This window comes from Enhydra lutris, unplaced genomic scaffold (assembly GCF_002288905.1).
Source record: "Enhydra lutris kenyoni isolate GAN:26980312 unplaced genomic scaffold, ASM228890v2 scaffoldscaffold31, whole genome shotgun sequence".
NCBI lineage: Eukaryota > Metazoa > Chordata > Mammalia > Carnivora > Mustelidae > Enhydra > Enhydra lutris.
Window position 1 is genome coordinate 12,076,038 of NW_019154115.1, and position 144,179 is coordinate 12,220,216.

The 144,179-nt window shown below is 37.2% G+C and overlaps 2 protein-coding genes across 7 annotated transcripts in view; one reads left to right on the forward strand and one right to left on the reverse strand.

Annotated features, from left to right (window-relative positions):
- Window positions 1-9,424: 9,424 nt before the first annotated feature.
- On the forward strand, window positions 9,425-83,838 carry LOC111153356 (MINDY lysine 48 deubiquitinase 2). 2 transcript variants are annotated; one of them, XM_022512341.1, is made up of 10 exons: window positions 9,425-10,304; window positions 25,261-25,318; window positions 39,732-39,796; window positions 44,899-45,057; window positions 54,587-54,689; window positions 60,931-61,073; window positions 75,029-75,202; window positions 77,787-77,991; window positions 78,338-78,356; window positions 81,606-83,838. In XM_022512341.1, exons 1-10 carry the CDS (start codon window positions 9,441-9,443, stop codon window positions 81,724-81,726), a joined length of 1,911 nt encoding a protein of 636 aa, XP_022368049.1. In that variant the 5' UTR covers window positions 9,425-9,440; the 3' UTR covers window positions 81,727-83,838. The 2 variants fall into 2 exon arrangements, with proteins under 2 accessions (XP_022368049.1, XP_022368047.1); XM_022512339.1 differs by lacking the exon at window positions 78,338-78,356 and having other exon boundaries at window positions 77,787-77,981; window positions 81,601-83,838.
- A 36,357-nt stretch (window positions 83,839-120,195) lies between these two features.
- Window positions 120,196-144,179, reverse strand: part of LOC111153149 (SAFB like transcription modulator) — a 45,447-nt gene continuing 21,463 nt past the window's right edge. For 2 of the 5 annotated variants that reach the window (XM_022511950.1, XM_022511953.1), the window contains 16 exons: window positions 140,713-140,740; window positions 138,900-139,314; window positions 138,228-138,277; window positions 135,961-136,079; window positions 133,937-134,086; window positions 133,620-133,723; window positions 133,361-133,527; window positions 132,779-132,864; window positions 132,387-132,550; window positions 129,793-129,973; window positions 128,951-129,075; window positions 127,975-128,145; window positions 126,379-126,693; window positions 126,122-126,266; window positions 123,257-123,417; window positions 120,196-121,269 (listed from right to left, as the gene is read on the reverse strand). In XM_022511950.1, the coding sequence (XP_022367658.1) occupies window positions 121,161-121,269; window positions 123,257-123,417; window positions 126,122-126,266; window positions 126,379-126,693; window positions 127,975-128,145; window positions 128,951-129,075; window positions 129,793-129,973; window positions 132,387-132,550; window positions 132,779-132,864; window positions 133,361-133,527; window positions 133,620-133,723; window positions 133,937-134,086; window positions 135,961-136,079; window positions 138,228-138,277; window positions 138,900-139,314; window positions 140,713-140,740 (2,490 nt within the window). In that variant the 3' untranslated portion in view covers window positions 120,196-121,160. Of the gene's footprint in view, window positions 121,270-123,256; window positions 123,418-126,121; window positions 126,267-126,378; window positions 126,694-127,974; window positions 128,146-128,950; window positions 129,076-129,792; window positions 129,974-132,386; window positions 132,551-132,778; window positions 132,865-133,360; window positions 133,528-133,619; window positions 133,724-133,936; window positions 134,087-135,960; window positions 136,080-138,227; window positions 138,278-138,899; window positions 139,369-140,712; window positions 140,741-144,179 lie in introns of all 5 variants that reach the window. The other 3 variants (XM_022511949.1, XM_022511952.1, XM_022511951.1) reach the window with 2 other exon arrangements.

Consider the following 144,179-nt stretch of genomic DNA (forward strand, 5'->3'; position numbering starts at 1 on the left):
GCTGCAGAAGCAGTTAATTAAATGATTTTACTGGCTAGTTTATCCAACTATGCAATTTGCTATGCCACATTAGAAACTGTCAAGGGACCAGACAGGTATCAGGCCATCCAGCTGTTCGGGTGACTGCTACCCTAGATGGTGATTGAAGCACACGATGTCAAACCCTTATATTTTGGAATATTTTCTAAGTCTCTGATCCATTTTATACTGATTTGGTTATTTCATTCTCATCTTTCTGGGAAGCAATTCATAGTAGGCCTCCTATACTACTGTGTAGTCATATTTTTATTTCACTCATAGATGCTTATGTCTTTTCTTCCTAACCAGATCATAACCAATTTGAGGGCAGTGATGATAATATATTTGAAGAGTTTTGCTCTATGTTCCCATTTTATTCACAAAGCCACATAGCAAAGTCATCCACGTTAATATTTTTCCCTACATTTTTTTTCTTTTACAAAAGGTGAAATCTCATATTAAGAGAAGTAAATTGATTTACTCAAGCTTGTAAAATTAGTCAGTGCAGGACCAGGTTTTGGTCCTGGGTCTTGTGGTCTCCATTCATCACAATTGAAACGCTAAGCTGCTTCTGCGTGACCATGCTTAATATTCCCTTTTGTGCCCCAAAGCACCATGTTGTAGTTAGTCAATAAATATTTACAGAGGTTTATTACTGTAATTAGAAGCCAAATGAGTCATAATTCCTACTATATGCATATAAACAATTACCAACTATACATCTCAACAGTGCAAGTGGTTATTATCTGATTATTACTCTAAATGAGTATTTCTCAATGTATGGCCTGGGGAACACCTGCATCAAAGTCACTTAGGATGCCTGTCAAAACTGCAGATTTCCAGGCACCTGAGTGGCTCATTGGGCTAAGCCTCTGCCTTCTGATCATGGTCTCAGGGCCCTGGGATGGGCCTGCGTCCGGCTCTCTGCTCAGCCGGGAGCCTGCTCCCTTCTCCCTCTCTGCCTGACTCTCTGCCTACTTGTGATCTCTCTCTTTCTCTCTGTCAAATAAATAAATAAAATCTAAAAAAACCCCAACAACAAAACTGCAGATTCCCGGGCTTTTCTCCAATTCTATTGAGTTGAATTCCTGGGCTTGGAGCCCAGAAACAGGCATTTTTTTTTTAATGTATTTATTTATTTAAGGGGGTAGGCAGCAGTAGAGGGAGAGAGAGAATCCCGAGTGGATTCCCCAGTGAGGGCTGAGCCGGCCTGTGGGGCTTGGTCTGACGACTGAGATCATGACCTGAGCCCAAATCGAGTCAGACACTTAACCAACTGAGACACCCAGGTGCCCCCAGAAACATGCCTTTCTTTAAAAAAAAAAAAAAAAAAGATTTTATTTTTTTATTTGACAGAGAGAGAGCACAAGTAGGCAGAGAGGCAGGCAGAGAGAGAGGGGGAAGCAGGCTTCCTGCTGAGCAGAGAGCCCGATGCGGAGCTTGATCCCAGGACCCTGAGATCATGACCTGAGCTGAAGGCAGAAGCTTAACCCACTGAGTTACCCAGGCACCCCAGAAACATACCTTTTAACAGGTTTCTCATGTAAGTGTTAATCACACTGAAGTTTGACAATCACTGATCTAAAAAACATGAGGGATAGAGTGAACATAAAAGACCAGGTTCTCTTGGGAAGTCAATGTCAACATATAAAAATAATAGAGCAGAAGATATATTTCCTTGATTCTCAGATACCCTCAATTGTAAAGTTTGCCATTGGTTTAATAACAGCTTTTGAAGAGAAGAAGAGAAGAGCATTAAATGTTCACAAAATGTTTAATACCTGGGTGTCTGGGTGGCTCACTCAGTTAAGTGTCTGACTTGAGCTCAGGTCATGATCTCAGGGTCCTGGGACCAAGTCCCATATTGGGCTCCATGCTTAGAGGGAACTGCTTCTTCCTCTCCCTCTCTCTCTACCCCTCATCCCCACTTGTGCGCTCGTTCTCTCTCAAATAAATAAAATCCTTTTTAAAATGCTTAACTCTGAATCTAGAAAATTTCAAATATTAAGATAGTGAAACTTAGACCCGAGGAAATGCAGTAATTGTATTTTTTTAATAATTGTATTTTAAATGGTATAGTTAAAAGAGGGGATTTTAAAGTTGGAAGTTGGACATAATTTGAGTAGACTTTAAAAGCTAAACTGGAATTAAGAGAAAAAAGGAAAAGACATTTTGAATTAGGGAAACAAAATGAGCCAATAATTTGCATAGGTATAATGAGTTCAGTGAGTGAGCAAAACCAAATCTTCTAGAAAGAGGGTTATTATTACATTTTAGTAGTGGATAAGGCTGTTAGATAGAATGAGGATTAAGAAAAGCTTTGAATGCTAGACCAACTCATGACATTTGGTGTTAAAGAAGTGTTTAAGAAAGAAGTGTTTCTAAGTGTTTTCAGTGATAGATGGAAATATTGAATGCATTGTTTAGTCTGGCAATATACACAATGTACTCCAAAGAAAATAAACTATAGAGAAGTCAGTTAGCAGGTTTACTCCAGCATACTCACTGACCTAGGACAGCACCGGAGAGAATGGAAGGCAAGCCTTAGGTAAAATATTGAAGGAAGAGTCAAATCCTGATCGGACCCAAACATTTGGAAATCTATTAAAGAAAGAGATTCAGTTACAAGGACATTGATTGTAGTGAAGTTCATAATAGTTAAACAATTGAAATGCCCAAGAAGCAGGGATTGGTTCAGCCATACAATGGAATATTATTAATTCACTAAGAATGTTGTAGGTGAATGTATATTAATGCATAAAGATGTCACTATATATGTATATATTTTTTTAAGATTTTATTTTTTTGTAAGTAAGCTCACACCCAACGTGGGACTTGAACTCTCAATTCCGAGGTCAAGAATTGCAGCTGTGCTGACTAAGTCAGCTATACCCTAAGATCCTTGAAAATTTGAGAGGGACATACATACAGTGAAGTATCACTAGTATTGTCTCTAATATTTCATTCCACATATTATGATGAAGAGTAGTTTTTCCTTTCTTTTTTTGCTTATATGTGTTTGCTAATTTTTCTAAAATGAAAATCTTTTGTATTAAGAAAGCACAATTAAGGGACGCCTGGGTGGCTCAGTTGGTTGAGCATCTGCCTTCGGCCCAGGTCATGATCCCAGCGTCCTGGGATCAAGTCCCACGTCAGACTCCTTGCTTGGCAGGGAGCCTGCTTCTCCCTCTGCCTCTGCCTGCCATTCTGTCTGCCTGTGCTCGCTCTTTCTCCCTCTCTCGCTCTGACAAATAAATAAATAAAATCTTTAAAAAAAAAAAAAGAAAGCACAATTAAATATTTACTCACATTAAACATTTTAAATTAAAAAACAGGACTTGTTGACCATGAGGAAACTAAACAAAAGTACTTGAATGTTTTAAGCCTGGATGCCAGAGACTGATATTAAGGTAGAAAAATGTGGGCAAGACAAGAGCAAAGAAGCATTTTGAGATCAGAATAGCAAAATATGGTTTTCAACATGATTTTGAATGTATACATAAAACACACAAGCGCACATGTGCGCACACACACCCACAAACATATACACCCCCTGTCAAGGGAGAATATATGGAAAAAATGGCCAAGAAACTACTTCAGATAGTTCTGGGTGTGTAATGAAAAAATTGGCTATAGAAGGTGAATTTAGAAGCTTTCTGATCTTGCTAAGTTTATTTATTTGCCATTGGGGTGGGGAAGAGAGGTTTCCCCTAGTGCTAGAATAGTAATTCTCAAACTTTACTGTGAATCAGAAACACCTAAAGGTCTTGTCAAGGCACAGGCCTCTGTATTGCTGGGCTACACACAGAGTTCCTGCTTCTGTAGATCTGGGGTGGGCTTAGAGAATTTTCATTTTTAGTAAGTTCCCAGGTGATGTTAATACTACTAATCCAAAAACCACACTTCGAGCATAACTGTACTAAAATTGAGAGAAATCTAGCAAACTGGTAGGAGTGTTTTTGAGGAGATGTGTCCTAAGGCATGGTATATTTGATCCAAAAACAAAACCTTAACCATTGTCATAAGACCAGCAGGATAGGGATTTTGAGATGAAGGTGATGGGATATAATCCTTGAATTCATTCCTGATCAGCCTATCTAGACCCAAATTTAGGTCCCACTCTTAAAAAGAACACATAAGTAAAATTTAAAAAAAAACTATTTCACCAATACTTAGCATAGTAGAGCTACAATGAAGGGAAAAGAAGGTCATTTTCCTCCATTCACCATCATGCATCTTTAATACCACCAGGACAGACTAGCATCTGGTGAAGCAGCATGGAATAGAAGCAGCACCTGGCAGAATATCATAGGATTGGATTTGTTTCTGAACAGGTGTGGGACTCCTCATGGGGGCTCTCAGAAATAATTAAATAGGGGATGTACTTTGCAGGAGGCTGGAATTTCTGCATAAGCAGTTGGGGGCCACAGCCAGCACAATTTGAGTTACATGGAAACACTTGATTTTAACTCACAATTTTACCACCATATCTTGAGCAGGGAGCAAGAAAAAAGAAGAAAAGGCATATATGCCCCATACCTGTGTGATCTGCTCTGACCCAATTTTGGTTCAGCTAATGATAAAGAATCTTCAAATTATTTTTAGTAGAACCATAAAAGGGTCAAATAGTTTATATAAAAACAAAGTAGTTCTCGGCCCTATCCCTTCACACTTCTGAGTGCTATTCTTTAGAACCAGTCCCATTCAACTCCTAGATATTCCTTAGTTCTTTACCTCCCATTTCTGAGTAACATGATAACACTCTGATTTCTTCATTTAAAAACTGTAGATAAGTGTTTACTGATTTATTCCTATGGGAGATAAGGATTTAGGAAGAAAAAAAACATAGGCCAGGGAATAATTAGAATGTTGATACACACTAGTAGAAAGATGATAAAGACTCAGCAAGGGGGGGAGGCTATAGGTGAATGAAATAGAAAAGGAGTGTATAATGTCAGGAAGACTTGATGGATGAGATAATAATCAGTAAATAAACTAGGGTAAAAGTCAAAGATAGTACCAACTTTTTGTCATGGTAGCTAAAAAAGCCATGATCCAACTTAAAAAAACAGAGTACTTTAAAAGAATAATCATGTTGAGAGAGATTTTTCTTTTTTTCTTTTTTTTTGGTTTCTTAAGCCTGAGGTAACAATTGGCCTGTGATTTTAATTAGGATAATGTAGCTTAATTCCTCAATTATCTAAGACTAAAAGATTTTTCTCATCTGAATTTTTATGTTATTGCTTGTACCATTCAGTATTTTTTTTTTTTTAAGTAGGCTCCACACCCAGTTTGGAGCCCAACATGGGGATCGAACTTAAAACTGTCAGATCAAGACCTGAGCTGAGATCAAGAGTTAGACACTTAACTGACCCAGGCAGGTGCCCACCACTCACTTAGTATTAATTATTAACTGAAATATTCTCAACATTTCATGTGAATATATCTTATTTCCCAAAACAGATTTTGCCCTTCCAAAAAGTAAAATCGATGTTTTACACTTGTTATCTCCCATATCTCATTCTCTGGCACAGTCAGTAACTCCATACTAAGGATACTTTTTATAGCATATTGTTCAGACATCATTTGAAAAATGGTAAAGGATACATTAAAATCTGTGATCAATATTCTAAGAGATGAAAGGTCAGGTGCCTTTAAGCAAGAAAAAGGAACTAGAAAGAATTCTTGGAAATTAAATATACAATAGTACCAGTAAACAATGCATTAAAAAGAATTTAAAAAAAAGATAAAGTCTGAGAAAAATCTCTCAGAAAGTAAAACAAAAAGATAACTAAAATAAAAGAATAAATAAGAATTATTAAAGAAATGAAAAAAGAAAATTTTCCAGAACTGAAGAACTTAAGTTTCTACATTGAATGTGATCACCAAGTATGCATCCCCATGAATAAAGCAAACCCACCCAAAAGTATATCAGATACTGAAATATCAGAACACCCAGAAGAAAGAGACTATCGAATAAACTTCAGAGAGAAGACGTAAGTTACATACAAAAGTTCTGGAGTAATCAAACTATTATAATAATCTGGAAGCTAAGAGATGATGATCGATGACTTTAAAATGAAGGAAAACTATTTCCAACATTGAATTTTATATCTAGCCAAACTGTAAATATAAAGGTAAAATAGAGGTCTTTTTTCAGACACACAAAGTCTACAAAAATGTGTTTCCTATGCCCTCTTTCTCAGGAACCTAAATAAGAATATGTTCCAAAAAATCAAAGAAAGAAGAAGACAGGAAACCCAAGAAAGAAAGCAATCAACATGGAAATGAGGAGGAAGGAACTCTAAGACAATAGTGAAGAGAAGTCCCAGGATGGTAGCTGTGCAGCAGCCCTGTAAAACAGTAAATTTAGATCAGAGTAAGAGAAGTGTTTGAGGAGGGATATACCCAAGATTAAAATGGATCTGAAAGGTAACCTCATAGGTTTGACTGGTAAGTCTTTGGTTGAGTTAGTGGTAGGTGAACAGTTAAGCAAAAAAGGAAACAATGAGGTAATTGTTAATTCCAGGAAAAACAAAAACTTTAACAAAACAAATGTAATCACAGTCAGAGTAAAATACTCAAATGGTCAGTAATAATCACATAACTCTGATCGTTTAAGCTTTGAGTACCTTATTTAATCAAAATTTTTTAAGTAATTGGGAGGTTGGAACAAGAGGAGGAAGGAAGGTATGAGAGAAAGGAATAAATCCTCATCTCCCATAAGAATAAATCAATAAACAAAATCTACAATTTTTAAATGAAGAAATCAGAGTATAATTATGTTATTCAAAAGTTCAGGTATAAGGAGCTAATGAATACCTAGGAGTAAAATGTAGAGGAATGGAGCAGGGAACTGCTTTGTTCTTAAATAAACTATTTGACTTTAAGACTGTTATATCTATCTGCTTTGTTCTTAAATAAACTATTTGACTTTAAGACTGTTATATCTATAACTTGGAGAATAATTTTAAAATTTCGGGTAGTAACTATTGTATTTTAAAATGGTATATTTGACCTTACATTTAAGTGAAGATATATATAAGCAGAAAAGAATGAGACATTTTCAGCATGTTGTCTTCTGGAATTTCTCCCTAGGTGACACTCCCCACCTCCTTAGAAAAATAGCTATGTACATTTTTGCAAACTTAAACCACTTTTCACCACTGTTCATGTTGGCTTATGTAATTCCTGACAACATATAAAAAGAAAAATTGGTTCTGTTTCTTTCTATTAATAAAATTATTAAATTATGCATGCGAGCATTTGAAACATATGAAACATTTAAAACAGTAAAAACTACCAGAGCAAGTACCAGAGCAAGTACATTTAAAACAGTGAAAACTACCAGAGCAAGTACAGGTTTAAAAAAAAAAAAAAATAGTGACAGGCTATTATTTAAGACATGTGTGTCATACTTCTTGGCTCTGTGGTTTCTGGCCTGTAAATGACCCCATCATTCAATTTATTCATATAATATACTTTCACTTATTTATTTATATTATTTTTTTAAGTAGGCTCAATGCTCAATGTGGAATTTGAATTTACCACCCTGAGATTGAGTTACATGCTCTACTGACTGAGCCAGTCAGGTACTCCTATAATATACTTTGCTATCTATTTATATTCAAGGCATCATGCTAAATTCTGAATTAACTGAAATCTCTGATATTCTCATTTGCACTTAACGGCCCTAAATACCATAAAACGCTTCATCCATCATCCAGCAGCATATATCTTATAAACTCTACAGGCAAAGCAACCCTGGAACCCCAAGATCAAGAGCCATATGCTCTGTGGACTGAGCCAGCCAGCGGCCCCCAGCAGCATGTATCTTAATCTGTTAACATTTGCAGCCTTTATTCAGGGCAAAATCCTGATTTGAACACTAGTATTTATTGCTTATAAATTGATATGGAGACCAAAAACACATAAAACTTCCAAATTCAACATTCTGAAGATGCTATTATCTTTTTTAAATTTTCCTCTTTTCCAAGAGTTGGATAAATATCACAATATTGTGTTATGCAAAAAGGTGGAAGAAGCTCCATCTTCTGTATTTTCAGGAAACCATACTTCTCAAGCAAGTATTAAAAATAGTGCAATAAGAAAAAAAATTACTAGACAGTAAAACCAACGAAGATATAAACCCTTTGTCTTAATCACCTTAGCATCCCCAGTGCCACAGTATCCAGCAATGTACTTGGTCCTGAAATGTGTTACATGAGTGAATGAAACTAGTTTGTAATTCTGTCTACCTTCTCTAAAAGAGATAGATACCATTCCATTAGGTGTCAGGTGATAAGCCTAACTACGAAGTAGGACTTGTCTTGTCAACTGTCCTATCTCTTGAGCCTAAAAAATAATGATGAAAGACTAAAAAAATAGGCGGCGGGGTGAGGGGGGGGCGCTCCTTGTCGAGAACAGGTCAGAATAAGATCCGAATCCCATTTTGTCACCAAAAAAACATCAGGCTACTCCGTCGTCTCTGAAAATTGTGTGGCTTTAAGACGACTCAATTCTAATTAGAAAACTCTTTCGAGAACAGGCACTTCCCACTGTATCCAAAGTGATAGGCCAAGTTAACAAAACCGCAAAGACTTGGCTAATTCAGGCACAAGCTAATTTATTATTACTGGCCCAAATCACCTACTTTTTTTTTTTTTTTCCTTGCTGTGCAGGCCAATATCCACAACCGCACTGACGCCTCGAGTAGGGCGAACGGTTTCACCAGTAGCTGGTGGGGAGCCCAGTTTTTCTCAGCCAAAACCCTGGGAGACTGGGATTTATGCGGTGTAGTAATCCAAACACTTCGAGTAGATTCCAGCCTTTAAAAATCTGCATCTCGTAAAAAAATTCCTTCAATTTTCCCTATTACAAGCCGAGGAAACAAATCTCCTGAGCTCTTCGGGGACGAGCTCTTTTCCAAATAACACAGACACCGCCAACTCCCCACGCTTGAGCCCTAACTGGGCAACATACAACCCAGGTATGAAGGGTCAGAACAAACTGGACGCCGTCCGCCTCGCTTTTACAGAAGCCGCGCGCGGTCGGGATGCCCCACAGTTCAACTTCCGGCCACAAAGTGAGAGGATGTTTTCCTTCTGGTCACGCCCTCCTAGCCACGCCCGCCACGCCCCCCGCCTTCCCAGCCCGAGCTCCCGCAGGCGGGCGCGCAGGAGGGGCGGAGCCCCGTGAGGGCCTCTACGCCGTTCGGCTTCACCCGGCCGCACGCAGGCCCGCCCCGAGACAGCGGATTGTGCGGTGGCGCGCGCGTGCGCGCGCGGTGCCCTCCCCGTGACGTGCCTGGCCGAGGCCGCGCAAGGGCGCTGTTGCTGCCAGTGCCGCTGTCATGGCGTCCGAGGCGCTGGCTGAAGAGAACCCGCCGCGGTCTCCTTAGAGCAAGGGGCTGGCGGCTGGGTATGGAGAGCGGCCCCGGGAGCCTGCAGCCGCTAGAACACAGGGTGGCCGCCGAGCCAGCGCTAGGGACAGGTTCTCCGCAGGAAGGGCAACCGGAGACCAGGCTCGCCGCTGGGGATGGTCCTGGAGTATGGGCGACGGAGAACAGCGGCGGGAATGGGCAGGGGGCGGCGGCCGCCGGGAGGAGCCTTTTGGACTCCGTTTCTCCTGCCAGCTCTCCTCAGGTTCCCGGACCCTGCAGCTCTTGCCCGGGCTTGGACTTAAAGGAGAGTGATTTGGAGAATCCTGCTGCCCAGAAGACGCCTCCGAGAGGGCAGTACAAGGTGACCGCCTCCCCGGAGACAGCCGAGGCCGGAGCGGACCATGGATCGGGTCCGGCTGGAGATGCCGGCCCCCGCCCAGATCCCGCCGGCACCTGCGGGGCAGAGTTGGCGGCCGCCGGGTCCGAGGAGCCCAGCAGCGCCGGCGGCCTCAGCAGCAGTTGCAGCGACCCGAGCCCTCCTGGGGAATCGCCGAGCCTGGACTCCCTGGAGTCGTTCTCTAACCTGCATTCTTTCCCCAGCAGCTCTGAGTTTAATAGTGAGGAGGGAGCTGAGAACAGGGTCCCCGGGGAGGAGGAGGAGGAGGAGGGCGCCGGCGCGGGCGCGGCGGTGTTGCCTGGGGCAGTGCCTCTGTGCCGCGAAGAGGAGGAGGAGGGGGAGGAAGCTCAGGTACTGGCGGCCTCCAAGGAACGCTTCCCGGGACAGTCTGTCTATCACATCAAGTGGATCCAGTGGAAGGAAGAGAACACACCCATCATCACTCAGAATGAGAACGGACCCTGCCCTTTGCTGGCTATTCTCAATGTTTTGCTTCTGGCCTGGAAGGTACATTCTGCAGCTTTCTTATTTCCTACCGCTTTTGGGGAGGGGGAAACGGGGTGAAGAATCTGCTGCATGTCAGCTGACAGCTTCCTCTTTTCTTTTCTCATTCACCAGTATTCTGTTCCCTTGAAATTCATTATGGGACTCCTTTGTCCGAAGAATATTCTTATATGTTATTTCGTAAAGATTGCCAGCAACCCCAGGTCTCTCTAGTGTTTAAATAAGAGCCTGATGTACTTAAGAACGACTAGGACTTACAACATCCTAAATCCTAGGATTATTTTTTTAACTATATTTTTCTACGTTTCCTTCTTACTGACCTTGTCCAATTTGCAAAAGAGTGAAGAACTGGGGAAAATTATCTTCAGAAGTTACCATCAGTTCGTGTTATCAAGAAGGAAGTTTTGATGGTTATGTTTAGTCGATTTTCTAACTAATACTTGTGACATTTCGTTGTAGATACTAAGGAAATGGTGACAGGGAAGATGTGGCCCCTTTGACAAATTCCATTTAAGGGAAAGCATTGGTCTGAGCCCAATTACCATAACTTCTTGGTTTTCAAAGATTGTTTTCATTTTATGCTTGATTTTTACTTTGGCTCTGCTTAAGTAGTTTGGCATTATTACTAGTAACCTCGCATCAGAATATGTTAAGGGGACTAAAACTATAATGAGTAAAATAAGGAAAGACATATTCAAGGTAAAGGAACAAAAAAAAAAAAAAGGAAGGGCTCTTCAAAACTTAATTATATCAAGGACTCAATGAGTTATGTATAATTGAAATGTCTTACCCAAGCTTGCAGTTTTAGGGTGCTGAGAAGAAGCGTCTGATAGCACCCATTTTATTTCCAAATTGGTAATTATATCTGTTGATAAGACGTTTCCTAGAAGAAGAAAAAAACCTGGATTATTCTGACCGGTTAGGAAGAAAATCAAGTAAAGGGAATAGTATTTATTATGTGCCTTCATTTTCCTGTTCCTAGCAAGGGCTGATGCAAAAGAAGTAAGATTAGAAACCTTAGAAGTATCCGGTATGTAAGGGCACTCAAGTGTTTGTTGGAGGCTCTGCCTGTTTTTGAAGAGCTGTTAAGCCATTTGGGGTTGCATCATTGACTTACTTGAAATTATTAAAGGACAGTGCAAGACAAAACACTGTAAGTACATAGAAATATAAATATGTTTATATAAATACAAATTTTTAGGTTATAGAAAACAGATGGAAATGTACTAGATATTCCAAAAGGGGAAATTTTTCTTTGTTTTGGCATAGTCCCAGAGAGCTTCATGGAATTTGTGGTCTTGAACCAAGCTTTTAAGGAAAAGTAGAATTTAAAAGAATAGGGAAATGGAATCCTGGGAGAGGGAAGGTTGTAAACAAAAGGGATGAAAATAGAATGGATAGAGTGTGTGTGTGTGTGTGTGTGTGTGTGTGTGTGTGTGTTTGGATGACAGAAGTGGTAAATTCATACTGGTGAATAATAAAAAAATAAGATTAAAAAGGTGAAGAGCCACTTGATGAAGGCCCCTTAGGGTCAGAGTCTGGAGTTAGACTTGATATATGGGCCAAAAGCCCCAGGTTTTTTTTTTTTTTTTTTTGGAAGGAATAACAGTTTCCTTTGGGCTTTTCTCTTCTCTTAGTTTCCATACAGTACTGCAGAAGTTCGGAGGAGCTCCTTCCCCTGGTCTGGAATTTTGGGAGATAGATGAGCATTTAATTGTCTCTTTCAAAGACGTGGCCTGATGGAATAATCAAACATTTGAGTTCCCATTATGGGTGAGGTACTAGAAATACAAAAACAAGATGTAAGTCTGCCCTTCTGTAGCTCACTATTAGTAGGGAGACAGACGTATAAATAATTACAATGCAATGTGATAAGTTCTAACTGTGCTTTGGAATTACAGAGAAAAGAGTAACGGGATGGAATGTGTCAAGGGAAAGCTTTATAGAAGAGGTAACCTAGGAACTGGGTCTAAAGGATGAGTGAGAAGGCCTTTCAGGCAGAGGGAATAGTGTCTTCAAAGATGGTGAAGCAGAAAAAGATTTGTTCTCTTTCCTGATTCCAACCTTCATGGGGAATGCAGAGGAAGAGGGGAAGGAAATGGCAGTGGCAGAACATAAAATTGATTCGTTGGGTTAGACTGTTAAAGAGCAGGCATGCTAATTAATTTAGAGGATATTTTATAAATCTGTGGCTTTTAGCCTTCTTTCTGCCTCCAGGCTATGGCTACACACAAATGTTACTCATCCGTAAGCATCAATAGGGAGACAGATAAAGAGATGCAAGGTCTGATAAAGTGGTGTTCTCTAAGTGAGCCGGGGGGCTAGATGTCAGATCTGTTTTCATATAATACTAAGATGTTATTTGTCTTTTCATTCTCATTCTTTCACAAGTGTCAGTGGAGTTTTCCAGGTTCTGTGATGTGTGGTGACATCATTCCTCTGACAGGAATGTGTGCTTATGTATTCTTCGGTTTAAAAATTTTCTCCTTTTTCATTTCTAGTATGGTAAGTATGAGTAGATAGAACCAACATAGACAAAAGCTCTTTGGAGGACTGTAATTTTTAGGCTGTAATGGTCCTGACACTAGAAGGTCTGAGAAATACTACAGTAAAGAAAAATAATAAATACATTATAAAAGTAGCTGTCAGATTTCAGAAGACCCATTGCTGGTGCTGTTTACACTTTATATTTAGCTGATAATAGGGAACTATTAAAAATTACTGGACAGAGGAATAAGGTGATAAAAGTGGTCTTGTTTGAGATTAGACTAGGGGTAAGATTGTAACAGGAAGAATGGATAAGGATAACCTTTTTGGATGGGGAATTTTCTGCCCCTTCTCTTTGATAAAGATAATGTTGCAGCCTAAATGATGAACTGATCACTAACCGGACATAGGAAATGAAGGAGACAACCCCACCTTTTCTAATCTGGGTAATAGAGATTAATTGGGTAATTCAAAAGATAGAGAATATGTTTTAGGTGGGAGATGTCAAAGTTTGGTTGTGTCAAGTTGGAAATGTCTGATAGGGGACATGATAATATAAATATCCTCTTGCCTCTGAAAGCATGGAGTAGTTCTCCGGGAAGAGGTCAAATTATAGAGGAAAACTGAATAGGGGAATTATTGCATAGATGTAAGTATGGTAGCTTACTTGCCATAAGTATGAGAATAAATGAATACTCCTTAAGGAGAGGTGAACAATAATTCTCAACTTTTTTCCACCCCAATATATGTGGTGAACTACAAATAGCCAGCTTAATTCCTTCCTGTAATTCCACCCTGTAATTCCCCATGCCCTATTCAGTAGATATAGAAAAAACAGAGGAACAAAGATTAAACTTGGTGCGGTAAAGGGCATGCTAAGCATTAAGGGTGAGAGAGTGTAAAAGAAACTAGTATAGGCATAATTTAAGATATGATGGAGAACTGGAAGTAGGACAGTGTCGTGATAGTAGTCTTGGAGAAGAGAGACTGTAATAAAGCAGTCATTTATCATTGTCAAGTGCAAAAGCATCAAGGGGCTATTGGAATAGGAAAGATTTTTGCCCAAAAAGGACAGGTGTGAGGACAAGGTTGATGAAAGTTAGAATAAAATGACTCCTTACAAGTTCTCTTCAGAGGGAAGGAATAGCAATCTCATTTTCTGAAGTAATGGAAGGAATGGGACAAAAAGGATAGAAAAGGTCATGTTAAGAGAAGTAGGGGGACCTGAGTGGCTCAATCAGTTGAGCTGCTGACCCTTGGTTTTGGTCATGATTTTAGGGTACTGTGATTGAGGGCCTGCATTTTTGAGCTCCACCCTTAGCAGAGAGTCTGCCTGTGGATTCTCTCTCTCCCTCTCCCTTTGCCCTTTGCTCCTTGCTCAGGCACACTCTCTATAAAATAAATGAATTTAAATTTATTCATTAAATTTAATTCAAGCTCAAATTTCTAATTCTGTTTCACTGACAACAGGGAAATTTACCTAAATTTATGCTGTGGAATAAATTTCATTTTGCTTCTTTAGTTTACACTATACTTGTTTTTTTTAATAATGTTTCTTTAGTCTTTTATTTTATCTATTGAAAACAATGCCATCTATAGGTATATTTGAGGTTGTGATCCATTTATTTAGAAGTGTTTAAGGGTGCCTGACTGGCTCAGTCGGTAGGTAATGCAACTCTTGATCTTGGGGTTGTGAGTTCAAGCCCCACATAAGGTATAGAGATCACTTAAAAATAAAATCTTAAGGGGCACCCGGGTGGCTCAGATGGTTAAGCGTCTGCCTTTGGCTCAGGTCATCCTGGGATCAAGCGCTGCCCCTCCTCCATGGGGCTCCCTGCTCAGTGGGGAGTCTTCTTCTCTTTCTCCCTCTGACCCTCCCCACTGCTTGTGATCCCACTTGTGTACTCTCTCAAATGAATAAAGAAAAAACCTCAAAAATCTCTAAATAAATACATAAAAATTTTTAAAGAAAAGTAGTACTTTTTTTAAAATGGTTTTTTCTTTATTCATTTGAGAGAGAAAGAGAGCAAGCAGGGGTAGGGCAGGGGGAGAGGGAGAGAGAATCCCAAGCAGACTCCCAATTGAACAGGGAACCTGGAGCAGGGCTCAGTCCTAGGACACTGAGGGATCATGACTTGAGCCAAAACCAAGAGTCAAACGCTCACCAGACTGAGCCACCTAGGCACCCCATATTACTTTAGTAATAGAGGGAATCCCTACTTTATCATACTTTTTTCTTTTTCTTTTAATGATTTTATTTATTTATTTGAAAGGGAGAGCAGAGCAAGGGAGAGAGCACACAAGTGGAGGGGAGAGGCAGAGAGAGGGAGAAGCAGGCTCTCTCCTTAAGCAGGGAACCTGATGTGGGGCTCTAGCCCAGGACCCTAGGATCATGACCTGAGCTAAAGGCAGATGCTTAACCAACTGAGCCATCCAGGAGCCCATACATATGTTTTCTTTTAGAAAGAATGTTATAGGTTCTGAGGCTCAAACACTGAAAAGTACTTAAGTAAACTTAAATACATTGTGACTGAGGACAGATAGTTTTGTAATAACTAATGATTATGTATCTAATCACTATGTAGCATTTTAGTAGAAGAATGAATGTACTGTTCTGAATCAGGATGCTGGAAGCACATCTCCATAGCCATTTTGGGTAGGCAGTTCTTCTTCCAGTTTTTCTTTGCTTAATAGAGACCATCTCCTACTCCCAAGTCAAGGGAGGAATGCCAGGATTCTGAAGCAAGATTTTTTTTTTTTTTTATATTAAGCTGGTTTCTCCAGACATTAAACCTAGAAAATGAAAAATAAGGATCGATATATTTGATGCTATAAAAAATGAAAAAGCTGAGGGGCATCTGGGTGGCTCAGTCAGTTGAGCTCTAACTCTTGACTTCAGCTCAAGTCATGAACTTGGAGTCATGAGATCAAGCCCAGCGCTGAGTGTGGAGTCTGCTTAAGATTCTCTTCCTCTCTTTCTGCACCACAGCCCCCATGCATGTTCTTCTAAAAAAAATAATAATAATAATAAAAGCTGAAGGTTAAAAAAAAAATAACAAAATTACTCCTCCTTTCCCCCCAAAAAAACCCCACCAGGAACTAAACCAAAACACGCTATAGGCTGAGGGAACTATTTACCAGATTATGTGTCCATTTGTTAATTTCTTCATTTATAAAGAGCCCTTATAAATTAGAAGAGATGAGCAACCCAGTAGCAAAATGAGCAAAAGCCATTACCAGAAAATTCAGAGAAGTACAAATGGACATCATCTCTCTCATTACCACTTGCCGAGTAAGGCACCATGGAGGTAAATGTCTTGCCTAGCAATGAGTTTTTACTCTAGTTCTCCCTCCTTCCTTGACAGCTTTTCTCATACCCTTTTCAGATACCTATCCTTGCTTCGGACTTGGTTTTACTTTCTTTTCTTTTAATTTTTTTTTTTTTAAGATTTTATTTATTTGACATAGAGGAAGAGAGAGTGCAAGCACAAGTAGGGGAAGTGCAGAGGGAGAAGGAGAAGCAGACTCCCCACTGAGCAGGGATCCTGTAGTGGGGCTTGATCTCAGGACTCTGGGATCATGACCTGAGCTGAAGGCAGGTATTTAACCGACTAAGCCACCCAGGCCTCAGGTTTCTTTTTTCTTAAATTTCCTGACTTGTAAGAACATTGCAATCACTCAATTTTCTCTCATTTCCCTTTTCTTTATGTAGGCACAAAGCTCTTTCGAGGCTTTCCAAGTGTGTTTATTCCTTGTAAAAGTGGAAGAACAGATGGTGAGCCAAAGATTCCACTTTAGCCTCTGCCCACTTTTTTTTTTTTTTAATATAGCTCTTGTAAGAAGAGAATAATAACTTCACACAGAGGTGTTTTGTTTACACAATAGATGCAAGTAACACTTATGAGGCTTTCATTTTCAATCTCTCAAGCATTAGGATTGGATTAGTATGTCTGGATTTGTGAGATAAAGTGAATGGATACAGGCTGATGACAGTATGAATAATGCTGGTGGCTCTAGAAGGTTTGTTCTGTAGGTAATAGCTTGTCCTATTAATGTTGGGTTCATGGGGCGCCTGGGTGGCTCAGTTGTTAAGTGTCTGCCTTCTGCTCAGGTCATGATCCCAGGGTCCTGGGATTGAGCCCCTCATTGGGCTTTCTGTTCCACGGGAAGACTGCTTCCCCCTCTCCCACTCCCTCTGCTTGTGTTCCCTCTCTCGCTGTATCTCTCTCTGTCAAATAAATAAATTTAAAAAGAAATCTTTAATGTTGGGTTCATTTTCTCCTCTTTCCTTGGTCTGAGTGGTAACTTTCCCATTGTCTTGTCTATGTTGAGTCCCAGATAATGAACATTTGAGCATAGATGGGACCAACAATCACAGAGCTTTGAAAACTAATAGTACACAGTTATTTTTATGACATGCATTATATACGCATTTCTTTTTAATTTTCTCAATCCCATCATGAAAATCCTTAGGTAAATATAGTTCCTATTTTACATATATACAAAACTGAGGTGCATAAAGTTTAAATAACTTGCCCAACTTAAGATTATCACCCACTCCAGAACTTAAGCTATTACTTGGGATATTTAGAAGTTAAAATTCAAGATGCCAGCACATCTGTTGGACAATAGGTCTGGAACAAAACAGGTTGGAAGAACCAGTGATAAAGTCAGAAAAGCAGAAATAGCCTTCTTGATTCCTTAGAACAAATCCTGAGGATCTGGTAACAGTTGCTCTTTATACAGACTCTGTCCATTTTTAGCTCCCTATACTTTATCCCATGTCCTCTGAATTATCTGACACTTCCAGCTTCTGGATGTGAATGAGCTGGAGTGGATGAGCTTGCATTTCCAGTCATAGTTTATTAAATACATTCTTTGATATTTTCATTAATTAGTAACTTCTATCTCTACTACCATTACTCTAGTTCAAGCTACCTTCCTCTCATCTGGATTACTTCAGTAGCCTTCACATTGGTCTCTTGCCTCACGCTGTTCCCACCACCTTTTCAAGCAACTAATGCACAAGTTTTGTTGTCAGTTATTCTTGGGGTAGATTTTTCAGTAGCTAGGCTTTCTGAACTTCTTAAATATAAGTCCACTGTAACATTCTTCATTGCTCTGAAACTCTTGAATTGCATGTAAAATAGGACATCCTTGAAAATCTAATATATGTGAATGTTTCTGCAGTTTCTGATGGTTTTAAATAGTTTTATTTATTTTTTTAGAGGGGGAGAGGCAGAGTGAGAGGGAGAGAATCTTTTTTTTTTTTTTTAAAGATTTTATTTCTTTATTTGGCAGACAGAGATCACAAGTAGGCAGAGAGGCAGGCAGAGAGAGAGGAAGGGAAGTAGGCTCCCTGTGAGCAGAGAGCCCAATGCGGGGCTCAGTCCCAGGACCCTGAAACCATGACCTGAGCCGAAGGCAGAGGCTTTAACCCACTGAGCCACCCAGGCGCCCTGATTTTAAATAGTTTTAAATACGCCTTGGTATTACTCTGAGGGTAGGGTCTAAATTAATGGTAAAGATTGATGGTGAATGTGATTCAAATTGACTTTTCTAAGTTGAAGATTATCTCTTATAAATTTTTCCTGACTTCGAATACTGGTAAGAAGCAGGGAGATTTACTAAAAAATCTGAATTTTGGTATTTTTAAGTATATTATTCTTAATTAATAATAAATAAATTATTTTTAATAAATCAATTAAAAAAGAATTATTAATAATAAATGATAAATAATAAATGAATGATACATATAAAAAGTTAGAATATGAAGATGATGTGTAATTTGCTGGAGCCAGAATTAAGGCATGTTGAAAGGATCCTTAAGTTTTTTAGTCTTTATTTGAAAGAGGTTATATTTCTTCCCTTTGATTCCCATTAATACTTCTAATGTTTTAAAAAATAATTTTTTTACAATTTTGACTTAAAAAATCATGAATGCTATATGATTTAGTGTATATTTAAAATTAGAAGAGCACCTGGCTAGCTCAGTCCATAAAGCGTGTGACTCTTGATCTTGGGGTCAAGAGTTTGAGCCCCATGTTTGGGTGTAGAGATTACTTAAAATAAATTTTTTTATAATTAGTGAAATTTAAACTAAGAGGAAATTGTATTATGTAGTTGTTCCACTTTACCATAAGGAATGCAGAAATAGATTGTAACACAAGAATCAAATAATTCATATACCAATTAAAAATGGTTGCCTCCTGAGTTTCAACTCAACTTTGTTTTAATGTCAAACTAAACCTCATAGTTCTGAAGCAGACATCATTTCCTTCTACAAACTTAACTTCCCTTACCAAATTTCTCATTTATATGTATTATATGAATTTTAGTTTTTAGAATCTCCTGAGTCTTAGAGTCAACCTCAGTTATTCTTTCCCCATTTTCCTCCACTTTTCTTTCTTTCTTATTCTTTTTTTTTTAAGATTTATTTATTTATTCATGAGAGAGAGAGAATCTTCAAGCAGACTCCTCCCTGAACACGGATCCCATCACACTTGATCTCATGACCCATGAGATCATGACCTGAGCCAAAATCAGGAGTTGGATGACACTTAACCTACTGAGCCACCCAGGCACCCCTCATCCTCCACTTTTCATTGGTCACAAAGTTGTGTCAGTTCCTCATTTAAAATATATTTCAGATGATATTTTAAATAAGACTTGTGTTGAAAGTGTTTTGCTATAAAATCTGTAAATACTGACATAATGGAGAGGGTAATTGGCTTTGGAGTTCAATCTCAGTTCACATCATAGCTTTGCTACTTTGGGCAAATTAACTTTTTAGTGCATTAGTTTATTCTTTGAATGAAGGTTATGAAATCTCCATAGGATTGTTGTGGATTAAGGGTAACATGCAAACTGGATAACAGTTAGTTCAATATATTAAAAATTTTTTTCTGGGCACCTGGGTGGCTCAGTGGGTTAAGCCGCTGCCTTCGGCTCAGGTCATGATCTCAGGATCCTGGGATCGAGCCCCACATCGGGCTCTCTGCTTAGCGGGAAGCCTGCTTCCTCCTCTCTCTCTCTCTCTGCCTGCCTCTCCGTCTACTTGTGATCTCTCTCTGTCGAATAAATAAATAAAATCTTAAAAAAAAAAAAAAATTTTTTTTTCTGACTTTCCTAAAGAGCAAAGATTGGCAAACACTTGATTTTTTATCTTCTCAAGTAACTCTCCAACTTATAGAGGTGTTATAATTCTAACTGTGTATTTCTGACTTTTTATTGGTATTCAGTTAAATATTTAATAATATTCTTTGGTCATTTTTGTACTTAGCATCACCTATATAAACTGCTTATTTCTTAGTTATTACCGGGTCTCCTGCATTTCTCTACCCCTCTCAGAATATCAAAATCATAAGTATCAAAATCTTGGCATATCACTTTTAAGATGTTTTGCATTCTTGTTTAAGATTTTATTAATACTTTACATGGAAGATTTTTTAAAATTTATTTTTAATTTTTTAATTTTTAATTTTTTAAAAGATTTTATATATTCATGAGAAAGAGAGAAAGAGAGAGAGAGGCAGAAGGAGAAGCAGACTTCTCAAGGAGCAGGGAGCCCAGACGTGGGACTCGATCCCAGGACCCCAGGACCCCAGGATCACGACCTGAGCTGAAGGCATATGCTTAACCATCTGAGCTACCCAGGCACCCTATTTTTAATTTTTTTAAATTAAAAAAAATTTTGATCTTGCTTGAGTCTATTCTCAAATACACTTCACTCTTCACGTGACTAAGAATTACAGAATAATTTGGCTGAATTAATGAGGTTTTACCCTATAGTTGAATATTTGGAGTTGGAGTAGCTATTTCCTTTTGTTAATTTAAATATTCTTGCTGTGCTTATGTTACTAATTTGCTCAGGAAAGCCAGTTAATTCAGTAAAATCTTTAGTTCTAGGAGAAGAAATAATTTATTTTCCTAGACTCTATTTGGACTCTTAATTTGGAGCTATGTGTTACTATATACTGAGAAGCTTTGCTCATATTTTAGGAAGAATATTTAAACTACTTATGAGAGTATCTTTCAACTACTTTTATATTCATTAAGGTATTCATGTACTTAAGAACAATATGTTTTAGATTATTACTAAAAGAAGACCACCTAAGAACCTAGGTCATACTTCATTTGATATTTTTTTCATTTTAAAATTTAAAATTGAGATTCAGACAAAATACCATACTTGTTAATTCTGTATTCTTAGGTAGCTATTCCCTAACCTGTTTTTTCTTTTATAAAATCTAAAGAGACAAAGGAGTGAAAGTCATAGGCTCATTAACAAAACCTTTGATGCTTGCTTTTGAGGTGATGGTGCTAGAGGAAAGCAAAAAGAAAATCAAGCTTTCAGGAAGATCATTTTGTGGTTTAAAAAAAAAAAAAAGATCTGTTGACAGCTCCACAGTATTATTGAGAAGTAGGCGTTCCTTCTCAATTTTGTTTGTTTGTCCTTAGTTTTAATGACTATCCGGAATATGTTATTGGCTAGGATTCAGGAAGTGAGTATTTCACTGAGTGTGCTTGTGAATAAGTCAGTTAAAATATTTGTGTTTTTTTTTGTTTTTTTTTTTTTTTGTTTTTTTAAAGATTTTATTTATTTATTTGACAGAGAGAGATCACAAGTAGGCAGAGAGGCAGGCAGAGAGAGAGGGAAGCAGGCTCCTCACAGAGCAGAGAGCCCAATGCGGGGCTCGATCCCAGGACCCTGAGATCATGACCTGAGCCGAAGGCAGAGGCTTTAACCCACTGAGCCACCCAGGCGCCCCAGTTAAAATATTTGTATACTTGTTGTCCCACTTCTTAATTAGTATAGAGATACCATTTTCTTTTTCAAGTGTTTGAAGCAGTACATTGTAGGCAGTTGTTATTTGGAAATTTCAAGGCTACACCCTGAAATCATGTTTGTGGAAATCTAGGATTATAGTATGTTTTCCCCAAGTACCTATACTTGTTAGTGCCTTTGTTATTTTGACAGAAATGCCACATTTGACAATTCTGTTAATTCTTATTTTGACAATTTTATAGTAGGATTGTTACTTTAACCAGAGTAGAGGTAAAGCTATCTGTGGAATTTACTGTTGAATATATTCTGACTGTACCTGTCTGGAATAAAAGGATATATAGTTTTGTTTTGTTTTTTTAAGATTTTACTTTATTTTATTTATTTGGAGACAGAGATCACAAGTAGGCGGAGAGGCAGGCAGAGAGAGAGGAGGAAGCAGGCTCCCCAAAGAGCAGAGAGCCCGATGCAGGGCTCGATCCCAGGACCCTGGGATCATGACCTGAGCCAAAGGCAGAGGCTTAACCTACTGAGCCACCCAGGCACCCTGGATATATAGTTCTTATTTAAGAAACATTGTTAGGTATAAATGGGACTTTCTTTTTTTTTTTTTTTTAAGCTTTTATTTATTTGACAGAGATCACAAGTGGGCAGAGAGGCAGTGGGGGGAGGGGAGAAGCAGGCTCCCTGCTGAGCAGAGATCCTGGGATCATGACCTGAGCTGAAGGCAGAGCTTAACCCACTGAGCCACCCAGGTGCCCCTAAATGGGACTTTCAGATTGTTCTGACAATTATTCAGAATATGAACACTTACAGTGAACATAAACTGCTGGTTTAAATAACAGACTTTAGTGCTACTGAAATAGCTTGATTAAATATTCTATAGTAACAGTTAAAATCATCTAAAGCAGGGATCAGCAAACTTTTCCTATAAAGGATCACATAGTAAGTAAATATTTTAGGCCTTGTGGGCTCTATGATTTCTCTTGTAAAGATTCAACTCTGTTATAGTTGTGCAAAAACAGCCAAAACTATACATAACCAATGAGAGCGACTGTTCCAATAAAACTTTATTTAGAAAAACAGGCAGGAGACCATAATATGCCAATGAATTTCAATTTAAAAATATACCCTATATTGGGGTGCCTGGGTGGCTCTGTGGGTTAAGCCTCTGCCTTTGGCTCAGGTCATGATCTCAGGGTCCTGGGATCAAGGCTGGAATTGGGAACTCTGCTCAGCAGGGAACCTGTTGCCCCTTTCTCTCTCTCTGCCTGCATCTCTGCCTACTTGTGATCTCTGTCTGTGAAATAAATTTTAAAATCTTTATACATATATATATATATATATATATATATATATATATATATCTTATATGGAAACTCTCTACTTTCTGCTGTAAACCTAAAGCTTCTTTAAAAAAATTCTGTTAAAATTTTTTGAAAAACATGACACAGGAAAAAAAATGACTTAGAATCAAATAATGTTCAAAACCTCCATGGCATCTCTTTGTTTTCACTGAGTGATAAATCTCTTGGATGACAAAATCATAAGCATTAATTGTCAGGTATGCTCTCAAAGGGTATCAGAATGTTCTGTTTTACAGAGATCTGTTTTAGAACTTATTTTATTCATTGATTAAAACAAAATATTGTGACATGCTATTACCACATTTGCTAACATAAACACCCAGAGCACCTTTTTCAACCCTTGGAGGAATTGTTGGAAAAGTTGATGATTTAAATGATTTCCTTGGTTGAATAGAAGATAATTCCGAAAAATAACCCCCGGAGAATTTTAATTTTCTTTTTTAGGATTTTATTTATTTTATTTTTTTTTAAGATTTTATTTATTTATTTGACAGAGATCACAAGCAGGCAGAGAGGGAAGCGGGGGCAGGGGAAGTAGGCTCCCCGCTGAGCAGAGAGCCCGATGGGGATCGATCCCAGAACCCTGGGATCATGACCTGAGCTGAAGGCAAAGGCTTTAACCCACTGAGCCACCCAGGTACCCCTAAGATTTCATTTATTTATTGACAGAGAGAGAGAGAGAGTGAGAGAGGGAATACAAGCAAAAGGCGTGGGAGAGGGAGAAGTAGACCTCCTGCTCTAGCAGGGAGCCTGATGGGAGACTCAATCCCAGGAACCTGGGATCGTGACCTGAGCAGAAGGCAGACACCCAATGACTGAGCCACCAATGTACCCCCTGGAGAATTTTAAATTCTGTTATTGTCCTCCTGTCATTGATATTTAATTACTTTGTTTGAGTTTCCATCCTATAGTATTTATTTTTCTTCTATCCTATGAATATACCACAGAGTATGCTTTTGAATAAGTAAGTTAAAATATTTATAACCATTAGCTGTAATATTTGTGTAACTCATCTGGCAATTCAATTGAAATGTTAATGTAAACTAATGTATTACAGCTCAATTAACTTTAGAAACTTAAATATGATTGTAATTATGTATCTAGTTTTAACCTTTTTATTGTGAACTATAACACACAGATTACATAAAACAAAGATGTATAGTTTGACAAGTTATTATAAAGTAAATGTCAGTGAAACTACCATGCAAGTCAAGAAATAGAGCATTGCTAGCATCCTTTTTTTTTTTTTTTAAAGATTTATTTATTTGAGAGAGAAAGAGAGGCAGAGTGAGCAAGTGAGCACAGTGGGGCAGTAGAGGAGAAGAGAGAATCTCAGGCTGAGCACAGAGCCTGACGCGGGGTCCGATCCCACAACCCTGAAATGACGACCTTAGCTGAAACTAAGAGTCAGACACTCCAACCAACTGAGCCCCTTGGTGCCCCACAGAAGGCTCTTATATGTCTCTTTCCAACTATAACTCCTTCCCTTACCCCTAGGGCTAACCATATTCTGATTTTTATAGTATCCATTTCCTTACTTTTCTTTATAATTTTATCACCATGTGTAACATGTGTAACATCTGTAAACAATATAGTTCAATTTTGCCTGCTTTTAAACTTTGCAAGTGGAATCATACACTGAATTCTTCAGTATATGACTAATACTTTTTTTTTTTTTTTTAAGATTTTATTTATTTGAGAGAGAGCATGAACAGGGATGGGGCAGAGGGGGAGGGAGAAGCAGACTCCCCACTAAGAGGGAGCCCAAAGTGGGGCTCAGTTCCAGGATTCTGGGATCATGACCGGAGCCAAGAGCAGATGCTTAACATCTGAGCCACACAGGTGCTCCTGACTAATACTTTAATACTGTATTCATTATAGTCATTCAATAAAAATGGCCAAGGTAAACTGAAGTAATGAGATATTGAGCCATGTTCAAACCTGTCTTCGATAAAACTACTCCATGGGTGACCTGTCACATGTTTGTTGACTCTTCCTGCCCTTCAACTGCTCTGTCATGTAGGACATTGTTGGAGGTGCCTAGTGACAATTGTAGTGGGTGATGAAAGGGGTAGCACTTGGTTTTGAAAACAGATTTCTCATTGTCTCTGTGAGATCTTACATCATCCTGTAAATTTTATGGTGATAAGATTGACTTTGTCATATTTTATAAAGATTAGTTGTAAAGATTTAATAACAAATATTAATGTATATGCATAATAGATACGTATGTACACATACATACTTATGTTTCTGACTGAAGAAACACTTTAATTACCTAAAACATTTGATTTTATAGAAAAAATACTTTGTTTTTCAGGTGAAACTTCCACCGATGATGGAAATCATAACTGCTGAACAGCTGATGGAATATTTAGGTTAGTGTTGCAAAGTGGATGATTTTCTCTCTCTTTGAAAATGAAGTCTCCAAAGCACTATCTTACCAAATTGCATTTTCCTGAAGTGCTATTATATAATCTAGTTTAAAATTATAATTTTGAATCTCGTAATTAAAAATTTGTGTCAGCATGTTACTGTTCTTGGGTGTTAAACCTTTCTGAAGACTTTTTCTAACCAGTGTTAAAATTCTGTAATATAAATAAGGAGACTGGTAACTTCCAGAAAAGAACAAGATACATATTAATTCCTAATAAATTGCAGAATGGGAAGTGGTACAGAAATTCTGACATTGCATGTGGAGAGTGTTAAAAAAATACTGAGTAGACTTGAATTAAAGACCCAGGAGGTGACTTAGAACATCACTATCCAGTATGATTCATGGACCCATACCAGTTGATGAAGTGTTAGTTACCAATCTGCAGTGATATAGAAGTTTGTGCCAAAATGTAAGACATTTACATAAGCACACTGGTTAGTTCATCTGAAGTTTTTCATAGCAAAGTTTTCTTGATGAAGGAGGCAGTGTCTTAAGTTGCAGTTTGTTTGCAGACCAACTGCTTTCAGTAGAACTTGTTTATAGAACAGGTAGCTGTATATCACACTGAAGTCTCTAATAGTTTAGCAAATAAGAATTTACATATTTATACTGTTACCAAATAGGAAATCTTAATCCACATTCTTAGTTTTTTTAGTAATTAAATGTTTATTTTAAGAAAAATTTAGGGGCGCCTGGGTGGCTCAGTGGGTTAAGCCGCTGCCTTCGGCTCAGGTCATGATCTCGGGGTCCTGGGATCAAGCCCCACATCGGGCTCTCTGCTCGGCGGGGAGCCTGCTTCCTCCTCTCTCTCTGCCTGCCTCTCTGCCTGCTTGTGATCTCTCTGTCAAATAAATAAATAAAAATCTTAAAAAAAAAAAAAAATTAAAAAAAAATTTTTGGTTGGCTGATTAGTTTGTCTATGCCATTCCAGACTATAAGCTAGCTGATTTTTAATGAAATATAGTCTTAGTGAAGTAATGGAGATTGTAGCTTTTGGAAGCCCCTTTTCTTTATGTAATTACTATCATTTAAATCCTATTCACTGGTTAGGGAAATCTCATAGTGAAGGGTAGATTACTTTGAATACCCATATATCTGGAAATAGAATTTCTATTTATACCTGTTTTAGTCTAGCTTAGTGATTCTTAAACTTTGTGAGTTCTAAATTATGTTTCATAATTGGGATCATAATTGGGAATTATGTTTCATGGGGAAAGCTAAAATATGCTTGGTGCTTTTGATGAATAGCCAGTATGACTTCCAAGAAGTGTGCAAAGGAGATCACATTTGAGAGGTAATGGGGTCAAGTCATATATGGCCCTGTAGGCTTTTTTTTTTTTTTTAAGATTTTTATTTATTTGTTTGACAGACAAAGATCACAAGTAGGCAGGGAGGCGGGCAGAGAGAGAGGGGGAAGCAGGCTCCCTGCTGAGCAGAGAGCCTGATGCAGGGCTTGATCCCAGGACCCTGGGATCATGACCTGAGCTGAAGGCAGAGGCTTTACCCTAATGAGTCACCCAGGTGCCCCGGCCCTGTAGGCTGTTATAGCAACTTGTCACGTTTGCTGTGAGTGAGATTGGAAGCCATTAGAGGATTTTGAATAGAAGACTGATGTGATCTGATTTTGAGTGTAACAAGAATTCTCTGGCTGAAACTAGAATTTAGGTAGGAAAGGACAAGCAGGGATATCAGGAAGCTATTACAACAAAAGATGCTATTATAACCGGCAAAAGAGGGTGGTGGCTTCAAACGAAGTAGTAGAAGTGGAGATTGTAAAATGTGGTTAGATTCTGGATATAGAGCTGACAGAATTTGCTGATCAGTTGAATGTAGAGTGAGAGTGGTTCACTCCATGGTTTTTGGCTTGCACAACTGGAAGGACGGTGTGTTAACATCAGCTGAAACAGGAAAAAAAATTGGAAGGAACATGTTTAGGGACAAATAACAGGATTTTGGTTTTGGGATGTTTATTGACATCCAAGTGGAAATTTAAGGGTGGCAGTTGGATATATAAATCTGGAGTTCAGAGGAGAGGTCTGTATCAGTGCTATAGAATATAAATTTCTGTGATGATAGAAATGTTCAGTATCTCTGCTATCTAGTTTGGTAGCTACCAGCCACATGTGGCTGTTGAACTCTTAACATATAGCTAATGTGCCTGGGGACCTGAATACTAAATTTAATTTTTTTTAAGATTTTTTTTTTTTTTTAAAGATTTTATTTATTTATTTGTCAGAGAGAGAGAGAGAGGGAGAGAGAGCAAGCACAGGCAGACAGAGCAAGAATGGCAGGCAGAGGCAGAGGGAGAAGCAGGCTCCCTGCTGAGCAAGGAGCCCGATGTGGGACTCGATCCCAGGACACTGGGATCATGACCCGAGCCGAAGGCAGCTGCTTAACCAACTGAGCCACCCAGGCGTCCCTAAGATTTTTTTTTTTTTAATTTATTTGACAGACAGAGATCATAAGCAGACAGAGAGGCAGGCAGAGAAGGAAGCAGGCTTTCTGCTCAGCAGAGAGCCTGATGCGGGGCTCAATCCCAGGACCCTGGGATCATGACCTGAGCCAAAGGCAGAGGCTTTAACCCACTGAGCCACCCAGGCGCCCCACTAAATTTAGTTTTAATTAATTAAAATTATGTAGCCATATGTTGCTATTGGATAATGTATTGTGCAGTGCAGATCTAACCTACAAATATACATTTGGGAGCAGACAACATATATAAATGGTAGACTGAGTGAAATCACAATGAAAATGAATGTAGACAGAGAATGTAAGAGATCAGTGGACTGAGTATGAGACATGCCAATGATTAGAAGTTGTGGAAGAAGGAAGAACAGGTGTGTTCAAGCCAGGTAGAAGAAAAAACAGGAAACTGATTTCCCAGAATCCAAATGAAGTTTCAATGAAAAGTAAAAGATTAACTGAATCAAATGCTGCAAATAGGTTGAACAGTGTGAAGACTAAAAATTGACTATTGATTGAACCATAAGGAGGTCACTGGTAACCACAAGTGCATGGGAGGAAACCAGCCGGGGTGGGTACAAGAGAACATTGGAAACCTTTATACATTGCCAATAGCAATGTAACATAACACAGCCACTTTGGGAAACAGTTAGTTAGTTCCTTAAAAAGTTAAACTTAGAATTACTGAATGACCCATCATTTTATGGGTCATTTAAAACATACATCTATATAGAAACTTGTACAGGAGTGTTCATGACAGCATTATTCTTTTTTTTTTTTTTTAAGATTTTATTTAGTTATTTGACAGAGAGAGAGAGAGATCACAAGTAGGCAGAGGAGCGGGGGGGGGGGGGGGGAGTAGGCTCCCTGCTGAGCAGAGAGCCCAATGCAGGGCTCGATCCCAGGACCCTTGATCCCTGAGCCGAAGGCAGAGGCTTTAACCCACTGAGCCACCCAGGCACCCCTCCATGCGTGAGTTTTAAAACTGAGGAGTTTTAGGGAAGAGGGGGGAGATAATGACAATATGACAATAAGGACATATGACTATGACAATAAGGAGAGAATGACAATATGACAACAATGACTGCTCCACCTCCAGGTTTACTTGTAAAGAAGCATGAGAAAGAACTATCACTTGAGAAGGCTGCAGTATCAGTAAGGCAGAGCCAAATTTCATTCAGGCACAAATGTGAAGGAAACTAAGAGAAGAAAGTACCTGGAAGATTTTGCTGAGGAGGGTCCATGAGTTCCAGAGGACACAAAAATTCAAGATAACAATTTAGGAGTCATCAGTATAAAAATGGCATTTAGGTCTGTGGAAATTGATGAGAGCATTAAGAGAGAGCATAAAGAGAGAAGGGAAGAGGGTCAGAATTGTCCCATTAAGTTTCCCAGCATGGAGAGATGGGGTAGAGCAGTGTTTCTCAATCTTCTTTTAATTATTGCCCCCTAAGGAGCCTTTGTAGACATTTTGTCCTAATCACTCACCCACTCCAGGAAATTTTATCTTTTATCTTTTTTTTTTTTAATTCAGTATTCTTTTTTTTTTTTTTTAAGATTTTATTTATTTATTTGACAGAGAGAGACACAGTGAGAGAGGGAACACAAGCACGGGGTGTGGGAGAGGGAGAAGCAGGCTTCCCACTGGCAGGGAGCCATATGGTGCTCGATCCCAGGACCCTGGGATCATGACCTGAGCTGAAGGCAGACAGTTAATGACTGAGCCACCCAGGTGCCACCCCGCTCCCCAGGAAAATTTAATACCACAGACATACTGTATGTTTTTTCATGTACTGGGCCCTTTGAAGGCCACAAACCATTATACTAGCTAAAATATTTTTGGCCTCTCCCCCAGGGAATCAGTTTTTGTCCTTCTGGGGGCAACATGGCTTCTGCTGAAATGCATGGGGTATATAGAGAAGAGAAGAAGTAGCCTGTAAGGTAGGAAAGAGCCAGGAGAGGGTGGTATAATGAAGCCAAGAGAAGGAGAGGGTATAGAATACTGGAGAGTCCTCTCCACGTAATTTAGCGACATGGAGGCTATTATGATCTTTACAGAAACAATGTCAGTACAGTGATGGGATGGAAATGGAGTGGTGAATTGAAGAGCATTTTAAGGGGTGACTAAGTGGAGACCTCAGGGGCAGATAACTTTGAGAAATTTGGCAGCAATGGGTGTAAGAAGTAGGTGAGAACTAGGAAAAGGTTTAATAGAGAACATATGACTTGTACTGGGTTTTAAGTGTAGTTAAAATCTAACCCCTTGTAAAGAAGAAAAACAATGTTACAAGGTTAGGTGGAAACTATTTTAAATTCAAGCTAGAGGTGAAAATATATAAAGCATATTTGGAGGAGTGGTGAATGAGTACAATTTGATCGTATCATTAGGATGGAGATTGGATTAGGTGGGGTTACAACTAAAACTGTGGAGTCTTGGGAGCCAGGTTGAGGAGTTTGGGTTTACTATCATAGGCCATTTAATCTATTTTAGTTTCTTAAGTGCAGTAAATAACATGTTAAGCATAGTTTTTAAGATGGTATCATGAGTTGTACTGTTGAAATTACAATATTTTTAATATACTGGGCTAAATAAATTACTTAAATTAATTTCACCTATTTTTAGTTTTTTCAGTGTGGCTACTCAAAATTTAAAGTTACTTATGGGCTTCTATTTGTGGCTTGCATTGTATTTCTCTTGGACAGTGTTAACCTAAACTATACTGCTATTCCATAGTTTCTAACTTCATTCTGGCTCTGCTCTCTGTACTGTCATAGGTTGATGCCATTTACCTAACCTCCTCCCTGAAAGACTCGTATACTCAAAAGTATCCTCCTTCCCCTTTACCTCTGAAAAGTATTTTTTATATAATATTTGGAATTCCCACTACTTGTCTTTTTCTCTTTTATTTTTCTTATCCAGCAAATATTGACTGAGCACATACGGTGGGCAAGTTATTTGGAGGTATGAACAATGCAGTGAATGTGGCCGCATAAGTGTGTTCTACTATGAAAGTGGTTTTTTTTTGTTGTTTTTTTTTTTGTTTTTTTTTAAGGATTTTCTTTCTTTATTTGTCAGAGCGAGAGAGCACAAGCAGGCAGAGCAGCAGAGGGAGAGGGAGAAGCAGGCTCCCCACTGAGCAGGGAGCCCAATGCGGGGCTCAATCCCAGGACCCTGGGATCATGACCTGAGCTGAAGACAGTCGCTTAACCAACTGAGCCACCCAGGTGCTCTTCTACTATGAAAGTTTTAACATGGTGGTTTCCTTGGGAGAAAATAATTAGCATGTCTTTGTATAATTTGTAGCTAGCAAAGCCACGAGGAAGCAGGACATTGATTAGAGAATTTTAATAGGGAAAAAGAAAAACTGAGGAAGAAATACCTAAATCTGGGGTACCTAAGAGGTTCGGCAGTCCTGGGTTAGGGGGATTCAACTACTAGGGGCAGCATGAAAGTAATTATGATCCTAATGGGAGGTGGGGCAGAAGTAAGCAAGAATGAGGTGAGAAAAGGGATTCTGAAGACCCTGCCTTGCCAAAAGTGAACTTTATTCGAGACCAACCCTGCCAGAACAAATTGTTTAATTTTCTAAGCTATTTGGATTTTCTCCTCTTGAGATTACTTCAGTTCTCTCGAGGAACCAGAGATGCTTTTGAATTAATAAGCAAATGCTAGTAGAAAGATTGTAAGACAAATCATTATTTGCTTTCCTAGCACCTGGCTTAGAGGCCACAGGGAATGGGAATTTTGATTGGCAAAGGTTATAGGAGGAGAAAATTTTAATTTGAAAATTTCTGTTACTAGAGTATTAGAGCAGGGCCAAACATGGACATGGCCTGTTGGAGGGCTTTGGCATTGAGAAAGGAACTTTTGCAAGCTGGGATCCATGGGAAGTTTAATAAAATAAGGTGGGGAATAAGTATAGGTGGAAGGCAGAATGTGGGTGGGAAGATAATGTAAAGAAGCACAACACAAGCGGGAATTATACTATGACTTTAACTATCCAAAATAGTTTGTATGATGATGACTAAGGAAAATAGTTGTTCAGATGGTGGTATTGTCTGACTTTTATTTATTTATTTTTTTAAAAAGATTTTATTTATTTATTTGACAGACAGAGATCACAAGTAGGCAGAGAGGCAGGCGGAGAGAGGGGGATGGGAAGCAGGCTCCCTGCTGAGCAGAGAGCCCGATTCGGGGCTCGATCCCAGGACCCTGGGATCATGACCTGAGCCGAAAGCAGAGGCTTTAACCCACTGGGCGACTCAGGCGCCTTGTTGTCTGACTTTTAAAAAGATAATTTATTTTATCTTTATATACAAATACTATATAGGGAGGTCACTGTTGAAGCATTTTAATTTTGCCCAGAGTTGACCTGTCTTCTCTTTTCCTAATGCTCACTTGGGATAAGCTAACGACTACCAAACCCTCTCTTCGAGTTTTTGGCCTAGTGTAACTGTCAGATGTTTCTTGATATCTATTTTTCTGGAATGTCCCATTAGTAGCAAAGTCTTATGGGTTCTTTTTCTGAAATTCTTTCCTCTCTCTGTATACTTCAAAATGTGAATTTATTGCAAATTCTGTTGTTTCCTCTCCCCTTCAAATTGGCCTACATAACAGTGTTATTTTCCTAAAGCATCAATTTCACACTTCACTTATCTACTTATAAAGGTAAAGATCCCTTATGATCTTTGACAAGCAGCTAGCCTTATCAACATACTATTTATGATTTTCTACTATCTGATCCAGTTTACTTGTCCAGTCATATTTCCCACCACTCTATGACATAAATCTTTTCTTTTTTAATAAATAACATCATCTCTGCCTTTCTTTTCTCTTTTTTAAAATTTTAAAGGTTTTTTTCTTTTCCTTTTTTTAAGATTTATTTATTTTAGAGAGACAGTGTGTGTGCACATTGGTGGGAGGGGCAAAGGAAGAGAGGGAGAGAGAGAAAATCCTCAAGCAGATTCCCTGCTGAGTGTGGAGCTGAACAATGCTTGATCCCAGGACCCTGGGATCTTGACCTAAGCCAAAGTCCAGAGTCAGTTGCTAAACCAACTGACCCACCCAGGTACCCCTACAACATAAATTTTATGTATAAACTTTCTTATGAGCTATCCATATGGCACGGCGTTTCTTTCTTTTCCTTTCGTTCTTCCTTTTCTTTTTCTTCCTTCCTTCCTTTCTTTCTTTCTTTCAAGATTTTATTTATTTACTTGTCAGAGAGAGAGTGCACAGGCAGGCAGAGGGAGAGGGAGAAGCAGGCTCCCTGCTGAGCAAGGAGCCCGATGTGGGACTCAGTCCCAGGACCCCAGGATCATGACTTGAGCTGAAGGCAGATGCTTAACTGACTGAGCCACCCAGGCGTTCCTCTTTTTTTCTTCCTTCCTTCCTTCCTTTCTATTTTTCATCTGTCTTTCTTTTAAGATTTTATTTATTTTTTTTAAGTAAATTAAATTTTTTTTTTAGATTTTGTTTTTAAGTAACCTTTATACCCAACGTGGGCCAGAACTCACAACCCCGAGATCAAGAGTTTTTATGCTCTACTGACTGAGCTAGCCAGGCACCCCATGGCATGTTTCTTTTGTGTTTTTCTGTCACTCTTTCTCCTTCAAAGAATGCTTTTTTGCCTCACTTCCTTTCCAAGTTCTGCCCCTTTTTTGTGAATCCAGTTTAGACATGACCCCCTCCAAAGGATATTTCTAGGTACTATAGGCTTTATCAATATCTCTCTCTTTTTTTTTTTTTTATTCATTTGACAGAGATCACAAGTAGACAGAGGCAGGCAGAGAGAGAGAGGAGGAAGCAGGCTCCCTGCCGAGCAGAAAGCCCGATGCGGGGCTCGATCCCAGGACCCTGGGATCATGACCTGAGCCGAAGGCAGAGGCCCCAACCCACTGAGCCACCCAGGCACCCCATCAATATCTCTTTTCACAAAATCAATTGGTACTTCAGACATTTATCACATGTTTTACTCTATTATACTTTACACCATGTCATTCTGTTTCTTGTATATTCTTTTCCCAACCAAATTATTAGTTTTTAAAGAGAAACATGTATTTCCTAATATTTGTTTTAGCCTATTATTAAATATTCATAATGGACTCTCTAGACTCTCAATAAATACTTTTTGATTGTAATGGTATTGTTTTCATTTGTTTTGTTTTTGTTTTTGTTTTTGTTTTTAGAGGGAGAGAGAGAATCTTAAGCAGGCTCCATGCCTAGTGCAGAGCACAACATGGGGGTATATCTCATAACCCTAAGATCATGACCTGAGCCAAAATCAAGAGTCAGATGCTTAACTAACTGAGCCCCTGAAATAGTATTGTTGACTAAATTCAGATATAAAAGTTAGATAAGCTAGATAAAACAACACTCTTAAGAGATGATTTATTTACTTTAAAAAAAGAGAGAGAGATTATTTAGATAAATCTCCTTTAGAAACTTTAGGGATGCCTGGCTGGCTCAGTCAGTTGAGCATCTGCCTTCAGCTCAGGTCATGATCCCAGGGTCCTGGGATCAAGTCCTATATTGGCTCCTTGCTCAGTGGGGAGCCTGCTTCTCCATCTGCCTGCCACTCCCCCTGTCTATGCTCCCTCTCTGACAAATAAAATCTTCACAAAAAAGAAAATAGAGACTCAAACCTAGTCTTCTAAAAATACAGGTATCTATTGCTGTATAACACATCACCCCAAAATTTACTGGTTTAATAATGAACATTTATTATCTAATGGTGTCTGTACATCAGGAATCTAGGCATGGCTAGACTAAGTGACTGGTCAAGGTCTCTCATGAGACTGCAGTCAGGGTGTCAGCTGGGACTGCAGTCTCATGCCCAGGCCCAACTCAGGAGGATCTCCTTTAAGGTTATTCAAATGGTTGTTGGCAGGATTGAGTTCCTCATAAGTTGTTGGACTGAGTCCTCAGTTCCTCACTAACTGTAGCCAAAGTCCTTTAGTTCTGTGTGATGCAGGCCTCTCCATAAGGCAGTTTATAACATGGCACCTGGCCTTCCTCAGAGAAAGTACGTGGGAGAGCATCATTACAAAAGCCACAATATTCTGTATTCTAATTTCAGAAGTGATATTTCATTATTTATGCCTTTTTTTTTTTTTTTGGGGTATTCACCAGAAGTGAATTAATAAGTCCAATTCATACTCAAGGGAAGGGGATTATACAACGATGTGAATACCACAAGACAGGAATTCTTGAGGTCCATCTAAAAGTAAGCTCCAGGGGCGCCTGGGTGGCTCAGTGGGTTAAAGCCTCTGCCTTCGGCTCAGGTCATGATCCCAGGGTCCTGGGATCGAGCCCCGCATCGGGCTCTCTGCTTGGCCAGGAGCCTGCTTCCTCCTCTCTCTCTGCCTGCCTCTGCCTACTTGTGATCTCTGTCTGTCAAATAAATAAATAAAATTTAAAAAAAAAAAAAAAAAAAAGTAAGCTCCACACCCAGTATGGAGCCCCATGTGGGGCTTGAACTCATGACGCTGAGATCAAGATCTGAGCTGAGATCAAGAGATGGACACCTAACCAACTGAGCCACCCAGGTGTCCCTCTTGAGGTCCATCTAAGAAGCTGCCTACCTAAGCCAGGCTATTCTCTTGTGCAGAAATCTTTTCTGGGCTCAGGAAAAGAGGAGTTGTGTGTTTGAGTCTTTCATAATAATTATTCTACTCTTAGCATTTAAGTTTTATCTATGGTAGCATATTCAGGGTCATTTAATATTGAATTCTAGAATGTTCTGCATCTTGACTTCACTAAGGTTTTAGTGAGGAGAGCAAATACAGTCTTTTATCATGGTAAATACAGAACCTAAATATAAGATAAAAGTATAGTAATTATGTCCTCAGTTATTTGCATAAATGGTGTATAGAATTTACTTAAAGCATAGTTTTTAGTTAAATGCTATATGAAAGCTTCAACATACTAATATACAATGTGTTGTATATGGAGAGGACTCAAAAATGTTAAGTAGACTTGCTTATACATTTTTATGTATTAGTTTATTGCTTTGGGATATGGAATAAAATTATTACTGGTTAGATTTTGATATCTTAAAGTTCTAATTAAGAGCATACACAGGGGGCACCTGGGTGGCTCAGTCAGTTGGGTGTCTGCCTTTGGCTCAGGTCATGACCCCAGGGTCCTGGGATCAAGCCCCACCTCAGACTCCTGGCTCAGTGGGGGCTGTGCTGCTCCTTTTCCCTTTGTGCTGCCCCACTCATGCTCCTCTTAAATAAATAAATAAAATCTTAAAAAAAAAAAAGCACACACACAAAACACAAGTAGTAATATATTGATATTCATAGGAAACTTTTGTTATCAGAGATTCTTGATGTTATGGGAAAGCTCTTGTCGAAAAGCTTAAGAGAATACTTGATGCAGTCTTTAGAGGTTTATTTTAAATTAGAAAAATAATACTTGTATTAAAAACAATTTTGGGTGCCTGGCTGGCTCAGTCCACAGAGGATGCAACTCTTGATCTCTGGGTTGTGAGTTCATGCCCCACACTGAATGTAGAGATTATTTAAAAATAAAATCTTCAAAAAAAAAAAAAAAACACATACAGTTTTATCAACTTAGTGATTTGGGAGGCTAGGTAGAAGTTGGTTCCATATATCACTATTTATATCAAAATAAGTTCCAGATAAATAAGATTTAAACATTAAAAAAGGTAAACATAAAATTCCATGAAGAAAGCACACGTGAATATTTGTATATGCTTAAGGGGTAAAGCTCTTTTAAACATGACATCCTACCAGAAGTTATTAATAGAAGAATTTTACTTTATTAAAACTAAATATTTCTGGGGCACCTGGGTGGCTCAGTGGGTTGAGCCGCTGCCTTCGGCTCAGGTCATGATCTCAGGGTCCTGGGATCGAGCCCCGCATCGGGCTCTCTGCACAGCAGGGAGCCTGCTTCCCTTCCTCTCTCTCTGCCTGCCTCTCTGCCTACTTGTGATCTCTCTGTCAAATAAATAAATAAAATCTTTAAAAAAAAAAAAAACTAAATATTTCTGGGGCACCTGGGTGGCTTAGTTGGTTAAGCGTCTGCCTTCAGCTCAGGACATGATCCCAGAGTCCTGGGATTGAGCCCCTCATAGGGCTGGCTCCCTGCTCAGTGGGGAGTCTGCTTCTCCCTCTGCCTCCACCCTCCCTTACTTGTGCTATGGCACACTGTCACTCGCTCACTCGTAAATAAATAAAATCTTTCAAAAATTAAATATTTCTCTGTGTTAAAAAAATAGACATAAAGCATCACCATAAAGTCAGAATACAAAATAGGGAAAAAAATATTTACCACACAATATAACAGGAAGTGTTCTAATTCTTCTAACTGAAGAAGAGTTTTACAGAAATAGACCCATAAATATAGAGAAAAAACTGGTAGTTGCCAGAGGGGAAGTGCATGAGGAGATGGGCAAAATGGGTGAAGGGGAGTAGGAAGGTATAGGCTTCCAGTTATGGAATAAATAAGTCATGGGGATGAAAGTTACAGCATAGGAAATATAGTCAATGCTGTTGTAATAGTGCTGTATGATGACAGATGGTAGCTACACTTGTGAGCATAGCATAACATATAGGGTTGTTGAGTCACTATCTTATATACCTGAAACTAATATAACATTGTGTATCAACCATACTTCCATTAAGGAGCGCCTGGGTGGCTCAGTCGTTAAGCGTCTGTCTTCGGCTCAGGTCATTATCCCAGGATCCTGAGATTGAGCCCTGCATCAGTCTCCCTGCTCTGAAGGAGGCCTGCTTCTCCCTCTCCCTCTCTGTCTGCTTGTGTTCCCTTTCTCGTTATCTCTCTGTCAAATAAATACTTTTTTTTTTTTAAGATTTTATTTATTTATTTGGCACAGAGAGAGGGATCACAAGTAGGCAGAGAGGCAGGCAGAGACAGAGGGGGAAGCAGAGCAGAGAGGCTGATGCGGGGCTCGACTCCAGAACCCTGAGATCATGACCTGAGCTGAAGGCAGAGGCTTAACCCACTGAGCCACCCAGGTGCCCCAAATAAATAAATTCTTTAAAGAAAACATTTTTTTTTTTTAAAAAGGAATTTTAAAAATCTTTTTTTTTTTTTAAAGATTTTTATTTATTTATTTGAGAGAGAGAGTGAGAGAGCATGAGAAGGGAGAAGGTCAGAGGGAGAAGCAGACTCCCCGATGTGGGGACAGCCCGATGCGGGACTCCGGGATCATGACCTGAGCCGAAGGCAGTCGCCCAACCAACTGAGACACCCAGGCGCCCAGGAATTTTAAAAATCTTAAAGGCACCTAGGTAGCTCAGTCATAAACTGTCTGCCTTCAGCTCAGGTCATGATCCCAGGGTCCTGGAATTGAGTCCCACATAGGGCTCCCTGCTCAGCCCTGCTTCTCCCACTCTCTCTGCCCCTCCTCCTACCTGTGCTCGCTCTCTCTGTTTCTCTCTCCCTCTCAAATAAATGAGTAAAAATCTTTAATAAAAAAAGACCTTTTTTAAAAAAGTGGTGTGGGGTGCCTGGCTGGCTCAGTGAGTGGAGTGTGCAACTCTTGGTCTCTGGGTTCTGAGTTTGAGCCCCACGTTGGGTGTAGAGCTTACTTAAAAATAAAATCTTTTAGAAAGTCATTTTACTAAAAAAACTTTTATAGTTAAATAAGAAAAAATGATACTTGTATAGGCAGGCAATTAAAAGAAAAGTGTAGACTCTGTTGGTTAAGTGTCAGACTCTTGGTTTATGCTCAGATACTGATTTCACGGGTTGTGAAATCGAGCCCACCCACCTCGGGCTTCCTGCTCAGGTTTGCTTGAAAATTCTCTTCCTCTGCCCCTCCTCCTACTTGCTGGCTCTCTCTTTCAAATAAATAAATAAATAAATCTAAAAAAAAAAAAAAGGAAAGTATAGTTAATATATAATTAAAAAGGCAAAACATAGGGGCGCCCAGGTGGCTCAGTCAGTTTTTAGCATCTGACTCTTGGTTTTGGCTCAGGTCATGATCTCATGGGTGTGAGATCAAGTCCCATGTTGGGCTTCATGCTTAGTGCAGAGTCTGCTTGAGATTCTTTCCTCCACTCTCCCTCTCTGTTCCTTTCCCTGCTTTCATGAGCTCTTTCTCTCTCTAAAATAATCAATAAGATCTTTTAAAGTATAAAAAAGTAAAAAGCCAAAACATAGATTAAAAAGTTACAGCATATATTAAAATGGTATTACATAGATTAAAAAGGTACCACATATACTGAAAGTCATACATATATTAAAAAGATGATGAGAGGAAGGGTGATAACAAAAATACATATATTAAATACATATAAATACATATATACCAATTTTTCAAGTACAAAAAATATTTGTGTACTTCTTAGAATGGCAAGCATTTAAAACGCTGATAACACCCATTCTATTTTTTTTTTTTTTTTTTTATTTGACAGGGCACAAGTGGGGAAGCAGCAGGCAGAGGGAGAGGGAGAAGCAGGCTTCCCTGTGGTGGAGGGAGCCTGATGCAGGGCTCAATCCCAGGACCCTGGGATCATGACTTGAGCCAAAGGCAGTTGTGTAACCAATTGAGCCACCCAGGTTACTCGATAACACACATGTTCTTGAAAAAGTAATGAGGTAGCAGTTTATATTGTTGATAGCAATGAGACTTGGTACAGTCTTTCAGAGCTTTATTGTGACGTGGAAAATGCTCAAATATATTGTAAAGCGGAAGAAATAAGTTCAAAAGCATTTTAGTATGTACATTAAAAAAAAATACTTGAGACTATAGCAAGTAGTTAACACCAAGTTTTCTCTGAGTAGAACTGGGGGTCAGTTTTGTGTCACTTATTTCTACAGTTTGTAATTAAAATCATTACCTTTGTAATGAAAAAGTAATATTTTAAAAAGGCAACTTTACACTTTCTTTTTACAGGAGATTACATGCTTGATGCAAAGCCAAAAGAAATTTCAGAAATTCAACGTTTAAACTATGAGCAGGTAATAGACACAATTTTTGTTATATTAAAATGTGTAATTTTTAACTTATAGATGTATTCATTGGTCTCTGTCAGTGGCTTTGTAGGCATATTCATTTTCTTATTTTACAACCTGTTAAAAATATAAAAACCATTCTTAGCTTTAGCCAGTTTTGGCCCACAGGCCATACTTTTCTGATCTCTGTTTTATATGAGCATATATACTATATGGAATGAAACATAGGTATCATTCTACAAATCTGTGAAGAATGATAACCTAGTATTTTTCTTGAAAAATTGACTTTCAGGTGAATTTGTCATTGATTCATCTTTCCTTGTTTCCTTTATATTTTATAATTAAGTTATATTTGAGAGGAAGTTGAGTAAATGATGTCTGTTGTATGTCATTAGGACAAAATCTGTTCTTTTGTAGTTTCAATGTGTCCACATTTCTTGCATGTTTTTTTAGAGATTCTGTTTTGTAAAATAGGAGAAGCTCAAAACTATTGGACCTGGAAGAAAACAAGGGGAACTTCATTTTCTTCAGTATTCTTCTGTTTAACAGTAAAAGGCAGGAAGGAATCAGGTTCTTATAGTAGAAGGAAGTATCAGGGAAGAAATAGACATCTTTGGAACCTTTATATTTACTTTTAAAGCAACCTTTTTTACATGCTTTTACCAGTATCAAATTGGCAAAAAGGAAGCAAAACTCATTTCAGTATTACAAAGTTTCTTGAATTTGAATGATGAGATAATCTAGTCCTAATAGAATTGAAAAGCCAAATGTAATGCATTGCTTCACTCTGTAAGGTAGGAAATCTTTAGCTAAAGCCAAATTGGTATGCTAAGTCATTTAAATTCTATTAGAGTTTGTAGCTTAAAGCAGTAATTCCAAATATTTTTCCCATTAGAAAATCTTTTCAATTGAAATCTCATGCTAAGCTCTAATATAGAGAAGCAGTAAATGGTATTTTATAAGTATAAAGTGTAAGATTCAATTGACATTATTTATTTATGAAATTTATATCCTCTCTTATTGAAATTAGTGAGGCTGGGGCACCTGGGTGGCTCGGTGGGTTAAGCATCTGCCTTCAGCTCAGTTCGTGATCCCAGGGACCTGGGATTGAGCCCCGCATCGAGCTCCCTTCTCCACCGGGAAGCCTGCTTCTCCCTCTCCCACTCCCCCTGCTTGTGTTCCCTCTCTTGCTGTGTCTCTCTCTGTCAGATAAATAAAATCTTAAAAAAGAGAGAAAAGAAATTAGTGAGGCTGTTTTGCTTAATACAAAAACTTGAAATTAGGACTTATAGGTGATAGTTGCGGTTTCATATCACCCTCAACATTTGTTTATTTTTGTTGCACAGTCTTCAGAAAATCTTGATTGATGAGTGTTTGCCAATGATATCAGCATTTTGTATGTTTTTTCAAGTCCATCTTGCAGTCTCAGGAAATACTTCCATTAAGGTGACCTAGACTCTTAGAAAATGATTGGAAATAAAGTTTTGTTTCAAGTTGAAACAATATCTAACAACCACTTACATTTCTTAAGAGAAATACATGTCAGATGAAAAATATCCTGAATTTAAAATACACTCTTAAACTGTTTGTAAGCTATTATGATTACATTACCATTAGTTGTAAGAATAGGATGTACCAAGCTGATAAGGCTGAGTTTAAGCTGGTGTTTAATGTTCTACAGGTGTGATTAATAATGTTCTTTTTTGTATAATTATATGTGAACAGAAATTTTTAAGCCTAAGTTTGAGAAAGACCATTGTAGAGCTGACATCTTCCTCCTTAAAACTTCTTTGCTAGAAGTAGTAATATAAACAAAAAGCATAATTTTTTCCCAGTTTTGTTTAATGATAGATATCCTGAAAACACCAGAAAGCACTGTGTGTGTGTGTAAGACAGGTTTTTAAATGACTGCAAATGTATTTTTAAAGTATATTATATATTTAAATTAAAAATATTTTACCATGTCAGAAGTACCTTTGTGAAAAATTCCAAAAAACAGTTTAACTACTGGCTTAAAGGAATCAATAGTAATCCTTTGTTGTGATGTAAGCAACCATTCCAAGGATTTATATTTGATATTATTAACATCATAATTTGGGTTTAGGAACAAAATGGCAAAATACTTATCCTTTAGTTCTCTGTTTACAAGTGTTCATTTTTTATAAGTGTTATTAATATTTATGGAGATTATCAAATGGTGTCAATGTAGATCTCTTAATACTACATAATTTTAAAGAAATATAGAAGATATATAAAAGTATAAGCATGAGCCCAGGAGCTGTTAGAAATTATACCTACCCTAAAGGAAATTGGGTGACTGGCAATGAAGAATTTAATAAATGTAGAAGAAAAATCAGTAGCAGAACTATAATCCTTCAATAGCCCACTGTTACTATTTTTTCAGATTCATCATTCCTATGGCTTAGGAAAAGTTTTACAACACTGAAGGGAAAAAAATGTAAGCTGATTATTTTCAAGGGTTCAACTTTTGGGAAAATTGAAAAAATATATTGTTTTGGGGAATATAGTTATTTGGAAGAGGTGAAACTGATGAAAGCCAGACTATATAACAATGTTATCCTATTATAAATTCTTCTTTGATAAATTTAAAAGATTTGAGTAATTTCTACTTTCAGTCTGTATAGTCTCTTTGGAGTTTTATATTATTTGGTAAAACAGAATTTTGTTCTTATGACCTAAGTTTGTCTTCTTCAGATTTCAGAGTCTCTAGTTTTATTATAAAAGGATTTATTTCAGGTTCACCCTTTGTACACTAAGGCCCTCAGTAGGCTATAGTTCCCTCCTATTTTCTACCTTTAGTATGTAGCACAGTGTCTGATTAACAGTAGGGATTAAATAAAAATTATATTAAATTTTATATATTGGAGTCTTTTGTTTAATCAAACATATCCTCTGTAAGTATGACCATATTTAATGTATTAAAAATGTTAAGAAAAACATGCTTTAAAATAGTATTCATTACAGATTTATGTTACCATGTTTACAGAGAAAACAGATGTGGTCAGAATGACTTCTTAATTTGGGCGACAAGTCTTTGTATCTGTCTTTTTCTGTCTTCCTCTGACTTCATCTCCTACCACTTTCTGCTTAATTTTGTTCTAACCATTCAGGACTCCTTGCTGTTCCATGGACATAGTATGGAATCATTTCTGCCTCAGAGTTTTTGTGTGGAGTGCTTTTTGTCCCAGAACTTCACAAGACTCAGTATTTTGCTTTTGTTGATATTTAAGTGCCATCTTTAAAGAGCTCCCTCCGCCTATTTAAAGCAGTTTACAGCAGAACTGAGTGGAAAGAACAGAGTTGCCATATACCTCCTGTCCCTCCCCGTCTCCCCATCCCACACAAATGGATGTTCCCCTACTATCAATATTTATCTATCGATACATTTGTTATAATTGATGAATCTATACTGACTCATAATTATATCACCCAGAGTCCATAGTTCACATTAGAGTTTACTCTTGTTAAACATTCTGTGGGTTTTGAAAATGTATGATGACAAATGTCAACCACCGTAGTACCATACAGAATAGTTTCATTGCCTTAAAAAATTCTCTGTGTTCTGCCTATACATCTCTCCCTCCTCCTAATCCCTGGCAGCCCCTGATCTTTCTACTGCCTCCATTGTTTTGCCTTTCCCAGAATATCATTTGGATTCTTATAGTATGTAGCCTTTTCAGGTTGGCTTCTTTCACTTAGCAATGTACATTTAAATTTCTTTTATGTCTTTTCAAGCTTCGTAGCTCGTTTCTTTTTCTTTTTAAATTGTGATTTAAAAAAATATAAAATGTAGGGGCGCCTGGGTGGCTCAGTTGGTTAGGCATCTGCCTTTGGCTTAAGTCATGATCCCAATGCCCTAGAATCGATTGCCTGAGGTGGGCTCCCAGCTCAGTGGAGAGTCTGCTTCTTCCTCTCTCTCTGCCCTCCCCTGCTCATGCACTCTTCTCTCTCTATTGCTCTCTCAAATAAATAAAATTTTTAAAAATATATAAAATTTAATCCCTTAACATTTTTAAGTGTATAGTTCAATAGTGTTAACTATATTCACATTGATAACAGATCTCTAGAACATTTTCATCTTGTAAAACTGTGTAATTCTAAACCCATTGAACAGTTCTGCAGCTTTTCCTTTGTCCATCCCCTGACAACCACCATTTACTTTGTTTCCAGGATTTTGACTACTCTAGATATTTCATGTAAGTGGAATCACATAGTATTTGTCCTTTTGTGATAACTTATTTCACTCAGCACAATGTCCTCAAGTTTCATCCATATTGTAGCATGTAATAGAATTTCCTTTTCTTTTTTTAAGGCTGAATAATATTCCATTGTATGTATATACCACAGTGTCTCTATCCATTTATCTGTCAGTGGACATTTGGGCTGTTTCCACTTCTTGACTATTATGAATAATGCTACAATGAACATGGGTGTGCAAGTATCTCTTTAAGGTGTTATTTTCAATTCTTTTGGATATATGCCCAAAAGTGGGAGAGGTAATAACTCTTTGATTAGAAACTTTGTCTTTGGTCTTTCCAGTCTAAAAGAGGTCCCTCATCCCTGTCAGTCTGTATGTCATTATCCTGTTCAATATTTCTTTTTTTTTTTTTTTTTAAGATTTTATTTATTTATTTGACAGAGAGAGATCACAAGCAGGCAGAGAGGCAGGCAGAGAGAGAGGAGGAAGCAGGCTCCCCGCTGAGCAGAGAGCCCGATGCGGGGCTCGATCCCAGGACCCTGAGATCACGACCCTAGCCGAAGGCAGCGGCCCAACCCACTGAGCCACCCAGGCACCCCCTGTTCAATATTTCTTAAATACTTGACATTATATTGTATATATATTTGTCTCTCAAAATAGAATATTAGTTACATGAGACCAGGAACTTTATTTTACTCACTGTTATCTCTTTAGAACTCAGATTAATGCCTAGTACATAGTAGACACTAATAAAAATTGGTTGAAGGGACAAATAAATTGGATAAAATGGAAAGTTAGAAGTAAATATGCCTGCATTCAAGTATCTTTGCTGTTGTTGTCATTGTCGTTTGATTTTTCTCATCTTTACCTTTCTCCTTTCTATTTTCAGAATATGAGTGATGCTATGGCAATCTTGCACAAACTACAGACAGGCTTGGATGTAAATGTAAAATTCACTGGTGTTCGAGTATTTGAATATACACCGGAATGCATTGTATTTGATCTTCTTGATATTCCTTTATACCATGGGTGGTTAGTGGATCCACAGGTAAGTAGAAAATTTAAAATTATATAAACGCAAATGTAGCAAAATTTTATTCATTTGGAAATTTAATCTAGATTTATATTTTCTGATTGTTATTTATTTATCATTTATTTCTTTATTTCTTTATGGGGAGAGACAATGTGTGAGCTGAAATCAAGAGCTGGACACTTAACCAACTGAACCACACAGGCGTCCCTGTGATTGTTATATTTTTGTGCTTTTACCTGAAATTAGTCAAATTGTGAGGTTCAGGGGACTGTCCTCCAGACTGCTCAATTTGTCCAAGACTTCTGACTATAACTTCAAGGAGTTAAGAGTCACCTACAAAGTTGAGTCCCCATTCTCACCAATACTTGTTATTAGATATTATTTGGAATATAGCCATACTAATAGGTATAAAATTGTATCTCATTGTGGATTTGTTTGTATTTCTTAGGAGAAATGTCTGCAGATTCTTTCCCCATTTTTAATTGGGCTATTTGTCTTTTTCTTACAGAGTTGCAAGAGTTCTTTATATATTCCAGGTGTAAGTCTCTTACTAGATATATGGTTTTTAAGTATTTTTCTACCATTCTGTGGATAGTCTTTACTTTCTTGATGGTGTTCTTGAAGCCCAAAAGTTTTTAATTTTGATGACGTCCAATTGATCTTTTTTTTTTCTTTTGTTGCTTCTACTTTTGGTGTCCTAAGAAGGCTTTGCCTAACTCAAAGTCACAAAGATTTACTCCTGTATCTTCTAACAGTTTTATAAAGTTTTAGTGCTTATATTTAGGAGTGTGATCAATCATTTTTTAGTTAATCTTTGTATATAGTTTGATGAGGGATCCAATTTTATTCTTTTGTATGTGGATATCTAGTTGTCCTAGTAGTATTTGTTATAGTCTTTGTACAAGATTATTCTTTCCCCTCATTGAATTGTCTTGGCACTCATACTGATCTTTGTAAAATAACCCTCCCCTTGATTCCTTTGCCCCCCTTCTTCTCTTAAAAACCTCCACTATAACTTCAATACGATACAAAATCTTTGTTATGATACGCAGCATGACCTAGACTCTGCCTGTCTGTCTAACTTCACCTCTTATAATTCTCCCTTTTTTTTCTTTTCTTTTTTTTAACTACTCTCTAGTAAAGTTAACTGCTCGCCTGTTCTTCAGACATGTCAAATTCATTTCTTTTTTTTTTTTAAAGATTTATTTATTTATTTGACAGAGATCACAAGTAGGCAGAGAGGCAGGCAGAGAGAGAGGGGGAAGCAGGCTCCCCGCTGTGCAGAGAGCCCGATGCGGGGCTCGATCCCAGGACCCTGAGACCATGACCTGAGCCGAAGGCAGAGGCTTTAACCCACTGAGCCACCCAGGCGCCCCTCAAATTCATTTCTATTTCAGATTTTTCTGCTGGCTGATTGCCTACTGTGGAACATTGTCTTACTACCCTAATACATTGTTCTCCCAGATCTTCATGTTTCTGGTACCTCATTTTTCAGATCTCAGGTCAAATATCACCTTGTTAGACCCTTTCCGACAACTTGTTGAAGTTAGCCTCTTTTCCCCAGCCATTTCCTCCCCCATGACCGTATTTGATTTTCTTTACCACTTACCATTATTTGGAATGATTATTTATTTCTTTACTTGATTGACTCTCATCTCCCAGTAGAATTTTTTTTTTAAGATTTTATTTATTCATTTGACAGACAGAGATCACAAGTAGGCAGAGAGGCAGGCAGAGAGAGAGGGGGAAGCAGGCTCCCTGCCGAGCAGAGAGCCGGATGCGGGACTCGATCCTAGGACCCTGACATCATGATCTGAGCCGAAGGCAGCAGCTTAACCCACTGAGCCACCCAGGTGCCCCTCCCAGTAGAATGTTTTATGAAAGCTGGGCTCTGATATCTCATTGTTTAGAACAGTGGTTGGCACATAGTAGGTTCTTAGTAAATATTGATCAATGGCATGAATCATGTATACATGTCTCCATGTGTTAACTATAAGGACAGAGAGATCATAATAGCAATAGTTTCTTCATCCCTGTCTGTTGGTAAAAGCAACTGGTAGTCTGGGCAAGGAAAGCATGGCTTACTGTAAACAGGGCATCTGTATCTTTATTGGCATTCTGTCTCTGACAGTATCACTGAAAAGTGTAACCATGTCCAGCATTTTACAAATCCAGGGTGAGCGATATCAGATCCTGGCGGATGACAATGCCAGGTTGTCTAGGAGAATGAGCTGACAGCCTGAGGAACCTAAGCCTGAGTTCTTAAAAATTGTACTCAGATCATCTCTCTGATTGTCTGTGTAGAGCTATATATTGTCCAGTAAATAGTTGAATTCATATGCTTAAAGAAAAACATATTCAAATGCAGAACTGAAATTGTTTGTCAGACTTTTCTGGCATACACAGTGGGTTTTCACACTCTTGGAAGGGGTGAGGGCAGTGCTTTTTATCTATTTTACTTACTTATTTTGTGACAGAATGATTCTGCTGATGAGAAAGGAAAAAAAAAACAAGGCAAAGTTTGAAATCTATAGGTGTATATGAACTACCTCTCAGAACTGGTTAGTATTCTGATGATGTATTCTGCAAATGATTATCTTGCAAATAAATTTCAGCTGTTCTTTTGATGGCAGGCACCAGAATTCAGCCACTGAGAGGATATTTCTCCATTATTAATTGATAATAACTCTTTAAAAGCAACATTGGAAGCCAGATAATGGTGGAAATGATATATTGAATGTACTGAAAGAAGACAAATGCTAACCTGTAATCCTGTTCCCAGAAAAATTATATTTCATGAATGGAACAAAATCATTTTTGTAGATTAATTAAATTAAGATTGCTTCCTTGGGGTGCCTGGCTGGCTCAGTCAGTAGAGCATATGACTTTTGATCTCAGGGTTGTAAGTTTGAGCCCCACACTGGGTGTAGAGATTACTTAAACATTTTTTTAACTCTAGAAAATTAAAAAAAAAAAAAAACTTCCTGGCAATAGACCAACATTAATGGAAATTCTAAACAAGATTTTAAAAGGAAGCAAAATAATCTCAGATGGAGGGATAAGTGAATGAAGAGAAAAATAACATGATAAATATACATGTAGACTGTATCAAATATAACACTGTCTTGGGATTTTAAAAAAGAACATTAGCAAATACAAAAATAATAACATAAGTTGGGAGGAAGGTAAAGTATTCTAAGGGTCTAGAATTAATTGTTCAAGAAGAGAGTATCAACTTCTGACTTTGTGTGGGGGGTAGATGTTATAGTTTCTATAACTTCTTTGTCCAATGTGGTAGCCAAGTGTTGCTATTTAAATTTAATTAAAAATTTAGTTTCTGAGTTGCACTAGGTACATTCCAATTGTTCAGTAGCCACATGTGGCTAGTGGGTATCTTATTGAACAACACAGATTTGGAATATTTCCATTATTACTGAATGTGCTGTCAGATAATGCTCTTTAAGAGTAACTGTGAAAAGAATAGAAAACATAGTGCGTAACTTCTAGATTAGTAGAAAAGAGAAAAACTAATCTAAAAAAAGGAAGAAGAGGTAAAGGAATGTTGAACCGATGAGACAAAGAGAATAGATTTAATAAATTTAAGTATATAAATAATTATAGTAAGGGTAAATAGGACTAAATGCTCTAGTTAAAAGTGGTTCTGAGGCTGGATTTAAATATCTATATTTATTTTTCACAAGAGATAGAAAAAACAAAGATTACAAATAAAGAGAGGGAAAAAAAGATGCCATACAACTGCTTAATATTTAATTTGCCAAGGAGATATAATTATGTTAAATTTGTATGTGCCTGGAGATACCTAGAAAGTAAATACCTGACTGATTGCTCATTCTCTGAACCCATGGGAACTGTCACAAAGAATAAAGGTCAGTTTTTTACTACAAAAAAAACAAAATTTGTATGCATCTAATCCTATAATCTCCAAGTACATAAAGCAAAATTTAACAGAATTATAAAAAGAAATACATTACCGCGCTGGAATATGTTGTATCTTTCTCTGTAACTGATAGGAGCAGAAAACAAAACCTACTGAATGTTATGTTTTTTTTTTTTTAAATTAATAAACTTGTTTTAATAATTTCAGATTTACGGGAAATTTGCAAAGATGTTAATAGAGAGTTCCTGCGTACTTTTCACCCCATTTCTTTTAATCTTATATGACCTTGGTACACATATCAAAACTTAATATTGGTACATTACTATTAGCTATATTAGAGTCTTCACTCATACTTCACCAATTCATTTTTTAAGTTTTTATGTAAATTCCAGTTAACATACAGTATAATATTAATTTCAGGTGTATAATGTATTAATTGAACACTTCCACACATCACCTGGTGCTCATCATGACATGTGTACTCTAAAATCCCCATCACCTTTCTCACCCATTTTCCACCCACCTCTCTCTGGTAACCATCAGTTTGTTCTCTACAGTTAAGAGTCTGTGTCTTGGTTTGCTTCCTCCCTTTTTTTTTTCCCCTTTGCTTATTTGTTTAATTTTTTAAATTCCACATGAGTGAAATCATATGGTATTTGTCTTTCTCTGACTGGCTTATTTCACTTAGCATAATACACTGTAGCTCTATCTCTGTCATTGCAAATGCCAAGGTTTCCTTCTTTTTTGTGGCTGAGTAATATTCCTGTGTGTGTGTGTGTGTGTGTGTGTGTACCACATCTTCTTTATCTATTCATCAGTTGATGGACATTTGGGCCTTTCCATAATTTGGCTATTGTAGATAATGCTGCTATCGACATTGGGGTGTGTGTATCCCTTTGAATTAGTATTTTTGTATTCTTTGGGTGAATACCTAGTAGTGCTTTGGCTGGAGCATAGGATAGTTCTGTTTTTGTTTTTTGTTTTTTTAAGATTTTATTTACTTATTTGACAGAGAGAAATCACAAGTAGGCAGAGAGGCAGGCAGAGAGAGAGGGAGAAGCAGGCTCCCCGCTGAGCAGAGATCCCAGGACCATGAGATCATGACCTGAGCTGAAGGCAGAGACTTAACCCACTGAGCTACCCAGGCACCCCGATAGTTCTGTTTTTAAGTTCTGCAGGAACCTCCATACTGTTTTCCAGAGCAACTGCACCAGTTTGCATTCCCACCAACAGTGCAAGAGGATTCCTCTTTCTCCGCATCCTTGCCAACTCCTGTTATTTTTTGTGTTGTTGATTTTAGCCACTCTGGCAGGTGTGAGATGATATCTAATTGTACTTTTGATTTGTATTTTTCTGATAATGAGTGATATTGAGTACCTTTTCATGTGTCTGTTAGCCATATGTCTTCTTTGGAAAAATGTCTGTTCACATCTTCTCCCCATTTTTTAATTGGACTATTTGGGGGTTTTTTGGGTGTTGAGTTTTATAAGTTCTTTATATTTTGGATACTAACCCTTTATCAGATATGTCATTTGCAAATATCTTCTCCCATTCCATGGGTCACCTTTTAGTTTTGTTAATTATTTTCCTTTGCTCTGCAGAAGCCTTTTATTTTGATGTAGTTTCACTAGTTTGTTTCTGCTTTTATTTCCCTTGCCTCAGGAGACATATCTAGAAAGAAGTTGCTACAGCTGCTATCAAAGAAGTTATTGCCTGTATTCCCCTCTAGTATTTTTATGGTTTCAGTTCTCACACATTTCACCAATTTTTCCACTAATTTTTGTTGTTGTTGTTGTTCCATAATCTAATCTAGAATAACACATTGCATTTAATCATCCTATCTTCCTTGTCTCCTCCTGTCCATGACATTTTCTCTTTTTTTTTCTTGAACCTGACAATTCATTCTTTTTATACATTCATGAAATTTACAAAAACTGACCTACTATAGGGCCATAAAGCAAGTTTCACCAAATTTCTAAGGATTTAAATCACATAGAATATAGAATATCCTTTGACCACAGTGCGATTGAGCTAGAGAAATCAGTAGAAAAACAACAGACATTGTTTGCACCAAAAATTGATAATGAAAGTTAGAGTATATTTTTACCTGCACAATAACTAAGTCCATATCAAAACTTGCGAGTAGAGGGATTTTTAAAACCCTAAATTCATTCATTAATGAGTAAGAAAAGATTAAAAGCCAATAAACTATATACCTTTTAAATAGCAGAAAGTGCTAAAAAAAAATCAGAAAGTATTTTTTAAAAAAGCAAAGAGTATTAAAATAGTAAATATATAATAATGAAGATTAACAAAGCTAAAATCTTCAAAATTCTTGAAGTAAACCTTCTTCAAAGAGAATTTTAAAATGAGAAACAGAAGGGGCACCTGGCTGGCTCATTTGGTAGAGTACACAACTCTTGATCTCAGCGTTGTGAGTTTGATCCCCGCACTGGGTATAGAGATTACTTAAAAACAAAATCTTTTTAATAAATAAATAAAATGTCAGAAAATGAAATTTTAAAAATATGTCATTTACATAGCATAAGTTCTTAGGAATAAAGCTAACAAAAAGATGCACAAGATCTCTGCATGAACAATTTTAAATTTGAGAGAAATTAGAGACCTATGTAAATGTAAGTCTCTATTCTTAGATTTTAGATTTTAAGACAATTTATACAGATGTCTATTCTCTCTAAAGTAAGTTATAGTTTCAGTATGACCCCAAACAAAATCCTAACAGATTTATGGGGAGTAGTTGTGGAATGAGACAAGTGGATTCTGCAATTTATGTGGAAATGCAAAGGGCTGGGAATAGAAGCTATGATATACTTGAAGCAGAACAAGCAGGGAGGGCTTGCTCTTCCAGATAGGAAATACCTTAAATATTATAATTAAGAATTGGACAAATGATAGAGAATAGAGAAGCCAAAAGACCATGCATACATAGACAGAAAGAGGGCACTGTAGAGCAACAGGGAGTCCTTATAATAAAAGGTGCTAAGGCAATAAGGTAGCCATTACAAATTTAATTAGATAGCCAGTTAGATAGCCAGTTCAGATTTCTAATTCGATAGTCAATTAAAAAGAATGAAATCATTTCCTCCAACTCAGAGCATAAAATTCTGTTCCATATGCATTGATGTTTAACTGTAAAAGCTAAAACTAAATAAGTTTGAGAGTATGTTTCTGACCTTAATGATAGGAAAGGATTTTTAAACAAATACATTAACCATAGAGAGCTTTGGTAAACATGACTACATTAAAATTGAGAACTTGTATTTATTTAAAGAAATGCTGAAGAAAATGTAAAAGCAAGCCCCTGGGAGGATTACAAGTTATATAATGAATAAAGAGCTACTACAAATATATATATATATGTGTGTTTTAAGATAAACAACCTCATTAAAAAAAGGAAGCAAATTATTTGAACAGGCATTTTATAAAAATGGATATCCAAACAACTAGTGAACATATGAACTAGTCATTAGGGAAATGGAAATAAAAACCAAAATGAGTTATCACTATATACCCATTAGAACATAGAACAATTAATATTTAAAAGTCTGACAGTACTAAATGTCGGAGAAGATGTGCAATGTAGAGAATTCTCATTTCGCGCTGATGAGGAAATAAATTGGCTTTCTGCTTTGGAAAGCAGTTTGGAGTTCTAAAGTAAAGTTGATGATAAGCATACCTTAAGACTTAGCAATTTGACAAAACATATTTCCTAGAGAAACTCTTTGTGTGTAGAATTGGATAAATGTATAAGGCTATTCATGGCGATATTTTTTGTCATATCCCAAAACTGCAAGCAACTTAGCCATCAAAAAATGAGTGAAAAAAAATATATTATGCTATACCATACTATGGAATACTATACAGTGAAAATGAACAAAAAACAGCTGTACACCACTACATCTAACTACCTAGCATATATTTGCTCATTTGGTTTGTTGTTTGTCTTTACTCTAGAATGTAACCTTTATGAAAGCACAGACCATCTCTTTTGTTCACTGCTGAGCCTGCAGTCTCTAACAGCAACTGATACGCAGCAGTGCATAAAAGGCTCCCAAATGAATTCATTTACTGAAATGCTAATGTAGTGATTTGGCCTATGAAATCTCTGTATTGAAATCTTCATATTGTTTATTGCTGGTCTATAGAAGTGCAGTTGATTTTTGTGTATTGATCTTGATTTGTATTTTGTGGATTCCTTAGGATTAAAAATTCATACCTTTTGGAAAGACTTAATGAAGTTGAGTCACTAAAGAAAATTGCTATAAAGAGTAAAAGTGTTAAGAAAAATAATGAAAATCTAAAGTTGCTGTGCCCTCAGATTGCTTCTTAAGGGTCTAAGTTTTCACTTTAAATAAAAACTGGAAGCCATACTCTTATGTTGTTTACATAGAATTTAAGATTCTGCTTTCAAAGAAAAAGTTATTTGGCTCTACATCAAAAGACACAAGTGAATACATTGTGTATTTTAACATGAAATGTTCAAGGTGTATATATAAAATTTTTTCCCAACTCCTTGCTTTGACTTTTTTTCAATTAACTGCTCTTCTCAATAGTTGGTCCCACAATGGTTCAGAGGCTTTTTCTATCCTAGAATTTTGCAGGAACAAAATAATTGTAGCCTAGGGCAGTTTTCCCTAAACTTTGCTATGCAACAGTGGAATGAAAATTTAGACAACTGAGAAGCAACTTGAGCCTGGAATTCTTTTAGATCTTTTTTACAAGCTCTTCTCCAGTTTGAGAACTATTGTCCAGAGTATTATTTGTACAGATACTATGTGAAGAATTGTATTCAAAGTATAAGTGTTCAAGAAGATCATTTGGATGTGGAAAGAAAACATTGGCCCTCTTATGTTATATCATTATATTAATTTGTATTTGTTTAATCAATACAGTAGTACATGTAAATAGATTATAAGTAAATATATGTTACAGATGGGATGGCAATCAAAACAAGTTGTTTAGACACCAGAAACCTATTTTTCTTCAATAGTCAAAGCAAAGTATAATGGAAGGAGAGTAGAGATGCCCAATTTCATTTTCCTACAGCTTAAGACATTGCGTTTACTTTTCTACTCTACTGCCAAGGACAAAGATTAAATAAATCTCATGAGGCAAATTCTATCCCTGATTAATATATATTAACTTTTCTTCAGGAAAATGATATGGTTACGTCTACTTGCATCTCCACTCTACTTTCCTAAGGACTAAATAAATAAAATGGGAGAAATTTGTTAATCCCATAAATTATCTTTAGATTTGCCTTGCTCTAAATACAGAATATTTGTTTTTTAGAAAAAAATGAAATGTTCTTATTTTTCCCCCTGAAATAGTTTAGTTTTTATTTTAATCACTTAAATGCATCTTTACAACCTTAAGAAATAAAGTTGCATGTTATAATCCCATTTCATCATTTTTTGCCTAATTGAAATACAGCTAAGCAATATTTTTCATAATATGTTACAATGAGCTGTAAACAAAATTAGGAACTGTTGGATGTTGATTTTCTTTTTCATAAGTAATATTTTTACATTTAATATTAGAATAAAACCCTAAAAAGTGATACGGGTTTCTTTGTTATTGTTTTTAATCTTATCGTGATTAGTGAGACAGTCATTTGTTTTCTAGATTGATGACATTGTAAAAGCTGTTGGTAACTGCAGCTACAACCAACTAGTGGAGAAGATCATCTCTTGTAAGCAGTCAGACAATAGTGAGCTCGTTAGTGAAGGTGGGTGAGTGCTCCTAATACCTGATTTATTCTTGGCAAAATAATTTGTGTTATAATTTTTTAGTAGCTTTTAAGTGTCACAAGTAAGACTTCTAAAGAATCCAAGTGATGCTACTTGTAGGAATTATAAAAGAAGTAATTATTCATAAAGATACCAGTGAAAGGTTTTTTATCTAGAATGCTTTTCACTTGACTTCTAAAATCAGGCCTGGATTCTACTAAAAGTCTTTGGAATCACTTTTTAGCTTTGATATGGTCAATTGCCCAGGAGTTATTGATAATTACCTTTTTTACAAAAGGATTATTATTTGGGAGTACTGAGTGAACTTTACAATTCCTCCTCTAATTGATTGAAATGAGTATTATGTACTCAAGTGTTTATTTTAATAGAGTTCTGCCTTATGTTTCGGTACAATATAGTGTATCAGAGAACCATTCTAAATGAAAGTATACCTCAGATCATCAGATTTCCTAATCCCTAACTAATTAAAATTGTTAAATTTATCATTATAGAAGCAGTTTCATGTTTTTTTCATCTGTGTTCTGGTCAATGAAGGGAAAAGTACATTTGAAACCAGAGTGCTTTTGGGATCCATAGTATTTGGATATACCTTTCCTACAGCCCACTTCACTTATAAATGTGCATGAGTACTTGCGCTAGGCTCCTGTTCTCCTCCGTTTGAAGGATAAACGAGAGAGGAAATGATGAGAATAGGGAATGGGCTTCGTCATCATCATCCTCTCAGACACAGGTCTTTTACATGAGGTATAATAAAAGTTGATTATAATCACCACATTAAAAATATACCTAAGTGACTACAAGAGTATATAAGAACATATGAGAAGCTATTTACATGTATCACATGCTACATTAATCAAGTAATTATTCAATTACCCATAAATTTAAATGTTTATTCAAGAAGCAGGTAGCAAGAAAAGAGAGTATTTTAGTGGAGACTTATCCTAGGTTTTTGGTGTGGTTTTTTTTTTGTAATCATCCTAGGTTTTTACTTTCAATAAATACATAAATATACAGGGATACCAATCACTGATTTGTATAACAGCTCTTTCACTGCAACCCAAGGCAACAAAATTTTAATTTTAGGGGACAGAGGAGCAACAAAAGCTGTTAAAAATACTTTCAATTAACAAAATTCCATTCACTAGAACTTTTCCTTTCTTACCCAAACTTTCATTACTATATATTCCTGAACAAATAGACTATAAAAAAAATTTCCATGTGTAGATGCCTGCTCTCTGTAATTTCTGATATGCTATTCAGTAGTAATTGAGGGGACGTAGGATTCAGCAAGTGTTAATAAAAAGGAATGATAGCTGTAAAAATGATGTTTGGGTGAACAGGCTTATAGGATGGGAAGCTATGGGGAATACTTGATAACAGCATTTTTCCTAAGCTAGGCTGTAATGTAACAAGTAATGTAATGTACTTAGGCAATATGCTAATTAACAAAGTGAACGACAACAAAAATCCAGCCCCTTCATCACTTCTCCTTTCTCTCTACCTGATGTTACAATTATTGTTACTATTTCTCTAACATAAACTGTAACTAATTTATATAGTATTGATACCTTGAGAAGAACTCCTTGATTAAAGCAAGAAAGGAATCACCCTCTTTAGTGCTATAGAATTTTGGGGCAATATGTACCAGAATTGATTAATTTCTTGGTATATAAATTTTATATGGTAGAATTCTGCATGTCAGATTTTTATAGCAAGGAATAATTTTATACAGATTTCAGTATACTACAAATGTATAGTCTGTTTGAAATAATTATTCAGTTACAGTAGTTTATTTGTATAGGCACTAAGAAATGGTATAGGAAAGAAAAGACCACAATGGACATTTTTACTTACAATATAGCAATTTGGCTTCCTCGCATTGTTTTCTTCCTCATATTTTCTTGGGTATAGTGTTCAGCTGAAGGAGTCTGCTTCCTTTTTCTCTTTGGCCCACAACTGTAACTTTCCTTCTGAATCAATAAAATATCCCAAAGGCGGTTTATTTCTAAACCTTCTTTATTAAAAAGTATTAAGCTTTAATCTCAGGTGGTAACTACTTATTTTTTTTTAATTCAAATATTTCATCTCTGTAAGGTGTAGGATACAAGATATATTTTTACTATCATTCTTTTTGATGAAAAAGCAATGTTATTTAGCTAAATAGAGTTAGATAGTCTTTTACCTTCTTTCAGATAACATTTTTTTTTCTTTTGATGGCAATACCTTGTAAGTAAAAGTATAGAACTTTTACATGTACTTAGAGAGTATGTATTATTTGCTACATCTTTTGGGTGACAGTACTTTTTTGAATCTAGTTATAATGATGGTTATGGCATGGCAGCAAAAATCAGTAAGGAAAAAAAAAAAAAAACGCACAGTACCAGCTGCCGGACTTTACTTGAGCTGGTCATTTAATTCCAGTTGCTTTATTAGGAATAATTTCTTCTTTAACAGTTATTCCTAAGTTAAAAAAAAAGCTCAAATAATTCCAGGATATTCATTTATTTAAATATTTATTGAGCTTTTATCATATGCCATCAACAGTGAAGATTATAGTTTGAATTCATGTTCTTTCTGATTAAATGATACTGATTTACTCTTCTTTTTCTTTATTTTGAAAACTCAGACTCATGAAAAAATTGGAATAGTACAATGATTATAATCCACTTTGCCTGAATTCACCAATTATTAACATATTGAAGTTTTGCTTTCTTTCTCTGTAGACACACACACACACACACACACACACACACACATACTTTCCTAAATCATGTGAGAATTAATTGCAAGTATCATAGAACTTTATCCATTAATGCTTCAACAGTTGTCTCCTAAAAACAAGAGTTCTATGTAGTCATAATACAATTATCTCAGGAAATTTAGCATCAATGCAAGTGATGTTACTTGTAGCAAATACAGTATATTTATATAATAGTACTGTTCATATTCTCAATTTTCCAATTGTCCCAATAATGCCCCTTTTAGCTTTGAAGATTTTTCAGTGTAGGCTCCAATCAAGAATCATTTAATTGTCATTTCAATTGAGCTTCCTGTAATCTAGAACAGATCCCAAATCTTTTTTCTCTTCTTTTTTTTCTTTTTGGTCTTTTCTGATACTGACTTTTCTTAATTAGTCCAGTTCTTAATTTGTAGAATAGTCCTCAATTTGGATTCATTTGATTGTTTCGTCATGAGTAGAATAGGTCATATATTTTTGGTGGGAATACTACATAGGTGCTGGATACCGTGTCTTTCCCAGCACATCACATTCAGGTGGTACAAGATGTCTGATTATCCCATTATTGGTGATGTTGAAATATGATTAAGGCAGTATCTGCCAGATTTCTTTGTTGTAAAGATGCCCTTGCCTTTTGTAATTAATTAGTAATCTCTGGTATTGTGCTTTGAAACTGTGTGAATACCCTGTTCCCTAATAATCTTTTAGCTAGTACAATTGGCATTCACTGGTTCTTGTCTGAATCAACCCCTACTATGGTGATTATGATATTTCTCTTATTCCTTCTATGTTTATTAGTTGGCAGTCTTCTGTAAAATAAAAAGTGTTTTCTCCTCCTCCATTAAGCTTTTGAATATTCCATGAAAATCACAGGGCTCATTTTAAGAGTTGGCAAAAGAATTAGGAAACATTGTTCTCTATAAGTCTAAATTAGAATATGTTTTATGGCTTGGGAGAAATACAATTCAGTTTGCATTTATAATAATCAGCACTAAATTTTTAAACTTAATAACAGTAATTCTCCTGGGCTCCAGTCTTCACTTTGCTGTAACTAGTTTTATGTCCTTGAGCAAGTCATGTATTCTCTTTTTTTTTTTTCCCATGTATTCTCTCTTGAGCTGATATCCTGTTCTCTAAAAAGTAGTAGCTGAGAAAGACCTTTCTAGTGTAGCATTTTTGAATTTCACACACATGAAATAATGTTGTGAATTCAGTAATCTCCACTCATATTTTTTTTTTTTAATTTTTTAAAATTTATTTGACAGAGAGCGACACAGCGAGATTGGGAACAGAAGTAGGGGGCACGGGAGAGAGAAAAGCAGGCTTCCCGCCAAGCAGGGAGCCCGATGCGGTGCTTGATCCCAGGACCCTGGGATCACGACCTGAGCCAAAGGCAGACGCCCAACGACTGAGCCACCCATGCACCCCTCCACTCAGTTGTTTTTTTTTTTTTATCTTTTTGAAAGGAATTTTTAGAGAGGATATTGTGTGAGATGTGGGAGGGGTATTTAGAAACATCTTTCTGAAGGAAGCATTTAGTAACATGGATATTACATAGAGCAGTGCTACTTCTCAGCATAGGTATAGTGCTTAAGACTTACTGTTATATACAGCAAGTGCTTTAGTATATAACTGATATATTGTCCTCAGTAACTTAGTACTTTGCAAAGTAATGGTAATAATTGAATCAGGGAGCTCTTCTAAATATATAAATGCAGGAAGTTGCAAATGAGCTATAAATTTCCTTTGGCAGGGACCTTCTATATAACTTTTTTGCACTTCCCCTCCAGCCTTAACCAATTTCTTGGAATAGTGTGATACATTGGTAGCTTTTTACAACCACTTTGCAGCTTGAAGTGCTTTAGCTTGACACTAAGGGTGAGGGATAGAGAGGGAGTGGAATAAACCTATGTCATCCAGCTGCCTCTGGCCCTACCAAGTTTATTTTCAATTTCTTGTTGAGGTGTCAGTTTCTTAATGGAGGTTTCTCTTTTCTCCCTGTAACTGCGCCTCTCTGCCCACTTATAAAACTTTTTAGAGCTTTCTGTTCCACCCTACCCCACCCCCACCCTCACCCCCATTGCTACTGAGACATTCCTTATTAAAGGAAGGGAGCATAAGGATGAAGGAAGAAAAAAGAAGGAAAGAAGAATAATACAGGTTTTCAAGTTATTTACACAGATTCTCATTATTCCTGGTAGTTACATTCTGTAAAGTTGCTGTGAACATTCAATTCATGAATACTGAGCCACTGCTCCTAGGGGAAACACAAGAGTAGGTTCCTATGAGCCTCTGGTCACAAGATTTTCATCAGCTGATCAATATATAACCTTGTTTTATTTGTGTTTCTGTTTAGAGACATTTATTTATTTAGACATTTATTTAATACATATTGTTGATTCATTAACATCAAACACGTGGCCAACAGCACTATAACTCATGTCTGAATGAATCTGCAAAAATGTGTTTTCTCTATAGGGCACATCACAGCTTTTGACTCCCCAGCACTTCAGCAGTATGCTTGAGGGCTATTTTACACACCCCGAAGGGCATACCTAATAGACTGTGAAAAGTCTGTTTATAGTAAGAAAGCTGAAATAAGAAGGCAGAACATTGCCTTGCTTGACCTCAGTGGGGAATGTGTGCATTGAGTGACTCAAAAATTTTGCCACTTTGCCCAGATCCAAGATTTACCCTGAAGCACAGCAAGTATTGATTTTTGGATTTATAAATAAATTTTAGTTACTAGGCAAGTTTGCAGGTATGAAAGTACACAAATAATGAGGATCAACTGTACATACATCTTTTAAATTAAACCCCAGTAAACTTTATATTTCACTGTGTTTGAAAAGAAAAGAGATCATTTCTGTCTCTGAACTTGATATATCTACATAATGAGTGGTATATGTGGGAGGACATTAGGATAAAAGTGGCATCAGTTATCCCAATTTTTTCTACTTAGTCTCACACCTACTTTAAGTTTTTAGTCTTTTATTCAGCAAAAACTGAACAGTTTGTGAATTGAGAATTATCTAGGGTCTTTGTTAACATCTTAAAACAACTGAAGTTGTTAAACACCTTTCCACTGGGAAAGTCACTGTTGACATACATCTTTAATTCCTACTTTTTAAATTGCTAACTCATGCCTTCTTATTTGTTTTAATAGGCTTTAGTGTTATTTTGTCTGTATCTTCTATTGGTAGTTGCCTAAAATCCTTTTTGGAAGTAGGTGGAGTATAAGCAAATACATTTATTGTTAAAAAGAAGCTCACGTAACTGTTTCTTTAGGATGAAGAATGTCTATAGACACATCTTCCATAGCAGAATTACAAAGAAAAATCTTCAATTTGGAGTCATCATGTTATAGTAGTTAAATCTTATTTTGATTGGCCTTTCTTCATACTTGGACCACAATATAAATAGAAAAAACTTTTTAATTCTGAAATTATTCTTCTATCTAATATTATGCATTGGTTCCATAGGCTTTGTAGCTGAGCAGTTTCTAAATAACACAGCCACTCAACTGACATACCATGGATTATGTGAACTAACTTCAACGGTTCAGGAAGGAGAACTTTGTGTGTTCTTTCGGAATAATCATTTTAGCACCATGACCAAATACAAGGTATGATATAGAAATAGCTATTTAATTGTTATTCTAAATTAAAGGAGCTGGATTTAGAGGTGTCTTATGATCTACTTCAAAATAAAAAAAAAATTCAGCATAATATTCTTTATTCATCGGATTTATAAAGGTAATTATTAAATATTTAGGATGCAGTGGATTCACAATTTAAGTGTTACTTCAAATCAGCTTTTTGTTTTAATTCTCAACTCCTTTTTCACAGATTACTGTGTTAAAAAATATTATTTCCTTTCTAAGAAAAAAAGATAAAGAGATAGAACTATGATCGCTAAAGATGGATGTATATCTTTGAGGGGAAGTTAGAAGAAAGAATGAGGATTTGTCTTTATGATAGTGTTTATTATTACTAAAGCTATCAGTGTGACTTTAAATTCTTCTTATGCCATTTATGGCTCTGCAAAAAAATCTTACTGATTAATCCTCTTTGTCATTTCTTCACCCATATCTCTTCCATTTTGACAGCTGCTGCCTATTTGAGCAGTTCCGCAACTTAAGGGGGCCTTCCGTGGTAGAATACTACTCTGATCGTGTCAGTAATATAGGAAAAATGCTCAGTAGCACTCAGTGCTTAGAAGATAAAAATGCAAGGTGTTTTCTGCTATCGTCCTGTGCCAACACTGTACTCAGCCATATAGTCTGCCTACTCATTAATAATCATCTGTCTTCGTACACACTTAACGCTTTACCATTTCTGCACTTTTTCCATCATTTCTTACTCCTTAATTCCTATTTGAAAAGATCCTCACTCCTCTTAGCTTATCCACATTTCACCTAGCTTTTAAGAAGCCTTTCAAATACTAACTCTCCAGTACAGCTACTCCTTTTCTCCTAAAACCAGTAGTTCTCAACCAGGTTGTATGCTAGAACTACCTGGAAGCTTTTTAAAAAATACCAATGCCCAGACCTCACGACAAACTCAGTTCAATCAGAATGTATAAAGGTAGGACCTAAGCATCTGTATTTGTTAAATGCTCCCCAGGTGATTTAAATGTGCAGCTGATGCTGAGGATCACTACTTTACCCAACCTCCTCTAGCTGCTGTGAGCCATGTCATTCTTATTTCCCTTATGGATGAGTACCTAGTTACCAGTTTTCTTTTCGTGTAAATGTGCCTTCTTTCTCTAAATGAAAGTAAGTGGATTGAAGTTAGAAATGGGGTCTTCATATTTGCTTCAACACTTTAATCAATGAATTGCACAAAGCAGTGTAAAATAGTGATTTGTTTGCTTACATATGAATGCCCTAAGTACTGAGCAGTATGTGGAATTGTTGAATCACTATATTGTACACCTGAAACTAATAACACTGTATGTTAATTACACTGGAATTTAAATTTTAAAAAATTAATTTAAGGGGCACCTGGGTGGCTCAGTAGGTTAAGGCCTCTGCCTTCGGCTCAGGTCATGATCCCAGGGTCCTGGGATCAAGCCCCACATCGGGCTCTCTGCTTCACGAGGAGCCTGCTTTCTCCTCTCTCTCTCTGCCTGCCTCTCTGCCTACTTGTGATCTCTGTCAAGTAAATAAATAAAATCTAAAAAAAAAAAAAAAAAAATTTAAAAAATACTCTAAAGCCTTAGATCTCCTGTTGTATTAGTTAGAGCAGGGGTTCATTTGTATTGTTCCCACATTTGAGGTAGTTGTGTGCTAGGTGCTAGTCCAGAGTCACCCATACTTTTCAGAAATTTAAGGCTCCAAAACCTTAGAATCAGAATTACTGCCATATAGTGTATATTGCTAAGTCATCTTGCTTGACCAGATCTCTTCAAGTCCATACCTCAGTCATTTAACAAATACTATTAAGCATGATTGTGTCTGGGTGCTCAGCCAAGTGTTGCAGCCTGAGCATGGCAGCTTTGGTTCCTACCATTTAAGGACCCCTGAGTTTGGCAAGAAACATATGTTAAATAATTGTACAAATAGTTATTATTTCTATTGGGATACACTTTAAGGGGTCCATAAACATGCTGTGAGTGCTGTTATCAGGACTTATAACCTAGCTAGGTATGTCAGGAAAGATTTCTTGGGAAGGGAACATTTAAACTGAGACTTGGGGGCGCCTGGGTGGCTCAGTCGTTAAAGCGTTTGCCTTCGCCTGGGGTCAGGATCTCAGTGTCCTGGGATCAGCCCCCTGCATCAGGCTCCTTGCCTGATTCTCCCTCCCTCTGCCTGCTGCTCCCCCTGCTTGTGCTCTCTCGCTCTCTCAAATAAATAAATAAAATCTTTTTTAAAAATTAAAAAAAAATAAACTAAGACTTGAAGAATGAATCTTGTAAGGAGTTTAATCAGTTAGCAAAAAAAGGATTAACTAAGCAGATAGAGCATGTGTGTGCAAAAGCCTGGAGAAGGGAAAGAACTTAATTCCTTAAGGAATGAAAAGAAGGCCTGTGTGGTTAAAGCATAGAAATTAAGAGGCATGATGTAAGACTAAAAAGATAAACAGAGTCTTGAGTTAAGAGGAGAAACACACCTTGGTCTCCTGATGGCCTAGTGGTTCTTTTTGTTTTGGGGCTTTTTTTGGGGGGGTGGGGGCTCAGCAGGGGTGAGATAGTTCAATGGGAAAACAAGATCTCTGCCTGTCATTGATGGTGGTTAGGCAACCTCCCCAAACTAAACTGTAGGCGTTCTCTTTTCTGTCAAGGCTATGTCTCTGAACAGAAATCCTTTACTAGTCACCTAGGTATTCCCAATGTTTCTATGTGGTTGGGGAAGGGGGGTACCTCTCTTCAAGCACTTTCTACCAGGTATCTGTTTCTGGACAAAGTATACATTTCTGTGAGATAATGATAACTCAGAGAACGGGTGCATTCTGCTCTTTCTCTCCTTTCACATTTTTCTCAGTAAACCTTATTCTCTGGCTAAACAGTGTATCTGAGGTGTTGTGTTATCTTCGTGTCCCCTTTGTACAATATTAAGGTGCTTTGGACTTTTGGGTAAATGTGGATGTGGACTTAGACTATTGCAGGGGCCAAGTAAGATGTTACAGTGACTTGGACTAGGATGGTAAAGAAATGGAGAGTAGAAAGATTCCATAGAAATTTAGGAGGTACAATCTACCAGATTTGGTGATTAGGATGTAAAAACTAAGAAAGAATGTTTTCTGGGCTCTGAGCATGCAGAACTGGATAAAATGGCAGTGCCCTTCATTGACACCGAGAACACTGAAAAAAAGACAACAAATAGCACGAATCAGCCTTGGAACTGTTAGAGGTGCTTCTGAGGCATATCTCCAAGTGGAAATGTTGGGCAAATGTTTCAAGACTGGAATAATTTTTGTGTATAAATAGTAATTTTGGGAGAGGATGAGATTTACAAGGAAAATAAAGAATGGGGAGAAAAGAGAAGACTTAGGGCCGAGATTTAAGGAGAGCCAGTATTTAAGAATCAACTAAAGGAGTATGAACTGGCAAAGGAGACTGAGAAAGAAAAGAAGAAAAGGAAAATCTAAGGAGTATGGTATCATGTAAGACAACAGGGAGAGAGTATTTCAAGAAGACTGGAGATCTCAGTTGTTAAATGCTGTTGAGAAGATGTGGAAGATGACAACACTGGGAGTAAAACTTGATATGGATTTCATTGGTATCTTTTAGAGAATGGTTGCAGCAGAAAAAACTTAATTTGAATTGGTTAGGAAATGATTGGGACGTCAGGAACTAGAAACATGATAGTAAACTGAAACTGTATGAGGGAGGCATAGACATCAATGGCTCAGAGCTGTAGTGGAGTATGGATCCAGAGGGGTTTTGTTGTTGTTGTTGTTGTTGTTGTTGTTGTTTAATATGAGAGATGTGATCATGTTTCAATATTGAATGACTCAGTAGAGAGAGAAAGGTTGAAGATACCAGAGAGGAGATAGTTGATGAGAGAAGGCTCCTAAGAAGGTGAGAAAGGATAGAAATTTTCACAGGCGAAAGGGGTTAACCCTTAGTTGAAAAAGAGACTTCTTCGTTGTATAGGAGGGAAGGAATAAACTATGAGTACAGCTAATTTATAGATCTGATGGCAGGAAGTAGAGAAAGCTACTGTTTAAATGCTTCCTAGTGTCTGCTGCTATTTGGAAGGCAAGATCATTTACTAAGATTGAGAATTTAAGTTCGGTAACAAATTTGAAGGAGGTCATTTGAAATAGTTTTTACAGCATGTAGGAGAAAGTTCTAATTAGAGAAATTAAGGTAGTCTTGAGGATGGTAATTATTACATGAATATACCTCTTGTGTAATCTTTCTGCAGAAGTATTCATGAGGGTATAGGCATGGCAAAGGTAGTTAGCTTGTTATTCTAGATTTGGGACTTTGTTAAGTGGGTGCAATAAAGAATAGAAAACCAGAGAAATTTAGGAACATCATTCTTCACTAAGGTAATCCTGTTTTTATAGAAGGGATAAATGAGAACAACTATTTTGGTGGTCATTCACTAAGGGAAATGCTTAGTTTCCCTTGTTTACTGTAGTGACCACAAAACTGAAACAGTAACACTGCTTTTTTTGTTTTTTATGAAAAATGGCAAACTTAGAAAAAAGTAATGACACTAATTTAATGTCATTAAATTATTAAAATTATTTAAAATTATTAAAATTAAATTATTAAATGCCTATTATACTCATCACTGTCAGTAATTTGGTATTGACTATTTTCACCTATTTTTGCTTATATTTCAATATGCTTCTCTAAACAAGAACATTTTCCTTTCACATCACAGTACCATTACTGTATCTAACAAAATTAACTACAGTTTTTAATATCATCTAATACACAAGCCATATTCAAGTTTCCCATTTGTCCCTCAAATTGTTTGATAAACGATTTGTTCAAACCAGGGTCCAAATAAGGAACATGCATTACATTTAGTGAAATAGCTCCATTTTAATATGATGCAAATCCTTTGTTTTCCAGGGATCTTGTAGGCTTGTGGACAATTTATTTATGCCCTACTATAATCCTCTGAGTCCAGTCATATTTCCTGTATTCCTATTGAACTATCTAGTCCTGAGGGTCTGTAAATAAGACACTGCTTTACATCTGGCAGAGTACTTAATGAGTACTTTTTTTTTTTTTTAAGAAGAACATTCTGGGTGTGGTTCCCCCCCCCCCACTTCATGATTTATTTATTTATTTTAGAGAGAAAGCACATGAGCAGGAGGAGGGATAGAGGAAGATGGAAAGGGAGAGAGAATCTCTAGCAAACTCCCCACTGAGCATCTAACTCAGGGGGCTTGATCCCATGACCCTGAGTTCATGACCTGAACTGAAAGCAAGAGTCTGACACTTGACGGATTGAGCCACCCAGGCCCCCCAAAGAGCACATTCTTTTATAAGAGTTAGAGTCACTTTCCCTCCTCTGACCCAGTGGCTGATTAACTGATCTACAACAAAATCTATAACATTCCTTTGGCTGTTGGTGTAGAGCTAGAAGCCCTAAAAGAATCCTTAATAGAGTTTAGGGAAGGCATTCCTCCAACATGGTATATACTTGCTTGATAAGGAAATAGGATATAAGATTGTGCCCTTGTTCTGTTAAACCCGTCCAGCGTTAAGACTATTATTCTCTACCACTAATTTCTGGGCTGTTAAGAGTTTCTCTAGTGCTTTATAAATTTAAACCCCAGGGACTCTATAATCTAATAAGGATATAAGTAAAGAAAAACTATAAAGCTGCTTTTCAAACAAGATATGGCTACTTTTAATACTACATTAGGTCTTCATAACATTTCACTTTGAAGACCGCTGAGATTTTAGAGCCATTTTATGCATTCATATTTAATGATTACTTTATTTCCCATCTTCCTACCCCTGTGAACTCTTTGGAATACCTATAGTATAAATACAGTTCATTTATATATACAGTTTTATATATATACAGTTCATTTATATATGTATTATATATACATTTATATATATAGAAATGTATATACATTTATATATACAGATATACTTTCAACAAAAAATAAATTTAACATAGGGATAGAATACTTTCTATTACAGATAAGTGGTATCTATAACTAGTACCCTATAATAATAAATTATGTAATATTGAAGTATAGTATTTATATAAATGTCGATAATAAATTGATAATGTCATATGTGTCTGTAGCCAAATTATTTTATTTGTGGGGCTTATCTTTATTGTGATTTGCAGAAAGAATCTTTGTGCTTTCTGATAACCATGTCATATCATAATGCCACTATGCCACTATTGTCCCAGGACCAAGACCTACAAGGAAGAAGTCCACGTTGTCAGGACAAAGGATTACCTAGGAAAGGTCATTTCCAGTTTCCTTATTGGTTATGTTATTTCTTTAGGAACTTTCTAAACTCTATGTGTAAAAAACTTTTTTCATTTAAAGTCTTCTGAAATTCTAGAGCTAAATGAGCTATGGACTTTTATTTGACCAAAGGGGAGGTATATGTCTGTTACAACGTTCTCCAGTACTCATCTTTGTTCTAATTCCTCTCTTTAGACACTAAATAGAAGCAGAGGCAAATTCTCTGTTAGGTTAGACTTCTTGATGACTCTGTGTAAAGCACTGAAGATTATAGATATTTCTAAAACTTGTACCTGGACAAAGTATTCTCTCTTTACTAACTTTATGATTCCATCTTCAAAGACTTTTTATTAAGCTTTCTGCCATTACAGAGTCACAATGGTTGTGTGAGTCAAATTGACTTTTTTTAACCCCTGAATAACATCTACCAATTGACTTCACACTTCTCAACTAACACAGCATCATCTATGATTTTGATTGCATAGCCTCTCATGATATTTTCCACAACCATAGATATTCATTGACTCCCTCTTATTGGAAAGGCCCCTTATTATTCCTAGATTTGTGATTTACCACTACTAAACCCTGGACAAGTGCCTGTACTGTTCCATCTCATCACTAGCAAAATAATCAAGTCCAGCTCTTGCTAGTGGTCTATTGTAATAGTGCCCTCCATGAATCGTTTTTTAAACTCTTCATCCCTCATCTGTCTGTCAGGAACAAATATATATGTTGATTTCTGCTGTCACTTCCGTTACCTTGCTCCATATACCTCCACCTAATCTTGTTCAGGTAAACCAGGCAGATCATCTTGGCAAATCCCTAATGAATACTGATCCTGTGAAGATTTGTGCATCAACATAACTAGATGAGGATATGAAAGCAGCAGGAGTTCCTAGTGAGAGAGCAGATGCTTTCAGGGCCATTCCTGTGGTTCTAGCTAGTGAGTGACTTTTTTATCCAGGCAGGAAATTTGAAAGTGTAAAAATGAGTTGTAAATAACTACCCTTGTACGTCTAATTTTAGGAAAGACCTTGTAGGTCTGTTTTGCTTCTCATATTATCTACGTGATCAGGACTGTTAGATTCTAGAATATATAATTCTATAGCTAAGATCTAGTTACTCCATTTTATTCTTATGATCCTTCTCCATTATCCAGTACTTTCTGCTTTCTCTTTAGTAAGATAAACTACAAATTCCTTGACCCCTGTGTAGATCACTTAGCTTAACTTTGGTTTATATAATGACATCTATGTAGCTGTTTCCACATCATGACACCCTCTTTTGTCGTTGTGTCTATTCATGACTTCCTCTTAATCTTCCCTTATCCATGTTAGCCTTTCTATCCATGTCATTACTATTTCTTCTACCCCTTCGCTTTAGTTACATTTCTCGTGGAGTGTATTCAAAACCAGGGTTTTTGAGGTTGGCTTTTGCTTGTTTGCATTTTTACTTTACATTTAGGGATTAGAAGTGAAAAGTGGTTTAGAGGGAGATACAGGGTGCCTGAGTGGCTCAGTGGGTTAAGCCTCTACCTTCGGCTTAGGTCATGATCTCAGGGTTCTGGGATTGAGCCCCATATCAGGCTCTCTGCTCAGCAGGGAGCCTGCTTCCCTCTCTCTCTCTCTCTGCCTGCCTCTCTGCCTACTTGTGATCTCTCTCTCTGTCAAATAAATAAATAAAAATCTTTACAAAAAAATAAAGGAGATACAGTTCTAAATAGGTGCTAAGGCCATAATAAATAAATCTGTTCTCTTTCCTCTTTGACTAAGACTACATTGGGATTTTCTTTTCCCCACACAAGGCTACATTTAATTAAAAGTTGAATTATTTTATTTTTGTAATCTAGTTATTTTTTTAAAAAACATTTATTTGTGAGTGAGAGAGAGGGCATGAGAGAGGAGAGGTCAGAGGGAGAGGCAGACTCCCTGCCGAGCAGGGAGCCCGCTGTGGGACTTGATCCTTGGACTCCAGTTTCATGACCTGAGCTGAAGGCAGTTGCTCAACCAACTGAGCCACCCAGGTCCCCCTAATCTAGTTATTTTTAAAAGGTGGTGGATACATCAAAAATTGTCACATTAAGTGGGGGGCAGGGATGAGGAATGTAGAAACACACTGAGACAAATGATAGATTTGCTAGGGTAGGCAGAGAGATTCATCTTTTTCTTCTAAATAGGAGGGAGGAAAAGGCAATAGATACAGAAGCTGAGATAGAGTTCGGTGGTATTCATGAATATAGAATCTTATATTCATTAAGCATTAATGTGCCTTGCATTTTTTTAAACACTTAATATGCATTATCTTACTTAATTTTCACAGCTTCCCTGTGAGGAGTGAGTATTATTACTCCCACTTTACAACTGAGTGAATAGGCTTACAGGCACTAAGTAACTTGCCTAAGACCATTCAGTTTGTAAGCAGCTCCAACCTGACTTTCAAGCCCACACTCAACAGCTCTGCCTCTCCGGATGGATAAGAAAGCTATTTGTAGATGGGAAAGATGCCTGCTTGTTAAGTAGTAGTAAAGTTGATCTTTCAATTTATAAAATATCTCAGAAATTCTCTGATTGAACTGCCTTTATATTACTTTATAATAAAGAAAAGAAAACTAAGGTCCAAAGACATTAAGTAATTTGAATCCAAGCAAAGCAACCAAAAATATTTGGGCAGTGCTTTCCTCCATGTTTAAAGGCTGTAATTACATGATTAATATTTTTATATGTTTGACAAGTTTTCTTCTCTTTTAGCAATTTACAAATTGCGATGATATTGTCATGTATGTTGTTAATACAGGTAACCCATACTCTGTATAGGACTAACCTATCAAGGTATTTTATTTATTTATTTTTTAAAGACTATTTCAGAGAGAGACAGAGCATGAGCAAGGGGGAGGGGGAAGAGGAAGAGGAAGAGGGAGAAACAGACTCCCCACTGAGCAAGGAACCCAACAAAGGGCTCCATCCCAGGACCCCAGCATCATGGCCTGAGCCAAAGGCAGATGCTTAACCAACTGAGCCATCCAGGTGCCCCATCAGGGCATTTTATTTTGTTATTTTTTTTTTCAAGATTTTATTTATTTATTTGACAGAGAGAGAGAGAGAGATCACAAGTAGGCAGAGAGGCAGGCAGAGAGAGAGGGGGAAGCAGGCTCCCTGCTGAGCAGAGAGCCTGATGCGGGGCTTGATCCCAGGACCCTGGGATCATGACCTGAGCCCAAGGCAGAGGCTCAACCCACTGAGCCACCCAGGCGCCCCCCATCAGGGTATTTTAGATAGAATAGTTTTTCATTCTGTCTTTGGTGATCCAGTTGCCTAGTTTATAAAAATTATAAATATTTTTATAAATATTTAAAATTTATATAATTAAAATTTATATAATTATAAATATATAATTTATAAAAATTATAATTTTATAATCATAAAAATTATATAATTATAAATTATAAAAATTTATAAAATTTTCATATAAAATAATTTATATACATTTTATACATTACTACATAATTTACAAATTTAATATATGCATCCTTTATTAGTTTTTTTTTGAGATTAGTATTTAGAGACTGGTAAGATTAGGAAGAGTCAAGGCTTAGAAAAGAATGCTTTGACTAGATAATGTAGCAAAAGTGCTAGGATATAAAAGCAAGAACTATTCTTTTTTTTTTTTTTTTTAAGATTTTATTTTTGTGTGAGAGAGAGAGAAAGAGGGAGAATGCACATGAGTGGATGGGTGGAGGGAGAATCAGACTCCCTACTGAGCAGGGAGCCCAATGCAGGACTCAATCTCATGACCCCAGGGCCATGACCTGAGCTGAAGGCAGACGCTTAACCAACTGATCCCCCCAGGTGCCCAAGCAAGAACTATTCTTGATGGTCATTTAATTGTGGACTCTCAAGAACCAATAGGCCTAGACTATTCCATACTATATTAATACACACTTTGCGATTCTTAAAGATTTTATTTATTTATTTGACAGAGTGAGAGATCACAAGTAGGCAGAGAGGCAGGCAGAGGTGGGGGGGAAGCAGGCTCCCCGCTGAGCAGAGAGCCCGATACGGGGCTCGATCGCAGGACGCTGAGATCATGACCTGAGCTGAAGGCAGAGGCTTAACCCACTGAGCCACCCAGGCGCCCCCACTTTGCGATTCTACAATGCAATTATATAAAGGAACTGTTGAGTAATAACTAGCATTATTGACAGTAGACTACAGACTTCTTTGATAAATGTCAAGATCTAAAAGGGGAAGAAATTGAGACTGATGGTCCATGAGAAGACAGGTCACCTATTTTAAGAAAGAAACACCATTTTTGTTAAACTTGTATGTATTTGTATGCTATGAATGGCAATAGCTTTCATGAAAACCCTCCCAGAATTTACCCATCTTAAAGTGTGATTTGGAGAATAAGACTGTAATTTCTCTCCTAGTAAGTAGCCACTCTGATATAGGACTTAAATAAATTGTAAAACCTAGATATTATATTATATAATATAATGGTATATTAAAATATACTCTGGGGACGCCTGGGTGGCTCAGTTGGTTAAGCAGCTGCCTTCGGCTCAGGTCATGATCCCGGCGTCCTGGGATCGAGTCCCACATCGGGCTCCTTGCTCATCAGGGAGCCTGCTTCTCCCTCTGCCTCTGCCTGCCATTCTGTCTGCCTGTGCTCGCTCTCTCTCCCTCTCTCTCTCTGACAAATAAATAAATAAAATCTTTAAAAAAATAAAATAAAAAATAAAATATACTCTGGTAAGTATATACATAGAAGGGTCAGATCTATTCAGTGGAAAATTGGCTGGAAAGAACTTTTAGAAATTTTTTTTTAAGAACTTTTTTCTTTTAAAATTATTTTAGGGCAAAGTAGACCCTTCTGGATATTAAAAATATGTTAGGTAATGAGAATGCATGGTTGAATAAAATATGGCTCTGGTCCTCAAGGAGCTTGAAATACATACAACAGATAAGTAAATAGACACATAACTACAGTTTGATGTATAAAGTGCTATGATAGTGGTAAGTGCAGTATTTATGGAATAACATAAAAGGGGTACCTAATATAATGTAAGGAAAGATCATTACTTTTCATGATACGAATCCTCAAGCACTTAGCATAGTACTGAGCATGTGGTAGGTATTCAAATATTTGATGAACTAGAACCTACTTGATTAAAAAAGAATGAGATATTACATCATAATTTTTGCTTAAAGCAATGTCTTTAAACTGTATATGCCAAAATGTTTTTCTTTATGAATACTTCTTATATTGCTATAGTAATTTCAATGACCATATAAATTAATCAGTGTCTACAGCTAATTCTTAGTTACATCTAACTGGTGGTAGGCAATAGGAAAGATTTCCTATTTTAGATTTAGGAATAGCTGTGTCACACAGTGCTGGACATACAGTAAATGTTCAAAAAGAATAATTAGTTTTTTTTTTTTTTAAGATTTTATTTATTTATTTGACAGAGAGAGAGATCACAAGTAGACAGAGAGGCAGGCAGAGAGAGGGAGGGAAGCAGGCTCCCTGCCGAGCAGAGAGCCCGATGCGGGACTCGATCCCAGGACCCTGAGATCATGACCTGAGCCGAAGGCAGCGGCCCAACCCACTGAGCCACCCAGGCGCCCAATTACTTAGTTTTTTAAAGCTTCAGAGTTTAGTCAATAGTTTCTTGTTGTAAATGGCAAGATTCCATTCCTTTCTATGGCTGAGTAATATTCCGTGTGTGTGTGTGTGTGTGTGTGTGTGTGTGTGTGTGTGTGTGTTACACATGTGGATATGGAGATATATCTCCATCAGTCAGTGGACATTTGGCCTCTTTCCATAATTTGTTTATTGTAGATAATGCTGCCGTAAACATCAGAGTGCATGTATCCCTTCAAATCAGTACTCTTGTATCCTTTGGGTAAATACTTAGTAGTGCAATTGCTGGGTCATAGGGTAGCTCTATTTTTAACTTTCTGAGCAACCTTCATATTGTTTGCCAGCGTGGCTGCACATCTTGCATTCCCATCAACAGTGTAGGAGGGTTCCCCTTTTGCTGCATCCTCACCAACATCTGTTGTTTCCTGTGTTGTTAATTTTAGCCATTCTTAACAGGTGTGAGGTGATAACCTCATGATTTGCATTACCCTGATGATGAGTGATGTTGAGCATCTTTTCATGTATCTGTTAGTCATCTCTATTTCTTCTTTGGGAAAGACGTCTCTTCATATCTTCTGCCTAGTTTAACTGAATTATTAGGTTTTTTTTTTTTTGGATGTTGTATAAGTTCTTTATATATTTTGGATACTAACCCTTTATCCCAGATGTCATTTACAAATACCTTCTCCTGTTCCAAAGGTTGCCTTTCGTTTTTTGTTTTTTTTTAATTGTTTCCTTCACTGTGCAGCAGCTTTTTATCTTGATGAAGTCCTAATAGTTTATTTTTGCTTTTGTTTCCTTTACCTCAGGAAATGTATCTAGTAAGAAGTTGCTATGGGTGATGTCAAAGAGCTTACCGCCTGTTTTCTCCTCTAGTATTTTTACGGTTTCAGGTCTCACATTTAGGTCTCTCATCCATTTTGAATTTATTTTTGTGTATGGTGTAAGAAAGTGGTCCACTTTCATTCTTCTGCATGTTGCTGTCCAGTTTTCTCAACACCATTTGTTGAAGAGACTGTCTTTTCCCCATTGCATATTCTTTCCTGTTTTGTCGAAGATTAGTTGACCATAGAGTTATGGTTCTATCCAGGGATTTCTCTAACCCCACCACCAATCTGTCTGAAGGAATTTCTTATTCTTAATTATCAAGTTTAATTTTGATGAGAGAACATGAGAAGCATGAATCCTGTGCAACAACAAATACCATATTAACCAGTGGGAACCCTAAGCAAGTAAATGGAAGTCATATCTTTGGCAGATCTGAACTAAAAATGGCTTATAAACTTTATATGGTATCATAGGGACGCTTTACATATGATTGGAGTTAGAACTAATGCATGTGAAAAATTAGAGGTTGGTACTAAATTCTGTGGTAATGACTGTAAATACAACTTAATTCATTAATTGAGTCAATACATATTAGACTTCAACTTTATGATGCACCTTACACTAGGCCAAGAGATAACAGAGATTTAAAAACACAGTCTGGGAACGAGGCCAGGGAAACAATCGTGGCACAGTGTGATTCAGTGCTCCAATAGAAATAAGTGCAAAGTACTGTTGGTATATGAAAGAAGAACAGCTAATGGTGCTAGCAGAAAAAGAAAAAAATTGTATGGATTGGATTAGTCATATAGGCTTAATTTTTTATTTTTAATAAACAGGCAGTGTGATATCATTTTATTATGACTGTGTCTTGTTACCCACTGTGTATTTAAGGAACTTGTATAGTATATTTCTATTTTATGAAATGAGATTATAAACCCCCAAAAGTTTACTGATAAGTCGTGTAGTAGTTGAACCTACCAGCAACTTCCTACTTCTCGTTATACTACAGCATACCAACTTTAAACTATATTCAAAGCCAGGTAGACCTAATTCAGTGAACAAATAAGGTATCTACTTTGTCTACTATTTATTATATCTAACTAATAGGAATAATTAATATGCTTTAAACATACAGGTGATAAAATTTCCCTTAAGTGTTAACTAGTTTTGGTCAATTTAATAGTCCTTTCTCTTTCTTATTAAGGGTCTGCTGTATTTGCTGGTAACAGACCAGGGGTTTCTTACTGAAGAAAAAGTTGTTTGGGAAAGCCTACACAATGTGGATGGTGATGGAAATTTCTGTGACTCAGAATTTCATCTGCGGCCTCCTTCAGATCCTGAAACCGTATATAGAGGACAGCAAGATCAGATAGATCAGGTAAATTTGTCTTCTTCATATGGTTTTAAATGCTCTTGCTTTCGGGGTGTCTGGGTGGCTCAGTCAGTTAAGTACCTGACTTTGGCTGTGGTCATGATCTCAGGGTCCTGGGATCAAGCCGCATGTGGAGTCTCTGCCTCTCCCCCTAATAAATAAAATATTTTTAACAGAATACAAAATAAAATGCTCATTCCTTTCAAATGTGAATTCAGTTATCTAAAACTTTTGAATTGAAGACTTATTGTGAGGGGGCACCTGGGTGGCTCAATGGGTTAAAGCCTCTGCCTTCAGCTCAGGTCATGATCCCAGGGTCCTGGGATTGAGCCCCACATCGGGCTCTCTGCTCAGTGGGGAGCCTGCTCCCCGCCCCCCGCCTGCCTCTCTGCCTACTTGTGATCTCTGTCTGTCAAATAAATAAATAAAATCTTAAAAAAAAAAAAAAAAGACTTATTGTGAGATATTCCTGACATTTCCTAAATCAGTAAGTGATAATTTTACATGTTACACATTGATTATACACTTTGGTTCAGAAGGCCAGATTATATTGAATTCTGAAGGCCAAAGGTACAGTTTGAATTTTATTCTAAACTATAATAGGAAAGATATGCCAAGTGTTAAACATGGAAGTGAGATGATCTACCTTTCTTAAAGGCTACTATGTGAGGAATGCATAGGTGTAAACAGACAACACAGGTATAAGCACAGACTAGCAATTCAAGCAAAAGGTAATGATGGCTTAGCCCTGGTGGTAGAGATGAGCTGAGCACAGATTAGAGATATATTTTGGCTAGTCAGAAGTAGGAGAAAGAGAGGGTAAAAAAAGTAGGTGGGTGTTCTGAGCCTTAGACTCCAGGGTAAGCCGACACTTAGAGCAAGAGCTGCACTAATAAGTGGAATTCTCATGTAGAACGGAGACTGCTATAGGTGAGCAGTCTTGGAGCCACAAGTGTACTTACTCCTAGAAGTATAACGGTGTTGGGACTTCTTCCCTTACTGAGGCAGAAACATGGTTATGTTGAACCATTGGCACATGTTTCTGATACTAACAATTCGAGTACATAGAGCCTGTTCGTTTAGCCAATATTCATTGAGTTGTGTTCCTGGCACTAGTAACAAGGTCCTGGGGATTCAAAGATAAATCATTTAGCTCTGTCCTCAAAAATTCTACAGTCTAACAGAGAGGCAAATATTTGACCAACTAATAATTATATGTTAAGTTTTATAATGGCACTTTGAATAGTAAGCTGTGAGTGCACAGAATACCGGATTCAAACAAATGCTGATCTTTCTAGGACTCTCGGAAATTAAGTATACAAATATCTATAATAACATGCTCATTTTCCTTCAGAAACTTTATGGGGCATTTGAAAAAATATTACTTGAGAGAAATGTGCAAGATTTTTCTAACGCTGTATGTAAAAAAATACCAGAGCAGAGGGAATGAAGGTAGAGCAATAGGTTGCCACAGTAGTAAAGTTGTAAGATGCTGAGAAAAAAAAAGATAAAGGATAATGTCTGTGGAAGTTGCAAGGAAGGAGTGGATTTAAGACCATGGGATGTGGCAAAGAGCAATTTGAAGAAGTGAGGAGAAAAAATTGAATAAGATATTCATGCTAGATAGTACAAAGTCTTCTTAGGCAACAACCTTTTAGATATCCTCTGTGGGTAATTAAAATTCTCTAATTTTGAGGGTAGTCAAAGTAGTCAAGTAGTCAAATTCCGTTCATACTAATTCTTTATAAACATGGGTGTGAAGTTAGATAATAAAACCTTCAGCAAAGATGCATCACATTTTCTCATAGGAAATAATTTGGGGGTGTTTGTGGGAGGGAGGAGGAGGTGGTTAAGTAATTGAATATCACTGTATGATGGGCAACTATGTTGGTTTTAAAAATCATGTTTTGGAAGAACATTTAATAGATGATTTGGGAAATTCTTTGATTTTTTTAAAAACAAGACTTTTATGACATTAACAGGAGGTTGGGAAATGTGTTTGCGTTTGTATGTGAATGTAGAAAAAACTAGGTGGATATATATCTGTTGTTAACAATAGTTATCTTTGTGTAATGATAAGGTAATTTTAACTTATTTACACTTTTTAATTTTGTCTCAATTTTCTACAGACGTGTTTCTTTCATAAATTGGGGGGAAGCTTATTTTTTGTTTGTTTGTTTTTAAAGTAGGCTCTATGCCCAATATGGGGCTTGAATTCAAGACCCCAAGATCCAAGAGATGCTTGCTCCATAGACAAAGCCAGCCAGGTGCCCCTAAGGGAAGTTTTGCCAAGGGGTGGGGGGGAGGTGGTTGTTTTTTTTAGATGAGTTGTTTTTAAAGCTTTTTTGAATGCTTTATATGCTAGTGCTAGGAATAATTTTAAATGAATTCCAAGAATAATTAGAATAATAGCAACATCACTGAGATTATGGCTCTCAAACAGAAATACTTAGGTAACTTTAGTTTTTATATTTAAACTCTGGTATGTTTCTAAGAAGCCTTCCTCTTAGTTTTGTAACCTCTGTGTTTATACTCCTCAGTTCTTGAGTAAACTCTCATAGCTAAAGATGGTTATAATTTAATTTCTTAGGACTACCTTATGGCATTATCTCTACAACAAGAACAGCAGAGCCAAGAGATCAATTGGGAACAAATACCTGAAGGAATCAGTGATTTGGAACTAGCAAAGAAACTCCAAGAAGAAGAGGATAGACGGGCTTCTCAATATTATCAGGAGCAGGAACAAGCAGCAGCTGCTGCTGCTTCTGCTTCTACACAGGCCCAGGTAAAAACTAGTGTTCCGATTCTTAAATACGAAGATGACTTTAGCAACAAAGAAATTTATACTGAGATAACTATTTTTAAATTAGGTATTGACTCTTGAGCTTTGTTAGCATTTTAGCATCCATGGTTTCATGGCATTGTCATAAGTTTGTGATTATCTTAATATATTTCTCATTTAGTGAAATTATTTTTCCTGAGTTTCTGATGGCAAGATTTTTCAGTTTTGTTTTTTGTTTTGTTTGTTTTGTTTTTTAAGTAGGCTCCACGCCCAGTGTGGAGCCCAACGCGGGGCTTGAACTCACGACCCTGAGATCAGGACCTGAACTGAGATCAAGAGTCGAAGCTTAACCGACTGAGCCACCCAGGCGCCCCTTCAGTTGTTTTTTGTTTTTTTGTTTTTTTTAATTTTAATTCCAGCATAGTTAACATACAGTGTTATATTAGTTTCAGGTGTACAACATAGTGATTTAACAATTCTATGCATTACTCAATGCTTGTCAAACTAAGTGTACTTCTAATCGCCTTCACCTATTCCCCCCATTCCTCCGTCTCCATCCACTTCCCCTCTGGGAAGCATCTGTCTGTTATTTATGGTTAAGAGTCCATTTTTGGGTTCGTCTTTTTTTCTTCCTTTGTTCATTTAGTTTTGTTTCTAAAATTCCACGTATGAGTGAAATCATACTGACTGGCTTCTCCGGCTTATTTCACTGAGTGCTATACTGTCTAGCTCCATCCATGTTGTTGCAAATGGCAAGATTCCAATCTTTTTTGTGGCTGAATAATATTCCACTGTGTATATACCATGTATCTATCCATTTGTCTATTGATGGACACTTAGTTTGCTTCCATAATTTGGCTATTACAAATAATGCTGCAGTATACATAGGAGTGCATGTATCCCTTTGAATTAGTATTTTGTACTCTTTAGGTAAATACCCAGTAGCGTAATTGCTGGGTCGTAGGGTAGTTCTGTTTTTAAATTTTTGAGGAATCTCCTTACTGTCTTCCACAGTAGCTGCATCAGTCTGCATTACCACCAGTGCATGAGGGTTCCTTTTTCTCCACATCCTCACCAAGTCTTATGTTTTTGAATTTAGCCATTCTGACAGATGTAAGGTGATATTTCATTGTGGTTTTGATTTGCATTTCCCTAATGATGACTGATGTGGAGTATCTTTTCATGTGTCTGTTGGCCATCTGTATGTCTTCTTTGGAGAAATGCCTGTTTCTGTCTTTATGTCTTCTGCCCATTTTTAACTTTTTTATTTTTTAATTATTTATTTACTTAAAGGGGAGTGAGTGAGCAAGTGGGAAGGAGAGGGAGAGGGGATCTGAAGCAGAATCTGCCCTGAGTGCAGAGCCCAACGTGGGGCTCAATCCCACAACTGTGAGACCACGAACTGAGCCGAACCAAGAGTCAGACGCCCAGCCGACTAAGCCACGCAGGCACCCCTTCTTCTGCCCATTTTTATTTGAATCATTTGTTTTCTTGGTGTTGAGTTGTAGAAGTTCTTTATATATTTTGGATACTAACCCTTTATCAGATATGTCATTTACAAATATCTTTCCCATTCAGTAGGTTTTCTTTTAGTTTTATTGTTTCCTTTGCTGTGCAGAGCTTTTTATTTTGATGTAGTCCCAATATTTTATTTTTACTTTTGTTTCCCTTGTATCAGGAGATAGATATGTCTCCTGACATATCTGACATAATAACAAAGATGTTATTATGGCTGATGTCAGAGAAATTATTGCCTATGCTCTCTTCTGGTATTTTTATGGTTTCGGGTCTCACATTTAGGTCCTTAATCCATTTTGAGTTTATTTTTATGTATGATATACAAAAGTGGTCCAGTTTCATTCCTTTGCATGAGCTGTCCAGTTTTCTCAATGCCATTTGTTGAAGAGACTTTTTCCTGTTGCATATTCTTTACTCCTTTGTCAAAGATTACTTGACTATATAACTATAGGTTTATTTGTATGTTTTCTATCCTGTTCCATTAATGTATGTCTCTGTTTCTGCGCCAGTATCATACTGTTTTTTCTTTTTTTACTTTAATCTCCACACCAAACACGGGGCTCAAATTCATGACCCTGAGATCAAGAGTGGCATGCTCTTCTGACTAAGCCAGCCAAGTGCCCCAGAATCATACTGTTTTGATTACTACAACTTCTGTAATATAATTTGAAGTCTGGAATTATGAGACCTCCAGTTTTGTTTTTCTTTTCTAAGATTGCTTTGGCTATTCAGTATTTTTTGTGGTTTCATGCAAATTTTAGGATTGTTTGTTCTAACTCTGTGAAAAATGCTGTTGGAATTTTGATAGGGATTGCATTAAATCTGTAGATTGCTTTGGGTAGTATAGACATTTTAATAATTGTTCTTCCAATCCATGAGTGGGGAATATCTTTATATTTCTTTGTGTTGTCTTCAGTTTCTTTCATCAGTGCTTTATAATTTTCAGAGTATAGATCTTTCATCTCTTTGGTTAAGTTTTTTTCTAAGTATTTTATTATTTTTGGTGCAACTGAATCAAATGTATTTTTTAAATTGTTAATAGCTCCAAAGAATATAAATGAATGGGAACAAAGTCTTTTGTAACAATTAGAGGGCAGTATGAGGTACTACTAGGAAGAATGTAGACTTCAGAGCCACATAGACATGGATTCCATTTCCTGCTTCTGTCTCCCCATGCTAGTTGTAACTAACACCTTGGACAAAGTCCTTTACTTCTCTTAGCCCCATTTTCCCTATCTTGAAAATAAAAGATAATGCTTAACTGTTAGATTTGTGGGTAAGAACAAATAATGTTAGTACTTAACCCAATGTCTGACATGTACTAAGTATTCAACAAAGGTTATTAGCACCTTTCCACTTTTCCTAGTTAAACATATGAAGCACTGAAAATGTGACTATTAATTGGGTTTCTTTATATTAAATCTCATTTTATTAAATGAAAAAAGTATTTCCCTTCTTTTATGTCTAACTGTACAATGCCAGAACGGTTTCTTTGTCTTGGGTATACAAGAAAACAAGATGTGCTTTAAGGTCTGATGAAACATTAAACATAGAGGTCTCCATTAAACCAAGTTATTTCTATTCCTAGTTCAAATGTTGACTATTCCAAGTTTAAAAGTTAAAACCTACCATATTATAAGTACCCTTTCATTAAAAATGTTCTTATTTCACAATACACTTACTGCACACTCAAAGTTCTCAGGATTTTCATTTTTCTCCTTTAAAATGTTTATTATATTAATGAGATTTATTATAGTTTAATGATGTTTTAGAGAACTTAATTTACCAAACATCACCTTTCTTTTTTTAACATTTTCTAAACTTTAACATAAATATTTCTTGAATTTGAGATTTCAGGGAATATAATCCTATACATTATTTACTGTTTGAAATTCCATTTACTTAGAATAATGGATACATTAATTAGATCTATCCAAAATGACAAAGGTAGTTACTCAGATACCATGTAACATAACAAGTCTGTGTACAAGTAACTTTTTTCCATTAATGATTCCTTTCACTCTTGTGGTTTTTCCTTCTAGATAACTATGATTAAGCACCTTAGAAAGTTGAGGTAATTTCTTCCTGTTTATTTTTCTTAAAGCAAAGCCAGCCAGCACAAGCCTCTCCAAGTAGAAGACAACCTGGGAATAGTGAACGTAAACGAAAGGAACCTCGAGAAAAAGATAAAGAGAAAGAAAAGGACAAAAATAGCTGTGTCATTTTGTAACAAGTGTTGGATTCTGTTGGATGCATCTATATGTCTTGAGAAACAAAACCACAGGAGGAAAGGAAGAAAAATCGATAAATACCGTCTGTGCCTGATTTCCCAATGGATTTTGTTCATGTTTTTCAGGGGAAAGGTTGTTACTTAGTTACAATCAGACTTTTTCAAGTCACACAGTACACTCTTTATGAGCTGGAGTTTCATGTTACAAGTTGGAAATGCTGTGTGTTATCATTCATGAAAAATACTGCACTTGTAGCCAAATAAGCAAATCACAGCAAATTTTGTGTCATAGTGACATTCATAACTCATATCAGTTAGTAAGCTATTTTATCTTCTGTTCTAACAATGAATAGAGATAACTTATTTTGTCTGATTCCTTCCTGAAATCTAAATATTAGCACAATAGTTTCTGAAATTAATTTTTACAATGTTAAATTATGATCTAATCCAAGAGAAACCAGGGGTTTAATATAGGGATGTAAAAAGAAAAAAACAAAAACAAACAACAAAAGAACCAAGACAAAAAATAACAGAAATAAATAACCCTTAATCCTGTATTGGACTAGTTCAGCCCTTGAACAGCTTTACCTTTCTTTAGGAATGTACATTTTAGATATTATCTTGAGAACTGATAATGGAGTTTGGGTTTAATTTAGATAGAAAAAACAATTTGTATTTCTTTTCCAATAGCAAAGAATTGCATAACAATAATACTCATTCTATCAAAATCAGATATTAATGACTTTGTAGTGTTGTGAAATTTTGAGGAATTTTGAAATCTTTAATATAGGTAACTTGCACTACAGTTACTATTTATTGACAGTGTGATAACTGAGTATAAGAAGGAAACCACAGTGGATACTAGGCCTTGTAAATATGGGTTGTAGAAAAGCAGATAGTTCAATGTCTACCTTTTTCTAGAATTACCTTGAACCTTAAAATTTAAATCATGTTTATTTGCTGGAAAATTAAGTATACTTACTAAAGCCAACAAAAAAAGCACATTTCTGAAAGGAAGTTAGAAATAATCTCGAGACTAGTGAAAAAGCATTAATAAAAATGTTTGAAAAATAGATAAGACTTAGGAGGTAAAAGCAATCAGATTTTTTTTTAACTTGTGGGAACCAAATAGACCTATAACATCTTGTAGTGTTTATAGGATTCAGAAAGAAATATTTATTGAACTTTATTATGAGGCAACACATTTTTTCCTGTATTTCTATTATCCTTAATAGTCCTTTTTATATGCTTTATATTTAAAAGTTTGTTTTAGTTATTTTTGAAGAGACTGTTGCTGCTCCAAGGAGTTACGTGATTTACATTCTAAGCCTCAGTAAATTTGTTTAATAGCATCTTAATCTAACCTGAGCATCCACTTGGAAAGTGTTCTTGGGGTCTAGGGTGACAATAGACTACAAAAAAATGTGGTCTAGAGTTCTTAAGCTATGTCCTTAACATTCTCCATGATCCAAGACCATTTATAGGATTGTTCTATATGTAAAAATAAAAAGGAAAGTCTTATTTATGGAAGGAATTATTCTAAGGGAAAAATCCAGGGTCAAGCTGTATCTTTTATGTCATGTCCTTCTGTATTGCATGTGTAGTTATGTTATACCATTTGTTTACTCCTTCAGATTTCCCATGCTAGCATGATAAATCATCAGAGAACCTGTTTGGGGTATAAAACTTTGATACAGAATATTTGGTGAGTCTCTAGTTAATAACCTAGAATATGTGTACATTGGTAAAGTAATCAGATGTACTACAGAATTCTCTGTTGGCTCAAGCAGGTTGACCTTAGTCCAAGTTTACTCTTGATACCACTCTATTGGTTGAAGGAGGAAACTCAAACCTCAGGGTTTGTTTTTCCTAGGATAGAAAGTAGTGACAGTGCACTATATTTTAATAAGAAAAAGCAAAACAGCAAACCCTGAGAAATTTAAAAAGCATATTTGAGGCACATTTTTCCATAATTATATACTTATCTATTTATTACCCTTGAGAAATATATGTGTAGAAGTTATTCTTCTGTTATTTGTTACTATCCTCTTAATTTGTTCCAAAGATAATACTGCCATTCTGCATTCCCTCTGGAAGAAAAAAAAAAAAAACCTCACTCAAAACCAGCAGTGCTGCTATCAGATAAGTAGATGTCAATGTATACTTATAAAAAATAACTTAAAAAATGTAATGTGTTTGTTAATTCAACCTTTTTTCTATGTAATATTTCCAAGTCAGACTTTCTTACATTCCTGGACTTCAGTTTGATATACCAAGAGTAATAATGATAAAATGTTTGCTTTGATTACTGTGAGGAAAAAATTAAATGTTCAGTTCTATTAAAACACACTTCTTGGAGATAACTGGTTTTCCATCCTTGAAGGTTAGAGCTATTGTGTCTTTATTTTCTTATATTTTGCTCAAGGCAACAAATTATACAGTCAGACATTTCATTGCTGGTTTGGGTACATTGGAATTTGATAGTGGTATAGTCAAGTCTTTCCTTCAGTGTTTTGTAGTACTTGAAAATTGTTACATGAATTGCTAACAAGATAGAACTTAAACATTTTTGTTGTTAATCTTTATAGGCTAGATTAGGGACACGTTTGCATCAACCAATTGCTGTTAGATTTAGCAAAAGAGACATGAATGAGTGGATATATGGTCAGTACACTTGTACTTTCAAAAGCTATTCCTTAAGTTTAGTGACCAGTCTTCCTTACAAATATGAAAATTGTCCTGATGTGTAATCCCACTGAATTAACAATGCTGTGATTTACAATAGGTTATCAACACTTAGAAGTATTTGTGTGTGTTTATCTGTGTGTTTCTGAAGCAAGGATCCGTTGATTTTTATTATCAAAAGAATCTGGGAACTTTCCCTCAAATTTAAGAATTACCATTTAAGAGTACACACACGTACATATGTACATACATACACTAAGCAGTTTGAGGCAGCTAAAATTGGCATTGGCTGCTTAGGGGTCCAGTGTGCTTAGGGGAAGTAACTTCTTCCATGTTTCAAGGTGTCATTTAGCAGTGGAATGAGGCATAGATTGAAGTTTAGGGTTAGGTTTTGGAATATATTTTGTTTTAGTGTCTCATATTTCTAGTATTTGACAATTTATCCCATGTTATGTTTCAAATTCTTCCTCATACTTCTGATCTTAGCTTAATCAAACAAGTCAGTATCAGAGATTAGTTGACTGAACCATTAACCATTAACCATTTTGTACTTGCACAAAACCATAGTACTTTGTTTTTACTGAATCACCAGCTCAGGTCACTAAGAAAGATCTTGAAAGGAAAGAGGACTCGAAGTCAAATAGACATTTAAGGAAAGAATTGTTATAGTTCCTATATTAGTGTTGGCATATGAAGTGGATATCTGTAAAGTCCTACTGGAGAAATATTCAAGGCAAGAATTTCCAGAATTATCCTCAAACTCATTTATTTAAAAAAAATTCTTTTAAGCAAAAAAGCAAATTATTACATTTCATTTAATGTCCTATTAAATATACAAGTTATTTTAAAATATAATGGAAAACTTAACAGGCTTTACCTATCATACAACACTTGGGCATACAACTTAAACTATCACTGTAAACTTACTAATGCTTGATAAAATAAGATGGAGGCATTAAAGATAGTATATAATTTGTATTTTAAGGAAATACAAATGGGGAAATGTGGAAGTCTGAACTGTTTTAGGTCTAAAAAATCTAGATTTTATCTTTCCAGGGGCAAACTTTCTGTGCCTCACTTTATTTTAAATATGTAAAAGATACTCATTTTTTTAGTGCTTTATACTCCTGAATAAAGGACATAGTAAAAGCTCAGAATATTACTTAAATAATAATATTATAGGTTTTGTTCTTGAGTGTGGAGATCTTTTTCCCTATGACAATATTTCTTAAAAGTCAGTTTTTTTAATGCTGTTAAAATTTGTAGAATTATCTTGTCTTTGAGTATGGCATCATCTCTTCCCAAAGTGTATTTTATGGTTGCTTTTGTGTTCTAATCAAAGTTGAGAGTATTTTGAGAGTTTAAGAAGCATTTAAAGTCTATTTTTCCCAGTATCTTTCATGTATCTAAATATTTAGATTCTCTTTGCCTTTTTCTCCATGGAACAAAGTACGGTGGTATCAGGTTACTAATGCATATATGTAAAGTTTAGTGCATGGATGGAATTCATTTAGGTCTGTTAAATACTGTCATTTTTAGGGCCATTTGAATTATTTCTGTTTTTAGTATAAAATGTTATTTGATAATGTGCAGATAAATTCCTTTTAGAAAGTGACTAAAAATCAGAATTCTTCAGTCCTCTGAGAATATAGTGTTTTTTTTATTTTGTTTTTTCTTTTTTTTACTGATATCCAATATTTCCATAGCTGCTGAGAAACTCTTATGAAGAACTGAGGTTACTTTTCTCAAGTAACACTTTAAAACAAACTGAAGTTTAAAATCGAAGCTTTCTTGGCCAAAAAACTGCAAAACAGAGAAAATGGAGTCTGAGGGACAGATTGCAGGACCCAAGTAATTTTAACTTCTTTTGAAGATCTGTCTAAATTTTAATTAACAAATGTCTGTTACTTAATACCAGTATCTCTGCTGTTAGAAATTAGAGTTTAATACATTGTGAATATGTGTATGTATTTTTACATAAAGTATCCTAGTTTCTAATTTCACTTTTCTGATTAAAAAAGTTAAACTCAAAAAACTAGGTCAAAGTTTTCAACAATAGCTGAACTATTATCAAGTTCTGCTTTGTCCTATTGTCCTGAGATTTAGACTTCTCTGCCTATAACTGGTATTTTTGAGAACATGGTACTATCCCAGATAAGGTATTGAAATACTATGGCAGAAATATAAAACCTAAACTATAAATCACTATAGATTTAAAAGACAAAAAGCTCTAGTATTATTCTATAATGTGTCTATTTGATATTAATTTTAAGAATTTTTTTTGAATCACTTAATAATGTCATTAACTTAAAAAACTTCATATCCTTCCTCACTGTAATATCCTATAGTTAAAGAATGCACAAAGCAAAACTCTTCTGAAGGTGATCCTGGCTTCTTTGGGTCTAGTGATCACACCTTTAAATAGGAAGTCAGGAAACTGAAATGCCCATTTAAATTCCCAAATCAGTGACCTGTCCAAACGGACATTATCACTAAAATACCACTATAAAGTAGTTCTAACTAACAGTATGTTTAAAGACTAAGATTGGCATTTAATCTTTGAAGATGTCTGGTATTTTCAATTTTGTCAGTTTTTATTCCTTTTTACATCTTAGTTGTATGAGGTAATCATTTTTTTCCAGAGTACATGGGATATCATAGCTTTACAGATTTTTAAAGATGGGGATTTGAAAAATGGTTTTTGTTAAAAAGCAATTTTCCTCAATAAAATGACAACCACTGTTTTCACAGACCCACACATGACAAGTAGGACAATATGATATAAGACTGATGTATGCTTGCTACACAACAGTCAGCAAAAGGGGTAATCTTCACTTGTACCTGAAAGTCATTTCCTAAAGTTAGTGCATGTGAGTCTTTTTCCTTGAATTGTGCAGAATAATTGGATGTGGCCAGTTTCGGGGGGAATAGCAAGTGAAATAGTATCATGACTACAGAGCAAGTGATCTTGAAATGTAGTAAGAAGAAAAAAATTTTCTTCCTCCACTTTCATGTCCTACTATTGGGGTCAGGAAGTTGCTATGACATATCATAGATCTCTTGTGTTAGGCCAAGACTGGCCAATTGAAATAGAGTTCTTAAAGAATTTAAATACATATGGTATGAACGCTTGTTCTTTCCTCCTCCTTTTCTTTGCTATCTTAATGCCCTTTCTACTTCTAAATCGTTCATTTTGCTCTATGACCAGCTTTAATCGCAATTTGAGAGTAATAGCGACTGTAGAGATGGATATAAAACAGCATTGAAATACATTTTTCAAATGACACCTAAAAGTATCTACCCAACTTAGAATTGAACTGAATTTCTATGGAAGAAACTTAATTGGTTTTAAATGCTAATTATGTTTAAACTATTTAATTGTTAAAAACTATGTCTTAAACAAGTTTTGAAAGTTTCACTTTTGGAGAATATTCCTTTAAAAAAGGCATAGTGACCATAGATGGGAAAGTATAAAATATTTCTGACAGAATTATTCAGTATTATTCAACATTTAATTTCATGTTTGTTATTGTACCACAAGGATAGTGTAATTCTTGGATTAAAATGTTGGATTTTTTTGTTAATGTACTTAAAACTGTAACCAGTGATAACACCTTTAGTATTTTTTATTATAGATTATATTTTATTTCAATAAACTTTGATATTTAGACCAAACAGTCTTTCTGCTATGTATATTCATCTCATTAAGGTACTTCTTACAAAGTGGGGAAATGGAGAGATGGGGAATTGACATACTGATTCACATTTACCTAGGATTAACTCTTAGAATACTTGGACTAATTCTTGATTAAAGACATATTTTTATCCATTTGAGGCAGTGAACAACAACAAAAAAACAACTCTAAACCATACAATAGTTAACTACCTGATCCCAATGGTAGATTAATTATATCTGATACTTTTAGCCTCTTGGAAGACTAAGAAAGAGCTGAGAAAGGATCGCTTTATCTTTATACCAAGCCAACCCTAATGTAAAGTTTTTGTCCAACAATTTAATGTCCAAACTGGCTAATGTCTGACATCTCTGTGAAAGTTTTCTTAGACACCACAGCACTCTAAGCAGAATTAATCATTACACATAATGTTTTGTTGACCTCCCCTTGTTATAGCACTTAAGCTAGATTGTGAACCTTTTAAGAACAGGAATCAAATCTTACTCATCTTGATCTTCTTGGCACATTACATGGTCATTGGCACTTGAAATGAACTTGAATATCTATTTAGAGGAATTTTTAAAGATATCTATATTGTATAATTATTGCTTGCTTATCCTTTACATAAGTAAATTGAATTACTGAATTGGTATTCTATAGCATTGAAGTTTGTTTAGGGGTGCCTGGGTGGCTCAGTCAGTTAGGCCTCTGCCTTCAGCTCAGGATGATTCTGGGGTCCTGGGATGAGCCCCACATTGGGCTCCCTGCTCAGCAAGGAGCCTGCTTCTCCCTCTCCCTCTGCCCCCCCCCCCATTGTGCTCTCTCTCTCTCTCTCTCTCAAATAAATGAAATCTTAAATAAATAAATAAATAAATAAGTTATGTAGATAGAGGGAACTAAAATTCCTAATCCTTTATCCCGGCCCCTGATTTTCCTTGGCATCATCCTGCATTCTCCCAGAGTCAATGAAGGATGCTTAGGAAATAGCAGCTTCAACAAAACTAGACTAAGTGGCATGTTCTTCCCTTTTTCATACCTTCCCTTGCAGGGTCTCTTTCCTCACTATTATCCTATGAAGTAGCACCTATTAATTTGTTGGAACTGAGATTTAAAGCCAAGCAGTCTGACCCCAGAGACTGTGCTCACAAATATATCTGGAAGAGGACATAAAAGTCTAGGCCAGGTCTGTGTTCAAATTCTGGCCCTGGACTTTTGAAGTCACATCTGTTTCAAACCTGCATAAATCTGAAAAATCAGGCCGTTTTTGTACTCTCTAGTCTTAGAGCAAGTTAATACTACATAGACTGTTTTCTTATCTCTAAAATGTATATACCTTGTTACAAAGTTTAAAGGTAATGTATATAAAGTATAAGATACATAACAACCACTCAATAAATTGTAACAATTAATAATAGACTAGGGGAAACTTCTTTTTTTAACCAAGCCAAGAACTTTAAGAAGAAAGGCTTTTATTAAGGAACTTAAGAAGGCTACTTAAGCCTCAAAAGCAAACATATTTCTGTTCTCTCCAAATATAATGCTGATCTGGTATAAGGGCTGAGACTGACCTGGACTCAGAATGATCCATAGTGAAAAATGTGCAACAAGCAAACTTAATACATAGAATAATAATGAATTCTAAAACTGGAAATTGCGGCATGTTCTCCTTGAAGACTAATTTGATTATTCATTTATCAAGAATAAAATATACCAGGAGACCCAGGCACCTAGACTTTAGAGGAAGGACCATATTTGAACTAAAGCTGTGACATTACATTTTAAAACTAAGCACAAGTTGGGAGCAGAGGACAAAGAGTCAACCAGACCAAAGTAAGCACCTTCAACAAAGTCAGGGTCAGGGAAGAAAAAATAATTTTCCTTCTATCCTTGTAAGTTCTTAGCTTGAGGCCCCTGTGACATAAGACAGATTAGTAAGAAAAAAACATTAACATGTATACCTCATGTATACTTGGAAGCTAGGGAAAGATGCACCAACTCTCAGAGATTGCTTAGAATTCAGGCTTAAGATACCGTTATATTATATATAATATATATATTATATTACATTATTCAGATAAAGATGAAAGAAGAATATCGGGGAGATCAGGTCAGGGGAAGTAACCAGGAAAAGTACAGTAAACAAAAGTAAGTTTTGTTATGCATATTAAAATCTCTAAGTTGGTATCTTCTCCACTGACAAGACTCTCGTGATTTAGTCATTCTCTTTCTGAAATAAAGATTTCCTTTATAAATTTAAATTTCCATTATGAAAGGGTAATTTCTATTCTGTTTTAGAACTCTTGTGTCTGCTGTTTCTCAAAATAATCAGCTCAAAATAATACAAAGAGGCATATTTTCGGGTGGCATATTCTGTTAGCCTTCAGGCAACTCGAGCAAAGGCTGACACATTACCTTTAAAGAATTCTTCTTTTTCTTTTTTTCTTTTTAAAGTAAGCTCTAGGCCAACGGTAGGGCTTGAACTCATGACCCCAAGACCAAGAATCTCAGGCTCTACTGATTGAGCCAGCCAGAGGTCTCTAATGAAGTCACTGTTTTTCTGGACTGCCAGCATTACTAAATAAGTCATTATAGGGGCCCCTGGGTGGTTCAGTGGGTTAAAGCCTCTGCCTTCAGCTCAGGTCATGATCCCAGAGTCCTGGGATCGAGCCCCACATCAGGCTCTCTGCTCAGCTGGGAGCATGCTTCCCCTCTCTCTCTCTGCCTAGCTCTCTGCCTACTTGTGATCTCTTTCTCTCTGTCAAATAAATAAATAAAATCTTTAAAAAAAAATAAGTCATTATTTAAAAAATGGTGATAAGGTAAATGAAATACAATAGCCCCTGAATCCTGGCATTCCACTGAATGTCCTAGTCCTTGGAACAGGGAGCTTATAAGTTACTACTAACTATTATAACAACCATACTCTACATTTATTAGGCTGTTACTACGTATCAGACATTGCACTGTTTATCTTATTATTAATCCTCATAACAGTTTTAGGAGACCGATATTGTCACAGTTAAAGAAACAGAAACTTGAAAGACCATGAGACTTTGCCAAAGGTCACTGCTGCTGGCAATTTTGAAACTTAAAACCTAACCTCTCCAACTCTAAAGACTGTTTTCTTACTTCAAAATTATGATAGTGGTCACACATTTGCATGCCATTCTTGACTCCTTTAATGTGGAGAGTATCAGTCCTCTTAGACTTAAGTACCTGTTTAAGATGTAGGTTACCCTTGACAGAATCTGAATCTCAGCATAGGGAGGCTACAGGAAATCCTTTAAAGTCCCATTCTGGGGGGCACCTGGGTGGCTCAGTGGGTTAAGCCTCTGCCTTCGGCTCAGGTCATGATCCCAGGATCCAAGGATCGAGCCCCGCATCAGGCTCTCTGCTCAGCAGAGAGCCTGGCTCCCCCCTCTCTCTGTTCCTCTGCCTACTTGTGATCTTAGTCTGTCAAATAAATAAATAAAATCTTTAAATAAATAAACAAACAAACAAATAAATAAAGTCCCAGTCTGGGACTAAGCATTTGAAACCTCGCCTCAGTGTTTTCGTTTTTTCCAGTTGGGGTGGCACTGGGGTACTAGATCATCCTTTAAAAGGTCAAAGATTATGGCCTGAAATTTTCTGAAGCTTCTCTCTCTGTGCTTTTGATTTACCAAAAGAATAGTTTCTCTCAAATTGAAAAACTGCTGCTATCTAGAGGTGGTTTATTCTGCAGATAGGATTCAGAGGCCAAATTAAAACATACCTTGTTTGTATTTAATCACTGCCTTTTAGATTTATACCCCTTTATAAAGACTTAATTCCACAAAATTTAGTATGTTTTTGCATACCTAATATATTCTAATGACTGTGTTCCGTTTTAAGCCACTTCTTACATTTCTGAAATTTCCACCTACATTTCAGGTATCCAGTCAAAAATTTAAATCTGGGGGTGCCTGGGTGGCTCAGTGGGTTAAGCCTCTGCCTTCAGCTCAGGTCATGATCTCAGGGTCCTGGGATCGAGGCCCACATCGGGTTCTCTGCTCAGCGGGGAGCCTGCTTTCTCCTCTCTCTCTCTATGCCTGCCTCTCTGCATGCTTGTGATCTCTTTCTCTCTGTTTCAAATAAATAAATAAAATCTTTAAAAAAAAATTTAAATCTGGGATCAATAAGATTTCTAGAAGTCATGGTGTTATTCTTACAGTTAGGTCTGTGATCCATTTCAAGTTAATCTTTCTTTTTTTACTGAATAAATTTGATGCATAACATTGTGTAAGTTTACAGTGAACAGCGTGTTGATACATTTATATATTATGATTGCCAATATAATGCTATTTATCACATTACATAATTATAGTATAATAGTATTGTCTGTAGCCATTGTACTGTGTATTAGATCTTTAAGTCTTATTTCCCACTTGTTAAAGTTTGTACCCTTAAAGACTATCACTCTTACCCCTGTCCTCTGATAACCATTTTATTTTTTCTACATGTTTAATTTTTTTAGATAAAACATAAGTGGTATCAAACAGTACTTGTCATCCTTTTATTTATTTCACTTAGCATAATGTGCTCAGGATCCATCCATGTTGTCACAAGTAGAATGATACCTTCTTTCTTCATGGCCAATTAATATTTTATTGTGTTTATGTACCACATCTTTTTTATCCATTCATCTGTTGATAGGCATTTGGGTTGTTTCCATAGCTTAGCTATGGTTGTGTATAAAAGGTTGTGTATAACAGTGTGATAAACATGGGAGTGCTTATATGTTGTCAAAATCTTCTTTTCATTTCCTTTGGGTATATGCCCAAAAGAGGAATTCCTGGATTATATGGTAGACCTATTTTTACGTTTTTAAAGAACCTCCATATTGTTTTCCATAGTTTTTTGCCAATTTACACTTCCACCAATAATGTATAAGGCTTCCCTTTTCACCACATCCTTGCCAACACCTGTTGTCTCTTGTCTTCTTAATGATGGCCATTCTTTTTTTTTTTTTAAAGATATATTAATTTGAGAGAGAGAGAGAGAGAGAGGGTGGGGGGTGGGCAAGAGAAAGAGAGAGAATCCCAAGCAGACTCTACGCTGAGCCTGACTTGGGGCTCCATCCCATGACCTTGAGATTACAACGTGAGCCCAAACCACAATTCAGATGCTTAACCGACTGCACCATACAGGTGTCCCTTGATGACAGCCATTCTAACATGTGTGAGGTGGTATCTCTTTGTGGTTTTGATTTGCATTTCTCTGATGATTAGACACGTTGGCCGACTTTACAATGTGTCTGTTGGCAAGTCTGATGTTGTTTTTTGAAGAAATGTCTAAATAGTTCTGCCCATTTTTTAATCAGATTTTTTGTTGTTGAGTGGACTGAGTTCTTTATATAGATAGTAACCCCTTATCCAATATATGGTTTGCAAAAATTTCTCCCATTCTGTATGTTGTCTTTTCATTATGTTAATTGTTTCTTTTGCTATACAGAAGCTTTGAGTTTGACATAATCCCATTTGTTGATTTTTGTTGTTGTTTTCATTTGGCATCACTCTCCACTCCCAAATTATTGCCGATACAAATGTTGATGACGTTTTCCCCTACATTTTCTTCTAGGAGTTTTATGGTATCACAACTTATGTTTAACTCTTTGATCCATTTCAAGTTAATTTTTGTGAGTGGTGTGAGAACAGGGGTCCAATTTCATTGTTTTGCAAGTGTTTATCCAGTTTTTCCCACACCATTTGTTGAAGAAACTATCTTTTCCCCCATTGGGTATGTGTGGCTCTCTTGTTAAATATTATATAAGCCATGATTTGATTTGGGGCCCTTTATTCTGTTCTACTGGTCAATGTGTCTATTTTTGTGCCAGTACCATACTGTTTTTATTACTATGGCTTTGTACTATACTTGGAAATTTGGAAGTATGATGCCTCTGGCTTTGTTCTTCTTTTCTCAGAATTCTTTTTCTATTTGGGATCTTCTATGGTTCCACATAAATTTTAGGATTGTTTCTTCTATTTTTGTGGAGAATGCCTTTGGAATTTTGACAGATTGTGTTCAATCTGTAGAAGGCTTTGGGTATGGCCATTTTAACAATGTTAATTGTTCTGAACATGGAATGTCTTTCCATTTCTTTGTGTCTTCAGTTTCTTTCAGCAAGGTTATTATTATATAGATCTTTCACTTCTTTGGTTAAATTTATTCCTAAGTACTTTATTATTTTGGTGCTCCTATGAATGGGATATTACTCTTTATTTCATTTTCAGATGCTTCATCATTATGTAAAGGAATGCAATTGATTTCTGTATGCTGATTTTATATCCTGCCACTTTACTGAAATTGTTGCTTAATTCCAAGAATTTTTTGACTGGTTCTTTGAGATTTTTTCTACATAGGATAATATCAGTACATAATGACAATTTTACTTAGTCTCTTTTGATTTGGATGCCTTTTATTCCTTTGTCTTGCCTACTTGCTCTAACTAGACTTTTAGTACTATATTAAATAGGAGTGGTAAAGGTGGACATCCTTGCCTTGTTCCTGATTTAAGGGGAAATGCTTTCACTTTTTTCTCCATTAAGTATAATGGTAGCTGTGGGTCTGCAGTGTGTGACCTATTTATTATGTTGTGGTATGTTCCTTCCATACCCAGACTGTTAAGGGTTTTTATCATGAAGGATGTTGTATTTTGCCAAATGTTTTTTCTGTACCTATTGAGATGATCATGTGGTATTTATCTTTCATTTTATTGATGTGATGTATTACATTTACTGATTTCTGTGTGTTGACCCATCCTCGCATCCCAGGGATAAATTCCATATGGTCATGGTGCATAATCCTTTTAATGTGTTCTTGAATTCCGTTTGCTAATATTGTTGAATTTTGCATCTATATTCATCAAGGATATTGATCTGTAGTTTTTCTTACAATATCCTTATCTGGTTTTGACGTCAAAGTAATGCAGGCTCGTTGAATGAGCTTGGAAGTGTTCCCTCCTCCCCCCTGTAATTCTGAAAGAGTTTGAAGAGGATTGGTGTTAATTCTTTAAATGTTTGGTAGAATTCTCAAGTGAAGCCATCTGGTCCTAGCATTTTCTATGTTGAGATTTTTGCTTATTGATTAAATCTATTTCTTCCTGATTCAGTCTTGATAGCTTGTTTCTACAAATGTATCCATTTCTTCTAGGTTATATAATTCATTGACATATCATTGTTCGCAGTAGTCTGTAATGATTCTAGTATTTCTGTATTATCAGTTGTAATGTCTCCTCTTTCATTTGAGTCTTTTTTATTCCTAATTTCTTGAGTTATTGTAGCTAAAGGTTTGTCAGTTTTGTTTATCTTTATCTTTTTGAAGAACCAGTTCTTAGTTTTGTTGACCCTCCTGTTGTTTTTCTGATCTTTATTTCAACTCTAATCTTTATTATTATCTTCCTTCTGCTAACTTTGATTTTAATTTGGTTTTATTTTTCTAGTTCATTGAAGTGTAAAGTTAGGTCATTTATTTGTGATCGAATTTCTTTATATATATATATTATATTCCTATATAATATATATTATATAGTAATATATATTAATTTCTATATAAATAGAATTTTTTTAAGTAGGCTTCATCCCCAATGTGGGGCTTGAACTCACAACTCTGAGATTAAGAGTTGAATGCTCTACTAAGCCAGCAGGCACCCCTCTAAATTTCTTAGTATACACATTTATTGCTATAAACTTTTCTGTTGGAACTGCTTTTGCTGCATCCCACAATACTTGATCCATTTTGTTTTCTTTTTGTTTTGAGATGATTTTAAATTTGCTTTTTGATTTCTTCTTTGACCCCATGGTTGCTTAGAAGAATGTTTAGTTTCCACATATTTTGTACATCTTCTCACTTTCCTATTGTTGATTTCTCCTTGCATACTACTGTGGTCAGAAAAGATATTTGGTATGGTTTTGATCTTAAATTGTCTAAGATTTGTTTTGTGGCGTATATGATCTATCCTGTAGAATGCTGTGGGTGCGTTTGAGAATAATGTGTATTCTACTGTTGTTGGATGGAATTTTCTGTATTTGTCTACATCCATTTGTTCTAAAGTGTGCTTCAATTCCAATGTTGCCTTGTTGATTTTCTGTCTGAATGATCCATCTATCGCTGACAGTGGGGTAGTTAAGTCCTCTACAATTATTGTCTCTCCCTTAAGATCTGTTGTTAATTGCTTAATATATTTTGGTGCTTAGAGCATATATGTGCATATATATTTATGACTGTTATATATTCTTGCTGTATTGGACCTTTTATCATTATATAAACAAGAGACCTTTGTCTCATTACCCTTTATGCCTTGAAATATATTTTGTCTAAGTATGGCTATGCTTGCCATAGCCATACTTTTTGGTTTTTGTTTTTGTTTGCTTGGAATATCATCTTTCATCCTTTCACTTTGAGCCTATGTGTGTCTTTAAAGCTGAATTGAGTCTTCTCTTAGGCAGCAGATAGTTGGGTCTTTTTTTTTTTTTTAATACATCCAGCCACTTTGTGATTTTTTTTCATGGTATTTTATGAAAAGTGCCTCTGCCGCTACATTTTCAGGTAGCAAGAACTTAATAAGGTAAGGCTGTTTTTACTTTTGATTGGAGCAGTTCACCAGGTTGGTAATTAGGAGCCTTCCTTTTGTTTTCCAGAAAGTGGTGCTATAGCACAAAATTTTAAAATTTCTTTAACTGGAGCTGACTCACCACCAAGGTTGGGAGCGCAGCATTTAAGAAAAAAAGGCAAAGAGCTGCAGCACAGTAGGGGTAGTACTTAGTACTTGTGGCTTTGGTTGTTTGCCCACAGCCCAACAGAGGAATTCTCAAGTTGGGGGCAGGGGCTCCCAGAGGTCTGTGCATAGACCTCTTGCCTCCTGAAGCAGACAGAAGAGATGCTTTCCTTCAGTTGTGTTTGCCTACTACCCTTCCTTACTCTCCTCTCAGTCACCGCAGACTCCATGAAGAGACAACTGGTCCCTCCAGCTGTAGCACTTATGGCCAGGCAGACCCCACTCATCACGTTCACCCTCTGACCCCTCTGCCAGAAAGTTCATGCTCAGTGCACACCCAGCCTTCTCTGCCTTCACTGCCTCTGCAGCAACACCTGTTTCACTGCAACCTCCTCCCAGTCCAGTCCACGGTCAGGTGCATGTCTGGATCTCACAGGTGTCCTGTATGCTGTGCAAAGGCACTTTACTTTTTTTGGATTTTTAAAAAGTTGTAATTCCAGTGTAGTTACCATAGTGTTACATTAGTTTCAGGTGTACAATGTAGTAAATTCAACAGTTCTGTGCATGACTCTGTGCTCATCATGCTGAGTGTACTCTTAATTCCTTTCACCTGTTTTACCCATCCTCCCATCCTCCTCCCCTCTGGCAACCACCAGTTTGTTCTCTAGAGTTAAGAGTCTGTTTCTTGGTCTGTCTCTTTGCTTCTTAAATTCCATATGTGATATCATATAGTATTTGTCTTTCTCTTATTTCACTTACCATTAGACCCTCTAGCTCTATCCATGCTGTTGCAAAATGGCAAGATTTCATTCTTTTTATGACTGAATAATATTCCATTATATATAATATATAAACAACATATATTATATATATAATTAATATATAAATAACATATAATGTATATGTATATATATTTACATATAATGGTTATATTTATATGTATATTCTCAAGTTGGACAGAGGGGAAATATATATATGTAGGTATGTATTTATATTATCTTCTTTAACCACTCGTCTATTGATGGACACTTGGGCTGCTTCCATAATTTTGGTATTATAAATAAGGCTGCAATAAACAAAGAGGTGCATATATCTTTTTGAGTTAGTGTTTTTGTATTCTTTGGGTAAATTACCAGTAGTGGAATTACTGACCCCATGGTAATTCTATTTTTAATTTTTTAAGGAACCTCCATACTCTTTTCCACAGGGGGTGTACCAATCTGCATTCTCACCAACAGTTCAAGAAGGTTTCTTTTTCTCCATATCCTCGCCAACACCGGGTATTTCTTGTGTTTTTGAATTTAGCTATTCTGACAGGTGTAAGGTGATATATCATTATGACTTTGATTTGCATTTCCCTGATGAAGAGTGATACTGAGCATCTTCTCATGTATCTGTTAGTCATCTGGCTGTCTTCTTTGGAGAAATGTCTGTTTATATCTTCTGCCCATTTTTAAATTGGATTATTTGGTTTTGTGGATATTGAGTTTTAGAAGTTCTTTATGTATTTTGGATACTAACCCTTTATCAGATATTTCATTTGCACATATCTCCTCTCATTCAGTGGACTTTTTAGTTTCATTATTTTCTTTGCTGTGCAAGAGCTTTTAATTTTGATGTAGTCCTAAAAGTTTATATTTGATTTTGCTTCCCCTGCCTCAGGAGGCACATCTAGAAAGATGTTATAGCTGATGTCAGAGAAATTACTGCTGTGCACTCTTCTAGGATTTTTATGGTTTCAGGTCTCATATTTAGATCCTTAATTCATTTTGAATTTATTTTTATGTGTGGTGTAAGAAAGTGGTCCAGTTTTCCCAACACCATTTGTTGAAGAGACTGTCTTTTTCCCATTATATATCCTTGCCTCCTTTGCCAAAGATTAGTTGACTACATAATCATGAACTTTTTTTTGGGTTCTCTGTTCTGTTCCATTGATCTAAATGTCTGTTTTTATGCCAGTATCATACTGTTTTGATTACTATAGCTATGTAATATATCTTGAAATTGGAGATTCTGATACTTCCACTTTGTTCTTTGTCAAAATCACTTTGCTATTCAGGGTCTTTTGTGATTCCATACACATTTTAGGATTATTTATTCTCATTCTGTGAAAAAATGCTGTTGGTATTTTGATAGGAATTGCATTAAATCTGTATGGACATTTTAACAATATTTGTTCTTCCCATCCATGAGCATAGAATTATTTTTGTGTCATCTTCAATTTCTTTCATCAAATTTATGGTTGTCAGAGCACAGGTCTTTCACCTCCTTGGTTAAGTTTATTCCTAAGCATTTTGTTACTTTTAGTATAATTGTAAATGGGATTATTTTCTTGATTTCTCTTTCTACTTCTTCACTAATAGTGTGCAGAAACTTAACAGATTTCTGTATATTGATTTTGTATCTGTGATTTTACTGAATTCATCTGTCAGTTCTAATAGTTTTTTGATAGTCTTTCAAGTTTTCTATATATAGTATCATGCCATCTGCAAATAGTGGAAGTTTTACTTCTTCCTTACCAATTTGGATGCCTTTTCTTTTTGTTGTCCAATTACTATGGCTAGGATTTCTAGTATTATATTGAATAAAAGTGGTGAGGGTGGACATCCTTGTCTTGTCCCCAATCTTAGAGGAAAAGCTCTCAGTTTTTCACCATTGAGCATGTCAGCTGTGGGTTTTTTACATATGGCCTTTATTATGTTGAGGCAATTTCTTTCTAAACCTATTTTGTTGAGAGATTTTATAATGAATGGATATTGTACTCTAATGCTTTCTCTGCATCTATTGAAATGGTCATATGGTTTTTATCCTCTCTCTTGTTGATGTATCACATTAAGAATATTGAACCAGGGGTACCTGGGTGGCTCAGTCCTTAAGTGTCTGCCTTCGGCTCACGTCATGATCCCAGGGTCCTAGAATTGAGCCCCGCATCTGGCTCCCTGCTCAGCAGGAAGCCTGATTCTCTCTCTCCTACTCCCCCTGCTTGTGTTCGCTCTCTTGATGTGTCTGTCAAATAAATAAAATCTTTAAAAAATATATTGAACCATTCTTTTTTTTTTAAGGTTTTATTTAATTATTTGAGAGAGAGAGAGAGCATGAGAGAGAGCATGAGAGGAGAGAGGTCAATGGGAGCAGACTCCCTGCTGAGCAGGGAGCCCGATGTGGGACTCAATCCTGGGACTCCAGAATCATGACCCGAGCTGAAGGCAGTCGCCCAACCAACTGAGCCACCCAGGCGCCCCCTATTGAACCATTCTTAAATCTCAGGAATAAATTCCACTTGATTGTGATGAATGACTGTTTTATTGTATTGTTGGGTACAGTTTGTTAGTATTTTGAGGATTTTTGCATTCATATTCATCAGAGGTACTGGCCTGTAGTTCTATTTGGAGTGTATTTATTTCATTTTGGTATCAGAGTAATGCTGGCCTCATACAATGAATTTGGAAGCTTTTCTTCCTTTTCTATTTTTTGGAAAAGTTTGAGAAGAATAGGTATTAACTTTTCTTTAAATGTTTGGTAGAATTCACCTAGGAAACCATCTGTCCCTGGACTTTTGTTTTCTTCCTGATTCAGTTTTGGAAGATTGTGTTTCTAGTAATTTATCCATTTTCTTCTAGGTTGTCCAGTTTGTTGGTATATACTTCTCATATTTTCTTGACATTCTTTTTATTTCTTTCATGTTATTATTTCTCATTTCATTTCTGATTTTGTCTTTTTCCTTTTTTTAAAGTTAGTCTTGCTATCAGTTTGTCAATTTTGTGAAGAACCAGCCCCTGCTCTCATTGATCTGTTTTTTTTTTTTTTAGTTTCTATTTCACTTATTTCTGCTTTTATCCTTATTCTTTCCTTTCTTCTGCCGGTTTTGGGTTTTGTTTGCTTCTTTTTCTACCTTCTTTTGGTTGTTTGAGATTTTTCTTGCTTCTTGAGGTAGGTCTGTATTGCTACAAACTTCCCTCTTTCACTGCAATCCAAAGATTTTGGATGGTTTTCTTTTTTCCCCCATTTATCTCCATGTATTTTTTTTTAAAGATTTTATTTATTTATTTGACAGAGAGAGATCACAGCAGACAGAGGCAGGCAGAGAGAGAGGAGGAAGCAGGCGCCCCGCTGAGCAGAGAGCCCGATGCGGGACTCGATCCCAGGACCCTGGGATCATGACCTGAGCCGAAGGCAGTGGCTTAACCCACTGAGCCACCCAGGCGCCCCTCCATGTATTTTTTTAATCTCCTCTTTACTTTCTTGGTTGGTTCATTCACTGTGCAGTAGCATGCTATTTAACCTTCATGTATTTGTATTCTTTCTATACTTTTTCTTGTGGTTGATTTCTGGATCCACAGTGTTGTGGTCAGAAAACACGCACGCTATGACTTTTATCTTTTTTAATTTGTTGAGACTTCATTTTTGGCCTCACATGTGATCTCCTCTGGACAATGTCCCATATACACTTGAACAGAATGTGTATTCTGCTGTTTTATGATGGAATGATCTGCTGATATCTGTCAAACAGATTAATCTGTTTCAATGTATCATTCAAAGCCACTGTTTCCTTGTTGGTTTTCTATTTGGATGATCTATCCATTGATGTAAATGGGGTATAAAAATCCCCTACTATTACTGTATTATTATTAGTTCCTTTATGTTTGTTATTAGCTTCTTTATGTTTTTGGGTGCTCCCATGTTGGGTGCATAACTATTTACAAGTGGCATATCTTCTTGTTCAGTTGTTCCCTTTATGATGATATAGTGCCCATCTTTGCCTCTTGTTACAGTCTTTGTTTTAAACTTTATTCTGTCTGGGGTGTCTGGGTGATGGATATTGGGTAGGGTATGTGTTTGTGGTGAGTGTTGGGTATTGTGTAAGACTGATGAATCACAGACCTGTACCCCTGAAGCAAATAATATATGTTAATTTTTTTAAAAGTCTATTTTGTCCAATAAAATTATTGCCACCCCAGCTTTCTTTTCACTTCCATTTGCATGATGAACACTTTTCCGTCCCTTCACTTTCTATCTGCAGGTGTCTTTGGTTCTGAAAGGAGTCTCTTGTATGCACTGTACGGATAGAATTTCCTTTCTTACCCATTTTGTCACCCTATGTCTTTGGACTGGAGTGTTTAGTCCATTTATTTTCAAAGTAATTATTATAGGTATGTACTTATTGCCATTTTGTTATTTGTTTTCTAGTGGTTTTTATAGTTATTTCTTCTTATGCTCCTTCATAGTTTCCTGGCTTTCTTTACAGAAACACCTAGATTCCTTTTCCTGTATTTTTTGCACTTCCCTTTTTTTTTTATTTGTGGTTACCATTAGGTTGACATATGATACCTTATGCATACAGCAGTCTGTAGTGTTTATGGCCGCTTAAGTTTGAAGCCATTCTTTACTCCCCTTCCTCCCACTTCAAGTCCTTTTATTTTGTGAATCCCTTGACGAATTTTTATAGTTTACTTAATTTTGCTGCTTTTGTGCTTCCTACTTTTCTATTTATGGTCTTTCCTTCCTACTCAAAGAGTCCTCTTTAAAATTTCCTGTAAGACTGGTTTATTGGTGATGAAATTCTTTAATTTTTGCTTGTCTGAGAAACTCTTTGTCTCTCCTTTTATTCTGAATGATATAGTGCTTTGCTGGATGGAGTATTCTTCGTTGCAGGAATATTTCTTTCAGCATCTTGAATATATCATGCCATTCCCTTCTGGCCAGAGGCACTTTTTGTCCCCAGTAATGAATGTCTGATGAGTTGTACATCAAGGGGAGAGAAAAAAGAGAGGACCCACACTGCCTTATGATGCTTGTGTCCCTTGAGTTAATTTTTCTATATGGTGTTCCATTAGTTCAGTCCTATTTGTTGAAAAGATTATATTTTCCCATTTAATTATATTGGTACTTTTGTCAAAATCATTAACTAAATGTTCAGGTTTTCATTTTCTGGATACTCTTTTTTTTTTTTTTTTAAGATTTTATTTATTTATTTGACAGAGAGAGATCACAAGTAGACAGAGAGGCAGGCAGAGAGAGAGAGAGAGGGAAGCAGGCTCCCCGCCGAGCAGAGAGCCCGATGCGGGACTCGATCCCAGGACCCTGAGATCATGACCCGAGCCGAAGGCAGCGGCTTAACCCACTGAGCCACCCAGGCGCCCCTCATTTTCTGGATACTCTTAATCTATTGTTCTATCTTTACGTCAGTACCGTAACATCTTGATTCTTGTTGCGGAATAAAATGTCTTGAAATCAGGTAGCAAGAGTAATTAGAATTTTTTCTACAACTTCAAGGTTGTTTTGACTATTATAGTTCTTATATAATTGTATTTTTATATAACTTTAAAATATTGCATTTCTATATAATTTAAAAATGAACCTGCTAATTTCTTTAAGAAAAGCCTTATGGAATTTTGATTGGGATTGTTTTGAATCTGTACGTCAGTCTGAGAAGTAATGACATTGCAGTATTTAATTTCTTATCTGTGAGCATGATTGCCAATACATTAGACTTCATCAATATTTAAAACTTGTGCTCGCCTAATGACACTTAAGAAAATGAAAAGGCAAGGTAAAGACTGAAGAGAAAATATTTCCAAAATATATATTAACAAAGGACATGTATTATATATCAAGAAATCTTACAACTCAATAAGGAAAAATATGAAAAATTTGCAAAAGCGTGGACACTTTACCAAGAAAATATACAGATAATAAATAAATACATGAAAAGACACTTAGCATCTTTAGTCATAGGAAAATGCAAATTAACACCATAATGAGATACCACCACACACCCACTAGAATGACTAAAATTAAAAAGACTAGTAATATTAAATGTTGGTGAAGATGTGAAACAACTGGAACTCTTACAGCTGACATGAATAACTTGGAATAACAGTTTGGCGATCTTTAAAAAGTCAAACATAAACACCTACCATACAACCCAGCTGTTGCATTCTGATTTACCCAAGGGACATGAAAGCCTATGTGCACGCAAAGATTTCTACACAAATATTCAGAGGAACTTCATTTGAAAGAGCCTAAAACTGAGAGTAACCCAAATGTTCATTATCAGGTGAGCTAGTCATCAATATAAAGGGATGAACTACTGATACATGCAACAATATGAATGAATCTCAAAGTATGGTAAGTAAAAGCAGCCAGATAAAAATGCATCAATATCTATGATTCCACTCCTATAAAATTCTACAAAATGCAAACTAATCTATTGGACTAAAAGTAGATCAGTGGCTGCATGAGGATGGAATGGGAATGGATGATAAGGGGCAAAAGGAACCTTGGGAATGATGGATGTTCTTTATTTTGATTATTGTGGCAATTCATGGAGATACATACTTGTCTATGTCAATATTTACCAAGTGTTTATGTGTAATTTATTGTGTGTCACTATTTATTAATAAAAGATAAAGTCAATATTTACCAAGTATTTATGTATAGTTTATTTTGAGTCACTATTTACCAATAAAGGATAAAATAACAAAGGTCACCTTTGTTCCATCATAGTAGAAAACTAGACAAAATACATAAAGGAACTGTTTCAAACAATGGACAATAGACACAGCAGGGCTGTCACCCGAGAGAAGAGAATGAGAGAAGTGAGCTCTTGGATTGCTCCATCCTCCTGCCTGGATGCATTTTCCTAATAGTGGCAGAAGGAGGGAAACTCAAATAGAGCCCAGAATGCTGAGTATGAAAAGACAGAGGTGGGAGTTCATGGACACTAACTGGTAGTCGACTGCAGGACAGAGCTCTAGGGAGAAGGGAGCTACACAGAAAAGGAGCTCCATATAATCTTTAATCTTTGCTTGGTATTACGCCAAACACATATGAAATGCAACTCATGAGGTTGAGCAAAAAAATATGTATCGGTTTTAAACTGAACAATTCCCAGAGTTATCCAGGGCAAGAAGTTCAAGTTTCAACCAACTGAAGCCTTGAGCTGTGAGTGGTCAACTAGGGCATTCACTGTCAACCACGTCAAGGCTATCCCACAGGACTATGACTGAACTATCTCTTAAATGAAATCTATTCTAGTTTCACCATAAGAATCTATAAACAAGGCTCAAATCTGTCAAACTGATCAACAAATAACTTAAATGCCTTAACTCCTTGAAGGGAAACAACAAAATCTGGACATTTAACAACACAGTAATCATAATGCCCAGTACCCAATAAAAAGTTGTTAGAGACACCAGAACCCAAGATGATCCCCAACCAGGAGAAAATTCAAATAAAAGAAATGGTAAGAGATGTTACATTAGCAGATAAGGAACTGTAATCATATATTCAAAGGCAAATGATATAATGAAGAGGGAAATCAAACTCATTTTTTAAAAACCCACATAGAACTTTTAGAGATTAAAAAAACAATGTATGAGGGGTGCCTGGGTGGCTCAGTGGGTTAAATAAAGCCTCTGCCTTCCGCTCAGGTCCTGATCCTAGGGTTCTGGGATCAAGCCCCACATCAGGCTCTCTGCTCAACAGGGAGCCTGCTTCCCTTCTCTCTCTGCCTGCCTCTCTGACTACTTGTGATCTCTGTCAAATAAATAAAATCCTAAAAAAAAAAAAAAAAAATGTATGAAATAAAATTTTCACATGATAAGATTAACAGTGGATTAGACATTGCAGTAGAAAAGACTGATAGGAGCGCCTGGGTGGCTCAGTCAGTTTCGCGTCTGCTTTTAGCTCGGGTCGTGATCCCAGGGTGCTGGGATCAAGCCCCGCATAGGTCTCCCTGCTCGGCAGGGAGTCTGCATCTCCCTTTGCCCCTCCCACTCTGTCTCTCTCTGTCAAATAAAAAAAAAATAAAATCTTAAAAAAAAAAGACTGGTAAACATGAAAGCGCAAAGATAAAATGAATAAAAAAAATAAAAATAAAAAAAGCTCAGTGACTTCTGAGGGAAGTCAAAACTACATGTAAACGAAGTCTTAGAATAAGAGAGTGTAAAAACAAGATGGGGGGAAAACAGGGCCAGAATTTCCAATTTGATTAAAACAACAAACCACAAGTAGAAAATACACAACAAAACACGTCATAATCAAATTGCTGTAACCAGTGATAAATAGAAAATCTTTAAGCAACCATTAAAAGCAAAGGACAGGCTAGGGAAGGAATATCCTGTCCCTGTACCCCCACGTCAACCCCCCAGCATAACCTCCCAAGGTTACCCAATGGCTTGAATGATGCAAGACTCCTAGACCGTGTGCTTGGGCTTTAGGAAGTTCTACGGCGTAACAGAGGCCAGGGGACTGATAACTTCAGACAAGAGGCGCACTGCACTATCCCAAGAAGTGGCTCCTAGAGCTCTAAGTCCCAACCCAAATCCCTCGGAGGTGGACTGGGAAGCCTTGGAAGGAAAGACAGCCACTTAAGAGCAGGCCGTGTCTCTCTCCTCCATTTTCCAAATAGAGAAACTGAAAACCATGGCTTTCCCCATATGGGAAATGGCAAATCTGTAGCAAAGAAGTTTCCATCCGTCTGTCAACCTCTGGGCTGTGGGGCCAGCACTCTATGCTGCACTGCAATGAAAAATCTAATTTTCAGTTACAGGAGAAAATACCCATCGTACCCAGGTGGCACAACCAAGGCATCAACTCAAATCCAACTTAAGCCCCAAGTACTTAAACTGTACAACCATCCCTAAGAGGGAGGTCCCTAAACACAACAATACTGATTTGAGCCTCTCAAGAGGAGAATGATGAATAAGAACCTCTCCCCCTCCCCAGCCGTATCCAGTGATGGAGGGAGGGATGAAGAGAGAAAGGGAGGAGGAATGAGTGGGAGGAAAAAAGGAAAGAACGGTAAAAGGAAAGAAAGAAAACCTGGATACTGGAAAAACCAATAAAATGAAAGAATGTGGACACACACACACTATTAAATTGAAACAGTTTCAGGGGCGCCTGCCTGGCTCAGTTGGTTAAGCGTCTGCCTTTGGTTCAGGTTATGATCCTGATCAAGCCCCGCATCGGGCTCCCTGCACCTCCTTCTCCCTCTGCCACTGTGCTCTCTGGCTCTCTCTCTCCCAGTCAAATAAATAAATAAAGCCTTAAAAAAAAAAAAAGAAAGAAAGAAAGAAAGAAAGTTTCATAATTTGAGCCAATTGGAAACCCAACATTTTACTGGAAGAATTTGCATAACAAAAAATAGCAGCAATTAGGGGTCTTATGTCTGTACAACATAGAGGTTCTAAATTAACTTAATATGTACTAAAATATGCCAATTCAGGGCATCTGGGTGGCTCCATCCGTTGTGTCCCGATCTCTTTTTTTTTTTTAAGATTTTATTTATTTGACAGGGAGAGAGACAGCCAGAGAGGGAACACAAGCAGGGGAAGTGGAAGAGAGAGAAGCAGGCCTTCCACAGAGCTGGGAGCCCGATGGGGGGGCTCAATCCCAGGATCCTGGGATCATGAACTGAGCTGAAGGCAGACTGAGTCACCCGGACACAAGTGTCCCACTCTTGATTGCGGCTCAGGTCAAGATCTCAGGGTCATGGGATAAAGCCCCCACATCAGGCTCCATGCTCGTGCAGAGTCTGCCTGTCCCTCTCCCTCTGCTTCCCCCAACCCTTACTCTTTAAATAAATAAAATTAAAAAAAAATTTTTTTTTTAAATAATAAAACACACCAAGTAGTAAAACTTCATGGACTCAATATTGGGACTCAGATTTCAGTTACACCTGAAGACAAATCTGAATATGGCACCCTGATAATCTGAAGAGAGCAACTAAATATAGAGAAAACATAGGTATGCCTCATTTTAACTACCACCTTGCCTTTCCCATAGCCAGAGTACCCACTGCCCTAAAATATTCCACAGTGTCTTTGACACTTACACACTGGTTTGACAAAACAGGACCCCACAGATCCCTGGTTAAAGTCGTTAATATGGGGACACCCGGGTGGCTGGGTCGGTTAGGCATCTACCTTCAGCTCTGGTCGTGATCCCAGGGATTGAGCCCTGAGTCGGACTCCGTGCCTGGTGGAGTCTGCTTCTCCTTCTTCCTCTGCCCCTTCCCCCCTGCTTATGCTCACTCACACTCCCCCTCTCTCAAATAAATAAAAATCTTTAAAAAATAAAATAGAATAGTTAATATGGCCCAAAGAGGGGTAAAATAGGTCCTTCAAGTATGGAAACTTCTATATGACCCAACTGACGAATGGGTGATTATTCCTACTGCTTCTCTACTTAATAGCCCACTTCTGCCTGTTCTTAAATCTAGGAGAATGGATGCTGCCTCCTGTGGGATCACTGCAATCTTAAGTGCTGTGGGCCCACCCATGAAGGCCCCATCCTCAATACCCAGTATTACTGAAATTACTAATGTCATCCAATCAGAAACCGGCCAATATGTTCAACTTAGGGCCTGTTCACACAGCCCCTCGGCCAGTTTGCCTTCAGCTTCAAAGGAACCTAATACACCGTGACTAGACCACCCATGGGATACCTCAGCAGCTTTGCCATCACACACAGTCTTCGCAGAAAAGCTCCTAACTGCATTTACCTTTCTCCAGGGGCACAGGCATTATCTTAATTTGATGACATCCATCTCCAAGGAGACTCATTTGACACACTTATTAAAGACATACAAGTCGGGCACCTGGGTGGCTCAGTTGGTTAAGCAACTGTCCTACGCTCCGGTCAGGATCCCGGAGTCCCAGGATCGAGTCCCGCATTGGGCTCCCAGCTCCGTGGGGAGTCTGCTTCTCCCTCTGACCTTCTCACCTCTCATGCTCTCTCTCAAATAAATAAATAAAAATCTTTAAAAAAAAAAAAAAAAAAAGACATACAAGTCAACATTTTTTTAATCCTTTTTGGGTTCCAGAAGCAACATAATTCTCATTTCAAGGTTTGCTTAATCTCACTTATGCTACTACTTAAAAATCAGTCCATCTTAAATGGGGCTCCCTCCAACAAAAGGCCCTAGAATCTATCCAAATGAAAATCAACAGGCACTTCCTTTAGTACCTTTGGAGACTCCACTGGAGGGGCTTTGACAACCTCCCCTCTTACCTCCCAGTCTCTGGACCACCTATGATGGCCTTAAGTTGCCCATAGGCTTCTGATGCCAGAAAGTACCCCTCTCAGTCTCGTGCTATATGCCACCAGAGCAGAAATTGCTGGCCACATCCTGAGATACCCTGGAAAGAGTGGCTCCCACAGACCCCGAGCCTATGACCCTCTGTACCCAGCTGCCCACCATGCCTTGGGTCATGGCAGCAGGCACCCCACAAGCTCAGCACTGCTACTGAGGCCTCCTTGTAGGATAGAGCCAAATGTGGCCCCTGTGGCTTATTCTGATTGCAAGAGAAATGGCCGCCTTTGTTCTCAGCTCCTTGCCAGACGTCACCCCTCCTCTGGACCCTGGACTACCTGGGGAGGCAGCTTGGAATTAACTGAATGAACAGCAGTGGAAGCTCACAGCGAACACACAGCATGACCAGCACCATACGGGAGGGAGCCCAGGGCGGTGTTGCTGCTTTCATCTCTTAACCAAGATGCCCCTGATAAAGGACAGGACAGAGGACACAAGAGTGGGCAAAAGTGGCCAACTTTCAGGCAATCATCTTAGCACCCACTGCACATTTTTACAACCTTCGGGGTCACTGCCTAAAAGTCCTCTCAAGGTAAAAGAACTCCAAATCTCTGGCCTCACAGATACCCAAGAAATAAATCAGAGTCACGCATGCCTCTCTATACACTAAGGCCAAAGTACAAGGCCTCACCAGACACTCCTCATCCCCTTCAGAATCCCAGACATTACTGAGTTACCAAGACACACATTTCACTTCTAAAACTACACAGTGCCCTCTAAGAAAAGGCATTCAACTGAACTTTGATCTTCCCAACAGGTCTCCGATGGCCAGTTAAATGAGATATAATGGTCTCTTCAAATAACTTCTTTTTAAACTCTAGTCTGCAAATGGACCCCCTATATGGGTCTCTATCTTGGCCCAGGCCTTATTCTTTCTTCATGTAAGGCTCCTTGGATAATTCACACCGTACACTAACTAAACAACTTTCCGACGCCCTTTCCTATCTTTAAAGAGCGCATGTCTAGCCTCTAAAATTATTTGTCCAGGGTCATTGCCACAGACAGTATGGACTATCAAGAAGGGAGACAGAAAATCCTGCTTTGCAAGTGAAAATCACATTGAGAGATAATCATAAAAGCAACACCATGTCCCACACCAATGAACCGAGAAGCCCCTTCTTGGTAATACTCCAGCATCGGGCAGCAGAAGCCTGTCAGGAGCGGTGGCGCACCATCCTGCTGGCTCTCGGCCTTGTACTTTAAGTCCGGGTGCTTCCGCCGGTTTGCAACCCGGAGGCCTAAAGCCTCCAAGTCAGTCACCGTTCCAGCCGAACCGAGCAAATGCTGAGGCCCACGTGACTGGAGCGTGGCTCCCACCAGCTCTGCAGCCCAAAGGCCCTGCTAGCTTGCCTGCCAACCGTCAAACCAACGCACAGAACAAAATGCCCACGACAGCCGGCTCAGCTGGAGGGCCCGCACACGGCTGAACGCTGCAGCTGCAACCACCTCAGCCGCAGAGATGCCGACGGACAGACAACGTGACACCGTAGCACCGAGGCACACGCAAGTCAGACCACGAGGTGTCAGATCTATTCTCGGCAAAACCCCGCTCATCGCCTGTGTGGGCAAAGCCTTGGGCTCTTGGGGAGATTCTGGATTCGGTCACGCTCCCTGAGGCGTCTGATGGTGCTGGCGGGGTTCAGGTACTCTGGTCCCACCATGGCAGTCCCGGGGGTGCCGCCATCGCTTTCTCTGGCTGGACACCCACAAAACCCCGGCGCTTAACAGATACTTGCAAGTCAAGCTTGCGGGCCCAACACTGTCTTCAAATTTGACAAGCAGCCTGGTCTTAGTATATTACAGGATGTATGAAGGACGTTTATACCCTCTGATGCAAAAATTAAATTAAAAACAGAAAAAAAAACCAACCCAAAATTCATTATAGTGTATTGTAATTAGCTTTGTGGATGTAAAATTAAGGCACTTATATTAAAACTGTTAGCGACTTTAAAGATTTACTTAAGAGAACGAGCGAGCACAGGGTGGGGAGGGGTAGAGGGAGAGAGCATCTCCAGCAGAATCCCCACTGAATGCAGAGCAGAAGCCAGCCTGAGGCAAGCCTGAGGCTGGGCTTGATCCCAGGACCTGAGATCGTGACCTGAGCTGAAATAGAGAGTGGAGGAGGCTCAATCCACTGAGCCAGCCAGGCGCCCCTAGAGTTACTGATTTTTAAAGGATTAAATGGTCAATCAGATTCTCAGAATTTTACGGTTTGTTTTCTGCCTCTTGGTTCAATTTTGTAATTTCTGTTCTCAGAAAATAAAACACTCGGGGATATTGTTAGAGACCCCAGAAATTCAGATTGGTTTTCACGGCTAATGCCATATAAATGGGCAACTTGGTTTTGGGCTAGTCTGCAAGGGTTCCTTGTACTTCTTTTCTTCCTTTTCACCTTATGTTTTCTATGTTATTCAAGACAATTCATCTCTACTCTCCCAAATTCTCCTCTACTATTTAGACCAAATACCCCAAGTAACGGAGCTCAAAACTGATGTCAAGACATCGAGACGTCAATTTTAATATATATTTTAAAATTTTATCTTTAAAAACTTCTTTTTCAGGAGCACGCACCTAGGTGGCTCAGTTGGTTAAGTGTCTGCCTTCGGCACAGGTCATGGTCCCAGGTCCTGTGATTGAGGCCCACATCGGGCTCTCTGCTCAGCGGGAAGCCTGCTTCTCCCTCTCCTCCCAGACTGTATTCTATCACTGACTCTCTCTCTCTTTCAAATAAATCAAATCTTAAAAAATACTTTTTTTTCTTCAGCTTTTTGAGGTAGAATTAACACATAGGTATACGTAACAGACTGTATACTTATGTGGACAGCTTGTTCTGACACGTATACATTGTGAAATGATCACCACAATCAAGCAAATTAACATAACCATCAACTCAATAGTTACCATTTCTCTATCTTTCTCCTTTCCTTCCATTCCTCCCTCCTTTCTTCTTTTGTAGGGAGAACACTTAGGATCTACTAGTAAATGTCAAGTATATAATACAGTATTACCTATAGTCACTATGTGGTACCCTTTGACTTCATCTTGTACCCTTTGACTAACACGTCCCTATCTTCCCCTTCCTCCCATCCTACTGACCACCACTAGACTCTCTTCTTCTATTAAATTGACTATTGTAGATTCTACATATCAGTGAGATCATGAAGTATTTGTCTGTGTCTGGCTTGCTTAGCATGAAGTCCCTTAGATTCACCTATGTGATCCCACATGGCGGGATCACCTTCTTTTATACAGCTGAATAATATCCCATTGTGTAGTATGTATACACACACACATTTTCTTTATCCATCAATAGACATTTAGGTTGTTTCCACGTCTTGACTACTATAAATTATGTTGTAATGAACACAGACATGCAAATAGCTCTTTGAGATCTATACTTCATTTCCTTAGGAAATAGCTCTAGAAGTTTAAAAATGCTCTTGACCCAATTTAAAGGGCCTACGTAGCAAGTCAGTTTCCCTTCTTGAGGTAGCTGAGTCCACACCCTGGCCAATTCCCTTACTGAGCTCTTCTACTCTGGGCCACTATGCACCCAACTCTAATTAACCTGGGGCCAGGTACCAGACAACTAAGGACAATCCTTATGCTGCCAAGCGAAATGACTTAAAATAGATGATCCTGAGGGGAGCCCATGAAACCTAGCGAACCTCATCCCACTTGCCATACCTAAGCTGCCCCTTACTTCTCTAATTTGCTGTTACCATGTCCCTGGGTGCAACCTTTTGTGCTGCACCTCATGGGAGCTTTTACTCGATCAAAACTTAAGTAACAGAGCTCTGCCTTTAATTTATCCAAGTGTTGGGGCACCTGGGTGGCTCAGTGGATTAAGCCACAAGGTGACTTCGGCTCAGGTCATGATCTCAGGGTCCTGGGATCGAGTCCCGCATCGGGCTCTCTGCTCGGCGGGGAGCCTGCTTCCCTCTCTCTCTCTGCCTGCCTCTCTACTTGTGATCTCTCTCTGTCAAATAAATAAATAAAATCTTTAAAAAAAAATTATCCAAGTGTTTTTATATTGTGCCGACCATCTTTAAAGAAGAATCTTTAAATCTATAAAACAATTAATTAGAAAAGAAGGGCCTAAAAAAATGATCAAACTTTCTACCTTAAGGAGAGAAAAAGAGCAAATTAAATCCAAACAAGCAGAAGATAACAAAGAGTAAGATCAGAAAAAATGAGTAGAAAATAGACAAAAGATTTAAAAAAAAAATCAACATAACCAAAAGCTGGTCCTTTGGGGGTAAAAAAACCTCTAACAATTACTTTAGCCAGACTGACTCAGACAAAAAGAAAGAAGAAAAAAATTTCCAGTATCAGAAATGGAAGAGGTGGCATCACTACAAATCTTACAGATTGGAAAAGGTAACATAATGAATAATTTTCTGCCAATAAATGTGCTCACTTATGTAAAATGGATAAATTCCTTCAAAGACAAAAAGTATAAAAATTGGTTCAAAAAGAAACAGGAAATCTTAATAGTCTTATGTCTATTTAAGAAATTGAATTTATAAATTTAACATCTCCACAAAAGAAAATTCCATGCCCAGATAGTTACTCTATCAAGCATTTAAGGAAAAAATACCATCTTATAAAACTTTCTCAGAAAAAGACAAAGGAAGAAACATTTCTCTATCACATTATGCAGACAGCATTGCCCTCATAAACATTACAAGAGAACTACAGACTATTTATTCTTCATGGAAATAATGCAAAAATCTTACCACCACCAAAACAAAAACAGAACAAAGAAAAAATTCAAAACTCACTATAAGGCAACAAAAATAAAGGTAGTGTGATACCGACAAAGGAGAAATAGATCAATGAAAGAGAACTAAGAGTCAAGAAATAGAATCATTTGTCCATGATCAACCGGTTTTTTGACAAGGGTGTCACGACTATTCGATTAGTAGTCTTTCCAAAATAATATTTTCAAAAGTAATAATAGTCTTTTCAAAAATGAAATTTGACCCTTACCTTGTTACATATACAAAAATTAACCAAAAATAAATAATACACCTAAATGTAAGAGCTAAAACTGTATTAACTCTTAGGAGAAAACACAGTGCTAAGTTTTCATGACTTCTGCTCTGGCAACAGATTCTTAGAAATGACACCAAGAACACAAACAGTAAGAACAAAAAAAATAGACTGTACTAAGTCTAAATTAAAAACTTTTGTGCTTCAGGGGCGCCTGGGTGGCTTAGTCGGTTAAGCCTCTGCCTTCGGCTCAGGTCATGATCTCAGGGTCCTGGGATCGAGCCTCGCATTGGGCTCTCTGTTCAGCAGGGAGCCTGCTTTCCCCTCTCTCTCTGCCTGCCTCTCTGCCTACCTGTGATCTCTGACTGTCGAATAAATATATTAAAAAAAAAAAAATCTTAAAATAAAAAACAACAACAACAAAAATCTTTTGTGCTTCAGAGGGTACCATAAGTTCAATGACAATCCACAGAATGGGAGAAAATATTTACAAGTCACATCTGACAGGGACTTCTACCTAGAATTCTTACAACTCATTAACAAAAAGGCAAATAGCACAATTTTAAAAATAGGTAAAAGGTCTAAATAGACATTTCTCCAACGAAGATGTACAAATGCCCTGTAAGCCAAGGAAAAGATGGTCAGGGTCATTAGCCATCAGGGAAATGTAAATTAAAACCACGGTGAGATACCATTTCACAGCCACTAGACTGGTGAAAAAGGTAAGCAAGCTCTGGTAAGAAAGTAAAAATATCAGAGCCCACACATGCTGTTGATGACAATAAAATGAAAGGGCAAATGTGGAAAATAGTCCGGCAGTTCTTCAAGCAATTAGAGTTAGCATATGATCCAGCAATTCCATTCCTAGGTATATACCCAAGAGAAATGAAAACATATGCCCACATAAGAACATGTACAGATACGTTCATAACTGTATTATTTATAAAACCAAAAGGCAAACACAAACCAAATGTCCATCAACTGCAGAATGGCTAATATCTGGTGTATCCACACAACAGAAACTCATTAAACCATAAAAAGAAATGAAGTCCTGATAACATGCTACCACATGGATGAACCTTGGTAACATTATGCTAGTTGGAAAAAAGCCAGTCACAAAAGAGAACATATGATTTCACTTACATAAAATGCCCCACATTATCAAATCTATAGACAGAAAATAAATCAGTGGATGCTTAGGACTGGGGAGGACGAGTGAAATGAGGGAGTGAGGAGGTGACAAAGAGTATAGCATTTCTGAGGCGATGAAAATGTTCTAAAATTCACTGTGGTGATCTATGAAAGTACTAAAATCACTGAGTTGCACACTTTAAGCAGGTGAACTGGATGGTATATGAATTACAGCTCAATAAAAGTTCTGAAAAAAATCTTTAAAATTTTAATACACCAGACCCAGCTATAATCAATATCTGGAGATCAGATACATATAAATCAATCAATCAATCATACCTAAATATGGATTTTCTCTACTAAGCAAGGCTGATATATTTTAATATCAATGTAATTCACCATATTAACAAAATGAAGGGGGAAACCCATATGATCATTGCAACAGACACAGCAAAAGCCTTTGACAGAATTCAATATCCATTTATAATAAGAACTCCCAGTATATTGGGAATAGATGGTAACTTCTTCAACCTCATAAAGAGTATAAATGAAAAGTTCATAGGTGACATCACATTTAATGGCAAGAAACTAAATGCCATCTTCCTAAAATTGGGAACCATACAAGAATATCTGCCCTCAACAGTTATCTCCTATTCAACATTCTATTGGAGATACTAGCCAGTGGAGTAAGACAAGAGAGAAAAGGCATTGAAATTGCTAAAAAGAATCTAATGCTACCTTTGTTTCCGTAAGACCCGATGGTGTACGTGGAAAACACTGAGGCATCTACTACAAAGCTAGTAGAATTATTAAGTAAATTTAACAAGATCAAAGGATACAAAGGTCAGGGCGCCTAAATGAGTCGGTAGAGCATGAGACTCGATCTCAGGGTTGTTAGTTCAAGCCCCACGTTGGGTGTAGATTACTTAAAATCTTTTTTAAAAAGATACAAGGATCAATACACAAAAATCAATTATGTTTCTATGTACTGGCAATGGACAGTATTAAATACTTTAAATACAATTTACAATAGCCTCAAAAATGTTAACAAAGAAAGAATTATGACCTACACAATCAAAATTATAACACATGGCTAAAAGATATTAAGGAAGGCATATTAAATGAAGAGATACAGTAATTATGATTAGAAGATTCAATATTGTTAACATGTCAGTTCTCTCCAAATTTAATCTATGTATTCAACACATTTTCATTCAAAATCCCAGCACGCTTTTTTTGTAGAAATTATCACACTGATTTTAAAAAGGAGTGGGATTGGAGCGCCTGGGTGGCTCATTGGGTTAAGCCTCTGCCTTTGCCTCAGGTCATGAGCTCAGGGTCCTGGGGTCAAGGCCCATGTCAGGCTCTCTGCTCAGCCAGGAGCTGGCTCCCTGCCCCCTGGTGCTTGCCTCTCTGCCTACCTGTGATCTGTCTCTGTCAAATAAATAAATAAAATATTTTTAAAAATTAAAATAAAAGGAGTGGGATTAGCCAAAATAATTTTGAATAACATAAATAACATTGAAAGAATTACATTACCTGATTTTAAGATTTAATATAAAGATACAGTAATCAAGACAGTGTGGTGCTTGTGACAGAAGTACAGACATAGAGATCAACAGAACAGAACAAAATCCCCAAGTGGATTCACACATATAGATTTTTTTTAAGATTTTTTTTTAAAAACAAAGATGTTAAGGGGGCACCTGGATGGCTCAGTTGGTTAAGCGCCTGACTCTAGACTTTAGCTCAGGTCTTGATCTTAAGGTTGTGAGTTCAAGCCCCACTTCACACCCCAGGCTGAGTGTGGAGCTTACTTAAAAAAAAAAAAGAAAAAGAAAAAGAAAACAAAGGTGATTAAGGTCATTTCTAGGAAAAAGATAGCCTTTTCAACAAATTATACTGGAAAAACTAAATATCCATATAGAAAAAAAATACCTTAACCCTTAAGTTTACGCCATATGTAAATGAACCTGAAATGGATTTTATCTAAATATAAAAACTAAAACAAAAACCAAAACTATAAAAGGCCAAGAAGAAACACAGGAGAAAAACCTGTGACCTTGGGGGTAGGCAAAGATTTCTACCTAGAGCAAAAATATACCTGACCTTTGAAAGAAAAAAATGGATAAACTGACCTTTATCAAAACAAAAAACTGTTTTTCAAAAGATACCATTAAGAAAATGAAAAAGCCGAGTGCCCGGTTGGCTCAGTCAGTTAAGTGCTTTCAGGTCAGGTCCTGATCCTGGGGTCCTGGGATCAAGCCCTGTATCTGGCTCGCTGCTCAGTGGGGAGCTTCCCCTTCTCCCTCTCCCTCTCCCTCTGCCACTCCCCCTGCTTATGCTCTCTGACCTCTCTTAAATAAATAAAACCTTTAAAAAAAAAAAAAAAGCAAATATTTTTCAAAAGATACCGTTAAGAAAATGAAAAGGCAGGAATGCCTGGGTGGCTCAGTCAGCTAAGTGTCCAAATCTTGATTTAGGCTCAGGTTATGATCTGAGGGTCATAGGATAGAGCCCCACATCAGGCTCTTGCTCAGAAGGGTGCCTATTTGAGAGTCTCTCCTCTTCTTAGCCCTTCCCCTAACTAGCGTGCTAATAAATAAATCTTAAAAAAAAAAAAGAAAGAAAGAAAGAAAAAAAAGAAAATGAAAGGCAAACCACAGACTGGAAGAAAATATTCCCAATATATATCTGATATAGGACTGGTAATCATAATACATAAAGAGATCTTGCAACTCCATAAGACAAAAAGCACAATTTAAAAAGTGGGTAAGTATTTGAAGACACAATTCACAAAGACCGATCAGTGGTCAACAAGCACATGAAAACACACTCAACATCAAAAGCCAGCAGGGAAATGTAAACACCACGAGATAGTTCTGTACACCCATTAAAATGGCTGAAATTAAAAAGAATGACAATACCAAGTGTTGATGAGCCCAAGAAGCAATTTTTACCCTTGAAGTTGCTGATGCAAAACGGTACGACCACTTCAGAAAACTCTGTAGTGTTTTCCTGTAACATTACACACGCCCCTACATATATGCCCTACACTGGATGAAATGATTTGATGTTCTTATTTATGTAAGTATCTGCCTATGTTTGAATCCTGGTTCTACCACTTGCTATCTTTATTACCTTGGGGAAACTTTAGTTTCTACTCATATACAACAGAACAGTACTTAAAATAGAATAGTACCTACACCTAAAACATAACATTGTTGTAAAAATTAACTGATGCATGTAAATTACCGAGTAGCAATGCCCAGCACATGTAAGTACTCAATAAACAGTAACTTCTGTGACGACTCTATGAATCACACGCATTCATATTAAACATACCTGACACAGTAATCAGTTAAGTAACAACTTGGAGGAATTACACTATGTTTTTAAAAATTACTTTGACTAATCTCACTCTTTTGCACTTCCATGTAAGGTTTACAATCAGACTGGTAATTTCTACAAAATAAGCATGCTGGGATTTTGAATGAAAATATGTTGAATATATAGATCAAATATGGGGAGAACACACATATTAATTACCTTCTTGTGTGAGAAAAATTTTTTCCCTTTGATTTCCTGTGATTGAATGATCAGAGCTGCCTATATTTTTTTTAAAGATTTTTTTTTTTTAGAGAGAGAGCGTGTACACAAGCAGCAGGAGGGGCAGAGGGAGGGGGAGAGAAACAGACTTCCCATTGAGAACGGAGCCCAATGTGGGGCTCAAACTCGAAAGCCTGAGATTGTGACCTGAGCCTAAATCAAGAGTCAGATGCTTAACCCACCAAGTCACCCAGGTGCCCCCAGAGCTGCCTGTATTTTGAATTTTTATTATAATGGAAGTTGGACAGTAGGAATCATAAAGGTGTTAAATCTAGGGATAAAGAAGTGGGGATCCATAAGGATTTAATTATATGCTTCAGCTAGTAGGATCAGAACCAGACTCTAAGACTTCTCTTGATCTAGTCTGTCAATCTTGGTACTGTGCTAAAACCCTTTTAAACCCTTCTCATTGGTACTCTCTAGCTAACGGAATGAAAACAAATGACAGTAATATATAATATTAATAATATTAAGATTTCACAGCATAACTAGGACAGTTCTGAAAGCTCTGCACACAAGTTGGTGCACAAGTCCTCCTTTGCCCATTCCTGAGTGGTTCAAGTATATTGTTATTAATCATCAGTTAATCAGAAAATTACATTAATCAGAGCGTCTCATCCCCACTAGCAAAAGATGGGGTATCTAAAACCAAAATAACATGTGTTTGAGTAGTGAGGAGAAAACTCTCCCACCCATAAAATTACTGGCTGTTCGTCAAAGAGCATCTGGTTTTACTTACTCTGGACGCTATCAGTGATTCTCAATGCCACCTGCACATCAGAATGATCCGGGGGAATTTTTGTGGAAAATATGCCTGGGCCCCACCCCCAGGCATTTGGTTCTGAGAACCACTGCCCTAGCTCACCCCAGGAGACCTCCAATTTTGTCCTGCTGTACCAATGCATTTCTCTATTTAACCAGCAACCTTTACAAACTAAAATCGTCAGTTGTGGGGTTAAGAAGGGCCAAAAAGATTATGAAACCCAGACCAATACAGAAGCACCAGTTCCCCAAAAGGCCAAAGAGCAGAGCACGGTGGCTGTGCATGCCACTCAGGGGTCTGAGTCATCTCATGAACCCGACTATGGCCACTCGTGGACATTTACAGGAACTTCTACAAAGACTACTTCTCAAATCAAAAGGTGGCCTCAGGGTGATCCCTTATTCCCAATCTTTCGCTTTATACAAGCATCTAGACTGCTCAAATATCCAAGAATCTAGACCATTTGGGTTATTCATCACTGATTTATAGGAAGGAATAGGGAGGCTTTAAGAGGTAGTATTCAGGATTTACGTCGAAGGGCTTGCCTAGAAAAGATGCCTTTAAAAAAAAAAAGGCTGTAAGATTAGTGGTTAACTCGCCAACACTTCACCAGAGCGTACTACTCAGCTACTGAAGTGAAAATCAAAGTGAGATTTATTTCCAAAAACGAAGCCCAAAAGACTGCCTTCATAGCTCTAAACCCAGTCACTTACTTTGGGTTTAACTGCAGAAAGGGCTGGAGGACTAACACCTAAAGAGCTGGAAACAAAGACACATACACTTCCAGGTGTGGATTTTTATTTTCACAAAAAGACAACAATGCCTTCCCACATACAAGTATTTACAAAACCCAACTGATTCACCAAGCTAGAACCTGGTTTGTTTTTTTTTTCCAGTTCTCAACATAGTTGGGAACATGGAAACATTAGTACCCACACAATTCCCAGAGATGGAATTTATCCACCAACAGTGCAGATTACCTAAAAAAGTGCACTTACCTGCACAACTCAGTCTAAAAACCTCAAGTGATACAAACCTCATGGCCAAGGTTTCGTGAATCTATTTGGTTTCATACCATGCAAACCCGAACAAGTGTGCTGCTACACTAACCTGAAAATCAGCTCTCATTTTACAGTTAAAAAGGTTCTCAACGCTTTAGCAACTATACAGAATATGAAGGTTTATTTCAAAAAAGAGTACATTTTTTTTAAACCAGGATACACAGATGCACTTAATGTAACAGTACCTTCTGCAAAAATAGGTTACATAATACTCAGAAATGCAAGGAACAATCTTATTCTCTAAAAATTAGACAGCAGACTTTTTTTTAAGCTTAGACAGCCTTCAAAATGGAGGCTGAAAACGCTCGGTGACAAGAAGGAACTCTAGAGCCTGACACCACAGAGCTAATGCTGCAAATGAAACTACGACCACACACCTGCAAACTACTCTTTATATTCACACAGCGTTAAACAAAATGGTTTGGATTCCATCTTTTCAAATGTGTTTCGGTGCTGAAGAAAAAAAGTTGAATGATACACAAAACTAGTAAAAGTTACAACGGAACTATTTAAACATCTTCTCCAAAATTGAGAAAAGCAATCATGTTAAATTTTAAAAAATGAGAAAAAAAGAAAAGTCTGACAGAACTCTCAAGCAAGTCAGAGGTCCTCTTCGTAAGTAGTCAAGTAAAGTTTACAGGAGATTTCAATAAATTATCTTGAAACCATGGCAGAGAGCTAATTCTCAGAATCGTCGTGGAGGTCCACCCTTAAAAGGCTTAAATCCGGAGCCACTTCCTCTTGGCATGGAATTACCACTGATTTGTACAATTCTATTAATTGGGGATGCATTACTGAAAAAGGTTTAAAAGAAAAAATTGTCAAGAACAAAAGAATAAATTACAGCTACTACTTATTAAGTGCTTATCATTTACCACGCACGGTTCTTTGTACTTTACTCATATTAAATAAGTTACACTTTTCAACAGTCCTGTGAGGTATGGACCATTACTAACCCCACCTTCCTGATAAAGAAACTGGGATCTGGCGGTTAAGTAACTTGCCCAAGATCACGACTAATAAATGGTGGAACAAGGATTTGAACTTGGGCACTCTCACTTCAAAGTCTCTGCCTCATAGTGAGCCAACTGATGAGATGCACCATGAATGGACTGGAGCAGTGGCTCTGAGTGTGATCCCCAGACCAGCAGCATCGGCATCAACTAGGAATTTGAACCTCTGAACTAGAGGACATCACCACAGAATTGTTTCTGGAGTTCTTTTTTGTTTGTTTGTTTCTGGAGTTCTTTTGGAGGAGGATGGATTTTTTTTTTTAATATGTTTAACAGCAACATTTAAAAATATGTTTACTAATTAATTAATTATTAATTAATTATTATAATAATTAATGAGCAACACAGGAAAAAAGACCCATCGGAACACCCTACAACCAATTTGGGAGATTAAAAACCCATGGTGAAACAGCTTAAGGAGAGGAAGATCAGATGACATAGAGGTCTGAATGCCTGGCTGAGGAAGGCAGGTTAGATCTGTGATCGGAGAGGCAGCTCCCTGGCTTTGGAGCAAGTAATGGTACGACAACACAGTTCTAATAAATAGTTAAATTTTTAAAAGTATGAGTAACAGAGAAGATAAAACACTAATTTGATAAGCTGAAATGAGGAAGATGGCATAGCTATTGCAACTATTTTTCTTAAATGGAACCACATGTAGAAATTTAGGCTAGGAGTGGAGGAAGATAAAAGATGAGGCCCCGTCTGGGTGAACAAGATGCACAGGGGCACTGGCAAATGAAAAGAAACTGGCGGAAACACACGGAACATGAAGGACTGAATCAGGACAGGAATGACTTTGCCTGTAGCCCTGAATTTATGCAGCCGGCAAAGCATTTACATTAAGATCATAAAATAGAGCTAAATATCAAGAGCAGTGTCTCAAGTTCAACTATCTGAAGGAGCCGGCAAAGGAAATCCAAAGGGGCAGAAAGAAAGTCAGATGCCTGAGAAAACGGGAGAAGTGTCCCCCCCCACCCCCCAAAAAAGAAAAGCCACAGTGAGCACCAATGCTTAACCACCAAGGAGACTGAGAGCTGAAAATAAAGGAATACAGATGTCTCCAGAAAAAAGGAACCGCTAACCTTTGAAACCAAAGACAGAATAAGCGATGAGGCCACGCAGGCACAGACACAATAAACACTCAAGTCTGACAGCAGAACCAACCACAGCAAAGCAGTAAGTGGGATCAGCAAGCCTGCCCCCTCTTCTAAGACAGGGGAATGGGAAAGACAGAAGGGCACAGAGGAGAGGGAGAGAACAAAGACTTGCCGGCTGAGGGGCCACGATGGATGTTGGTGCACAGCGAAGATAAAGCTCGCCTCTGAGAATACGAACAGGCTTTGGGTTAGTTAAATATCCAACAGTTTTGCTAGAGCTATTGGAGAAGGAAGGGAGCAGAATGTACTTTCCGTCTCCTCTTCCATTCGAAGACTGTAGTAGTGCCAAGTAGTGAACAAGATGATGGTTCCGACGTGAAGTTAGTGCTCTCCATCTACTAGATTCTGATGCACACACATCCCTGTATCTCAATCCCTATGGCAGAATGTCAGTCGATGAACTTACAATGAAGAATATCAACTAACAAATTAACATCCACTGCCCTGCATATAATCTCTGGGAGATCTGGGGTTAATATGGGGAAATGTGTAGGAAGAGGTAGGGCTGTTACTAGTTGCGATTTAATCTCTCAGAAACTATACTGCCCTTTAAAGAAGGATAAAGGTTTGGATGAATGGTTGCAGTAAAGTCTTAACTGAGTACTTACCTCGTGTGTTGGGTTATCATGCCTGCTCCTGTCCGGCCATCACCCATTCGCCTTGCATCATGATAGCCGGGCCCTTGAGAAGGTGGACCATGCCACTCTTTCCTTGGTCCACTTGTGTCCCGTCCATGGCGTTCAACCACATGTCGTTCCTCAGGGTAGTGCTAAAGAATTACATATTAAAAGTAAAGTCGAGGGGTGCCTGGGTGGCTCAGCTGGTTAAAGCCTCTGCCTTCGGCTCAGGTCGTGATCCTAGGGTCCTGGGATCGAGCCCCACATGGGGCTCTCTGCTCGGCAGGGAGCCTGCTTCCCCTCCCCACCCCCACTCTTTCTCTGCCTGCCTCTCTGCCTACTTGTGATCTCTGTCTGTCAAATGAATAAATAAAATCTTTAAACAAACAAAAAAAGTAAAGTCTACGAGGGTTGCGAGGGGGAGGTGGGTAGGGAGAGGGTGGTAGGGTTATGGACACTGGGGAGGGTATGTGCTATGGTGAGTGCTGTGAAGTGTGTAAGCCTGACGATTCACAGACCTGTACTCCTGGGGCTAATAATACATTATATGTTAATTAAAAAAAAAAGTAGTCACAACACCTGCAGCCTCATGGCGATTCACTTATGCCGGTGTGCTCTTAACGTCCAAAACACACCAGTAAGGTGTTTGAGAAGAAAAGAAGGTTGAATAATACCAGAGCACTTGGGAAGCATTTCCACCTGTTTGGTACTGAGAAGCTGCTCAGGCTTCAGGGTAGGGTATGGGAGCAATGTACTTTCTATTTCCATACCTTTCAGCATGCATATACTTTCTGACTTTTGAGTATTTCTAGATCTATGTGTGTACAGTGCCTGGATTGACAGATACGTGAGACGGTAAAACAGTAAGACAAATGAGGGTAAATGTAAGATCGACATGCAAACAGCACAGACATGGGAGTTGTCCTATTTCACAGAGGACTCATTACTGCTATGACTCCCACAAGGTCTTACATACATGACTACGAAAAAGAGTAATGAACGTAAGGAAACAAAAGCCATAGAACTAAGGATCCAAGGAGAGCAGACTAAGTGATGATACTTAGTCTACAGAAAAGAAAGCTGAAGGTACTCTATAGAGAGATGATACTGGCAAAACAAAAAACAGCATTTTCAAGGGAGGAACAGGATCTCCTCCTCAGGACACCTCTTCTAAATGGACATCAGAATGCAGGGGCCAATCTATGAGTTTTTGCCCCAACTAAGGCAGAATGTCTGCATTACAAACCCTGTCTTAAAAGTTCTGCTCAGGATAAAGAGCTCAATGAACTAAATGATCTACTGATAATATCTACTAACTCTCGGGGCACCTGGGTGGCTCAGTGGGTTGAGCCTCTGCCTTCGGCTCGTGTCATGGTCCCAGGGTCCTGGGATCGAGCCCCACATCAGGCTCTCTGCTCAGTGGGGAGCCTGCTACCCTTCTCTCTCTGCCTGCCTCTCTGCCTACTTGTGATCTCTGTCTGTCAAATAAATAAATAAAATCTTAAAAAAAAAAAAATCTACTAACTTTCTACTTATTAGAAATAGGAAAGTTGATAATGCCTTCAGGCCCAATTCTGTTTCATGAATGCTCCAGAGGAAATGGAAAATGTATAGTGGTATTAGCTAGTATGCCAAGGGATTAAAAAAAATCTTCCAGTAAAAAATATTGCTATAAAATCTAATAGGTATTTAAACACAAGACAAAGCATTAGAGTACCATCAGGTTGGAGGATGGACACACACACAAACCACAAACCACACACTTCAGAATTCTTTGTTGTATATAATTTAAAAAGATATTCCATTTATGCCACTGTCAACTAATATGCCAGTGTTTCATCACCAGAATGCTTTCAGATTAGGTAAAAAAGGTTTTGGCTCATCTGAGTTGCTAAGAGATGAAGATACTTCATTAACTTACAAAATATTCAAGTCAATAAAGTGTCAGAAGAATAAAAAGCAATAAAAAAATATGAACTATTCCACTCACCTACCTTTAGAATTAGAAGAACAAAAAAAAGAGAAAAATTTTATCTCAGTTCTACATTCTAAGCTACTTAATGAACTAGGAGAGTATTTATTTATTTATTAATTTTTAAAGATTTTATTTATTTGACAGAGAGAGATCACAAGTAGTCAAAGAGGCAGGCAGAGAGAGAAAGAGAGAGGGAAGCAGGCTCCCCGCTGAGCAGAGCTCAATGCAGGACTCGATCCCAGGACCCTGAGATCATGACCCGGGCTGAAGGCAGAGGCTTAACCCACTGAGCCACCCAGGCGCCCCACTAGGAGAGTATTTTAAAAAAAAAAAAAAAAGGGCACCTGGGTGGCACATTTGCTTAGCATCTGCCCTCGGCTCAGGTCATGATCCCAAGGTCCTGAGATCGAGCTGCATGCACATCAGGCTCCCTGCTTGACAGGAACTGCTTCTCCCTCTCCCACTTCCCCTGCTTGTGCTTCTGCTCTGTCTCTGTCAAATGAATAAATAAAATCTTAAAAAAAAGTTAAAAGTGAGAGAAACGCAAGTTGAAGTCAAAGTTTTCCCAGCTAATCTAAAAGCCTCAATTTCTTAAAAGGAAATAAAACCTTCATCTCTAAGAAGGCTCATCTACAAAATTTAACAATGCTCAAATTTGAGCAGGAATTTTAAGAAAAATGGCATAAGAATTTCAGGGCTAACATCCTACTTCTTTGGACTATTAATGTTCAATTATTGACAGTAAAAATATGAAAAATACTAAGAGCTTTTTTAAGAAGCTCGTCTCCCAATCGTTCTATTCTAACTAATGTAGACCATCAAAATGGTAAATCCCGGGAATTTATTCCTGAAGAGGTGACAATACATCCTTAAGCATTTACCTGTGTTCCACTTCCTCGGTCCGTGATCACGCCCCTGTCTCCCTCTCTGTTTCCGTAGCCCGACGCATTACTGCGATTGCCAGGGGGAGCTCCCCTCACACTGTGTCCTGATACTTCCCTCCCAGATCGTTCCGGCCTTTCAACTCTGTTAAATAAAACCCGAAGACATCTTCGATCAAAACTCTATTACACCATTTCTTCCTTGAACACAAATATGTTCTATGCCACCGGCTGGGCCCTGGCAACTAAACAGATACCTTGTTTCCCGTTTGTCGGCGGACATGCCGCCGTCGCTTTTCCAGGTGGCTGGTCTGGATGGATTCGGCCCTGCTTCTCGAGGATGTCTAGGGTGAGTGATATCAGGCCTGTCATGGATGATCACGGTTCTCCTCTCGTCTCGTTCTCCCCGGACTTCTCGCCTGTCCGTTTCCCTAAGTTCATTTCTTGGTGGTGGAGGCTCATTTCTTCTGGAATCACTGAAATTTTTGGGATACCTTTCAAAACCCGGATCTTCTCTTCGTGCAGTAGGACGTGTTTTTTTCCCTTCACTTTGACCAACAAAGCGTTCTCGCCTATTGATTATCCAAAACAAAGAACAAAGGTCTGAGATGTACTTACTTGGCCTTATTCTTTTTTTTTTTTTTTTAATAAATCACAATTTTTTTTTAAAGATTTTATTTATTTATTTGACAGAGATCACAAGTAAGCAGAGAGGCAGGCAGAGAGAGAGGAAGGGAAGCAGGTTCCCTGCTTAGCAGAGAGCCTGATGCGGGGGCTTGATCCCAGGACCCTGGGATCATGACCTGAGCCGAAGGCAGAGGCTTTACACTGAGCCACCCAGGCACCCCACTTAGCCTTATTCTTAATTGTACTTGGATAACTTAGAAAAATCACAGCTTCTTTAAAAATTAACTTAAGGCAAAGCCACCAGAAAAGCCACAACTGTTGATTATAATAACTTATATTCTAAATGCCTGGTATGGAGATTGTTGTTTAGCATCTGGGAGGAAATAACATCAAACACTCAAGTGACTACCAGCCTGAATGAAGGAGGTTCTAGTGTTCTCAACAGCTGAGGCGCATCCCAAGCTAACAGCTAACAGTATTCCCACCTAGTTTTAAACAATATTAAGAGGATAAAGCCAATCAACTTACCTTTGTTATGGTGGCCTATCAAACTAAATTTTTTTTCAAGGTTTATTTATTTAAGCAAACTCTATAACCTGAATGGGGCTCAAACTCATGACCTCAAACTAATTTTGAATACTGAATCATATTTACATTAATAACAAAAACCAAACATAGGATTTGTTCTGAACACTCAGATCTGACCTGTAGTACTTAAGATTTTTTTTTTTTAAGATTTTATTTATTTATTTGACAGAGAGAAAGAGATCACAAGTAGGCAGAGAGGCAGGCAGAGTTGGGGGGGGGGAGCAGGTTCCCCACCGAGCAGAGAGCCTGATTCAGGCCTCAATCCCAGGACTCTGAGATCATAACCTGAGCCGAAAGCAGAGGCTTAACCCACTCAGCCACCCAGGTGCCCAGTACTTAAGATTTTAATAGAGAACCAAAGTTACCATTAGCAAGGCTCACACACCAAATACAACAATTTTTTTTTTTTTTTTTTTAAAGATCTTATTTATTTGAGAGCAAGCGAGCAAGAGAGTACATGAGCTTGGGAAGAGGCAGATAGGCAAGGGAGAAACAGACTCCCCACTGAGCAAGGAGGAGCCCAAAATGGGGCTCAATCCCAGGACCCTGGGATCAAGACCTGAGCCAAAGGCAGATGTTTAACCTACTGAGCCACCCAGGACCCCCCAAATATAGTAACTTTCAAGATATCTATATACCTTTCAAAAGATGAAGACTGTACTGCTGAACTCTCAGGAAACCTGCCCCTCTCTCGGTGATCAAAGTCATTAAATCTGTTTTGCTGGCGAGAATAGTCAGATCCATGGCTGAATCGTGCATCTGTATCTAGAGACAACTTTTTACTCTCGCTCCAGTAAGGATCATCCCGCCTTGAAGAGAAATATTTGCTCATTTATATAAATTAGTTTAATAATAATTCAACAACACTAACTTGGAGTCATACATACCACACACTAGGAACTGTGGATACAGAGGGCTAATAAACTCAAGACACAAAACATTTTGTTACAAGAACAAACTAGCAAAGAATTAACTATCAGATGGCACAGAGTCATGTAATGTTAGAGGAATTTCACAGGAGAGAAAACAGGTGAAAAATGGTCTGTTTTAAAATTTGTAAATGAAAAAGACAGATACCATTTTATAATAAAATTCTAACCAATAGTACACAACTTTTTTCAGTCACACTTAACTTCGGGAAGGTTAGATAGGTAAGTCCCAAGCACAATTCATTCATTCCATGTATTTCTCACCATAATCAATTAAATCTCACAGAACTTATATGAAGAAAATTCAATGACTGCATTTGGGAATCTATTAAGCAGCATGAACACAAACACACAATGCAATCCTTCCCAGTTTGCAACTTCCAAATTTATCTGCACTACCCTCTGAGAATCCTCAAAATGGGTCTGAGTGTGAGAACCATCACTGAAGCCTATGGCAGTGATGTATTTCCAGTCATAATGGAAAAACATTTGGCAATAGGAAGGGAAAGGGGAAAAGGGCAGACTCTTCCCACTTGACAAGCACTGGATCCACTCCCATCCCTACTGATCATGACCTTTTATTCCAGGGACGGTTGCCTGTACCTGCTACTCCTCCAATCAGCTTTAAATCAGTTTGAAAGGCCTAAGATAGCACGCGCTGTTAAAGAAGAAAGCAGGCAACTACCTATGATCTACATCACGTGGGCGTTTCAAAGAATTCCTTTTCTCTTGCTCATAACGAAGCTGCTGCTGTTGCCTTCTCAGCTCCTCTCGTTCTCGAGCAATACGTTCAGCTTCCTTACGACGTTCCTTCAGACAACACAGAAGGAAGAACCAACCAATGCAAAATGAAAACATAAGGTAAGTACATGCGCAACCTTGTTTGCATCCTGTCATTAAGAAACCATCAAAGGCAAGCACCGGGCAAAACACACACCTGGGACAAATACGTAAACGAAATTGACTTCAGAAATCAGTAATCTAGGCTATGGCTAGTGTTCTACAACATTAAAAATAACGGAAATTGGGTGGTGGAAGCTGGCAGGTAATGGGGAAGGTCAGATTTAGTTTCATCATTTGACTGAAACAAAAGCACCTGAAGGGAATTAGATATAAAGTTCTTAAAACCCTGGATACAGTTCTGCAAAGAGAGGCATTATTTCCTTCCAGCCTTGGGAAATCATTCCCACTCTACGATGTAAGGAAATAAGTTAATATTTGCGGAGACTGGGATAGTGACAGAGCCTGGATTACAACTACTCTGGACTCATAGTCCTATGCTCAGACTATTAGGCTGCCATGATTGCAGAGCTTGGGTTATTACCAATTGGCTCGAACAAAGTCACAACTAAATGTATTGTGAACTAGCACCTAAGTGATTGTTATCTTTCAGGGACACTTAATAAATGCTCATTAACTGAGCTCATTCTACAGAAGCTTTACAACAAGTAAAGCAAATTTTAGGGCAAAAATCACAGGGTTTGAAAAAGGTCAGTTATTTAAGATGAAAAGATTTTCTGACTGCACCTGTTCAATACGAATGCGTTCCCTTTCCAAGCGTTCGCGTTCCATTCTCTCTCTCTCTAGTTTTTGCCTTTCAATTTCTAGGCGCTCTCTCTCTCTCTGTAAGCGTTCCCGTTCTTCCCGTTCACGAATTATTCTAATGCGTTCTCGCTCTCGACGCTCTCTTTCTGCAATCTCTCTTCGTCTAACAAAAATCAGTATTTAGAAATACTTAAATTATGCTAGCACTGTGTGAAAGAGAATAGCTTTTGAGTTTGAATTTTTCCTTGAGGTTGGCAATTTTAAACTTCAACTCAACCTAAGTAGTTTTAATATAATTGGAAAGAGAACTCAAAATAAAACTTTAAACAGATTCCAATGCTGTCACTTATTTATTAAGACTGTCAACTGAGCAGCTGAATTTTATAGAGTAGTTGTCTCTTAGAGGATTCCTGTTTAAATAAAAATCCCGTAATAGCCCATTAGCGAATCCACATTTTAAAAAGGAGATATTCTACATATATGAATTTCCAAAACTACAACTTCTACTGTTTTTGAGAGGAAAATTTCCAGTATCTAGTATATGGTCTACCTCCTTAAACAAGGTGTACCTTATTTTGATGAGTTGGGATCATACCCGTCAACATGAATTATAGCAAATGCTACATATAATAAAGCGTTGTCTTTGCTTGAAGGGCTTTCTTAGTGTTCACTGGCCCATGCTTCTTTGAGTCAGGAGGCAGTTCAAATCTTTGCTGAACTCAATGAAGTTACTGTATTGGGACTAGAAGTCACGTTTTTGTCATCCCCTCACTCTAGGGCTCTCCATGTACTCTACCAGCATGTCTTCTTCTAGTAACCCAGTGGTTCTCAGCGGCTCAGTGCTGCACCCACGGAAATCTGAGGGGCATTTTATCACAAACGACCAAGGGGGCTGTTAGCAGCATTTAGGCAGTGGGGAACCAAAGATCCTAAGTATCTTTTGAAGCACGTAAAAATCAGAATAGTTCCGCACAACAAAAACTGTCCAACAATTATACCTTTCAAATGCCATAATGGACATTCATGTCATTAAAACAAAACAAAACAAAATCACCTTAAAAAAAAATTGTAGCCTAAAACTTGACTCGTTTTTAATAAATGTTAGGTTGGTTTATTTGCTTTGGCATGGTTTTTATATAAAAACTAAAATTTCAAGAAATACAACTCCATGTAAATTAAAGGAAAAATACTTTAAGACCTTCACCAAGAGCTGTTCACCATTTCAGAAATCAGGTAGTAATGTCAACACCACTCCTGGTATTTGACTTACCAAAATGACACACCAATATCAGTCTGCATTTGTAGCTGTCACATTTTCATTGAGTCTAAAGAGGGTTGTAAACATCTGACTACTTCATTAGGTCTTCTAGAGAGTCGTGCCTAAACATTCATATCTGGAATATATGCTTCATTATAATTTGCTTTTATTTCTTCTTTAGGTTAGAATTAAGGCATTATATTGGTTTTTTTGGAAATTATTTATAAAGGCATATTATGCATTTGTAGGCCTATTATGCATCAATTACTTTTCAGCAGAGTGAAGAGGATGCTGCGACTTTTTTTTTTTTTTTTTTTTTTTAATATAAAAGGGGTGCTTCTCTGACAGACCTGAGAATCACTGCTCTGGTAGATCCTACTCTCTCATCCTAACTTATCATATAAAGAGGAATCTCAGCATACTGGGACTTCACCAAAAAAAAAAAAAAAGAGAAAAAAAAAATGGGTTCTGAGTAACACCAGGATTATTTCCTTCTAATAAAGTACGTGGCAATCATAGTACTATTTAAGCTGTCAAATGTGTCTGGTTGCTCCTAACACTCCTGTGAATGAACAGACGAAATCCCATGTGATAACCTATCAATGAGATAGGTTAATATTTGGAAATTTATATTAAAAAACACTTTCACAAGAATATTTTAAGTGGCATCCAAAAACTGATATAGGAAAGCAATGGTGGCATTTGTGGTGAACTGCTGAGATACTGCCACTAACAATGAAGTGTTTGTCTCAGTTTGTTTTAAAGAGAATGCTTGCTTTGAGATAGAGCCTGAACACAATAAGGTTCAGAAGGTGAATCTTCCTTCACTTGGGCTCTAATCCAAAGTACAATCAATTTTTCCTAAAATGTCGACATGCTACTTTGAACACTGTAGCTTACACTATCTTATCTCAACATCATTTTTTTCTGTAAAGTCATGTTTTTCATGGCGGCAGCTTTGGAGTAGAGGAAAGAGCATTGGACTTGGAGTCAGAAGACTTGGGTCTGAGTCCCGACTCTGCCACTCATTAGCCATGTGGCATTGGAAGAGTCATTTAGCCTCTCCGGGCCTCCATTTTTTCAATTATATAATGGGCACACCTAATCTTAAAGAACAGTTGAGACAGAAGTAACAGCTGGAAAGGTAATTTGTAAATTGTAAAATGCTATACAAACTTAAGAAATCATTAGGTTTTACTGCACTTAAAAGTGGCCAATAGCTTTCTGTGGGAATACAATTTCTAGAAATCTGGTTTGTAACTAGCATTAAATTTGTACCTATAGTTAAAGACAGATATAAAATAGACTCTTTTCCTACCTTCGAAGTTCCATTGCTCGTCGCAATCTCTCAAAGCGAACTAAATGCTCTCTTAATCTTTGTTCCTTCATCTTTTCAAAAGGCAAGATGTCTTTCCTTCTATAGTCTTTGTCCCTTTTTTTATCTAGGCTAGCTCTCTCCTTTTCCTTGCTCCTTCCATGAATCTACAGGAAAAAAAAAAAAAAGTTATAACAGGACTAGAAGTTAAAATAATTTGGGGTTTTGGTTTTCAAGTTAGGCTGGTCATTTAAAAAAGCTTAAATGAGTAATGATATTCCATTTCTCTTAGATTTTCAAGCACAGAAGTATGCAAAAAATGGTTACAGAGATACTAAATTATCTTCTTTTGCAAACAGGGAAAATAATCTACAGCATCCCTCCCAGAGACTTACTTTCTCGTATCTTCCTCTTCTTGATGGCCTACAATGATCTCCTTTAGTTTGGTCTAGTATTACCATATGTCCTGGACTCTTGGAACCTAAGAGGAAAAAAAAAGTTGATAAACAAATGCCTAAAAAACATTTCATTAAAAAAGACAATAAATGTAATGTAAAAATGCTGAATTCTTACATAGCCAGATATTCACAAACCAGTGCAAGAAATTTAAAAAAAGAACCTACTAACTCTATCAGAATGTAATTTGTCCGGTTTTTAAAAATAACTCAACCCACAAACATAGATACTTTCTGCGATACCAAAAGATCCCAACTCAGTTACACAGCTACAAATCAGTGACCGTTTACTGCCAGCCCGGGTCTCCAGCAAAGGGGCTCAGCTGAAAAGAACACATCTGTTTCCCAAGGGTAGAAAAGAAGACAACTAGTGCTACTGGACCTCCTTTTCTACCACACTGACATCTAACAACAAAACTTAAGTATTTCTCTGGACTGCAATCTCAGGTCTTCCCTTCCACTGTAAAAATGAAGTTGTAGAAAGCATTAGAAAGGGACTGAGAAGAAAGATACATAGCATACTTATTCGCTTCTTTTCTTCACTTTTTTTAATCGATTCTGAAGTTTGGCCACTTGATCCATTATCATTCTTCTCGTCTTTACCTTCTATTTTCTTAGGCTCCTTGCCTTCTTTTTTTTCACACTTCTCAGATGACCTTTTCTCTTCTTTTTTGACAGAGGCTTGTGTCCTGACCATACCACCCAAGAAAACAACACGTGAGAACCACTTCATCAATTTCCCAGAAAAGTCTACATGCTTATCAAAAAAATAAATCCTTACTTGCTACTTCTATCACTCATATTTTTTTTGTCTCCAGAACCTCTTGAACTACTCTTTTCATCATTTTCTTTCTTCAGTTCTTTCTTAGAAGGATCACCTTTAACCTGAAGGTTTAAATAGGAAACAAAACAAAAAGTTACATTGATGATCACAAACAGTATGCTGCTAGGAGAAAATCTGGAAAGCATGGAAGTAAAAAAAATAAAAATACTTAAAAATTATACCGAATTGTACTCCCTGCTGATATAACCTCTTGAAATTGAGCATTAGTGGCCCTCAAAGTAACCTCTCTCTCATACGCATTTAGGCAAGCTTACTTTTTCAACAGAAATCAGCTGTCCGTGCAGCTCAGTGCGATGAAGATGGGCAATACATCTGGACACCTCTGTGCTTGAAGACATAGTTACAATGCCGTAGCACTTTGCCCCAGGACTTCGAGCATTTGTAACTACCTTTGCACTCAGAACCTACAAGATAAGGTAACACTTTACAAAGTTTTACAACTACATACATTCTGAAAAGATCAAACTTCAGAAGACTATTCAAATAAAATGATTACTCAGGAGACAGAAATTCATGATGAAGGATAAATTTAGGATATATATTATTCTGTTTCATATTCTTGTGATCACTATCTACTTTGCTTTTACGTATGTAGTAAATATTCAGGGGAACAATTTAAACTGTCAAAAAGCAATTTAACCTAATTTTTTTCTTATTAATTTTTTCAAATATGTAGCCAAGACAGTTAGTCACGTCAATGAAATAATGGCACAATTAATGAAAGCAAAGAAATAATATTCTCAGTTAGATCTGAGCCAAACTTCCCCTATCATAAGCCCATTCTGAATCTCTCAAAGGGAAGGAAAAAAAGGGCAACTTTCTAGAAAGTTTCTAAATGTTAACAATTTTCTATAACGAGTAACTATAAATTTCAAAAAATGAATAAAAAATTATCCATATATAAAGCAGCAGTCTTTAAAAACACTCCCTACAAAAATATACTCTAAAGAGACACACCTTCCAGTTTGTGCTTTTAAGATTTATACCAATATCAAAGTGACAAATAATTTAAATTCTATAAAATAGTTGAGATAGACAAGGGATGGGTGAGTAAGAAGAAAAGTGAGAGAATGATTTAGTGCTGAACAAAGAGAAAGACAGACATACTGCCATGAAGAGGTAAAGAGGGAATTTAGGAGGCTGTGTGGTATGAATGGCTGGAAACTATCAGCTTTTACCTCAACTCTGGGAAAGGCAGACTTGCCCCAACAGCAACTTGATTTTTAAGCCCAAGGTCTTGTTATAAAGTGCATGGTGTCCTGTGTATAGTTTTAGTCCCAGGAAATGCCAGCATTAAAATAATGGTTTTGGATTTCTAACAATAAATCACCAGCGCTGACCATGCAACTACAATTCTCAGTGTTCTGTACCTGACACCTACAAGAATCCTTAACACTCAGGCAACTCTTTATATTAGAAGAGGAAGAAAAAAAAAAAAGACTCCTAAAATCAATAGGATAGATTTTTAAAATATTCATTAATGGTCATTTACCAATACTGGTCATTAATTTAATAAGTATTCCAAAGCCCACTGTGTGTACCCAAAGTATAGCAGATAAAGTTTCTGCTATCAAAGAGCTTACACTAGAGTAGATTACATATGATGTATAATGAAAACCAAAAATAAACAGTAGAAAGCAGTGAGTTCCATAAGAGAGACAGATCAACTACAATGCAATTCAAAAACTATTAACTATTATTTTATTCATTTAATTATTTACTATTCTTCTCTATTAGGTCTTTCCCTTATATGCCAGGGAAACCTTTCCTGATGAACCAACTATAGTAAACCCTTCCCTTTTTGCTCTCCTAGCAACTCTTTCCATCATAGCATGTATCACAACTTCCAATTAAGTATATTTTTACCAGTTTTACATTTTTCTCCACTACTGTATTAGAATCTGTATGATGACAGGGACGTTAGTTCCCACCCGACCCCCAAACTCTATATCCCATTGTCTAATACTAGTCTACCTATATTTTCCAAATGACCAGATCAGCCTCAGATACTCTATAGTTTCTAGAGAAATCATGATGTATGTGAAAAACAAAATGCAGTCCTTCACTGAAATGGGCTCAAAATACAAGCTTTTAATAAAAAGAGCCCCAGGGCTCTGGGTGAGATTTTATGACAAAATTCACCAGTACCACAGAACTCAATAATTATGTCTATACCAGTCCTGAGAAAAACAAGAAATTGGAAGGTTTTATATAATACTGTTTTGAATATAATCCCCATTTCAAATGGAGATACTAGAAAGACAGATAAAAAGTGTACCTTTCCATATTTGCCAAAGAGGTTCTTCAAGTCAGCAGCTTTGGTATTAGAAGAAAGTCCACTAACCCAGATATTTTTAGTTGAGCTTCCACTGCTACCACTAGTACTACTTGTACTTCCTAGAATAGATTTAATATCAGACATTTTAGCGTCTTAATTGGAAATTCTATTTTTAAACAAAATTATTAGGTCCATATGTTTTCAAAATTATAAAACCCTCTTTTTAGTTAAATTATGATAGTACAACCTTGCTGTATCAAAAGCCTATGAATTTGCTATTATTAAAATCAAACACAACAGATAATACAGCTAGTGAGGAAACAAGTCTGAACATCTGTATACTTCCTAGTGCATGAGTTTCACATCAAAATGGGTAAACCATGAACTATAGGTCCTGGCCTTTCACTGCTAAGTTTAATCATTTAGACTCTACCGCTGCACTGAATACAAACAACCAGAAAGCAGTCATCAAAAAACTTACAGACTGCTGAATTACCCACATCTGTTCTGGGCTTTAGATCCTGAGAAACTGGGAGTGTAAGAGGGAACAGTCAAAGCAAGGGATAAAGTATTCCCAAGAATTTAAACGTTTAATAACAAAGACTAACCAAAAGCTCAACTTCATTATCTAGCACAGAAAGACTAAAAATGAAATTATATGCAGCTAGTTAACTCTGGATTTAATAAGAAACAATTTTCTAAAACAAATTAATTATAAGAATAAAATCAGAAACCTCAAAATCCTTTAGAATAGGTAAGTATAATGTTATGTAAATCATTTCTGTACTACTTCCATACACAAATTATGGTTTCATAATAGAGATGCCATTTCTTAGAATACAGGCCTACTCAGTCACCCTCCAAAGCTTTTCCTCAAACATGCTATTCTAAAAGGGGAGCTTTCATTCATTTGACTTTCCTTGGAAAACAATTCTTACTCCACTTTAACAGCATGTAATAATTAAAAGTAACAATTTTTATAACTTCAGGTTATTATATGTACAAAAACTAAAAAATTTCAATGCTTTAGAATATTACATGCCGTAAGTTTTAGTTGAAAAATTACTGTCAGTGTAGACTTATATGAGGAGACAACACACAGCTGACTCAAATATTTTAAATATTAATGGTTGCTGCATTCCTACTCTTACAAAATGCATTTATCAAAGGATCAATGCTAACAAGAAGTGCATGTATCTTTTTTATACTACCAATAACATTTGGGCCCAGGTATTTCTCTTACAGAAAAAAATTTTTAGTTAATAGAAAAAAGTTACCATTTAACCAAGACTACTAAGTGTGTAAATTTACAGGGTAACACTTAATAAAGTTATTATATTTTGTCCATTAACCAAAACTGTAAGGGATATAAGAATTGCAATTGTCAATTAGTCAATCAATCACTAAGATTTCCAACTATAAAAACATACCAACAAAGTAACACTAAATGAACCACAAAACAGATTAACATTCGCTAAAGAAGCATTTTAGGACTTTGCAGTACCTGAATGGTGTTCTTTTCCCTTAAAATGCTTTCTTTAGAAAACAAGAAATGTTTTTCAAGTAGATGGCATACGTACAAGAGGAGCCTATAGTGCGCAGCCGTGAAATAACCAGACATCCCAATATCAGATATTGCATCTTTAAGCTTACAAGAACGTCAAATAAAACTAACTTCCAACACAAGACTCCCATCAACCCAAAATAAGTCAAATTAAGAAATAGATCTTCAAGAATCAAAATAATATATACTGGCTACATTATTAGAAGTGTGCCCTGATTTAAACAATGAAAAAAAGCAAAACCAAATGTTAGAGACTGATTTTCTCTTAATACTAGACTCCACAAATAGAGGCAAATATTATTCACAGTACATCTCCTAAAAGAACAGGGAAAAAGTTGTGCTGGTGCGTAAGGGATACAAATGACTACAATTAAAGATAAAATACTTCTAAAATTATAATGTAAGAAAATGAAATACCCACTGTATTAACATTCAGTACAGTTGCTTAGAACACAATGTGAAAAACACATACTTTTAGTATACTCAAACCAGTTTACAAATTAAGTAATTAAAGGTAATGCTTCAATCACACCAGGAGTTTGCGGAAATCTGTTTAACTCAATAGTTTACAGAGAGACCCACCCCCAAATTTTCAGTATGTCAATTTTTAATGACTAAAGGTCAAAGGAAACCCCAGGAAATTATTACTTTTTAACAAAAATGTGCAATTTACCACTGAAACAAATAGGAAAAAATCCATTACCTTTGTCATCTTTGGATGATGTCTTGCTGTCTTTAGATTCCTTTGAAGAGCTAAAGAAGCAAACCACCAGAAGAAAATTGAAAACAAAAAAACAAAACAAAACAAAAATCGAACAGCTTGATATTGACTATATTTCAAACTAGTACTATTCGTACAAGTTAACAATTCCAAAGGCCTAGATTAGGTTATTTGAGCAAATGATTCCCTTAGGATTCTTGCACTGATTTTCCCCAAGATGCCTGAAGATCTAGATTTTCTGACAATTCTATTCAGTGGATATATGGCCATCTTCTCCAGATTTCAGGACTGGGACTTGACTTCATTTTGTGTTCTTAGGACTGATAGTTGTTCATTAACCATCATCACAAGGATTTTTAAAAATAAAACACAAAAAAATTGTCAATTTGAAAAAAAAAAAAACCAAAAAACAACCAAAAAAAAAAAAAACCAAATATATGCTGACAATTCGACAATGCAATCAGTAGGACACACTGCATATTACGAAGATCTTGAAATTTTTTTTTAAAGTAACTTATGACGGTCAAAAATATTATAGGCAGGATCATAAGTACTAATTACTGTACATGGTCTTGAAGCCACCCCCTTAATGTAGAGTGATCTTATTGAATGCTGGAATTCAGTATCGTAAAGAACTGACATAGAAAAACAAACCTCTTTGCTTGACCAGAGGCCCCAGTAGACGAGGGCCCTTTCTTCAAAGTATCCTTTTCTTTGTCTCCAGATTCTGCTTTCTTAGAACTTTCTCTGGCTTCCTTCTCGACAGGATCACCCTTCACGCAGTCTTCCTTCTTACCATCTTTATGGTTCGCATTCATCTCATAATCCTTGCTTTCCTTCTCCGGGCTCTGTGCAATGGCGTCCTGCCCATCTTTTGGCTTACTTGCTTCAGAATCTGTAATTTTCACATTTTTACCTGTTTCTAGGAGGTCATCACCATCAAAATCCAGAGTGATGGCATCTTCAGCCTGGATTGTGACCGAGATGTTGTCATCCTCAGCTTCTTTCACAGGTGCATTAGCTTCCATCTCTTCGTGAGCTGTGTGATCAGCCTCAGCTAGGTTCCCTTCTGAAGGAAGAGGTTTAGATACTTCTTGTGTACCATCACCAGAACCTGCTATATCTAAGAGGATTTAACAGGAATAAATACGGCAAAACAAGAAGTTTAAACAATTTCATATTCATAAGCTAGAATAGGACCTAGAAAATATAAAGCCAGTTATTAGCACTGATGGAAGGTTAGGGGAAAAAAAAAAACACAAGGGTATTAACTAACATAAACAATCCTTTACCCAGGATCACTTATTCTTCATGGAAAAAAGGATCTCTACATACAAATACCAAACAACAAAAGTGAGGAAATGGTTCCATGCTGAGGATACCAACTCTTCATTTGTGGTTATAAGTTAATGGCATATGGAAGATTTTGTTTCCCTCCATGAGGTAAGTGACAAATGTGCAGATTTGTTATTCAGTGTTCGAATCATCTTGGGTTTAACCCTTGTGACCTTCAGAACTCCCATGGTGACATCTTGAAAGGTCACAGTCTGAGGATAACAGTCTTCACAGTTTTTCAGGGCCCCATCCTTTTCACTCTTCTTATTCAATTCTTGGGTAGTCCAGAATCCTATGGAAAACTGCTACAGAAGGCTCCAAAGATGGCCTGCTCCATAATGTTCAGGAAATTGGTTATTTCCAGTCTTCATCCTGTCCAGCCAGTCCTGCAATTATCATTTTCGAAGATGTCTTGCATTCCCCCAAAATGGAAAGGCTTCAGGCATGTGATGTTTTTCAGTCAGGAGCTTTACTTCATCATCGCTTTTGGGCTTTTAATTCTGCCTTGCTTAGAACCCTGCTCCATGTCCTTTCTAGTCCAAAGGAGGATCCTTCGACTTCCATCCAAGAACTCTTCCATCCGTAACCTCATAGTGATCAACGCATTACTACTGACGTCCCTGTAATTGTATTGGATGAGCCAGTTCTCCTAAACTATGAAAACTGTTGGAAGACTGTATGAAAGTTTCTCTATGCAGCAAACAAAAAGTCAGTCTCCTGGTCACCCATTTTTAGGACTGGTTGTACAATTCAATATCCGTTACACTCTAGGACCCCAATAAGCACGTATGAGTTACTGCAGTGCCAGTCTTAAAGGACATTATCAACTTACCGTATGCTAGAAGTTATTTTAAAACATAAAATTAAAATTGGGTTAAATAAAATATGGCGATGTCCACTACAGTAACTGATATGTACCAGTAAGTTAGAACGTATCTTTAAAGTTAAAAACAAAATTAAAACCAATTGAAAAATAAAATCAAGATGCTAACTTAATTCACTAAATTGATAAATTTGAAAATAAATTCATTTCAAAAATAAGATTTCAAATAAGGTATGTTTTATTTTTACATAATTTACTATTTCTCTAAATGTTAGCAATTTTTAAAACTCTACTTGGCATCAAACATACCTTTCTCATTTTCTTCTTCCTCACCATCCTGAAATTCAAAGAATAATCAAATGTAAAATGAATTCACTTAAAACTAGATTTTAGTAATAGCACAAAAGCAGTGAGGTTAAACTGTATATAATTTAATAGTATTAATTAGGGACACCTATCACTAACAAATATAGGATATTCCAATCAGAACGAGAGCCCATTTAGAGAAATGTGGCACATGAGCTGGTGGTTGTGGTTTCAGACAAAACAGGAAAATCTATCAGTAATTAGGTCAATTATCAATTGGATTAGTTTCAGTATTCAAAACTAGTTTATATAATCTGAATCTTAAATCAAAGAGTTGCCAAAAGACTGACCTGATTATCTTATGTGACTCAGTTCAAAAGCACAAGGGTGTGCTATGCAAAATACTACGAGAAAGTATACTGTGAATATATACACTTTCAAGGCCTTAAATGCACATTAATAAAACAAACAAAAACCCTTCCAGGCATCTCAGAAGTAAGAGGGGTGACTACAAGAGTAGTTATTTTCAAATTATTTGTTCCTTTTTTTCTGTTGAAAATGAATTCACAGCAGTCACGTATACCCTGATGGTCACTGTAAAAATGGTATTTGCACAACAGGTAATCAAAATCATAACTCATGCTGTTTTAAAAATATGACTGATTTTAATTTTAAAATATGTGGTCTTTTCGCTTAATCTAAAATTAAGCATGTGCTAGCCTGAAAACAGGAATACCTAAAGGTATTTTACCTTTTTCTCTACCCAGCAAATACTGCAAAAACCCCTGAAGGTAGTCAAAGTCACACCAAGAAAAAAAACCCAACATTTTCCCCAAATTAAAGATCATAACAAATAAGCAAATATTCATTTAATCTCAAGAAAGAAAAAAAAGTTAAGGGATGTTTTAATTTATAACTTTTAAAATAAAAGCTGAGTGGCACCTGGGTGGCTCAGTCAATTAAATGTCTGCCTTCAACTCATGTCATGATCCCAGGGTCCTGGGATCGAGCCCCACATCAGGCTCCCTGCTCAATGGCAAGCCTGCTTCTCCCTCTCCTATTCCCCCTGCTTGTGTTTCCCTCTCTCGCTCTCTCTCTGTCAAATAAATGAGTAAAATCTTTAAAAATAAAATAAAATAGGGGCACCTGGGTGGCTCAGTGGGTTAAAGCCTCTGCCTTCGGCTCGGGTCATGATCCCAGGGTCCTGGGATCGAGCCCCACATCGGGCTCTCTGCTCAGCGGGGAGCCTACTTCCTCCTCTCTCTCAGCCTGCCTCTCTGCCTACTTGTAATCTCTGTCTGTCAAATAAATAAATAAACAAAATCTTAAAAAAAATAAAATAAAATAAAATAAAAGCTGAGTAACAGCAGATCATTTTCAGTCAAGGTGGTGTGACGCTACCACATACAAAGCCTTAGAGTGGTGGGTCTCAAACTGAGTGTATCAGAATCCCCTGGAAGGCTTGTTAAAACAGTTTGCTGAGCACCAACCCAGAGTTTCTAATTCAGGTCTGGAAGCAGGGCTTGAGCATCTTCATCTCTAACAAGTTTCCAGGTGATGCTGATGCTGTTGGTCCAAGGACTACACTTTTAACAACTACTGCCTTAGAGAAAGAAGACTTTAAACATTGAACCGTAAACAAAACTTTAAATGGCGTATTTATCTTGCAACACAATTTAAGATTCCAGAAAAGCATGCATTCCTTAAAAATGTCAAATACCTTACCGTACGTTCAAAATTATATCCGATAACCACTTTTCTAAGAAATCATTTTAAAAAGGCTTTTTCAACTTTCAGCTAACATGTAAGTGCCCCCAAATTATGGAATGCCCAACTGTTTTACACACTAAACATGAAGGAAACTAAAAACACTGAAACAACTACGCCACAAGCTTAGGAAGTAAGAGTCCAAAACCAAGTAGATTACTGATTTATAATAGCAAAGTGAATTGTATTATCACGTAAGTCCATTATATTATGTTCTAATAACCTCTTTACTGTTGTTCTGTTGAACCAGAATTTAGTTTTAGTCATTGTTTCTAATCTGCGACATCTGGAAAGGAAAGAAAAATGCTTTCACTTCGGTAGAGTGACAGACAATGGCAGCAAAGAAAGGATGAAACTGTCGATTTATCTTTTTCTTCCCAATTCTTTTAGTTTAGTAATTTGTCTTTTGGCGGGGGGAAACAAACTGGAATATCTTAACTTTTACTCAGGACAACAAATGAACTTAAAGAATGCAACTTGCCGCTTCTTTATCTACCAACAGCACACAACTTCCCAGTTATTCTTTTAGAGTTACGATATTGACAGGTTCAAGAAAAAAAATGGCCAAATTATCTCCTGTTTTAAAATGTAAAAAAATTTAAATACTGAGACGTAAAAAAACGAAATCCTTTTTGCTGTAATTCTACCAATTAGAAATGTTATTTCCTGCTGCTAAAATAACTGGTAAGGTTTGCCTTACTTTGCTGAAGAGCTTTTAAATATTTATCCTAATTACTCAACATGCCTTCCAAAGGGGCTCGTAACATATTAGTTTCTCAAATTAAAGGTAACACTAGTTTTACTACATATACTTAAATGCCCCGAGAAGAGTCTGGCCCAGCTTCTGGAAAATAAAACCAACTACGGCTGGGGGTAAACCATAGAAACCACTAGGGTTAGTAGAAAAGACGAGCCACAGATCAGTGGAGGCTTTGCGGTGCAGTATGCGGACACAAAGCACTACTAAAGTCAAACCTTTTGACCTAAGCAAGCCTAAAAGTCCTCGTAGTAAGGAAACAAAACAAGAAATACAACAAAGACAATGGGAGGCTTTTCCCATCTAAATGGTACAAACGATATGCATCTTATCTGAAAATAATTTTCCTCCACTGAAAACAGGTTTTTTTTTTTTTTGGAATGAAAAATATAGTAAATCAGTAACAACAATGTAAAGCATTCCCTTATATTAACTAGTTTTTGAGTTTATCTTGAAAAAAATGTAACATTTCACATATAAAAATGAAGAAATGCTTTCCGAAAGGTAGGAATTCATGCTGTGTATCTTTGTAGCAGGATCTACAACCCTTAGTCAAATGCCAAAAGTCACATACAAAGCTTCTCTATTTTTATTTCACCCTAGGAACAGCAATGATGAGACAAAGATGAGCAAAGGGCTTATTTTTCAGTTAATGAAGTGTTTACTATATATATAGTAAGTATACACATACACACGTGTATATTCTATGTGTATATATATATGTATATATACACACTCATTTTACCTTCCCCTAGGTTAAACTTGTGAGACATGTAACATATATGTACTACATAAGAAGACCTCCTCTGGAAAGCCTCCTTTCCCCTGATTGTATATAAACACTATATTCAGCCTGATTTAAAAGAAACCTTCAAAATAACCTTAAACCACCAACTGCCCGCTATCTATCTGGCAGTAAGCTAAAGGTTATAGGAAATACAAAATA

Coding starts and splice junctions, on each gene's coding strand:
- LOC111153356 (XM_022512341.1), top strand. CDS start 9,441: ATGGAGAGCGGCCCCGGGAGCCTGCAGCCGCTAGAACACAGGGTGGCC. Junction 25,319..39,731: donor ACAGCTGATGGAATATTTAG/GTTAGTGTTGCA, acceptor TTCTTTTTACAG/GAGATTACATGCTTGATGCA. Junction 39,797..44,898: donor AACGTTTAAACTATGAGCAG/GTAATAGACACA, acceptor TTCTATTTTCAG/AATATGAGTGATGCTATGGC.